Genomic DNA, 137,446 nt, shown 5'->3' with positions numbered 1-137,446 from the left:
GAAAGAAGCAGAAGGAAGTCCAGGATTTGGCATCTTTTGGGAACATAGTGAACGAAGGGCAAATGTTAACAAATACCATCAAGAAAGGTAATCTATATTTATGAAGGAAATGTATGATCACTTTGGAGCGAAGAGTGGTGTTCTCTTCAGGGAAAGGGAATTAGAAGTAAAGGACTTCTGTTTTGGGAGAGGATTTGCTCAGCTCTACTGTGCCTCTGTCCCACCTCTTAAGATTGCAACGCTTTCCTACCTAGGGGACGCAATTTGTCCTGACTTGCTGGACTGCACCCGTAAAGTGCAGCATCCCTGACCATCGCTGCAGGCTTGTTCAGGAGCCATAGCGGGAATTGCTGTGATTTGCAGCAACAATTGCATAAACTTGATGGTGGGTGAGAGCATAAAAAATAATACAAGGTAAATAGTGGATGCAACATTGCTCACCAGGCATAGAAAGTAATTTAAAGTTTGAAATAAGTTTCAGATACAGACTGCTTGAATGCAGAACAGTGTTTACAAATAAAAACCTCCAAGCAGCAGCCAGAACTGTCTGGCACGCAGTGGAGTACAAACAGATTTTGCTACTCTATTTAGTTCCATGAGCAAAGATCATTTATAAAACCCCCTGGGGATCAGTCCTTCTGACCAAAGCTCAGGCGGTTCAAAGCATAAGAAGAGAAACTGGCTCTGTTATAAAAAACACAGTTTTGTTTTGTTGCACCTTGTGAAGAAACGGACTCAGTCTGGGGTGCAGAGTGAGACAACTTTATTTCCAAACCGACTTCTTTTTATACTTTCTTAACACAAGTGTTGCAAAGCGCACAACCAATCAGCATCTGGCCACCTGCGCGGTTGTCTGGCTTTGTTTCTTTTCTTCTGGCAAGACACGTCGCACACGAGGCAGGGGGAGGTGTTCCTCAGTCCTCGTCTTTCTCGGCTCTGTCCCCCATCTGCTGCAAAGACTGACACCCTTGTGGTTAACTATCTGCTAACAAGGTACTATTGTCTTTGAACAAGCCTCCACATCTCACCCTTCTTTATTTGTTTTTGTTTGAACAGCCATGACTTAATTAAATGATCTATCCTTAAACACATAACAAGAAACAAAGCAGGCATGCTAACAATAAACAAAATATGCCAAACATCAACAGGCTGTCCTACTAGACAGGTTACGAACGGATTTACTGGACTAGATAATCTTCTGTGGAAATCCCTAAGGAGGGACGGAACCAATTAATAGTTCCCAAAAGTTTTTGAAGATCATTCAAAGTCCTTATGTCTGTCTTTAGGGTCAATGATTGTGGTCGAATTTGATGATCAGAAATTCTCCATCCTAAATATCGCCAAGGCGGACTTTCCTGTACTTTATCTTCTGCAATTTTTAATCCTGCAGCTGATGCTGCTCGCGTAATCTGTTGCAGAGCCTCTTCTGCTGTTTCCTTTTGCTCTGCAGCAATCAATATATCGTCCATATCTTCCCATCGGCACAGTACAGGGTGGTATCGGAGTCCATACCATTATCTTAATTTCTCCTTTGAAATCTGCATTGACAACTCCAGGTAACACACAAACAGCCCTTGTCTCGTGGTTGAAGATCGCCCAATTAACAGTGCTGCCATTCCTCGCCCCAGGGGGCTGTGGACACCAGTTGGAATTAGCACAACTGATGTATCAGTAATTAGCACTTCTATTGTGGTGGCCAGGTCCACCCCGGCGCTGCCGCCTGTGCTGGCGCACAAGCGGCGGCTGCTTCCCGGTGAGGCCGCTCTGAGGGGTGATTTGCTGTCATGGCGCGACCCCCCGCCGCGCTCCGCTTGAAGTTTCCCGAAGGGGCTAGCGGTCGACCTTCCTTATCAAATTTTGATCGACACTGATTAGCATAGTGTTGTCCTTTGTGACAGCGCGGACATAGTCCAGGCGCTCCTTTGTTTGCTTGCGTTTTTGGACAGTATTTACGAATATGCCCAAATTGGCCACAAGCAAAACATGGCCTTTTCATAGACATTGTTGCAAATGTTTCGGCCATCAGTGAATATTCATACTGTTTGGTACCGACATTAATACATGCTTTTAGCATGTCATCAATAGTAGGGTTCTTTAGTGGCCGCAAAACTCTCTGGCAATCAGGGTTAGCATTCTCAACTGCTAGTTGCTTAAATATGTAGCTTCGTGCTTGTTCATTATCAATTTGTTTCTCCAGAGCCTCATTAAGCCGATCCAAAAACTTCATATATGGCTCATTCGCATCTTGTCTTATGCTAACAAAAGGTTGTCTTTGTTTACCACTCTCCGGAACGGCCTTAAGGGCGCGGAGAGCAAGTGCCTTAACTTGTTGCAAGCCCTCAGGGGGGATTTCTGCTTGTGCTGTTGTAGCACTGTGATCGCCCTCCCCCATTAGCACGTCCACAGTAACAGCCCGTAAAGGACCTTTTTTCGACAGCCGCTGGTTTTCCTCCCCCTGAGCTCGAGCAAGCTCTCTCATTTTCGATTCCCACATCGTGTATTGCATATCAGTCATAATGAGGCGAAACAAAGTTTTAAAATCATGGGGAGTAAAAACCGAAGAATCACAAAGAGATTGTATAAGGTGGGTGGTATATGGTGCGCCAAGGCCATGATCTGTCACCGTACGTCGCACGTCCTTAATAAGATTATACGACAAACCTTCCCAACGCGGATTCTGGTCTGGTGCACAGATAACGGGAAAGGCTTTCAGCATGCCCACATCCCCCGCCTGTTTTGCTCCTCGTTTTACTGAGGCCCATTTATCGTGAGGATCCGGGGGGTATAGGTCTGGCTCCTTTCCCCGCCATTTATCGTGAGGATCCGGGGGGTATAGGTCTGGCTCCTTTCCAGGGTCAATAGGACCCGGACCAAAAGGATCATCGTCCTGGTCATCAGGTGGCAGTACCGCAAAGGCTTTTGCAGCACGTTTTCTTTTCTGATTCTCATCAGGACACGATTGAGGTAAAGGAGGCGCGGAGGGGATGGCAGGGGCCCCGATCCCGTCATTTATGTTCGACTGCAACCCACTATGAGATTTCAATATTTCGAGTACAACTCGCCATTGTGGCAACAGGTTAGCAGCAGCCTTATCACCGCGCGTGGCACTATCCCACAGTCGGACCCCAATTTGGTCCCATCTTTCCAGATTAAAAACATTCTTACTATTCACCGAAGGATCGTCTTTAGAAGCCCATGCAAGAACCTTTTGCAGCTCTTCTTCACCTAATTTTTTTTCTTTGCGGTTTCAAGTTTTTAGGAGAAGCTTCTAAATCGTCCTTTTGTTCCTTCATTAGGTATGAACCCATAGTTCCCAGCCGCTTACCTCTTTCCTTTCAAGAGGCTTTTAGTGTGCACACAAAGTAAGCTTCCTTTCAGCTTGATCCTTACGCTTCCTTTCAGCGTGATTCCCGGGAGTTCAGCTGGGCGGTGCAACCGGAGAGACAGCTAGTCTTCGTGCCCCACGTTGGGCGCCATTTGTTGCACCTTGTGAAGAAACGGACTCAGTCTGGGGTGCAGAGTGAGACAACTTTATTTCCAAACCGACTTCTTTTTATACTTTCTTAACACAAGTGTTGCAAAGCGCACAACCAATCAGCATCTGGCCACCTGCGCGGTTGTCTGGCTTTGTTTCTTTTCTTCTGGCAAGACACGTCGCACACGAGGCAGGGGGAGGTGTTCCTCAGTCCTCGTCTTTCTCGGCTCTGTCCCCCATCTGCTGCAAAGACTGACACCCTTGTGGTTAACTATCTGCTAACAAGGTACTATTGTCTTTGAACAAGCCTCCACATTGTTTTGCTATGTTTGTAGTGTTACCAGCTGGGAGGAGTCAGGTGTCGTGTTAGAAAGGTTTACAAAGCCTTGCTTGAGATATTAAGTGTCTGTAGTATGCCAGTTTCTAGCAATTCTAGTATGTAAACTGAACAGCGATTCTGGATTAATGCTTATGCATTAATCTGGATTAATATGTGTTCGGGTGCTAGCTGTGGCTTGATTGCCCATTTATCCGGATATTAGTTGACTATGTAACCAGGTAATATGATAATCATGTTCCAGGTGAAAAGAGCAGTGCAAACAGGCTTCTTGTTGCCATTTGATTATTGATCTGCATTTGTGGCCTCAGGACATGTGTTGGAATATCTCTTTATAGAAAAAAAACCTGTTTTGTTTCTTTAATCACTGATTTTTAATTGTTTATTCTTTTACATAACTTCATTTTTATTTTTGGTTGTAAATGTCCCCTTAGTAACGCTACTTGTCTTTGGAGTTATGTATGAATTTCTGTTTTTTTCCAGAACTCAAAGTCATTTTATACAGTTTTAGCAGTTGCTATTAGTGTTTCAGAAATAAAGTCTAGCAAATGTTGTGAGTGAAGCTGTCTGTCTTTTATACAGCCAAATGTGAGGTCACTTAAGACTGAGTCAGATCATGCAAGGTTCCATTCAAAAGCTACCTCAAAACTTCTATCTCTGTATGTTTCCTCATGGCTCAACTAAGTACAAGTGAAATGTAAATGAAATCTACACTGATTGTAAAGACAGAAACCTACTGTGGTTTCATATTCAGAAACATCCATTAAAGAACCAATAAAACAAATGTTGTGGGGAGTGTTGGGAAGGGGCATGAAGCTGCACTGAGTTTATCACTACAGTCGTCTTCATTTGAATTGAGAAGAATACTAGAGGAATCTGTCTTTTTTTTTCCAGCTACACCAATTTTGATTATTAAAATTATTTCTGATATTGATCCTGATTGAATTATGCAACACATGCACTCAATCAGATTGAAGGATGCTTTTAAATCTCTTTTAGTCAAAAAGTCATTGCAGATGTTCACTCCGGTAATTTTTTCTTTTTTTTTTTTCTTTTTTAATTGCTAAGGGATTTTTCAATTAAAATGGGAATGACACAGTTCTAAGCATACCCATCTGTATGGATATCAGGCCTGAATCTGAGAACATTGGAATGTATCGAATAATTCCAAATGTAAATTGTCACTCTCCCTTCTTGGCCAACAGTCACTGAAATAGCCGTAAACCTTGGCATATGATCACACAAGTTAAGCAGATTTTTATCACTGAAAAGTTCACTGACTTGCGCTGGGTTTTAACAGAAATGTCTTTTGCTAGTTCTTAGAATAAAAATAATAGAATAAACATAATAAACTATTAACTTCTGTAACAGTATGAAAGAAATACAGTTGTTTTCAAATTAATTCCCAGAATGAATCCACATTTACCCCACCAGTAGCTTTTACCTCACCAGAGTACCAGTTTTCTGGTACATTCTTAAAATGGTCTGATTCAAAGTTTTTTTTTCTTGTTTTCTTGTGGGTTTTTTTTTTTTTTTTTGTGGAGCAATCAGAAAGGCTATAACTGGTAAATGTTACACTGGACAGCACGTCTCTCTCTTGCTCAAATACAGATTTGTTTGCTGCTTTCTCCTTCAACAAGTTTCTCAACAAAATGGTTTATTTTAAATGAACATTGATCCCATCTTCCACAAAAAGTTGAACTCAGTTATAGAACTAGGGATTATTTGATCAGTTAAATATATACCAATGTAAGAACAAGCTATGTTGCAATAGTAGGAACAGTAGTTTTACTGTGTGAGCAGAGAGATTTAGCATTGACAAGGTGGTAGGATTAGGCCTTGTTATGAAACAAGGAGTATTTTCTAACATCAATCTATTTTTTTCTTCTGTTAAGTGAATGCCAAAAATAAGGCTCATTCAAACTTCAAGGATGTTTTGATGATGATCTTCTGTCCAGCTTGAGTTATTTACTCTGCTTTCATATAGCTGAACCCTACATTACAGGTAACCAGAACTAAAAATGAGTCATGAATTGGCTAAATCAGAAAAGAAAAAAATATTTTGTCTCTGAAAAAGTGATTTTCATGCTTCTGTATTTATCTCAGCAACTACTTACTATCTCTGTGATTTCCACTGATATCAACTGATATTGTATAAAGACCTTGACAGGAAGCATAATCATCCCATCATTTCCATAATTAATTTACAGTAAATATGCAGTAAATATCCAACAACCTACAGGAGATTTTAGTAACTCAGATGGAATATGAACCAAACTGGAAATTCAGTGTTTTTCTAATAAAATATTTGGAGTACTGATAAGAAAAGCAGATCCAGAGGAAGTTTGGGAGGTCAAGTTAGGCAGTCTTACCACGGCCTTGTTCTGAAGCAGCACAGAATGTTAAGTCATGCAACTAACTGAGTCCAAGATTTTCTTTTTGCCTTGAATCTCTTCAGCTGAGGAGGGTGGTAGGTATTCCTAGAAAAGTAGCACTGTTTGCTTTATTTTTTGGCTGAGCTTGCTGGCACCAGGATAGAATAGAGCAAGTGATCAGATGCTCTAACTTTAAGATGTCTATGGTTACTCAGTACAAGAGTGGAGCTTCTAGAGAGGGTCCAGCATAGAGTGACAAAAATGATTAAGGGTCTGGAGCATCTATCATGTGAGGAAAGACTAAGTGATCTGGGCCTGCTCAGTCTGGAGAAGAGAAGACTGAGAGGGAATCTGATCAACATGTGCCTGAGGGGAGAATGTAGGGAGGATGGGGCCAAACCCTTCTCTGTGGGGGCTGGTGACAGGGCAAGGGGTAACGGGTTCTAGTTGAAACACAGGAAGTTCTACCTCCATATGAGGAAGAACTTCTTTCCTGTGAGGGTGCCAGAGCCCTGGAACAGGCTGCCCAGAGAGGTTGTGGAGTCTCCTTCTCTGGAGATCTTCAAAACCCGCCTGGATGCTGCCCTGTGCCACGTGTTCTCCCCGCTGGAGCAGGGGGTTGGACTAGATGATCTCTAGAGGTCCCTTCCAGTCTCAACCATTCTGCGATTTTGTGATTCTGTGTTTCTAAAGGCCCATATAACATCTGAGGAATGTGTGTAAAGACGTTACCTGTCTGGTCTCCTGCTCCACCCAGTGTTCACTACGTATCTCTTCATCAGGGATCTTGTCAAAGCCATGGTCACTTCCCCATGACATCCAAATTAGGTCTCAAACAACTGAAGAAAGCATTTCTTTTTGTTTTATTCTGCACCTGTATGATTTTATGGACTTTTGGGAAGATGTCAAAGCATGATTGTACATGTACAAAGCAGAAGTACAACTAAAAGAGTTAAGGTCTAACTGGAGACTTGGAAGAGGAAGAAAACAAAAACATATCCAAAGATGAAAATAAATTTTGTAACAATGAGACCACTGTAGGAGAAAACAGTGGTAAGTTCTGGACTGTATTAAATAAATTATGTTTTTCTGAGCAGAATCTAAGCATGAGCTGTGAAAAAAAAGATTTCAGTATGAGTAAATCTCTGTTTCTATTAGCTTTCCAATGCTTGCAATGTATAATTTTGAATGATGTTATTTTGTTTGTGCACCATAAAAAGTTAATGTCACTATAGAAACCAGCATGCCTTTGAAGTTTATGCTTTTCAGAATGACAATATGGAAAATATATGCAGAGTGTAAAACAAGCATGTCAGTGGCAAGATCTCTTTTGGTGCTTCTTTGTTTCCCTCTGCTTTAGGAGCTGACCATCTTTGTAAGATAAGATTTGGACACTGGCATTGTAAACTGGCTAAACATATCTATCCTTGTAATTTTATTACAGTTTATAGTTCATTCATCATGCATCTGTTATGCTTCAGAATGATAGAGTATATGCCTCTGCACAAATCAAATTGATTGGTAGGCCATAAATTTCAAACTGCTTAATGTGCCACTGTGGTTTGCTGAGAAACTGGCAAAACTATCACAATTTGTGTGTGTGTCCTTCAATGTCCTCATCTACTTTATGAGCAAGCAAAATTCAAATATCAAAGAATATAATGGTCCCACACTATCAAAAAGGACACAAACACAAATGCATTTTTGGAAGTTCTGTATTTATTGGTCAAATAGGGAGATCTGCTTGTGGATGACACAGCAATAGAAAAAGGAGGTATCGACCCAGCATAACATTCTGTCCTTGACATTAGCTTTCAGTACATCATGCACCATCTATTGTAGAGAAATTTTTTTTGTTAATGATTTTAATCCATATAATAGAATTTAGTAGAGAATCTTATCTGGGCCACAGGATTAAAATTATTGAATTAAGCATTATTTCAAAGCATGTAATTCTATAAGGCAGTTTTCTCTAATCTGCTTGAAGCGATTTCTAGAAAACCTTGTTTCTCCTGCACTGTTAATGTTGTTCTTAGGCTGCATTCACTGCTATAAAATTTTGAAGTCTGAATCTCAGGCTTCAGGCTTTCATTTTATAAATATTATAATTTTATAATTCCGGGGTATTTAAATTGCTACATTATGAATATTGCTTGTGTTTGTTGTTTTAACAGTGTATTGTGTCTTAGGGAAGCCCACAACAAAAGAAAGGGATCTGCAATGCCCATGTTGATCAAGAGAGGCAACTCTTTGGAGCTGGACATCCTTGGAAAAATATTGCATCCCAACATTGCAAGAAATCAGTCAAACGGTGCTTGATGATTAATGACATTAGATTGCCCAAAATATCAGTCCTACAGCTGACTACATGAGTTGCATCCATCTTATGCTGCTAGCATTTTGCAAGCTGCAATAAACATTTAAAACAAAATCTAAGAAAAGACACCTTTTATGCTTAGTGCTTAAAGGCTGCTAGTAGCTCCACTGCTTTGAGGCCATGAAGAGAGGGTGCTGCATCTGCCCCTGGTGCAGGGATTGGTTGCAGAGCCAGGATTGGTGATGCCTTGGATAAAATATGTGTCAATGAGATTTCCCATTGAGAGGAATCCTACGAATTTCTTACGATTCTGAGTGCCTCTTCCAGCTCTCCTTCTGTGCTGTAATTTCCTCACCTTGCAGACACCACTATGTGTGGTGTCTGCTTTTAATAATGTACAGGTAAAATAGCAAAATAGTAGTGCTTGTAAGATGATCTGAGCAATACAATACTCTACTTACATCCTTGCCACTACAGAAAGGAAACTTCTCCAGGCAATGATTTTTTACTCCAAAGTTAGACATTTTACTTATATAAAATATATTTTTATGTTGTTTTAAAAAATGTTTGCCGTTATTTTATTGAAAGGATAGCCAGGCTGTCTGTCCAGGCCTGAGCTCCTGGCTGGGATGGTTTCACAGAATGGTTGGGGTTAGAAGGGACCTTCGGAGATCATCTGGTCCAAACCCCCTACTCAAGCAGGGACACCCAGAGCGTGTTGTGTAGGATCATGTCCAAATGGATTTTGAATATCTGCAGAGAAGGAGACTCCACAGCCTGTCTGGGCAGCCTGTTCCAGTGCTCTGTCACCCATCTGTTTCGATAAAGAAATTCCCCCTGCCTTCTTCATCATCCTGGATCTATCAACAGCAGCTTTCTAGTTCTAGTTTCCATTTCTTAATTGTATGAAAATTTTGGTAGACAGTACTAATTAAACTATTTTTTGATAGCTATTTTGCTTCTAGAAAACATTTGTTTCCTGCCAGAATAATGGCCTCTACCCCTATATTCTTGGTTGGCTTGTTGGTAGAATTTGTTGCTGTTGTTGCTTTGTTATAATGATAATGCTCCGAGAAATTTAAGCAAAAGCTAAATGGCTTCTTTTACAAGGGAATAAGTGTTTCAATCAGATCTAGTGATGATGCTAATAAATGTAATTAATAAAGTTTAGAAGGTACCATTGAATAAGCTCATAAAAAAAAATGATCAGATACTGCCTGGAGAAAGTGGAACTGGAATTCAAGTCTCTCCTAGATGTTGTTCTTTACTTCCAGAAATTGAGCTTTAGAGTTTGAAAACACAATAGAGATTAATTCTAATTAATTTGTTAATCTGTGCTGTTTTGAAGCCAATTTTCTGGTATACGTTGTCTATGTCGTGCTTCCAATGTGCCAGGACTGTCATCATTTATTTTCATTCTGTGTGATGTTCCCTGTGTGCTTTATGACATTCATTTTTATTTATTACACAATTTGAGGCTCAAGACACTTTTCATCATGTTCTTCTCCTTTTGCAGGAAGCTTAGTGCCAGTGTTGAACCGTCACTTCTGTCTCTGAAAGCTGACTGGGATTTCTCAGATGCTTCCTATTTGAGAAATCAAAACAAAGATTTCATCCTTTTTTAAAAAACCTCTTGTCCACAGGGCCTTTTATAAATGTCTCTAAGCCTTTTTCTTTTTTGAGTTTCTGAGTTGAGTTGCCTTCTCACTTTATTAATGTAATTCCTCTGTTGCTGCTGCTTCTTCAGCTTTTAATTAGGACATTGTTGTACATACAATCACTGTGCCACTGGGCAGCTCCTTGGCTGTTGCATTTTTAGGAACTGCATTTCCTTTGTTTTTCACCCTTTTTTATCATGTTGATTATTTTTATCTGTTATTTAAATATCTTCAGGACATGCTGCTCTGCTTCAAATGAAACCTAAAAAACCATTTGACTCCTTGAATCTCAAACCAATTATTTCATATTTAACATGATTAAAATGATCACAATGCTGAACCTTGAGGCTCTTTTCCAGAGCCAGCTGACACAAAGCCAGAAGCCACTGGCAACTTAAAATAAAGCCAAACTTTGTTCTTCACAAGTAGGATCCTTGGGTTCATATATTTTATAGCAGTATTGATGGACATCTATATACATGAACGTAAAGATTACGACTGTGCAATCCATCAGATCTTGGCCCTTAAGCACTTTGCACTTTGATATCAATGGGCAAGGGCGTTCTGGTAACATAGCAGGGCCTCTAAAAGCAGCTGGCTACAATATATTGAGCAGCGGGGGAAGAAAACAAAGAAGAGGGATAACTCTCTGGGCTTGGCAGTGAGAAATGCTTTTCTTTCAGCATTAGCAAAATGTTGTCAGAGCAGGTATTGAGCTGTACTCAAGAGGCAACAGGAAAGCGAAGTTTGCACTTGTCTTGCTGCGGAGCAAATGAGTTGCACGGAGGCCTTGTATGAAGAATTCATCCCCATCTGCTGGACAGCAAGAGGAAAACATGCCTAACTGCATCCATCCCACTGCAGCTCCCTGATTCCCCACTCCCTTTATGCCGGGCTTGGAGGAGTGGCAACATCCTGGTGATTTTATAGCTTTTGGTGCTGTCTTTTATTGCCTGTATAACAGCGCATTCCACACGGAGAGGGTCAGTACAACGTTGGCTGTGCCATGCTGGCACAATGAGCAATTACAGCTGATACAGAGTCTGTTTGCTGACATATATGTTCAGGAAAAAGGAGCTAATCCAAAATGGGGATGTAACAGAATATGAATTGATCAAAGCACAGACAAGATAAGAAAAAAATATTAAATCATACTCTTTGGGCTTTATAAAAGTTTACGCTTCCAGTATATTTTTCCATTTTCGTCTTCGCAAGAAGAGATGTGGCAGGTGTGGAAGACGCGTTGAACACGAATTAACAGAGTTCTCTTGTGGCAAAGGCGGCCAAGTGGGACCAGTGCTGTGTTACTGCAGTATAACCAGCAGGTCTGGGTGAGTGATTCCTTCTCCTTCTGCCATCCCGAGGCTGCATCTTGAGTCCTGCATCCAATCTGGGGCCTTGCAGTACAAAGGAGACCACCAAGGCCTTTTGGGAGCTGGAGAGCATGAGGCTGAGGGAGCTGGGTTTGCTGAGGAAGAGGAGGCTGGGCAGCAAGTCGAGGTGCTGCCCTCACCTGCCTGTGGCGCGTATTGGCATGCCCAGTACACAGGTTTTCTACATACTAGAGCTGCCTAATTTGTAGATCCTGTACCCCATGTTTATCACACAGTGATCAATTATACAGGAACATGATAGTCACATTTCAGGTTTGAAGCAAAACTGAGGGAGGAAGAACAAATTTTGAGCAAAGTGCACAGTAAATAACCCAAGGAAATCCAAGCATTGCACCTCCAGGTCACGATAATCTATCTTACAAGGATGATAAATGCTTCAGTTCAGTACCAGTATGCCTGGAACAAGAAGCTGTGCCTATTTCACGCCTTTTTCCAGCCATTTCAGGACAACTCATTTTATTTATGTGACCGGAGACTTTGTACCTCGTTCATCATCTCCAGTTCCTACTCCCAAGCCAGGATTGACTGGAAACTGCACGGAGTGGGGGCACTCCGGTTGAAGGGTACGAGCTCCTATTGTGCAGTTGTCCTTCCCTCACCCATTCTGGTGGACTGAAGAGCTACGGCATGGCCAGAAGCACAGAGATGTCCCAGCTGCTGAGTCCCCGTGGCTCAGCAAAGCACCATGTAAATGTGCCAGCTTGGGTCGTGAAGCCTCTTGGCAGAGCTGTCTGCCCAGCACAGAGCACACGCTGGCGTGGGGAGCCCGGCCTCCCGTTGCACGATGGCTCCCATGGGGCCAGCCGAAGCGTCTCCGCGTGCCGCTCCTGGGGTTCGCTCACCGAGGCCACCAGCTGGACGAGCCCCTGCTCATTGTGTGCACGGACGAACCCCTGCTCATTGTGTGCACATGGGTTAAGATGCTGGTTCGTAGAAGGATTGAATCAAACTTGTGGAAAAATATAACCATCCGTTGAACAATAGTCCCTGACTACTAACAGATGTGACTAAACCAAGTGTTCTTGATGCCTGGCCTTGACATGCAGCAGCTTTTTGGCTAGAATATGGCTGAACACAACCCTATATCTTTTTTTTGAACATCCTGGGAATGTGTTATACACTCTGAAGAGGATAAATGCCTTTACACATGTAATATATAATATATAATGTTATTATATAACGTACACAGTTAGTTCTTCATACATATTCAGATGACCATCAAATGCTCAGCCAAGGTTACTGACTTTACAATGGAAGTAAATCAAAAAAATCCACTGATATCCAGAATTGAGCAGTCATTCTGAAGCCGGTTTTCATCTGAAATAAGGATGTGGAATGTGAAAATGGCAGCCTGCACACTCCCAGACTTGCTGTTTCTCTAGTTAGGCAAGGGGCATAGGTATATCTATAACACAAACAAAACAAGGTTAATAACTAAGGGGTTAATTGACAAATACATGGAAAGACAGTAAGTACCAAGCTATCAGTATGCTCTTGACTAGTAATGTTTCAGATCAAAAAGCTATTGGAAATACAGATATTTTTGCCCACTCACTATGGAAGCTGAGATTCAGAGGAAGAGACTTTTAAAAATGTCATTAATAGCAGAAGACCAGCCATATGCTCATGTCTCATGTAGGCTCCAACTGCTGCTGGCTGCAAGAGCACGCTGAGAACGTGAGAGGGAAGGGTTGACTGTGCTGGGCGCTTGCACTGGGCGCTATGAAGAGGTTGCTGAAGATCAGAGCAGTTTGATAGACTTATTCTAGCCCACACAGTGCTTGAAAATCTGGAATGCATAAAAACAAAATGAGAAGATCCCCAATGCCTTTACTTTGCCTTTCTACTGATTGAGCATGTCCTTTTACAATCATTACTACAGCTAAATCACAAAATCCAGTTAGTCCTTTTTCTATGGAGAAAATAGTAAGTAGGAGAAATAAATACCTTAGCCCTCTATTTTAAATTTTGGAACAAGTATAGTAATTCAATAACTTAATGGAACATCTCTCTGAAAAAAAAAAGACTATAGAACACTAGAAAAACTTAATATTATACGGTATAAACCTAGTTTATTAATCGCAGGAGCCTCTTCATAAAGCTCTTATGTAATGATTTCCCGGTTCATTGCTCTTTATTTTTAACGAACTTCTGCATTTAAAACATGCAATTACCCACTTTGAAATCCATATTGCTTTTGGACTAGGTAGGATCCACAAAGAGACCTTAAGTAAAGAACAGACAAATAGTTGTTCACTTCATTCCCAGGCATTTAATTTCTGGGCAGAGTTTCTTACATGTTTTATAACGCTGTAGGGAAGTTTTTGTACTTTAACAAAGCAGATATTTGTCTCTAATATTAGTGCCATTCCTGGCAGCAGGAACTGTACTATAGAGTTCCATGATGAGCTGTTTTTCCCTCCTCTTGCAAATCTGCACTCGGGCACTAGGTGACACTGTGAGCAGGACAGGGGTTGGAAAAATCAGGCCGGCGCGTGGGGGTCACTGCAAAGCCCAGCAGAGCTGCCTGTAGTTCAGATTAAAATGGTGCAAGACATGCCACATTTTCACGGATGGGGCTCTTGAGGCAATAGGAAAAGTCTGTTTGACTTGCTACATTAGATATTGGAAAGCTGACCTGAACACTTTGCAGACATTAGTCAGGTCCTTCAGGTTTTGTGTTTGAAATTCCTGTGGAATTCCTGTCTCCCTGTTTGGAGACCAAAATATATAATCTCTTTATAGAAATCTCTTTCTCCCTCATTGTATTTTGTTCTCTATTTGGAAAAAAAAAGTGCTGGTTAACAACACTTTTTCAAGATTCAAGTTAGGCTCTTCCTATTTTTATTTTTTAACTTCAGCTATTTCTTCCAGCTAGAGATGAATATCTTCTCCTTGTTGCTAGAGCTTTCTAGGCTGCTATAACTCCAGGAAACTTAAGATGTGCTGGATGAATGTCCCAAAAACGTGGCTTAATTTCATAGGTCACTTACACTTGTATTCAAGCATGACACAATCAAATACCCATCAGTTCAGAGACTGACCTTACCCATCAAAAATATGCAAGTGAAAAATGCTTAATCCCTCTTGCAGTTAGAGATACAGGGCTGAGGAAAAGCAGTTGCAGCTGTAGGGTATGTGCTGCACCCTGCAGATGCTTTCTGCAGGTGGGCTGAGCTGTCAGCTGCTCTCACTTGCCCTACCTGGAGACACTTTTGCCCGCTGTGACCCCAGAGTCATGTCATTTTTGTGTATGTTTGATTTATACAGAGTTTAGTCTACGCAAAGTTAACATTTTTCAAAACAGATCTTAACTGCCTAGAAAAAAACATTTAATTTCCCTAGTAACTGCTCGGGTCCTGGGAGATCTAGAGAGGTGCTAGTTCAGGGGCTTCAGAGCGCAGGACCAGGCTACTTTGCTGCCTTCTGTGGATTAGAGGCTCCCAGGAGACTCCGGAGGAGATGCTCTCAACCCCAGGTAATTTTCACCAGCTGTAATCACTTCCCAACGTTCCCCTGGAAATTCCACTTTGAAATGCTCTGTTGTTGCTTTCTATCAGAAAACCCATTTCCCTTCACTCGTGGTGGCTGCACTTCAGAAGGGCACAGGATGATTTCTAAGTGCGGCTGGGAAATGCTTTCAGCTGAGGGCTCCTCTTGCTTTTTCAGGCAGAATGGAATAAAATTGTTGATTGACAAAAGTGCTGGGAGCTGCAGTTTTGTGCACACACATCTGAGAGGCGTCTTGCTGATAAAAGGAAGGTAAAATAATTCATTCTTTTTCCAGAAGCTGACCTTTCCTCTTGTGTGGTAAATCCAATTACAGTGACAGCACCGATTTCATTGCACTACCACTGGGAGCACTCTAAACCCATAAAATAAATTAACATAAACACAAAGCACACATGATAGATAGGTGGAAAACTAGTCCAGGCTCTTTCTTTGATATATAGTATATTATTTAAAGAAGCTGTGCATAGAGGCTTGCAACTCAAGGATAAACATTTCTAGCTCTGTATGGCTCGTGACAGCAAAGTAACAAACTTTGCCATTTGCTTCCAGGAAGGTGTCTTTTTGTGGAAAACTTAGTAAAAAAGGATTTCTAATCCCTGTCCGTCCCTGGCATTAATTCAGATCTTATTACACAGGCTTTGTAAAAACATGTTTTCCCTATTTCTGTAATCTATAGCTGAGAAAGAGATTAGGATTTATCCTCATATTTTTTAAATTCTAACTTTTTTTTTCTGATAAACTGATTATATAAATCGCTAGACAGATAAGATTGCATAACATATGTGAAGATATGTAGCACACTAGATAGCTAAAATGGATTATAACAAAAACATGTATCAAAAAAACATGCATGAATATGTCTGCAAGTTACTTGCACTATTGTGCTTTTAATAAGAAATTGCATAAAAGGTGATTTTAGCTTTCAGCTGTTAAGAATAAGAATTAAGCAGTTTGTTGGTTCTTCAGCCTACCTTCAGGCAAGGCTTGAATTTTAATTGCTGTGACTGGATGAATGTATAACTAATGCAATATGTAGTTAGGACAATGCCTAATTAATTGTTCTTTTAGCTCATTTAGGAAGTCTGTTGTTGATACTAGCTACATGGATAACAGCTGAGATAGCTACAAATACTTTTTACTGCTAGTCAAAATTGCTCAATTATCTCCTAGAGAAGGGGGGAAAAATCACTGTACTTCAGTGTCTTTTATCCATTGCTCCAAAACTACCAAGAACATTTTAAATTGAATATGTATATATTTAGGAAAAGAAAGAACATAGTCTTTACTTCATATCAGGTGTGAGAAGGGGATGGAATTGTTGCAGCCTCTGTACTATAGAGTAAATCACTGTATGTGCCTGTCTTCATACAGTCCAGCCCACAAGTTGGAGAAGTGGAACCTACGTTTGAAGGCAACATCGGGTTGTGGTTGGCCCCTTCTGCAGGTGAGATGGATCCAGTTTGGGGTGAAGCCCTGTTTGGGAATCCCCAGAGGACTCTGGTGAGGACCGGGCACCGCAGCTTTCTCCAGGTTTTCATATACCAGGCTTGCAAATATGCAAACATTCATATGGCAGGTCTGCAAATGCAGACAGCTCGGTGCATGGGACGCACAGCGCAGGATGCCTCCGCTTGCCTGGATAGCCCTCAGTTAAAAATCACTAACCCCTCAGGCACAAGGGTTGTGCCTGCCCAGGTCCCCATTCTTGATCACTCAATGAGAGATATGTCCCTTGTAAAACAAGCCAGGGGACAAACCTGACCTCTTAGTCCATCAAATCCCACTAAGGCCCCCATCCCCTCTTTCCGCAAACGAGCATCACCTCGCCACACTGTTTAGAAGTGTGTTGGAGATGTGAAAGGGGAAAAAAAAAGGGGAGTGATACCAGAAAGTCAATGAAAATTTATTTCAGAGGACTGCTGGGTATTTTGCAGTCTGGTACTTGATTTTGACATTTAGTTTAGGCCCGGCATGTAGCATTTTTCAATTTTACTTGCACCCTCTAACAGGACAAATGTTTGCAAACAGACAGTTTTGCACAGTTTGCATTTATGACAGCAGGATTCAAGCTGTTTCTTCAGGTTTTTACTGAGTTTTCATTTAGCAATTTCATGCATGTACCTGCTGTTTGCTCTCTCGGTTCTATACTGTTTGGATTTTACTCCCATGACCACCAGCATTTTTGCAGAAGATGGGGAAAGATTCCAACCTGGGAAATATTTCACATGCATCCTGCATCCTATGTTTTTTCTTATTCTTTTGACAAAACCAAGTGTATCAGCTTAATGTGCTCCCACATATATCTGGCTAACCTTAAAAATTGCTTTTAGATTATGAAATATGTCCTGCGTGGATCCTGCATGCGGGAAAAATAAAAAAAAAGGCAGTTTATATACTCCCAAATCCATTTTAAGATCATCGTTACACCCTGAAGTGATGTATGACTTAAAATTCATGGTTCAGTTACACCCCTGAAGTGCAGACTTCAGCGGCACAGGATTTTCTGGTGTGGGGCCCTCGGCGGCAGGTTAATGATCACAGTCATCCTGTGAACTAAGAGCAGCTCATTCGCTGCCTCTATCCTGCTAAGCGTCCAGGAGCCCATCCTGACTGCCCAGCAGGATTTGTTCTTGGCAAGACATCCCGGAATAGCTCCTGGTCCAGCCCTGCTGATTTCCATATAAATAGTCCAGGCTAATTTAGCAAAGTTGATTCCGTTTCATCTGCAAAACTTTTTTGTCTTTGAATTCGCCAATTAAAAGAAAAGGATTTAGTATATCAGTGTAAGAACAGATACATGTTAACATTTCACAAGGCAATTAAGGGAGCTATCAGGAAGAAGAAATTTAACAGGAACATTGGGAGGTAATGTATCACTGGAATGATGCTTTTGCTAAATATTAGGGATTATTTCTTCGTGGGTAAAAGAGATAATTAGACCAGCATATACATATTACCTAGTGGACAGAAAAAGTCTATTAGCTGATTAGACAACCTGCTAACAGAATCAATGTTATCTTACTCACACATTTGCTGCCCAGTTAAATTCTGGGGGAAGAAAAAGGAAATGATGCCATAAAATCCTCCATTTTCTTTCAGATATAGTAACTTCTATGTCATAAAGTCTTTTTATGACCATCCATGCTAAGGAAGTCTTACTAATGTTCCTTGAGAGCCAAATGTTTTGGGGTTTTATTTCTACCATAAATCTGCAAAGACATTTTAAAACATCATTAAAGCTAGCTATTTGTGTAGCCATTTACTATTCTGAACCTGACAGGCTGCTCAGCACAACATACTTTATTTGAACACATTTGGTGTCACTTATCACATGGTCCTTGGCTTCCTCAGCAAGACTAGCAAATAATATTTCAATGGAGACATTTGTATCCCTGTCTCTAAGGAATTTCACAGTGAAGTCAAACCCAGAGAATACAAGTTTTACCCTTAAAATAAAGGCAAACCCTGAAGCCTTTATCTAGAAAGTGAAGGCATGGCTTCTAGAAAGAAAATTTAGGGGGAAGGCTAGGACATGGATTTAGGAGGTATTAGGTAGTTAGTCAAGTACTTGTGTGTATTTCTTAGGGAAGCTCAGCTTGCTCCTCAGTGGGTATGAGGAATTATTAAACATTTACTGTGGGTTTTGAGCACACACACAGGCAGTTGCCGCACAGAGACAGTTAATATACCATAAATCCACCATCTAATTTAACTCTGTGGTAATTGAGCACTGCCATGTTCAACATGCAAAGCCAAACATTATCATGGTTCATGCCCATAATCTTACCCTGCAGGTACCATTCACCTTGCAAGGGAACTAGTGTAATTCCACTGGGTTCAGTTCTGCAGAGCTGGTTCATGTTACTATCATGTGTCCGTCCTCCTAAGCGTCTTCATTCTCTCTAAGGGAGACAGATCTGCATCCTATCTTTTGTTGTTTTGGTTTGAAGGAGCAATGATATTTGGGAGAAAATTCCCTGATGGACCTACCAGCCATCACTTGTTCACTCTGCAGGGTGGTTCTGTGTGAATACAGCTCCTGGTCCTGGTGTGAATACAGCTTCTCTAGGAGAAAACAGCCCTGGAAACGCCACTCGAGGGGCACATGGATTGGCAAAAATGATTGGTAGGAATATTTGTTCCAGGAAAACAAACTAGGTGGTCCAGGGAAACAAACTGCATGTAGTCTGATAGTGAACTCCCACACTGCATACCCTGGAGCACTAAGGGCATCAGCACCAACTGCTTTAATCTACTGATCTCCTTCTGCTGCACTGAATCACCAGCTAATGAAGATGTAGCCAGTGAAACCTGGGCACAGTGTCTGTTAAGAACCAGTTTCAGAGGAAGAGCTTTCTTGTGGAGAGCAGGCTCTACTGGAGGAAGAGCACAGGATTTCAGTAGAGAGCTCAATAGGCAAGGAGGTCATAGTTCTGGGAGAAGAATGTGGATTTAGGGTGAAAGGGAAAGGGAATGAAAATAAGTGCTTGTGCAACGCAGGACAAGTGCTGTCTGCGCAGCCTTGGGCTGTGTCTGACCTCCCTGCACGTGACTTTGGCCTGTGCTCTGCTCCAGGCCCTGAGCCACGCGCTCCCCAGGCACCGCAGGCCCTCCCGAGTGCCAGCAGGCCAAGCAGGCCCTGTGGTGCCCTGTGTGCTTACACCAAGGGTAGCAGAATCACGGGGTTTCATTTCTCAAAGGATAGAGTTTTGGCCAGAAATCAAAAAAACATATGGGCAGCCCTCCATGAAATGTGGAGTTTGCAAACTAAAAAGGTGAGGTTGGTCAGTGCTTGCCTAGGAGCCCTCCAAGAAGGGCCCCTCTAAGGAGAGGCAAACAGGCAGAAATGACCTGCTGGTGTCTTCTCCTGAGTCGCCACTCAATTCCCGGTCCATGACAGCAGTTCCCAAGTGTTACTGCTAGCCAAGCACTAGGTGGTAAAATACAATAAATTAGCAAGTTATCTCGCCAGAATGTTGAAAGTCTCCTGCCTTGATTTCACGCATGTAACCTGTCATCAACTATCTTGCAATTTATTGTTGGCCAGAGTAAGAAATGTCTGAAAAGTAGCAGTGATTTACACAGCTTAATTCGTTATGCAACTTACACAGATCAATTATACAATATAAAACTTGCAGAAATTAGATAATCTTTTATGGATTCTGGTTTTAATTCTTAGGGTGAAAATCAAAAAGCAAATTCCCATTTGCACTGAAAATGACATTTCTATTTTAATATGCATTTGCTGAGGAAGTCAGTACATCTCAGAAACATCAAGTTTTAATTATGTCTATGTAAAGCCCAGGGCCAGAACCTCCAGAGGAGGTACTGGCTCTGCTGGGAAAGAGAGGAGCGTTTCTCCAGAGGGCATTGCATTTTCCTGCTCACATTTCCTCTAGTGATTCCCAGAGATTCTGCATGACATAAATGTGCATTTAGCAGGGAAAAGGGAAAAGAAGGAAAAGAAGTAGCTCTTGCTTCACTGCCAAGCATTTCTTTCCAAGACTTTTCTCTTGGATCTGCCCTTAGTTCCTATTCTGTGGTTAGTTTAATATAGGACTTTGTTTAAACAAAAGGAATTGTGGCAAGAGACCAGGCCTCCCCAGCACTTGAGTAAAAACTGATGATTTACAGCAAATTAAGCAGTGGCAGGCTAGGCTGGCAATTCTTATAAGTAAAGACAGCCTTGTAGAGAAATACTTTGACTGCTGCTGTGGGGCATTCTTATTAATTTGTGAGGAAAAAAAAAGAGTTAAACAGACTTTTGCAAAGAAGCTGGAATATGGTGGGGAAAATGCATATTTGTGTATGTGTTTTACTGCTGTTTTAGTCTGGGCTTATGATACTTCTCCCTTTCTGCAGTAAAGAGCTCCTGTTTTCATGCCTGTAGTCTGAGCATCCTTAATGGGAATAGCTGGCCTGCTAAGGGAACCTGGGCTTGCAGGTCTACAGGACAGCAAAGCCCTCGTGTACTGTGACTGCAGTCCCTTATACTACCACCACAGAAGGGAGAAATGCTGTTTATCAGCAGACATTGATGTTTCAGATGATCCTGGAGGGTTTTTTTGTTTGTTCTCATGATGATCATTATTCAGAAATACCTATTTATTACCAGCATTGCCCAGGCAGTCAGCCTAGTAAACCTGGGAGACACATTAGGTGAAGCAATTGAATGGTTGCTCAGAAATGGGAGAAAGACCACAGCCCATTCTGGCAAATGCAGTTAATAGGGAGTAGATTGGATATGAAAGATCCTCCAAACCAAGGCTGTGCTTCATGGTAGGTTAAGGACTGCATATGTATGTGGCTAGAGCCAGTCATGCTGTACTGGGCAGTGCTAATAGATTAGCACAGAAACAGCAGTGTTTTCTGGCTCATTCCCTCTATGCTTGTAGTCCCTTATACCACTTAGGCCTTTCCAATAACAGAATAAATCCGTCCTTGTAAAGTCAGTAGGACTGTGCTTATGGGACAAATAATGCAGAGCTTCCTAAGCCCCCATTCGGGTAAAGCATTTTTCCAACTTTTCTTGAATGAGAACATATCCATCAGTTTGAAAAGGAAGTTCCTGAGCTGCTCTCCAGAGCTTTTTTCTCCAGCATTAAAATGCACCCATCTATCTCCTCTGCTGTGCACCCTTGGGCCTGGGCACAGACTAACAACTGTGGTGAACTGTCACGGCTTCACTGGCTTAGTATAAAAGCTTAGTATTTAAGCATGTTATTTTTCTTTTCAAGCATGCATTTGCAGTGGAGAATGTAGAGTAGCTTTCTATTTCATTTTATGTAAGACATCAGATTTTGCTTGTGAATCACGCATTCTTCTTCCATTGATTTATTGTGCATTCAGCACACTCCCTGGATATGTGTTTGGAAAGATTGACTGGTGAATTCTGCGAGCATTGAGCTTATTCACCAAAATGATTCCTAGTCATCAACAATATTCAGTAAACTTCTTTGCTCCAGAGCCCAGCAGGAGGCCCAACAATTTCTTCTTTCATATTAAGCTGGCTCTGACTCTGGGTAAATTCAGTCTTCGAACAAATAGCAATGCAGCGAAGTACGAAGTCAGAAACATCAATAACTGCTGTGGGCAACAAGATTGGTAGCATTTCCATGAATCTGCTCAGTAGAGAATAGAGGGTCTCACTAGTGTAGCAGAGTCATTCATAACATTTTTCTATTTGTATAATGTTGCAAAATAGCTAAGAAATGCATTAAACCTGTTCAGAGAATGGCAAAAGCTGAAAATTTATAGCTTGTAAATAATGTACTTAGCGTGTTTTCCTGCTAGCTGCAGTCTGTTTACAGGCCGAGTGGAACATTCCTCCAGAAGCTAGAAAATATTGGAAGGTGCTTGAGAAATAACTGTCCTGTGTAAAATTCCCAGTGTGTTCCGTAGCTTTTGTTATAGCAGAATGATTTTAGGAGAAAATTATTGCTTTTTTAAAGCAAAATTCCACACTTTCTGTTTGAACAAAGCAAAACAAACCTTTTTTTATGGTAGGAAAGGAATTCACAGAGTTTTATTACAGCACCCAGACTCATCCCCACACATCGTCCACACTGGAATGTAGGACAGTGTTATAGAACCCAGGGCATATTATCAGCTCTAGTTTAGACAGTTAATTCACAGTCTGAGTAACTTTGGGACAAATTGTTTCACTTCTTTATGCCTCAGTGTCTTTATCTGTAAGCCGAGAACAAGGATGACGCATGTCTTCTAAAGCTTCTTGAACTCTCTGATTAAAAAGTTGAAGTTGGGTGTTCTCTATCCCTGTTATGCAGAGGGAGAAATCTTATTTTTCCTCTGTGCAGCACTGAACGAAGTGCTTGCTTCAGTTTTCCCTGAGTCACTGGCTTCCCAAGTATAGGTCATGCTCTCAAAGATCCAAAAGCTTAGTGATCTTTTGGGTGAAAGCATGAAAAGGCATCATGATCCGCTTTCTTAAAGCTCTAGATGAAGCTCAAGGCTTCAGCCGCTCAGGGCAGCGACTCTTACGGACCTGGAGCCTGTGAGTAACCTCCCTAGTGTACTTCCAATTATCAGACAACCTCCTGACTGGTAACCATGGCAAGCCAAAACAACTTTAAGGCTGCCTTGCTTGCAGCAGGCTTCAGCACCGGCTTTGGGAGCCACTGCACTGGAGTTACAAAGGGTGTGCAAAGCAGCTTTGGGCTATGCTGACCACATCCCCAGCTGAGGGATAAATTTTCTTCTGTATTTTGCTGCCAAGGAGTCTTAGTAAGCACCATGCACAAAAGGACTCTCAAGATCAGGACCTTGTCAATGCCTATATACATATATATGTATGTTTAAACCAGCAGAACTAATTCTTCTGGGAATGGAGCATCTTCACTAAGAAACCAAGCATCAGAAAATCCCAGTGGAGAAAGAGATGCACAACATACTGCTGTATTGGGCCTAAAGCCTGGTAATGGGAGAGGAACAGACTTGTTTATATAGCTCAGTTACGAAGAAGAAATGGTGAAAGTTTTTCTATGCAATAGATACATCTTTACATGCATATGTAGAATTTGTAAGCATATAGTTGATATATATAAATCTGCATGTGTGCATGTATATGCACATTTACTCAGTACAGCTAAATGTTACTATAATATAACTCTTGCTGCAGGAGAAAAAATCTCAGAGAAACACTTTGGCTGTGAGACAGAAAGTGCTGATGTCTTATTGGGTTTAGCAGTCTAAAAAAGCTTAAAAGATGCTTCTCACACACTTTTCTCTTCTGTTTGGTTATAAAATGCACTCTCACTAGGAGGAAGGAAGGGGTTTCTGTGCTTTCAATATCCAGTACTTGTCCCAGTGAAGTAAATGGGAAAATAGTCATTAATCTGAGAGCAGCAGGTCCTCGAAGAACATGAGTCATCTGATTTATCAAATTGAAACCATCAGAGCAGAGAATAGGCAGATGGAGTTAATAATGTGATTCAGCTTTAAGGAGGTATCTTTAAATGGGACTGCATTTTTCCATTATTTTGGTCATTAGTTCAGATAATTTCCTCTGAGAAAGACACAGACATTTTCCTTTCAGCCCTCCAGTGAGATGGTGTTTGCTACGTGCCTTCATCAGCGATATCTAACCACATTAGCCAAGACTCAGTTGCACTCACTCTCTGCTTGCTTGCTCTATTAAGTTGACCACCATCCTGCAGTTATCGAGCAAATGGTGTGCAAATATTCACATCTTTGTGTGCCTGATATCGGCAGTTTCCAGCTTGTGAAAGACAATGCTGCAAAATCTTGTAACAGCATGGAAGGGTAAGTCAAGTAGTAATTCTCGGACTTCAGTTTGTTCCCTTTTTTTTGTTTTCTCAGCGCTGAAGAACTAGCTATCTGCTTTTCTTTCTTTTTTTTAAGTCAATCTAGTCTAATTGATACCGATTGGCAAAAAAGTACCAGCAGATCCTAAAACAGTAGAATTCAGCAATGTCACTGAGAATGGCGGGATGTCCACACAGTTTTCATCCTGAATGAACAAGGGGCATTCTTGACTGGACAGTCATCCCCAGGAAACACTCTTACTGTATGGATATGTGTTCCTGCCCAATAATCCAGCCCTACATTTTTTGAGTCGTGAAGGTCCTTACTGAATGTAGCTGTTTTTAGTGCGCTACAAATGCAAGTTTGGATCCTTGCCTTTTTCAGACTTAGTGGTGAATGCATGTTCTGGTATATAACTTTAGCTACAGGCCAGCAGGGTTGACTTTTTGCTCAGTATAAGAATACCAAGTGAAGAGCAAAGAGGCAACCCCCGAGATTGCTTTGGGCATATGTAACATTGTCGTTTGAGCTATTGCAAACAGGAAGAGATTTGCAACGCTGGCTTCAAGCTCTTGAAACTACGGTGGCATAAAACATTTGCAGCTCTTTAGATCTGGCCTCAGGGCCCTATTCTTTCGTTGATTTTATTTATGGGTTCCTGATTTCCTTGAGACAATTTTCCGTAATTTTTCAAAAATGTTTCAGAAGCACTGAGCTATAATGGTTTTAATTTGTCTGAAAAAAAAACTAGTTCTAACTGCACAATTGCACGTCTGTGTGAATATTACGTAGTAGCACATTCCCCTTGCCTCCGAAGTCCCGCTGTGCTGTTGATTTCAGATGAACCTGAACGGGTGGCAGTTACGCTGAGGAGGAAGAGCTCACACCTCATGGTCGCCTCATGGGTCAGGCTCCACTCTGGGAGTCTCTCGCTAGAGAAATCCAGTGCACAATGGGTAGAATTAGGCCCTGACTAAGTAAGTGTGTATTTATAGCTTAAAAACTTCACGCTGCTTTATCCACTACTAAGGAAGTCACGTTGGCAGGGAACAGTGATGCCAAACACCCTTCAATTTGCACTCTAACGGCTTGGAAGACAGCTCGATCTGCAGCCCTTGAGCCATAGGCAGCTGACAGGAAGCTCAGGACTTTGGGCCACCAGGGCTGTGTCACTCAGAGGGCTCTCCCAGCTGCCCAGGGCAGAGCTTCCCAGCCCCTCATAGTCTCGGCCCACCACTGACACCTCAGGAAGCTACAGTCACATCCGTCGGTTGTTCCCTCCCAAAACCGTGTACACGTCCTGTGTGTCACTGCCCTTATGGCTCCTGACTTTTTCGGCCAAAAAGGTTGGGCATAAGTGACATAATATATGGGGGAACAGTGGTTTTATATGTCCCATCTACTGCTAGTAATGGAATTCCACTTGCTGTAGGTGATTAAGCTAGGAAGCAGTACACATTAAAATATTCAGAATAATGTGTATTTATTTTCAGTGCTATTTTCATTAAATACTGGTATCATATGTCCATGTCTGAGGTAATAAATTAAAAATAAATTCAAGATTTCAGTCCCATATTTGTGCTGCATATTTTTTCTACCATTATACATAATTTCGAAGCAAACACACACAGTCCATAATTTTGAATGCAGCTAGGAATATTATTTTAACACAGTCACTTTTGTTTCACTATAATTTTGCTGAGAATGGTTATTGCATGATATACTTTTAATAGATGTTTTATTTATACTAGAGTTTTCTATTAAATCACAAATATTGAAGTTATAGGAAGATGGGCATGAAGATGTGCTTTGAGCCAAGGAAGGCAAATATTGAATCAGAGTGACAGCACATTCTGCAGGGTTACTGTCTGCCTTCACTAGAGTCTGGATCTAGCATGGCCAATTCAGTATGTGCTTAACTTTAGACTGATGAGTCAATTTAGTGAAATCCATGGCCTTAAGTGTTTGCTGGATCAGAGCCTAGCCAAGTCTGCAGACCTAAATTCATAGACTTCTTTAACTGTGTGTTATTTGAATAATTTTGCTGGTTTCATATTTTGTAACAACTTTTTAAGATTTTTCATATCAGTGAAGCACCCATGAAAGTTTCTAACCTGGTTAATAAATACACTATGAAAAAATAAGCAGCTACAATGACTCTCTTCTACCCATTTTGTTAAAAGCAACACCTGATTTTAAAAGTTATTAAAGTAATTTTTTCCCATGGTAAAATATATTTAAAAAAATAAACTCTTCATTTCATCATCTTCCAACAAACATATAAGCTTGTTAAAGGGCAGGGCATACCTCAGGTACTCTCATTTATAAATGCAAGAGATTGATGTACATCAATTCTCTTTGCACTTAAATGCTGGTGGTAGTAAGGCCCTTTAAGCTAGGTCTCCCTCAAGCCCAACAGTAGTGAGCTAAAGAAACAAACAGAAATTTTGCTTGCATATAACGTTTTCATAATGTTGAATTAAAGAAAAAAACCTCCTCTGCGTAGGAAAAAAACCCTCTTATTTAACGGCTGTCATTACAACAGAAGATACACCTCACCTCCCTGTTGGTTCAGCTTTGATCAGTGATTCTGAATACAAAGGATTTAAATGCTCACTACAGTAACTGTAGCATGCCATCCGACTCCTAACATTCCCAAGTTGTGCTAATTCCCATTTAGATCAGGTAGCTATAGTTTATAGTTAGAACTAAGGGTTGCCTTGGTGTTGTAGGTGTACGTCCACCAGATTTGCTTTATTCTACTTTGCAAATGCCTGACAGTGCTCGTGATGGGGTCCTGGAACCCCGCCTGGTGTTATTACTCAAAGCTAGAGTCTGTGTAAAGCTCTCCATGCTCTCATGCAGGGAATCGCACGGCTGGGCGCCACAGTCGCGCGGCAGCGGCGCTGGGCCGGGCCGCGAGGGCGCAGCGGGGCGGCCCTGCTCTTCAGTACTCCACAGAGCTCACTATGGCCATGGGCTCGTCAAACGTGGCCAACCGTATCTGCTTGGGGGTCGGGATGGCCGGGATGGAGAGCATTTCCCCCGCGTCGGAGGGTGAGTGGATACCATTGTCTATCATGTTAGACACCTCTTCCTCGTGGTCTTCATACAGTGTGTTGATGTGCAGCAGCGGATGGGTCGGGTTGCAGTTCAGCGCAGGCGTTGGTTCTGCCTTGACTTGATTCAGTGTCATGCTCGTCGTAGCAGCAGTTGTGGCTATATGGTTGTGGTTACATGTGACAAAAGCTCCAGCAGCGGGCACAGTTCTGCATGTCTCCGATGGGTACAGGATCTCCTTCGCAGGATGAGGAGTGTCTAAAAGAAAACAAAAGAGCCAGTTACAAGATGGGTAGTCTTTTACCATCCTTTCCAATCCATCACAGAGCAGTGTCCTGAACCAAAAAGTCATTGGCAGTTTTGCCATAGATTTCAATGGGAACAGGAAGAGACCCCAAAAAAAGGATTTTCTTGGGGCTTTTGAGGAATCCAAGAGGACTGTTTCATAACAATAGGATTGTAAACTCAGGGAAACAGGAGAAATAACAAACAGGTTGGTGAATCTCGCTCTCTTTTTATGCATGCTCATGCTTCCTTATGTGAATGGTATTTTCATAACATGAACAGAAAGCAACTGAAAAGTATTTTTTCTCCTCTATATTCTGGTGTTTTATAAATGTTATGATTTAATGTTTTGACAAACAATGTGAATGCTGAAATGCACAAGATACAGAATACAAAAAAGTGGTATTTTCAATGGTTACAATAGTAGTGGTTACATATTGTAAACCACTTGTCTTTAGAAAGAACTCAGCAATTTGTAGTTAACTGATGTCTCTTTCTAGAATTTAGAGCTCTGCCTTACCTGATGGATTGTAATGTTGGTCTAACTCAAAAGCAAAGCTGAATATTTTTAATGGGAATGGGGAGCTTAACAGAGCCCCAAAACTACAGTAATTATTTTTTTGCTCTTGCTGTAAAATATTTGAGCACTAATTTAGATCAAGGTAATTGAGACCAGAAAACCCCAGTAGTTTTGAGGAGTTGTAATCAGAGCAGGTGACTGGATAAGGAACGCTGCAGAATAGCTCACATGCACATCGGGGAGTTGGAGGGCTCTGAGGGAGCATACAGATCTGGAAGTGACAGAAACTTTTATACCTCAAATCACTTCTCTGCTGGGCAGTGGGGTGACGGTAGCTGTCAGTCTGTCGAGGCCCAGAGGGAGGTCTTAGCTTGTAATGAGATGAGAGCCATTGCTTTAAGTACGTACAAAGCTTTCTGTAACTTCAACTGCATAGATCTGCTTTCTTACGTCAGTAGCTTACAATGATAAACAAGAAGATATCTGTCTGTCTGTCGGTTTACCTTCTGATCTGTTGCTGTTCTCAGTGCTTACATGCATGGCTTACCCCATCACCCTACCACCTCGCAGTCTTATATCGATATATTTGGAGCACTCTTTCGAGGTCAAAAAGGGATAGGATTTCCAAGGCACACACAGGAACTGAGGGATGGGAAGAGTGTCTCCTGTGAGGCCATGCAGGAAGTGAATAGCAGAGCTCCTGAATCCCTGACCAGCACCCACATTTTGCACCATCCACTCTCTGGTCCATACAGAGGACAAAGGGCAATTTAAAATGTCTCCTGGGTGAAAAACAATATAAATTATCTGAGTTTAAATTGCTCAGGTGACAAACACAGGCTAACCTCTAAGAACTGGTAGTTAAGGGGGATTTTTTATAGGCAGCTTTAAATATCTTTAGCAGTTTTTTGCATATTCCTTGGAGGTGGCTACTGCTGGCCAGAGTATTGGGACAAGCAGGTTTCCAGGTTTGATCTACCATGGCATTTTCTATAAGGCTTGAAATTAAGGCATATTTAAAATATTCTAGGTGCTGGTAGAGCAGGAAGGGTATCACGGAGGCCAAACCCTCCTTATTTCCTTGGCAAAGGCACAACCACATTCAAAGTTGTGAAAATCTTGGAAATTTGGAAAGTTGCCTGCACAAAGGAGGCAGACCGTTTTCTACAGCTCTGCCTGTAACACTGCTTATACTCTATGTAAAGTGTATTCAGACAGAGAGAGGAAAGGGGGAACCCCTACTTCTGAGGCCTACAAGCCCTAATATTATTAGCTATCCCCAAATCTAGTAAGGTAGTTCAAACAGCGGAGATAAGCTTTGAGTTCAGATTGCTACGCAAGTCTGTGGGGGTGGCACTGGAGTGACATACTGTACCTTTGAGGGAGGAGGTGACGTGTACTATGACATTCTCTTCCTGGTTTATAAATCCTCCCTCTTGGCTTTTTGATGTAGGCATCGAGGGCATGGCTTGAATCTCTGGCTTGGGCTTTTTGCTACTAAGTATATATGGATGAACATCCAAGGAAAAGTGTCGCGTGTGTTTTTTCTCAGTACTTGTACTTGGGATGGCATTTGACTCGGTTTTATGGGCTGATGATTGCTGCGAGGTTTTTGCAGTGGACTCCAACAGAGGAGCTATGAGGCTGTCGGTTGCAGTTTTCCTCCTCACGGGCTTAGGTTTTTCAGGTTTATGGTTTTCGACCTTCATGATGGCTAGCTGCTCCTTGAAAGGCTGAGGGAGAGGGTTGGTAGTTGGGATCCATTTCATCTTCTTTCTTGGCCTCTTAATGATGAGCTGCTCATTAGCATCGATGTCTGCTGGGTCAACGCTTGGGTCTATGGTCTGGATCCCCGAGTCGCGCATGGTTGGCGTGGCGTCGTGGTTGGACTGCGCCAGGGCTGCCAGCAGCTGCCGGACCACGTTGTCATACATCAGATCGCTTTCATTGGTAATGAAATCCAGACGGTTCAAAGATTTGATGTGGTCCCGATTTTCATTGCAAAACATGGCCAAAATGTTGATGTCACAAAACTGGGACTTCTGCCACTGTTTCTTGGTCTTGATGCCAACTTTGTTTAGTTTATCAAATATGAAGTTGGACTTGCGAAAAATGAAGAGATGAATTAAATTGATGAGGATTATCAAGTTCATGAAGCAAAGGAGAACAATATCCACGCCTGCAATAATCCGCTGGAGCTGGACAGAGGGCAGTTTGCAGTTCACTCTGATGTGCAGCTTGGAGCTGCTGGTTTTGTCTGGAGGCTCTCCTAGTGCACATGTAAATTCATTTTGCTTCTGCGTAGCATAGTAGGTGGACAAGTACGTAATTGGTATGATGCTTAAAAAGATGATGAATAAATGCCTTGCAAGATAAAGCTTAGCTAAAAAGTTACTTCGTCCTCTTCTTTCCAGGTATTTCTCAAACAAGTTCTGTTCAGGGCTTTTTTCTTTCTCCGCATTCTCAATAATTTCTCTCTTCTCTCTCTCGGTGATGCCTGGCCCTTTGGACTGAATTTGTTTCTCTATTTTTGGTGCCCGCCCTTCAGCTGCACGGTGGTAACAATTGTCAATCTCCTGAAGCAAAAAATTAAGCTCGGAAGTGAGTCGAGTGGAGGCCAGAAATTCCCAGCCCAGAGCTGGAATGTACATTATCCCAGCAAAGGCCAGCAGTGCATAAGGTAGGAACTTATGTTCAAACAAGGAGGGCCAGTGGCTGGCATCGACTCCTGGCAAGGCATCTTTTAGTTCTGTCCAACAATATCCTCTGGCATACAAGGCTTGGTCGCGGGTGAAGTTGTGTGGGGTATAACAGTATATTGGCTCCTCTGTATAACAGAGAGAAAAGTCACTGCTGTGCATTTAATCTACAAAAGGAGCTCTGGAAAATAAACATTTCAAATTGTATCAATTTTATTTGACTGCATCTTTACATGACCTCTAAGCCCACAATGTTTACCAGACAGCTCAGCCTGCATGCAGCTGCCTTGGTTCCAGGTGAAATATTTACCTGGAACTTTTATAATGGACTGAGCTAGAAATGTCAGTGAAAACAACATATCTGGGGGCAGTTTCCTGTCCTAAAACAATATCCCAAGAAACTCTAGCCTAACTCAGAAAAACTAAGAGTCATAATAGTCTTATCCACTATACGCTAGCTGGGAATGCTGTGTTAGAATATATGCAAACACTGAGAGGCTCATTTAAAGGAAATTTAAGGCTCACTCCAGCTAAATGCCCTTCTAAATAGTTAGCTATAACAGCAGGCAATATGTTTAATCCTTATTCACAAAGTCAGCTCATTTGACAAGGTAGAAAAAATCGCAACTTTTGGACACATAGGCATTTAGTCAACAGTATCCCAGCTAACACTTTCATATTCGAGTGTAACAGACCAAGACAGGACCTGCTCTGTTAACTGTATTTCTCAACCATGAATATTTAATTTTATATTTAAATATATAACACTGTTTTTTACACAGTGGGCAATTAAATGATGGAATAAAGTACTATGGATCAAAAGCGTGATCAGACAAAATAATGGAAGGAGAAGCATAGCAAGGATTATTAAAAACACAGTTAATGATGCAACTTTTCTCTGAGGACATCTTTAAGCCACAGGCTGCTGGAAGGTGGGAGTGTTTATCAAAGGAAGAAATACCATATGCTTGTCTACTTTTATACTCTTTCCCAAGCGTTTGCTATTTGCTACCATCAGAGACAAGATACTGGGCTAAAAATAACTTTGTCTTACCCCAGTAGATGTATTATGTTCTTATGTAATCATGTTTTTCTAGCAGTAAACATGAACATAATATAGAAAAAACTTGTGCAAACTGGAATGGTATTAACTGCTCAAATAAAGGTAACTACTAACAAAACATGCTTTCCAAACAGGAAGACTGTATTTTAACAGTAGGTAAAACAAAGAGGATATATTTTACAGGGTTCTAGTATCCCTTTAAAAAACTTCTTAACGTGAGATCCATGGGAAAAGGCATGTTATTTGGGGGATTTAGAATGGCTCAAGAACACCAAGCTTGTTCCTGTTTTGAATGCAGTCTACAACTCAGGTCGAGAACAGACTATTGAAAAAAACATTCCCTTAATAATACAAATCACTAAGATAAATAATAAAAAGTAATTTGATAAAAATAACTATAAAGTTAACAAACATGCAAAAAATCCCTAATCCTTTTGACATACTAGAGAACTCCCTACTGGGCCAACTGGACCAACCAACACATTTACTATTGCTTGGGTGAAATGTTGAGGTGTAAACATATTCCCTGACCTGCTTCTGTGCTGAGCTACTAGATCTGCAAAAAAAGGTCACTTTTTCTTTTGAGTGAAAAATCTTTTCTAATGATATAGCCAATTTGGACAATTATTAGAATAACACTGTCCAAGGCAAAATGTAAAGTAAACCCCATAAATTCATTAAAATCACTTTTGAAGACTACTGCAAAATGATCCAGCTTTGACCCTTTCTGGAAAAGAGCTTATAGCACTCTAATTTTCCACAACTTCTCATTTAATCTATTTTTTTGCATGTTTACACCCATCTGTTACAAGAAAGCCACTCGTTGTCTTCAGTAATTGTGTCCTTTCCCATTGCTGGCCAGGAACGGATGCATGCAAGAAAAATTCAACTCCTACTGTCAGAGAGTTACTGTACAGTTTCCCAAGAGACAGTGTGGACCTACGCAAAAAATATTTCCCTGGGAAAAAAAAAAGACAAAGAAGCTTGGACTGTTTCTGATAAGCAGAAATATTTTGATTTGTGGGTCCTTATGCCTACTGGAGTCTGCTGACATGAAGATAAGTTTCCTGTGGCATACATGTGTTCTTGTGTCCTAGATTTCAGCACCAGGATTATTTGGGAAGACTGAATAGAAGTGTTCATAAAAATCGTCCATACGGATTATTTTTGGATTCATGTGTAAGTTGCTACTACCAAATAAACTAATCAGTTCTCTTCACTGAGGCCAGAAATGCTAAGGTAACTTCTGAAAAAAAAATGGCAACAACCATAAAATACTTAAATCATAAATAAAGGAAACGAATTAAAATATTTTAACTTAAATATAAATACTATGTTGGACATATCACTTAGAGATTAACTCTGCACCCTGTCCCTTTCCACCCCTGAGAAAAACACAGATTTAGCTTGGACTGAACAGGTTAATCAGAGGCTACTTGCAAAAATAGGGTTGTCCAGTGTTATAAAGAAATCCCAGTAAAGTAAATGCCATTTTATAGCAACTTGTTTACTTTTCCTGTTAAGTGTATTTGTTAGCCTCTTAAGTTGTCAGAAAACTGTAATTTATTGGGATGGATAAGCATGGTGTCCTGTTCTTATTCAATGTTTTATTACTTACTGATGCTAGTCTACTGTTTTCTGATGCTAGTCTAATGTTTCGTTTGCACTTTTACTTTGATGATTCTCTTTATGAGCCACGTAAATCCTAAGATCCTGCAAATGAAAATCTATCCCTAGTGAAGCCCGTGGAACTGACTGAGATGGGGGCAGGTTATGAGGCAATTTTACTTAATATTTTCTAAAATATTTGAGCCAAACTCACTGTTATTTAATGTCACTGATTTTGAAGCTACTTCGGAGGTGAGTTCAGTTTAACCTTCTCAGCCTAGGACACAACTCACAAAACTCTATCATTTATCTAGACAGCCATCTAGAGCTTGAAGAGGAAAGCCCTCCAAAAATGATTCAAAGAGAGAGGCCAGTTTAGCTTTCACCTCTCTCTCCATTGACTAGAGAAGCTGTCAAGCCAGACTGCTACTTAAACCTAGTTTAAAATTTAAACCTAAATTGCCACTCAAAACATCGAGTTTTTGTGAATATTCCTAAGTGATGGCAGCAATTTTCTATGTATTACCCAAATATTTGGCATTGTAAAGTTGTATAGACCTATAATAGTAGGGTGTGGAGCTGTCTCCCCTCTACTGCAATCTGGTACAGTCAGGAATAAATGAAAAGCACTGTGTCAATAATTAACCTTGACTGTTACGAAGGACAGCAGTAACTTGTAGCTGCATCTCAACATAAAGATCTGATGAGGATGGGGGAGTAATTCTTAAGTTGTTCTCACACATACAGCTCTCACTTCGATGAGGGCCCTACTTAACCCAAATTCAGTTTCAAGAAGGCACAGCAGATCATGCAATAAAAAACATTTATTTGCTTTTAACTTCATACTCATGAATATAGAGCATTTATATGGACACTCATATTTCACTCTGAAAATCCTTAAAAGCAATTTGAGAACTTTGTTTTTCCCATAATCGCTCCAGCTCTCCAGCATGAAATGCAGCTAGCCCCCTTGCAAGACTAGCAGATTAACTGCATATGGCAGAATTATTCAGCTGCACAGGAAAAGACAATAGAGCAGGACGCTGCAAGGAAAGTTTTTGCAAAGCTTAGGGGACATTATTATGGCTGAGGGGTTAGTCTCCTTCTGAGAGTTGTCTACATTTGAGCACATAAGCACATCCATCTCGCCACTCTCCTTGAGGTCTTGTGAGCCCAGACAAAAATTCCTGCAGCAAAATGGAGAGCAAGGCCATAATTTCCAAATGATCTTTTGCTAGTTCCAAACAATAATGAAAAGAAGGTTCAGGGCATAGATATATCTATGACTTGTGCATGTGTGCACTGAAAGAAAATAAGATATTGCCTAACTAACCTGCCATTCTTACTGGGGCGGGTATGCCAAGGAGTCAAATATTTCTGTATTACATGTAATGGCCGACGGCAAGATTATCAGTGCTGATGTTCAGAGTAAAATCCCATTAAGTTCACAGTCTAAAAGTCTGCCCTTAGGTCTGCCTACACAAATGCACTTTCTACCTGCCAACAGATCAAGCACAACACAACTGTTCAGAAAAGAAAACAAAATCATTGACAACACCTACGGCCAAATGCTGCCTTTAGTAATAACTACTGACAGTCACTGCCATTCCCAAGAATGTTCCATTTGAACAATTTTCAAGAGACAAAGTAAGTCTGTGCTAATTTTATGCAAATATAACTTCTCCACTGGAAAAAAAAAAACTCCTTGATATTAATATATTTTAAAGTATACTATCCTTTATCTGATACTGATTTGGGTATAAAGATGCATACCAGGAAGCTTGGCCTGCCTTTCTAGATACCATTAGCCCATCACAACTGCACTACATCAGCTGAGTACATATTATTATCACTGTGCACATAAGTAACTTCACAGAATCACACAATGGTTGAGGTTGGAAGGGACCTCTAGAGATCATCTAGTCCAACACCCTGCACAAGCAGGGACACCTAGAGCACGTGGCACAGGGTGGCATCCAGGTGGGGCTTGAAGATCTCCAGAGAAGGAGACTCCACAACCTCTGTGCGCAGCCTGTTCCAGGGCTCTGTCAACCTCACAGGAAAGAAGTTCTTCCTCACATGGAGGTGGAACTTCCTGGGTTTCAACTTCTACCCATTACCCCTTGTCCTGTCACTGGCCACCACCGAGAAGAGTTTGGCCCCATCCTCCCTACATTCTCCCCTCAGGTGCTTGAATAAAGTCCGGAGGAAATCTCCTCTGGAGGAATTTAGTTAGTTGTATAATATAATTGGGTTGTGTTACTTAAAAAGTTAAAATCCTGTGAAAACTAAGCTTTCTCATACACTGTACCAGAATGCATTCTGCGCCATCTCATCCCATCAGTTCCCTTCAAGTACTGAAGTGGAGCAAAAAAATGACTTGCAGAAAATATTGCGGCATAAAGGGCCCACTAAATGGGAATGGTTGGAGGACACGGCTGGGGAGAAGCTGAGCTGCCCAACCTGCTGCCTTTTAGTAAAGGTCCTGGGAAGCGGCTGTGGGCTTCCCGCTAGCGTACGAGCCCTGTGCACCTCCTCTCTGTCCCCCTGCCCAGGCCAGTCACCTTTTTCCACTGAGTCTCCAACCTCTGGGTCACTTAGCAGGACAAGAGGCTGCGGTGCTGAGGGCTGGAGCTGGAAGCCATGTGAAAGTTAAACTGCAAAAATCAACTTCAGATCTGGAGATGGAGTTAACAGTGGAAAAATCTGGTAACTTCTGTTCTAGACAGAACAGAGGTCTACCAAGGAGGTTGTATGTGTGTGTATTTGCCCATATACATATATATAAAAGTTAATAAAATTGAGCTGGTATATAGTACATAGAGAAGACACTGCCAGGTCTAGCTGGTAGATGTGTACCTTTCTCTTTGCAAAGTTCAGTTTTGAAAAGAGAGTGAATTTCATCTAGCATAAACATTCATGTGCCATTTTAAGCAGAATATAACAAACTCTTACTATTCAATAGTGTTAAAAAAGGCCTTGTTCCCGAAAGTCTTGAGTGACTTTATACACTGGGCAGTTCCTTTGAAGCCAGTGGGGATACTCACAGTGCATAAAATTAAGCTCGTGCATTTCTCTCTAAAAGATTGGTGCTGTAGGGATTTCAATCTCAAGCTTCTAAAATATTATTACAAGCAGTAATCAAAACGTATTTGAATAAATATGGAAAATTTATTTAAAAGGCTTTCAGTAGACCTTGAAAAGTAATAAGAGAACATATCAGCAATACACAATTGCCTATGAAAAAGGGCAAATAGCCATTGACCCAGCTGTACTTCCAATGAAATAAAGCACATTCACCAAAAGCAAACTATAAAGCATAATAATGAATTGTGCATGCCTCCTGTGACCTCCAGCTTTTAGAATTTACCCTGGAAAAAGAAAGCACACCTCATTAATCTTCTGGGTAAATTACATGAATTCAGTATTCTGCAGCAATGATGTAGGAATAATAGAACTATTTTCTAACAATAAAGAGAAAAGAAAAAAGAAACCCAGTTTTCAGAAAAAAAAAATTGAAAAATGAAGGAGCTAAATACCTTTGTGTAGACTATATCAAGAGCACAGCTAGTTGAGCAAGGCGTGCAGTCAGTAAGAAACAAAAACATTCAGCTTCATAAAAGATTAAGCCCTTACTGGACAATAGTAAAGCAGTGTAATTTCCTTAAATGTGGGGTGCTACCACAAAGACATTTCTTTTATTTGGGTGTACATATATGCAGTGGCTACAGCTGAAATGCAGTGTTTGACTCTTGAGCACAAGTTTCTAATAGTCAAGATAAATGAGAAGCACTTGGAATTCAGAATTAAATGATATTATTAGACAAGAATAGTCCTGCCCCCTTCTCTACATTGTGTCACAGACGTGCAAGCAATCAGCCATATACACTTCATTCACCTTGAGGACTAAAAAGAATGCACAAGAAAGCAGGTAGCAAAAACTGTTTATTTTGAGAAACATGTAATTTATTGAGTCGATTTCAGTATTTTTGAAGGGAAAAGAATAATGTTCTGGATCCTCTTCTCTCTGGAAAGACAGAACAAAAAAATCCATGTTATTAAGCTTGAAAATGTAGTCTATGAAAGTGTAATGTTATCTAAACAGTAACCAGATTTTCCATCCCAGCCAGAAGCTTCCATAAAGATAAATAACTCTTTCCTTTGGGTGTGATTTTAAATGCTTGCTAATATCCAAATTAGTTCAAAGCCAAAGGAAAAACTCCCTTGATTTAATGAATTGATTTCAGCTACTTTATTTAAGGGGTATTTATAGCTTAGAATATTAGTACAGTATGAGGATGGATTCCTGAAATTACTTGTGTACATCCATTGTAGTCATACAGTCCTATTTAACTTACGGAGTTTGCTCATATGAGTAAGAAAATAAAGCATTCACAGAACTAAGCCTTAAGTTAGCAATCTAATTATTAAGTATTACAAATTTTATCAAAATAAAAAGACAATACCTTTACCTTTGTTAGTGAATATTCTTTCCAAATCTGAATATAGGTTCCATGCCCATGAAGTCCTCCTAAGGTACAAATTTCTCCATGATCAACAAGGTAAGGTATAGCCTTTTTTTGCTCACTTTCTGAAACCACTTGTCCTGTTTAAGAAAAAAATCTTAAAAAGAAAGTCCCTAAAAAATGAGACAGGAAACCACTGGTCCTCATAAGCTTTAATGGCCCATATTCAATAATGGATGAAATGTGGATAAGCAATTTCAATGACTGACAGGTAACTGGTTACCCGTATGAGCAATGGCAGTGTAGGGGCAGCAGCAGAAGACCCCACACTTACAATTTAGGGTTTTTCACTTGCAGAACTGCTGCTTGAGCTACAGGTATCTTGGATGAATTAATTACTAAATTTGTAATGCACTTTCCTTGCAGATACATAAATTTATAGGACTGCAGTCATTGTAGTAACAGACATTAGCTCTTTTAAAATTAGCTAGTATGCTGAAGTGCCTGCCAGCTTACTTCAGGAAAGCAAGATACCCAATCCTGCTTGGCTGATTGTGCTGAAGTCGTACGGAGATTGTTTTACAAATGGCAACTGTTATGCAGAAGGTGCAGAAACACCCAAATGAAATCCCGGGGGCTGCTTCTACAGAGGAATGAGCTCCTCAGTAACAAGCTAACATCAACCCCATGATGCCCACACAATATGGTGGCAACATCATTGGAAAGAGAATTTATTCACAGTGACTGTTCTGTTGAATCTTGTTACAAGCATTTCTTCCTCTGCTAAACAGAGCTCTGTGAGAAAACAGAAAACACCTGGAAGGAGAGGAAATTGCTAATGTTGGTGCCCTCAGGTACGCTTCTATAATACAACATTGCTTTGTAGTATGATAAGATTAAAGGGAAGGTTAGATCTGATTTTTTAAAAAAATGTATTCATGAAAATCTAATAAGTGAAATTCATTTACGCAGGCAGCCCTACAAGGGAGACTTGCATAACAATTACTTCTGCAATTAATAGTCCTAATAAGAGGAGGTAAGTGGAATCTTGATGATGCACAGATCTTCTTTATAGGGGTAAAAGCAATCTCGTGGGAAAATAAATGCTTCAATGTCATCAAAAGATCAATACAATATTTAAGAGCAATTCAAAAATTTCCCTCTAGTCACAGAACCTCAACACAACTACATAGGCATCCAGAGAGTATGATAATGCAGACCAGAGTAACGCCTGCAACAAACTGCAACAGCATGTAAGTGCCACAGTAAAATGAATTATGGAAATTCAGAGAAACTAATGATACACAGACAAATGTGGCTTCTTAATCCAAGGGTTGAGTGCAAAATGCCAACACAGGAGACAGCAGCTTTGTTCTACTGCATTATTATTCAATGACTGGAAATGATAAAGACGGATTGTGTTAAGTACCTCTTGGCCTAAATATAGTACCCCCAAAATTTCATATTGAAAAATAAGAAAAATGCAAATAACTGGTTCATTAAGTAATTATACTATTTTAATAGCACGTTTTTTTTTTTTGAGTCAGAGATGGCTGGTCTGCTGTTCTTTGGAAAACTGTTTCTTCCACACAGAAATAAACTTTCTAAAGTGCTTTGCTTGATCTAGCCATGAGAATCATGCTCCCAAGGGTTCCTGGGACTCTGACAGCTCCACTGTGGAGGTTTCCTGCCCTTCAGAAAGAGGTCAGAAATCCTGCAGAAGACAAGGTATCTCAACTCCAAAATGCAAAAATAATTACTTAAGTATAGAATTAAAGTGCTCTGGAAATAATCACTGAGTTCCAAGCTGCAAAAGTGTATCATGCAGCTCAGGACCTGGCTGCTTTGCTCCTCTTGTTAACTCATAGGCATCATATCTATCATACAGACTCTGAAGAAGTTAAAAACAAACCATCCCCTAAACACTGCTATCATATTGAATTTTGTTTTTCCCAGTTCTAAGAGTATAATATAGGACTGGTACAAAGTCCATTATGATGGAAACACTGCATTCATTTCAGCATTTTCTTATAATAAATCTTATACCATTACGTGAAACAAAGGGAACCTCCACAAGAATCATGCCAGTCTACTGTGAAATAGCCTAGCTTTGTAATTGAATGTATATACCTACTTAAGGTGCTCCCTGCAGTCACTTTTAGAGCTGGCAAAATCCAAGGAACTCCATGATGATACTGATTCTTCCTGAAGTGTTTCATAGCTCTAAGAAATAACACAAGCTGAGGTTTCTTCTAGAACATAGATGCTTAATTTCTATCTAGCCTTGTGACAAAAAGGTTTCAAAATTCTTCTGGGTAACTTTGAAAAAAAGTCTCAAACTAACTACACAAGGTTTCCTAAGATGAATGAATTAAGCAGAGTTTAAACTTTTTTTTTCCTCTGATCATCTTTTCAAATTAAGTAATTTGAAAATATGTGTTAAGATAAACCTCATTCACATTTTGGATCTCCTCACATATAAGACATTGGAGAAGATGAAGTGTTAATAGTGCAGGAAGGGTCACTAAAGCACACATGAAAAGAAGAAGTTTAAGTATCAATTAAGTTTTGGAGAAATGGAACTCAAGACAGAAAATGTCCATGACCTGTAAAAAATTACAGCGGAATTACTTCAAATCTGAGGCTTCCTCAAGATACCTTTTTATTGCCACTCAACTGGATAACTGCAAGTGGGCAAAATTCTATGAGCAGTGTGAGCAGCCAGCAGCCGAACCACAGCCAGCATGTGCCTGCTTCTACAATGTCAGTCCTTTTAAACGTGGAATACTGAGAAACTCCTCAGATTCTCATATCACCATATCATGAGGTAATATTCACCTCAAAACCAGTTTCCGCACATAACTGTCCTTTTGCGAATACAACCCTATGCTCCTAGCGCTAACAACAATCATTTGAAAAAATGTCATCTTCACTTTCCTGCTATAGGCTGCTTTAAGCGCAGTTAGAAAAAAAAAAAGAAAGTAAGCTCAAAAGCCACTTAACAGGTAAGTCAGATAACATATGTAAATATGCTGCCTACAACTTCAAACAGAAATATGAATTAGAAAAAAAATGGAAATACAAAAAAACCCTATTTTATACAGAAATCTTGAACACATCAGGTGAAATGTGTAAAAAGATACTGAGCGCACGCATATACTGCACTACACAGTGAAATAAGCATTGCTTATGCACAATGATTACGAATTGGGAAATAAAACATAAAACTTTAACTGACTCATCAGTCATTCAACTTACTGTCTCCTTCCATTATATCCTCCTGAGACTTTTCTAGCAGAAGGGTGTAGAAGGCTGAGCTACGTAACTGCTAAGAGACACAGAAATACAGTATTTATGAGCAACTTTTTGGTATTTTGTAGGAACTGCTTTAAAAAAGTAGCAAAAATAACTATGCCAAAGCTTGGCTTTGGACTGAAGTATAAAAATCTCGAGTGTTTTGCTCTGCTTCAGTGAAGTACTTTAATGAAGTACTGGTATTTCACAGCTTCTGAGGGAAAAGCAAAGACAACTGCAATACAGAGAGAACAATTCACGGCAACGAGAAGGCACAAGCACAAAGCACAGTACGAGATGAGTGCGACTTCACAGTCCCTGCGATCGGTCACCTCAGTCCCAAAGCTTTGGGAAGTCTAGATAACCACATACTTCAGCACGGTGAAGATCGAAGCATGTTCTCCTGCGGTGGCCACCTCTCTTCGATCCTTCATGCAGAAAACCTCCCACACACATCACTGATACTGTTGTTTCTGAACATAGCTCAACGCTGAGCAGTAATATTTAAAATGCTTAGTAAAAGTATTAGATGATGCAAACAAACTAAGTGTCTCATAATGAAAGGTAAGTATCTCCTACTCTAGTGGGCTGTTGAGCAGTCTCCTGGAATTCCAGCGCCCACCGCGTTTCACTACAAAAGGCTGCTGCTTGCTATTGAAAACATTGCTGCTGGTCACACAGGACAGAAAGCAACACTCACTGATGAAGACGAGCATTAAACAAACACCCAGCAAGGTCCTACTCATAACTGGTTCCATGGTAAAAATGGGTAGAGTGAATGAAAGGATGAATAAAAACACAGGACACAAAGCAGATCTACTTCACACTAAGAATGAACGTTACAATCAAATAATCTGCATTCTAGACCACTACAAAAGGAAGAGGAAATGGATATGCTGTGTGTTAAACGATCTGTCCCTTCTGATCTAGATCTAAACTTCCCCAGCAGGACCAGCTCCAGATAGACGATACTGTAACATCAAATCTAAGAACAGTTCCTCATCATTGCTACAGCTGGACTGCAAGTACGTATCTTAGAGCCGCAACTTCAAACATTAATTAAAAGTTTGGTATTTTATAATTTTTCTGTAAATATTAATATGGAACAAGTCCACTACAGCAAGAAAATACTTTAAATAATTCATTTTAAAATGAATTTGGAAAAACAAACACACAACCTTTATCACGTGAAAGAGAACAATCTAGCTCCAACCCAGCTAAAATGTAAGAACAAAAGTGACAAGACAAAGTGAAAACTCTCCGTTGATAAGATTATTGGTTTTATTTTACTTTTGATTTGCACAGGTATAAATAACCATTCAAAGTGCCTAGGAACAACAAGATTTCTGCATGTAGAACCTTCAGATATAACAAATCAAGCCTCTGAGGAGCCAGATACAAGCGCGGACCTTGTAGAAAGGCTGTGTATGCATTTATATGAATGCTGTAGGCAGATGCTTAAAACTACATATTTTTAATACACAGGACTTTTAGATATAGGACTAGGATCACACAACTGTTCTGCAGAAATTCAAACATTTGAAAAGGTCCAAACATCTACATATTAGTATTCATATTTAATTAACAAAAATATTATCCTTAACTTTAAAGTAGCAATTTCAGAAAGAAAACGAAAGAAAACTCAAGAGAATTCCCTTGGATCTGCCAACTATGTACATTGTAATTCTCAACAAGGACACCCCTGCTGGAGAGGTTTCTTTCAGCCTAATCCAGACTTGGAACTCTATGACTTTGGGAAATCAATTCCATTTAAATACAGATCCATCCATTGAGTCGGCGAGTCACATATCCAAACCTTGCCTCAAACTCACATACCCTTATCCTTACATGCAAGATGCTCCAGTTCTGTATAAGGTCTGTCCAGGGGGTTGTCGTGCTGAGTTTTAGAAAGGGAGGCAACATTCATCCATTCATTCACCTCCTGTGGTGCTTCTTTGGGACACGGGCTTTGTGTGAGAAGCTGACTACTGCTCCCAAGTGTCTCCAGGAGTATCTTACGCCCAATAGAAATATGGTACGTGGATATATTTTAATTATCATTCTGGGAGGTTTATTTCTAGGAATCATACTGGTTTGCTTGGAAAACATTAAAAGGGAGTTGGGAATATCAGAAATGGTAGTGTAAGAAGTTGGCTGAGGAACTTTCTCTTGTGAAAGCAAGTGCAGAGACTGCAAGGAAAGGCAGGACATTGCTTTGCAGAAGGGTCTGTGCAAGAACTTCAGCCACTAGAGATAAATCCTGGCCCCACCAAAATCAGTAGCAAAACTCTTACTGACCCCTATGTTGCCTGAATTTCCCTCTTAGGAGCAAGTGACTTTCACTGTAAAGCCACCTCCTCAGCTCTTGTTTTAGCTGGATAAAGGAAACAAATACTTTCACATATATAGAACATAACTGCAGAGATTTGCCATCTGGAACAGCTCTATGTTGCTCTCTTGCTACATCTACTATCAGCAAATAAACATTTCTCACACGGTCATGCAGGGGAGATGGGACTGGGCAAGGCTCAGGATGTAGCCAAGCTGACTCTTCAGCTAAAACCTGCAACACCACAATGCCAGAAGTCTTGGAGATACTATTTCACTTTCCCTCTGCACTGTCATCTAGTAGCGAAGTTTGGAAAGAATATTTCAGCTCCTGCTAAACTTTCAATTACCTTACATATTCTTTTATCCAGCAAAAGTGAACCAAGGATAAGTCTGCTTTTTTTACACCAAGTCAGACTATAAGTCCATGTAATGGAAGAAAAGTCCTATACCCAATTTAAGGTCTTTTGTAATGTATAAAGTTTAGCTAGGTTGTGATTTATTCAGAAAATCGACATTTGCCTCAGATCAGTACCTGCTAAACAAACAACAGGTCTTGCCTTTTATGCCACTAAGATTATTGAAACAAAATATCAAAGTTATCAAAGGTGATGTGAAGATCAGAACACTCAAATATATGAGCACAAACAAATCCCAGGAACAGCAAATGTGTTCAACTAGTTTAATTCCCTTAGGCCAGGGAATTAAAGCAATGTAATTAAATAACTTTATCTTCACCTGCAGGGGAGTTATAATATACAACAAGTTATACAACAGACATTAATGGTTTATCATCTTTTGAATAAACGTCTATCATAACCCATTCTTTTTCCTGTGTTCTGAACTGTGCTTTCATGTATGTTTCCTAAGAGTCTCTAGGCCCGAAGGCTTCGTGCTGCATTGGGCTACTTCCGTACCCTGCCACTGTAAGACACACCAGCTGCTCACTCAAAGAATATTTTACTGCACTTATTCAACTGCGTCATACAGGTGCTTTTGATTAAACTCTTTAAACTCAGCTGATTTTGCTATATAAAGTCTAAGGTAGACTGGAGTTATAGGGGTCTTCTGCACACCACTCATGCAGACTAATGATGGTCAGCAAAAGGTTTGGTGAGAAACCACCGCTTTTTGATGGCTACATTACTGTCTTCTTATGCTGTGTGACACACACACACACACACACATTATTCTAAGAGCTTTATCAGCAAGGTTTACAAAAGGTGGGATAGAATCCAGAAAAGGGGGTATTTTCAATTTAGGGACATGCTGGTGGCTTACATGCCTTATTAATGCTATCATTAATAGAAAGAGAAACAAAATAAGCATCAGTTTTTATTTTATTCCCCTGAAAATGTCTAAACAACAACACGAAGCAAAGTTTGGGAAGCTATTAGGGTATTTGCAACCAAAGGAGCAGTAGGAAAAGCACTTGATTTTACCAGCAAAATTCATGCTTTTCAGATGTATTACTTAAATTGCTCAGAGGGAGCTGTATCCAGCAAACAAAATTAGATTCTTTAATGATCAGAGGCAGTGGAGACGTGAAACACAACACACACTGCAGATCAGGAACAAGCTTACAGTCAGCGGGACTGTTGTTACTACTACACTTAACAGTGTCTCTGGACAAGCTTAGCTGAGCAAAGAAGCCTGAGTAAATAACATCTTGGTAATATAGATATTATGCCTGCTTCAGGTAATGTTAAAATTAGTAAGAGTTTTGCTTTTGAACTCAGTGGAAGCTGGACTGAAGTCCCTAATCCTGGGCTCTGACTTCACCTCAAGAAGCAATCTGCATGGTTTCATCAGCCCCTTGCAGATTTTGTATTACATTCTCTTAGCCACTACATTTTTCTCTTGCATATTATTTTTTAAAAAACTCTTTGTCATATTTTGTCAACTATAATGACCTGGATCAATCACATGACATCACATGGGAGAAGAATGTTATCTTACAGTTTTTGAACATCAGCTTTTCGATAGCTGTAGGGCTCTGAAGTGTCAGGACAGCATAGGTTACTGCTCCATAATTCTAGGGTCAAATTAGCATATAAAGTTTGTGACTAGGCTGAAATGATTTTCCTTTTGGTACTTCTGAAACACAAACTTGGAACATTTGAAGTCACAAGGTTACGCTAGACAGCAGTATTCCACAGCATAAAATACACCCAAATGCAGAAATTTGGGCAGATGCAAGCAGTGAGTAAAATCCATAGATCTGTGTGGGCCATAGTTGAGCCTTGAAGAAGGGACATCTATTCTATAAAAATCCATTTCAGACCTGTAGTTTCCTCCACAACCTGCTCTCGGAGGATTTGTTTGCAGGGAGCCAGGCCTGCTGTCTATACGTGAGTCCTGAAAGCATTTCTGTTAGGAAATCCACACTATGGAAAGGCACATGTTTGAAGGGGTGACCTTCCTTGTGCCCTAAGTTTTCACTGGACATTCAAACCTGCAAATCTCATACAGCGCAAATGGAAGAACGTACCCCCAGGGCCTTCTGAGGGATTGCCTTTTGATTGGTTTATTTTCCTACAAAACAAACATAAGAAGGGAGCCAAACACTTTTGCGCTACACACTGAAGAGCAATAAAAGTGACCTTGTATCCTGACTCTCAGTCAATATAAGAACATAGCTTTCGGGGAGAACAAGCTCAGCACACCCTAAAAGTCTGCCCTCTAAGCCATCTCCAGATGACCATCCACAAAATGAGGCTTAGCCCTTGATTGTGGCTGAAGATCTTGAGCTATAAATTATAAGTTTTAAAAAAATGAGGTACACAAAACTGTTTTAATTACAATTATGAAAAATTTCTGACAAGCCTCTGTATATAAGCATCATTCCTACAGGTAGTTAAACCCTATTGCATAACAAGGACATCCAAATGTTAGAAGACAATCCTAAATCATGGGAAACGAGTCTGGTTTTGATAGACCTCACAAATAAAAATTTAGAGTTCTTATTAAATACTGCCAATTCCTATTAACCAGGCTAGGGACTGCAAGGTCAGTCCTGCATATTTAAATGCTAGTGATTTCATGAGGATCTTCATTATGGAGCATTAGGGCACTTGAGGTTACTATCAAGTAACATCCAGTAAATGCAGTCACAACCTAGTAGCTACATCCATCGGGTTGATACTTCACAGGGCTGTTCCTACTCTGTGCTAATGGCCTGACAACTGTTCGCAGTCCTAGCAATTCGCTTATTTTCAGAGTTCATCAAGACTTAAAATTTCCTTCCAGGATTGCGCATTTTTTTTTAAGTATAGAAAAGCCTGTATGCAATAGGCAGGCCTATGACAAACACCAGTGACTTCCCGTATCCCAACATGACAAGGTATGTATGTGTCTGTATGTAATTGCTGCATCAATCTGTATAAAAGCACCCACCTTTAACTAGCAGGCTGGTTAAACACGTATGTTGTACCTACACTAGGAAAAATGCTTAAAATCAGCCTTGACTCGGCTCTGGACCCATCCAAGGGCCACCTGATCATATATGTGACTACGCAAAGGTTCACTCACACCCAACTGCCCGCAGGGAAATGGGAACCCTCCTCCCTTCCCTTTCCTTCCCGTTTCGCAGAGCTCCCTGCGGCAACTCCGGCCGGGAAAGGGGCCGCAGCTCCCCTGACGAAGGGCTGAGCTATGGGGAACGGCGCCCGCTACTCCCCACGGCGTGGCGGCCGTTAGGGCGTGGCGGCCGTTAGGGCGTGGCGGCCGTTAGGGCGTGGCGGCCGTTAGGGCGTGGCGGCCGTTAGGGCGTGGCGGCCGTTAGGGCGTGGCGGCCGTTAGGGCGTGGCGGCCGTTAGGGCGTGGCGGCCGTTAGGGCGTGGCTCTCCACCTCGCCCGTGAGGACCAGGGGCCGCGGCCGCGCTGGGGCCCTCCCGTCCCGTCGCAGCGGGGTGGCGGCGGCGCGCTGCGCTTACCAGCGAAGTTCTTGGTGAAGACGAGTGTCACAAGCAGGATGGGGATGAGGACCGTGCCGATGGTGACCACGCGGTCGAAGGGCAGCTCGAGCTTCAGCTGGAGGAGCAAAGCCGCCAGCGCGCCCGCTTTGTCATCCTGCTGCCCCGGCAGGATGAGCTCCTTCAGCTTCTCGCCCGCCAGCAGCGCGGTGGCCATATCGGGGTGGTTATCGATGATGTGTTGCATAAGCGGCGGCGGGCGGCCTCGGGCCGCCGGGCCTCCCCGGGGGTGCGCGGCTTGCTGCGGGCACGGGCCGCCCGGCCTGCGGGGACAACACCAACAGTAACGGCGGGGCCGCGCTGCGGCAGCGACACCCTCTGTAGGTGCGCGGGGTGGGGGGGGATGCTGCCCCTGCGGAGACCGCAGCTCTTGCCGGCACCCGCGGGCGGCAGCGGCCTTTGGGGGGCACTTGTCCCGGCCCTCCCCCGCTGCAAACGGGCCCAGATAACGCCGCAATGGGAGCGGCGAGGAAACCGCGAGGACAAGCGCAGCGCGAGCAACGCAGCGGTAGCCGGCCGGTAAAACGCAGCCTCCGAAGAGCGCTCCGAAGAAATGTCAGGAGAGGAGGACACTACAAGGAGTTAACCCGTGGCAGCTGTGCAATTCAATGCAGCCTCCGTTTTGCAATTCATGCTCTATGACAGGAGCGGAGCAGCCATGCAATGAAGACCGGCTGAGGCTGCCTCCGCCAAAATGCTGCAGACAAGGAGGAGGGCATTTACCTGGCGCCTCGGGCTTCCTCGGCTTCTAGGGACGGTGAGCAGAGCGATGGCTTGTAAATAACAGTAGAAGCTGCAGGAGGAAGAGGGAAAAAAAAAAGGCAACTTAGGCTGGAGGTCTAAAAGATGCCTGCAGCTGCCCAGGTAACAGAAGAGCTCCGTGCTCGGGGCGGGCGCTCGTTAGCGCAGCGGGCGCGCGGAGCAGCGCTCACGCGCGGGGCGCTTCGGGCAGGGGCTGGCGGCAGCGGGAGGAGCCGCCCGCGCGCAGAGACCTCGAGGGCTCGGGGCAGCCGCGGCTGCTCCGCGGGGCGCAACACGTCGCGGCGCCGGCCGCGTCCCTGCGGGAGCCGCCGCGCGGCCGCACTGCGCATGCGCCGCCGCCGCTCGCGGCGCGCCGGGCCCTGCGCTGCGCTGGGCGGGGTGCTCCAGCCGGGTGCCCTATTCCCTGAAGGGGAGACCGGGGACACCGCGGGGCTTCCTGTCCTTTCCAGCTTCTCGCTTTTTAAAGCTTATGTAGGGCTAGCTACGCCTGATTGAACAGCCTAAGGGCTAGAGAGCTTGCCAAGAAAGCAGGAGGACAGCTTGCCTTGCCCTCAAGGGAGTCAGACCTGTGCCTTCGCAGCACTTGACCCCACTGCCTCCCTGCTGAGCAAAGTGCATATTATCCCCCTCAGCAAAGGCTGAACCACAGTGCATCAGAGGACATGGATGCAACATCATAGCCAGCAGCGATGGCGGGCGTGCAGAAGCTCCAGGTCCCAATTACTTACTGTCAAGTTGCTCATACACTTGATATTTAACACTAGTTAGGTGAAAACTGAACATTCACCTAAACAAATCTCTCTGACATTTTTCTCAAAGGCCTTTGGTTGTCATCCACAATGCAGCATGGCTAAGGCAGGGATTGTCATCTTTGCCTTGAATTTTCCCTTTCACCAGTCACAGTAGCAAATGCTATGATCCTGCTTGTTATTCCAGTGCAGCTGTTGCATGCAAACTTCAAATCATTCTCCTCTGTAGGGAGCTTCTGTCCAGACAGGGATGTAATGAGCAAGGCAAGAGGGATATCTTGCTGACAAGAGCCCTTTTGAAGAAGCAGCCCAGACAACACTTGCAGAGCTGTCATTGCCACTTGCTCCTGGATAACACTAGGAGTGGGACGGTCAGACAGCCTAAATCTGAAAGCTGTCACCATCACTTGCTTCCTTTTTCCTCTTCATCCTCCAATCACTTTGACTCCCTGACTCCATGCTGTGTCATTGTCAAATAGATCTATGTATCTGCACCCTGGACCTTCTTAGCTGGGATGCAGAATGGATGTGCAATCTTCCCTTGAGATGACTTTATCAGGGCTACCTATAAATCTTACTAGATCCAAGTTTTTAAGAAGAAACAAACTTATATTTCTTATGCCTTTGTCGCTGCTGTGGCCAGAGGGAGGATATTGAGCAAGGTGGACTGATGCCCTGAGCCAGATCTTCTGCAGAGCTTTTGCTCAGGCTTTGAGCATCTTAATCATTTCCTTGTGCTTTTCTCTGCTGTTGACAGTCTTGCCTCATGCAACGAGAATGTTGCGGAAAGGACCCATTTTTTCTAATTCTCACTTTGTCGTCTCCTTTTTGAAAACTCTCCTTTGTTCCTCCAGTTACCTCATTAAAAAAAAGCTGGAAGGTTTTTTGTTTGTTTGTCTGTTTTATTTTTGGCTCAGAGCCTTTGTGACATTTCTCTTCCTGGTTTCCTCTGCCCAAGTTACTTGTCCTATCTCTACATAGTGACTGCCTTTTCTTTAGAGGAAGTAATGACCTTAATATCCACTTCTGAGAAGCTCAGTGTAAATATCTGAAAAGTTCAAAACCACAAGAACAGCTGTGCTGTCATCTACCATATTCTCTCCACCCCCAAATTATATCTAGCTCTACTACCAAAGAAAAAAAAACATAATTCAGTCATTAAATTTAAAAATACAAATAATGACATCTGTGAGTAACTTAGGAACATCTTTTTTGAAGCTACCTTCATTATAATATCATTTGATTTAGTCATTTATTTTATAGTCTTGCTTGGAGAATTTATGTCTCTATAGCGAGCCAAAGAGACAGTCAGGATGTAACAGTACTGTGAAACCAAAACATGTGGGTAAATAGAAGGGGAATTACTGGCATAGTATATAGTCCAACACCAAAGCCAAGACTCTTGACAATAGCGTGCAAGAATGTATGCCTTGGAGAATCTAGACGATAATCAGGCTCTGATAATAATTCTGTGCTAATAAAGATTTCCCAAGCTGCGGGTAGGGTCAGAATTTGGCTTTTAGATCAAAATAGAAAAACATATGAATGAATTCTAATTAGTTCTAACAAAAGATTAAAATGATTAATATTGGATAAAAACACCTTGCTAAATCATTTGGTGTTATCATTTGAAAATATATTGCTTCTTGAAGGTGAAGTGTTACTTTTGGAGGAGGTGAGCCTGTGTGTCTTGTGCTCTGGAAGGAAAGTCAAGAAAGCCCAGCCCATACAAGGAGTAAAACTGTGCACGTAACCATGCAGAACGTTTTTTTCAGATCATAGGTATTCAAACTGCATATTGGAATATATAACTTAGCACTACAGCTATATTGCTATTTTGCCAAATTCACTGCTTTGTCTTTTTAAAAGTAACCTATTAAGAATGCAAATTAGTTATGCTAGAAATAAAGAAAAACATATAACTTTGCAAAATTTATGCATTTATGTGTAAGCGAACTGTTTCACTTGAACTTCACGTTAGGATTGATTGAAGTCGGTCAATACATACTCTTGGAGATATGTTTTAAATATTATTTCCTGAAAGTTCTGAGATTTAAAAACCATGAGTAAAAGTGAGAGACTGAGTGCAAACTCTGTAGCCTCCCGGATACCTGTTTTAAGGAGAGGATCACTACCAAAGGGTGGTAGCCTCTGTGCGGGACTCCCTGTTTGGCTCCGTGGGTGCAGGACAGGGGCACGCAGTGCAACACAGCTCGCTAGGTGTTTGCAGAAGCAGCAGTGGTGTCTGCTTGCGGCGTGGATGCACCCAGCTGCGCCGGGCTGCGCGGTTTGGCGGGGCAGTGGGTTGGCGGTGGCTGCGGCAGTGGCAGTCAGCAGCGAGGGTAGGCATAATGAAGTGGGATGCCAGATGTCAGGGGGAAGTGGCAAGCGGCAACACGGACTGACTGTTAGTGCTGGCGCTGAGATGAGGCTTTGGCAGGAGGAGGCTCTCTGCTCCCTGTCAGGAAGATGCAACTCAGCAGTAAGATGGAATTCTGTTGCCGATGTTGCTGAGAGCTCTTTGCAGCAGTGCCTTCACTAATGGAGCTCAACTTCTGGGAGTCATGTCCTTCATCCTCCTGCCCCCACAATTCCTCTTGTGCTAAGAAAGGCCTGTGATGAGGCTCTGAAGGAGCGAGACCTTTACTTAGCTGCTTCTGCTCAGCCCTGTTGTGTGAAGAGATCCAGTGCCTGTGTGGGGCACCTTTTGGGTGAGAGGTCCTGCTGCGGCACCGGGATCACAACTAGCCGGGATCACAAAGGCTCTGCTGGGAACTGGGAGCGGGGTGGAAACTGCCCAAAGGCAAAGATACTGTATGAGCACAAGATTCTGTTGCTCCGGTGTGCAAGATGTCTCTGCACGAGACGAGAAACTGCTTGTGTCTAATCAGAGTGAGGCTTAGCAAGGCCAAAGCAGGATAGTTCTGGCCAAGTAGTATGTGATACAGAGGAGGAGTAACCAGTATGAAGCAAAGGGTTGGAAGGGAGTCTTGGGACACAAGGCTGCTCTTGTCTAGATAACTGTATCAGTTATACAATGTTGGGTCAGAATTGCCTAGGTAGCAGTGTTAGAAACACCACATTTGGGAATGGATGTAGCAGAATTGGGATACAAAATTATGAGGGGCGGGTCATTTGTTTGGGAAGAGTCTAGGCAGAGAAAAGGAGGTTCAGGGGCGGTGAAAAGATGAATTCTTGGAAATAAGGTTTGATCAGGTGGAGAACAAAGAAGGGTCCTTCTCATATAGGAGTGGGGATGCTCCAGTCCCCCCAAGGCAGGAGGAACATCCTTGGGACACCCACTGATCTCTCACTGGGCTTATGGGCAAAGGACTTGGCACAGAAGGTTATTTATTGGCCAGTTAAGGTATTAGTGGTCTCTTAGCATTGTGTTGCTTCAAAGTAAACATGACACCTGTCTCAGTCAGTTGCATCTCAAGTCTCCAATCTAAACAGGAACAGTCAGACTAAGGCAGTAACACATACAGTATGAGCACTATTTTTAAAGCTGTTTTACATGCACAAAGCTACAAGTACTGAAATTCATGCTTAACTGCTTTGGTCAATAGGTTTTGAAATAAGCAATATTCCTTCAAATTCCAGTCTGAAGTTTGCAAATTAAAGGCTTCATCCTGTCGGGCAGTGATATTAAATGGAAAAGCCATCATAATTCCAGTACCGTATAGCAAGGAGCATTTAAAGTTGAAGTAAACTTATAATGCAAATGGATAAAGAAATATAGATGAAACGATGATGGCTTTTTATTTTATTTAGCCTTAAGTGGGGGGTAAGAGTCTTGTTCGGGCTTCTCTCCTCCTTGTTCAAGCATCCCTGGCTGAAATACACAAACATCCTTGGAGCAAGAAGCAAAACTCTCCAGGACTCATAAATCCCTGGGAGTCCCCATCTCGCTGTGCTACAGAGCTCCCTCTTTGCCTATCCTCTCCCTGTGGCCCTGCTAATCTTGCTCTCTTTGCTGTGCGTTGGCTCAGCTGCAGCAGAAGGGGTAGAGAACAACACTGTTCCGGCCTGTTTTGTAGCATGATTAGGTATTTTATTGAGAAGTACAGATTCAAATCCTTCAGGGTGAAGGAGGCTTAAAACTCAAATTTCCTGCTTCCCAGATAAGTGCTCTAACCCCTAGGACATCAAGTTGTGTACCTCTGGTGTCAAAAAGGATGTCAGAAGGTCATTAGAGGTAAACATTTACATTGTGGTCTCACAATTGCTCGGAGCATTCAGTTGTGCATGAGTGTTCTTTTGCTATTTTTGTACATCACCCTTCCCACAAACAGTGTATTAAAAATGAGGATAGCGTTAACCCTCGTCATGCAGAAATAATACCATGAGATTCATTTTCTTGCATATTTTCTAGGCAATTTTAGCAGAATGGCTTTTACAAGGAACCTTGAGATGTGGAAGACAAGCTGTGCTGCCAAGAGCCTGAGCTCACTGCTGTCACAGACGAGGGAGCAGAGCAGAGGAAGAGGGCTGCGGGAGCTACTGCTGCAGAGGCGAAAGAGAGAGGCTGCCTTCAAGGAGGTGCAGGAAGAAGCACAGGAGGAAGAGAGCAGAGGATTTCGTACAGGTTCAAAGGACGGAAAGAGGGAGGGCAGAGGACAGCCACCCCACAGCAATTCAAACAGCTTCCAGCATATGTTTTCCTGAGGGCCTGTGAGCTGAGCGTGCAGCCCCAGCTCTTCCTGAAATGGGTCAGATTTATGTATGTTGCCCTGTGCCTTCCAGTGCACAGGTTCCTCTGCAAGTGCTTAACGGAGAGTTGATGTAGCCTTTCCATTGCTGCTCCCACAGAGTGAAGACAGTTCCAGAGAGAACCAGAGTCAAGCAAGGGGAGAAACAGTCCTCATCCAGGTAGTGTTTGCCTAGCTTTGCATTGCATGTCCAGGGAAAGAGTGAAAGGGAAATGAAATGAAGAGAGGCACAGAGGTAAGTGAAATTACCTGCATGTTTCATGAGTTCTGCTCTCGCACACTGCACTTTTTTGTTTTGTGATAGGGACCATTAACTGTTACTATCAATCAACTCTGACTGCATAACTATATTCCCCCTTTAGATACTCTGGCAAGATTAATATAGGTCATTGTTTGTGTTTAACACTTGATATTGTCCATTTAATTGTACGGAAATGAGAAGCAGTGGCTATGCCAACATTTTATTATTGAAATATCTGAAAACAGTGAGTAATCTACAGATTTCAATTACAGGCAGCCCCATGTCCCCAAGCCAGCAATTGCAGAGATTTATATTTTAATTGATACTTTATTCAATAAAGGAAAATAAAAGCACTCAGCTACCTCAGTCCTCACAATTAATTAGGTACAAAATGCTCCATAAAGATTAGCAGTGACCTCATCCCAGGAGCTTTAGGAAAAAAAAAAGAGAGATCCCCAAAAAGCGAAACAAATACTTTGGGATCTGTAATATATGGGCATAGTATGCCTTAACAGCAGTTCACAATCCACAGAACAGCCACACACTTGCAGTCAATTAAATTAAATCAATTAAAATGGTCATGAGTGGCATGGCATGAATATGAGCACATATGGCAACACTAATTTTACTTGCCTGCCTAAATGCATAGTTCTGATGAGGGAGGTTCCTTTAGTTCAGCCATCCCTCAGTATCTAGGTTATGCTCCATGTGAAATACCTCTAGTTTGCCAGATGCAGACCATGACAAAACAAGTCACAGCTCTTGTGCAGACTTTGCATCCAGGTGATTTTCAGGCCAGCGCTGTTCTGTGCTTGTGTTCCAGGTGTCAGTCCAGCTCCACCCTGACACTGCTAAGTGAACTGAAGCTGCAAAGGGAAATTCCTGAGAGCCTTTTCTGCATTTGAATGTGTTTTTTCAGTCATGTATCCTGGCGCTGGAAGGCCGGAGTACCTCCCTTACAGACATCCATGCGGGCATGCCTCTCTTTGCAGACATTGTGGAGCCACTAGTGGTCACCCCATGTCAGCAAGGCAGTATAATCCCACCTACCATGCTGTGTCTTGTTCTGCTGCTCCTTAAGTGTTGATGGGTGACAAAGCAGTGGATGCATGACCACATTCATCTTTGCCAGATTTATCATATGCTCTGTATTCGGTCTCCATACTCAATGCTCTCCCATAATTCTGAATTGTCCCTCAGATCTAGTGTCCCAAACCACAAGTGCCAGTAAGTACAGAAGGCGTGAGGCCCAGCAAAGCCATATGCCTTGGCAGACACACACAGCTTCTGCCCTTGAGCCTGTTGAGAAAAGGCAAGTCTCACAATGCACCATAGGAGAGAGTCCTCCTGGGAACAGCAGTGCATTCCCATGGAGGGTGGGATTTGCCCCTACTAGTTGTCCTAAGGGCTGTCAGGAACAGCGTGAGTCCTGGTGGCCACTGATTGGAGCCTCCCAGCAAGACAGTGCGTGGGGAGTGAAGGGAATTCACCTGCCCTAAGCTTGACGTCCACGTGTGCAAACATGTGGATGCTCCCCTATGGACCCACCTCAGCAGATCAAGATTTGGTGGTTGCTTGGTGGGTTATGGAGGTTGAAGAGCTTTTGTCACATCCTTTGGTAGGTGCTGCTGGATAGGAATTCCTGTGGCACCAGCTTATCCCAGTGCAAACTGAACCAGTTACTGAAAGGGCTCAGTGACCAGAAGATTTCGTCTGATGCCCTTCGTCCTTGTTACAAGAGGCTCTCACAGTAAAGGTAATGCAGAACAATAACATAATCTTAATTGGCTTTTGCGGCCTGATGTTTGCCAGCGAGCAAGTGCAAATAGAGTTTGGGTATCTATTTCCAGATGTGGGCAAATTTTCTCATGGATGTCAAAACATATGTTTCTGGAACAAAGAGATTGGAGGAAAGTTCCTAATAAAACAATCAGCTTAGCTAATATTACAGCAATTTTAAATAATAATATAGCAACAAAGATAATAATGACTTAAAATAGAAACTGTACTCTTTTCATTATTCAAGAATTTGTGATCATCTTTTCCCCTTTAAACTATACAAATTGGCTTTGACTGTAGCGTATATATGAGTATTTTGGATTAATTTCAGCTGAGAGAGTGGCTACAGAAAAAAAAACGGAAACATTAATGCAACATTTTTCAGAAGAAATGGAATCCAAATATTTGTGAGAAATAGAGTCGGTCTACACATGCACAGTGGTCCTGAGTCCAGGATTTCCAGCAGCTTGGTTTGGACCTTTGTTCCAGGACCTGAAAATAAAGGGTCCTTCCAGGCCATCCTGTAGCTCTGTCCATGGGGTCTCTTAGCTCAAGTGAAGGACAAAGGCAAGAAACCTGCCTGGGCTGGGGAAGTGCTGAAACTGCTTCCCCAGGAATTGGGAGTGCTGGGCAATGCCATGCAAAGGCATTAGGGTGACTCCTGTTTTGCTGCCTGGGTGTTATCTAGATTTTGCTGTTACCAGGAATATCCCAACCTCTAGTGTGATGGAACTAAGTGGAACTACAACTCAAAGCTTGAATAGTAAACACACTTTCTCAAATTCACATTCTCTGAGTAGTTCTACTGATTTAGGATTAAAAAGAACCATAAGCAAATCTGGGGTCTTAACTTGTCACAAGACAAATCCTCCCAGATACATCATAGAGAGTTTCTGTTTCCTTCAGACAGTTTCAGTTTTTGGCTGTATTTTATTTGGCTTATTTCAGAACAATATCGATGAAACCTTCTTCTCTTCACTGTTTAAATGGGAGCGTATAGAGAAGTGACAGCACAAGAGGCAATGGGCACAAGCTGAAATGACAGCAATTCTAACGAGCGCCAAGGGAAAGGAGTTTTGTGGGTGGGGAACACCGACACGGGGTGCGCGGGGGTGCTGCAGACTGCCCGTTCCTGCAGATGTCAAAATCCCGCTCAACACGACCTTGAGCAACCAGCCTGGTGGATCTGCTGCAAGCACGGGGTTGGACTGGGCCATCTCTGAGGTTCCCTCCCACCTAAAATCTCTTCTGTGACCTCATACTACACAGGGAGTATTCACCTGCCAGTTAATCTGGAAAGCTGCCCAAACGCAGAGAGCAAACATGCCTTTGGGAGCTGCTGTGGAGTTAAGTGCTCTCTAGCTGCTGCAAATCACGTCCTTCTGCTCACGGCTGCAAACATTTCCCTTTGGGAGTGGTGTTGCCCCCATGAGCTATTCGGGTTGGATTTCATGCCACGTTTGTCTCCTGAAGAGCTTCATTCTCATCCATAAATGCAATTTTACTGGTTTTCTTGTGGTCCTTTGAATGTAGCTCCCCAGTTTCATAGCTTTGGGCAGATCATTTTAATTTCACCTAGCTTGGTTAGTTTTGTCAAACTGGCCTATGCAGGTTTTTATACATTGCAGTAGTAGGGAAATGTTTTGAATTCCATCATTATCTATTAGCACTTGCTAAAAATAACTAGCTGTGTGAAAAGAAAGACAAATCAAGAGAACCAGTTAATTTGCAGCCAGTTTATTAAGAAGCTAATTAAAAATAATCTGAATTATTTTGAACAGCTGCTTGAATCCTGAGGAAGTACTCTAAGTACGCAATAAAAATACAAAAAGGGCAAAGAAGTTTTGCCCTTAATTAGAATAGGTGCCTGCTATGACAGAGGGAGCTGCAGGCCGTGCAGTCTGCCCTCAGGAAAAAGCGTTAGCGAGCCCAGCGTACTCAGCATCACCATTAATGTACATCAACAAGGTCAGGACATATATCCCCATAGCAAGGTGTGCAGGGCAGAATGGGCTGAGGCTTTTCCCTAGCCCTCCTACTATCAGATCAGGTGACGTTTTCTGCTGGCAGAAACCACAAGGTCTCCAACTCTGCACAGTGCTGTCATTTCTCTGTGGCTTTTTATAAGTGAGATATTTTGCTGAGAAGCTCAAGAGAAAACCAGGTGTCTACCAGGAATCCAGAAATCCACACCAGAAGCAACATTCGTGAAATAATTTGAATGAAATTATGGATTTTGTTGATAAACTCTGAAATAAATACTTGATGCAGTACATTTTGAAGGCACAAGATACTAAATATATCTGCATATGACCTTTCAATACAGAAAATTACAGAGTAAAAATAATGTTTCATGCTGATTCACAAGTTGCAAAATAAACAGCATAGATAACTGATGGAAAAAAACTTACAGGCTTAGGTTGTTCAGTCAAGTTTCTGCAAGAGAAGAATTAAATAAGTACATAATGATGTTTTCACATTAGAAGAAAAAAGTCCAGAGCAAGATAATAATGCCTGCAAAAACTCTGATGCTGCTCTCAGGGCATTTATCTTAGTATCTGTAGGCTGTAGGTGTTCCCCATGATCCCCAAACCACAAAATGTCTTTGCAGTGTTAAACTGTAACATATTTTCTTACCTGGAGGTATAATATACTCTTTTTTTTTTTCATTAGGAAATTAAGTGAAACTGAAAAAAAAAATACTAAAGGAACGTTGTAGTAGCAGCAATCTTTACCAGTTATTGTGTTCAAATCAATAAAAAAACCTATACTAACAGAAGGCATCAGAAACCTCAGGCAAACCGAGGCAAATGAAGCTGTGAAGGTCGCTCCGCACCCGTCTCCTCTGCCAGGGCTGCTGCAGCTGCCCAGCTTAGTGCCACTGCAAAACACCTGGACAACTGTGCAGAAAACTGCAGGAAATCTGTAATATTCTGATTAAAGGGGGAGAGCGAGTCTATGAAAAGCTGCCAAAAAAGCCTCACAAAAACAAAACAAAAAATCTTTAAGGATGTCTTCAGTCCCAATACAGCTAAATTCATATTGATGTGAAAGAGTGCACTTTCTGAAAAAAATAATTACTTGTAATTTTTGTTATAATTCTTCCCGTTCCAAAGCCTATAATGGGATATCTTCCTTGCTGTTGGTGAAGACTGGAGGAAGGCCTTATACCAAGCTTGTATCTGCACTCAGTGAGAGTGCAGAAAATTGCTGTTTCTCAAAATATGCTTTTCAAAGCATCAAAGTTACTTAGTAAGAATATGACCTCCCAGGTGCACAGAGCTAACAAAAAGGGATATGCAGATACTGAAATCTTTCCAAGATTTCTATTTTAAAAATAATGTTTGGGATATCCTTTAACTGGAAAACTGGGATGGCTTCATTTTTCATATGCTAAGCAATTTCTGCAGTTCCCCATATCGAAAAATGAACTGGATGGAATGGGTGCTGTGCAGGCCTGGCTGTGTGCAAATTGTGCTTTTGCTCCCACTCTTTGCCAGCCACGGGCTCTGCGTTCGCATTCAGGCACTTGGCACACTGAGAATTTCCTCTACAGACATCAGCAAGTGTCTGCGTAAAGACCTAAAGCACTGCATGGAGAGGAGGTGTGGGGAAAAAAAGCAAGCATTTAAAGTATTGAAAGAAGTAATTCTGCTCCTCAAAAACATGTTCAGAAGCCTATGAAGTCCACGAGCTTGGTCACCAGCTTCCATTATGTTTCACTTTGGGGATGGAGTCCAGATCCATCCTTGATTTCAGTGGCATTGCTCGCATGAGTAGGTTGTATCTGTTTGTTTGTTTGTTTCTAGGCTGTGTTTTCAGATTACACTGAGTAATCCCAAGTTCTTGTTCTGTCAGTGAGCTGCAGGCTTGTTGACACAAACAAATTTTATTTGGAATTTTACCTGAATGCAGATGCCAGCTAAAGGAGCCTTGTAGACTATGAAGTGTGGTTTGCTTTGGCTTTCCAGCCACGAGTCCCGTGTCAGTACTCACATTATGAAAATGTGGGAACTGCAAATTCCACAACAGAAGGAAAGAGTGCAGAGTGTGCATTTAAAGCACTTTATCATTTTCAAAAGAGATGTTTAAAGTGAACCTACATTGCGAGACAAGAGTTTATTTCCAGCTAGTTCCTTGAATAATGTATTCTTCAGAGGCCCAAGGCATCATGTACAAGGAACAAGCACATATCCGAAGCCACATTAATATGCAGTTCTGACCACCGTCCCTGTACTGTTTGTGGTCACATCTTTAGAGAGGTGTGTGCAGGGCCAGTTCTCATTCAACACGCACTACTGCTTGGTGTGCCATGGCTGAGGAGAGCAGGATGCACCCGCATGCACGAGGTGATGCCAGTGCGCATGGGACAGAACGGGAAACACAAGGGAGAAGTGTTGCGAACTGTTAAAGCTTCCCCCCTCAGAATCAATGTCTGTAATAAACTTATTTTTGTTTCTCTTCTTAAAAATCCTGAAAATGTTAGTTCACCTCTCCTAATATCTTCTGTTTCTTCCAGGTGTATTTCTATGATGATTCACTTTTTTACAAGATCTGCTCTTTAAATAATTTACTATTTTTTCCCCACAGCAGCAGTGTGTGCTAGCGATGACTCCACACACAAATGGGGTCAGTGTAGCCATAAAAGGCTGTGTATGCTCATAAGACACAATAATTTTAAGACTGAATTCCAGGACACGCTTAAGTATAAAGGAATGATATTACAGTTGCTATTTCCAGTGCTATTTTCAAATGAGACAGCAACATTCTCCCAGAATATATTTCAGAAGACTTATCATTACCTAGTCAGTATCTATACAACACACTGAAAATAAAAGCTTGATAGTATTATACTAAATGAGGAAATCTAGCTTGCACATCAACAAATTCTTATCCTCTAATGTTGTATCCCTAGAGTTTCTTATTTTCCTTGCTCTTTGGGGGGAGGGAAGTGCAACTTCCTTTTGATCTTGCTGTTTCATTGTACTGCCAAAAAGGCACACAGGCTGCTTTTGGACATGTCCAGTGGCTTAAGTAAAACTGACAAACAGCCTCAAAGTGATTTCCTCTCCTGTTACCTCATCTCACCACAGTTCAGTCTCAGGCTGAAAATTGCCACATTTGATGAACATCAGGTGCTCAACCAGCAACTCCAGCACAACCTCAACACTCCGGATATTTTTTGGATGGGTTAAATGAATCCGTCACCTGCCACCTTGAGGTCCTGTTTACTGCAGCCCGCACTGAGTTTCCCTGGCTGTCTCCCCAGCAGGGTGACAGCTGCTGCCTGTGCAGCTGGTGGGGCTGCTGCTGCGAAAGCCGCCTTATGAGGATAGAGATCCACATCTGTGAGGTTAGTGCTGATAATTACAACAGCTATTCCCTTGTGAAGAACAGTCCTCAGACTGCTCTCCCCAAAATGGCAGTGATAGAGGCTAAGATGCCTTCTAGCCATTGTCCTATTCCACGCAGGGAATGTCTTCATTTTGGCTACTCTACAGGAATGTTTACCCTGGATTTCTTCTTCTGCCTCGTGTATCCCATCTGTGCTGTTCTCTCATTAATTTAAGGGAAACCAAGAGGGAATTTTGACTCTCCTCCTGTCCACATTGTTCTTTCCTCTTCATTGCCCCAGGGCATGGCTTTTAGCAACAGAAAACACCACATCAGGGCCCTGAGTTCCCTTTGAACAGCCCAGAGCAGCTGGCAGGGACCTGCCCAAGCAGGAATCTCACCCCCTTGATGCACTAGGGCCTGCCTTTTGGAGCTCCCTGTTTGCCCCTTCCTCACAGCAGCTCTTTGTAGCTGCAGCTGCTGTGACCCTTCTGAGCAAACCCAACTGCTCTGACCATGATGAGTGGCCAGGCTGATAGGGACTGGGCTCTCCCACCTGTTACTGACACAGCGGCACGTTTCGTTGCTTCTCAGATATCAGGAATACACTGATCTGCTGTGAAAAAAACATGCTTTTCTGCGCTGAAAAGTGCATCAAGGCAGAACTTTCCATTCACTGAAGACAGCCAAATAGCCCAGCTTCTGCTGAAGAAAAGTCTTTTCTGGAACCTTAGTGTATGGCACTAAAGATGTGTGTCCAACGGTGTCAGTGTGACACACAGAGCACCTGCCGTGGAGTCCACGTGTGTCAGACTTTAACCTCCGCATCAACAACCTCTACTTCCTGAGCAAGATCAGAAAAAACTAATCCCAGTTTTGTCATTTTTCCAAACAGTGTCCATATCACCTCTTAGCTGTACTGCCTTGCATTAATTTCTAGGAAAAGAGCTGTTTCCTGGGCTTCCAGGAGGGATGACAGAGCAGCAAGGTCAGGTTTGTGTCCCCTACCTTCAGTCACCTGGAGCTTAGATGGTTTCGTTTTAGTTAGTGCCTAGGCCCCTGCTACCCTCAATGGAGACTGTGAGCTCCTTTGGAGATTCATTCACATATTCTAGAAACATTTCAGGAAGAAGCCGAACACTATCCATTAGTTAGAAACACTCTCCACTAATTAGGCAATCTGGACGACACTGATGAACAGTTTCCAGGCATTTAAATATGCAGGTGTATACGTACGAGAAGACAGATGAGCATCTTCTGTTTAGTTCTAAGTTAGTTCTCAGTTTCCCTACTCTTAGCATTTCCTAAAAGAACTGTTAAATGTAGAAGAACTAACATACTCAGTGGTGCCTTTTGCTCTAACTCCAGGCCCCTTCAGATTCACCATTTCTGCAGCACCCTGTCCTGTACGCAGTTGTCAGTCCAGTTGTTCCTGCACTGTGATTTCTGCTCCTTCCACAGCGCGTCGCTTCCGTGAGGCTCTGCAGTGGAAGCCCTTCCTTTTGCCCTCGTGGAGCAGTTCTTAGGAAACTGTTTCTGAAATATTGGAAAAGAGATATTAAACATAAACAATATTCAAACTGTTGTTCAATCATGAAATTTAAACTGTGGAAAAGGATTATGTTGCACTCCTAATCCTTACCACGTGTTGGAAACACACCCTACCATTACAGGCTTATTCTGCATTCCCTATCATTACTACTGGAAAAAAAGCCAAATTTTTATTCATAGTATATAAATTATAGCCAGTCTGGTAAAGCTGAGGCAAGTGAATTGTTTCTGATTCTGTGAATGAATGTTAATGCTCCTTTTCTGAGGGCTGTAAAAAAACAATATTGCTTTTAAAAGAGTCTGTTTCTTATTAAGATGTAGAATACTCATTCTTCTCTTATCTGAGCTTCCCAACAGGCAGCACAATGTTCCTAACACCTTGGAGCTATTTTATGTGAAGAAGAAAAATGTATTAAGTGCTTACAGCATTATAAAGTCAAGGTTCTGGAAGATGGTAAATAACAGATGTAGTCATCTGCATACTGGGAATTTGACTCCTTGCCCTTTTCAGCCAGTGTCCTTACCGGGATATGGGCTCTATGGGAAAAAAATGAGATCACACAAGATGGGTAATTAGAGCCTTAAGCTGCTCTGATATTTTTGTTTTTCTGTCAAGTTTTCAGGAGGGTGAAGGGTAAGAAGGATGAGCAGGGCTCCCAACCTTCCCTTATCAGCCCAGTAAAGGATGCCCAGAACAGCACGCAGCTCATGTCGCAGGTCCTCGCTACCTTGCTACGTCGTGATTAGGGATTTAGCTTTGTTTGATAAAGTTTGTTACAAAAGAAAAGACATAACCAGCAGAAACAGCAAAATGAAACTCAACCCATCAACACCGTCCTCTACCCATCAATAACGAAGAGCAGTCTCCACCCTGCAGACACCCGTCAGGAAGATGCTCCCCACCTCATGAAGCTCAAACACTTGTGCCCAAACAGGGGCAGCCGACTCTGCTCCCCATCAGCAGGAAGAGGCGAAGCAGCAGTAACTGCATCTCTGCAACGTTGCCATGTCCTGTTTGTTGATAGATCCAACTCTTGCAGAGTGAATAATGCAGATATTTGGCCTGCCCTCATGATAATGTGAGCAGACAAATGGTTGCACTGTCATGAGAACTTAAAAACATTTAAAATATTCAGTGAAAGTCTATAACAAGCAGTGTTAGGAATTGACTTACTCTGATAAAGCTTTAATGTTTTATATTAATATTAGAAGTGCATGCTTTTTATTTCAGTTGTGATCTAAATGTAGAGAGTAATAGGTTAAGGAATTACTTTCCAAAGCAAAGACTGTCCATTAAGTGAATTCTTGTTGCCATCTTGTAGAATGGCAAAGCTGTAGCAGCAGCTATGGGGTAGAACATACCCCTCAAAACCTCGCTGCTGTTCCAGACACACTGAGACACCCACGAGACCCTGTATAATATGGATTATGCGCGTGCTTTGATTATCCAGAAACCTCTAGACTTCTCATATGTCTTGTCTGGTGTCTCAAAGGTATTTGAATAATATTTAATATTTTCATCTCCACTCATACCTGTGTATGTTAAATGCCTCTGGAAGCAGCTGCTTTACAGACTGCCTCTAGCAGCCTCTTGCTCTTCCTGATCTAGTGATGTTGAATTCAATATTCTCTGGGGGGATGAGGCGGCAGGATACAAATCTGCAAGCAGCCCAGGGCTCCCGATGTACCACGAGACTATCACAGCAGTACCTGCGCTCTGCTCTTCACATCTTAGACCCCCTCTATTTGGCTTTGGCATTTTTTGAGCATGGAGAGCGTTTAATAAATCAGAAACAGCCAAACAGCAAAGACACTTTCTCAAACAGGATTGTTCTTGTAAGCAGAGCAACGGGAACACAGTTTTCATGGATACTGAAAGACTCCATCAGATGAAATATTGATGGTAGCAGTGCAGCACGCAGGGCTGCGCCGTGTGCGTGACTCTACCCAACCCCTGCTCAGCGCCACTCCTGCAGGCAGCGGCTGATCTATCTCTGTTCTGCAGACCCCCAAAGAAATTAATTATGTAAAACTTTTGCACGATAAAGATCGAAAGAAGAATATAAAAATTATTTTAACCAAGGATGAAAAACCTCAAGATGTTTTCTCTTTTCTCCTCATTCCATCTTAACAGGCCAAAGATCCTCCTGATCAAGGGTCACTACAGCACTGATGCTAAGGCCTCCTGCACCTGAAACTGCAGAAAGAAACTGCTGCAAACCCTGCTCCTTACTGGCCACAGCAGGCGGCTACGCCTGCCTTTTGTTCAAAAAAGATTTTCCATAGTGACAACTCAACAGGATGTCCAGGAAGGGGGCACAAAGCTCACACAGAACAGCTCAGGCATTAATGGGAGTATGGGGAAATCAAATAACATCAGAAACAAACACACACACAGTTTTAAATATGTAACACTAAAAGCAGGAAGGCCCTTCTTCCCATCTCCAGCAAAGAGGGCTGCAAGCCCACTCTGCACAGCTCTCAGGGATGTTAGGCACTCTTCCAGAACTGCTTTGCAGATTGTCAGAGATCCTTCTTTGTAATTCAGGAAAAAGGTATTAAACCTTTTAGTTCTACAAGGTGGTACAGGATGAAGAATTATTAGGAGCAAATTGATAAGCTCCACATTTCAAAACAAACATGTTCCAAAGATGACTTTTTTTCTCCCCTCAGAAGCACGTATCAGATTTATTTCTATGAAAATTAGTGATTTGATTTAAAAGGAAACTCCTAGAGAAGTTCCTACAGGAAAAAAAAAAATCATGTGAGATGATAAACTTTAGCATTTGGTTTCTGCCAACTAATACAATTTTTTTTGAAGTCTTTAACTTTTCTTGTTGATGTGTACAGTATTGCTATTTAATGCTCACTGCTTTGTAGGGATTCTTAATGATCACACTTTATTAGATCCCCTGCTCTTTTAATAGGCACAGGTCAAATCCTAACTCTGAAGTTCCAGGTTAAATCTTGCAGTAAAGCAAGCATGGCCTATCTCCCCTTGGCATTTCTCTTCGTGAGCAGAATGGTACTTAAGAGCATGCATGGGGTACATGCAGTAAACCAAAACATAATTTGTGAGACCTACTATTTCACAAAACAAACTTGAAGCAAGACATGCAAGAAGTTTTTTTAACAGGTAGTAACTAGAACAAGTTCTTTATAAAATAACTTTCTCAGTTTGAAGCAGAGCACGGTCATGGCACCAGAGGTGCTGACATTTTTGACACAGGACTGCACCAAAGCGTCAAGGTGGGGCTGTTCATAAGTGCAAGCAGTTTAAGCCGTGCACCATCCCCGTTGCGAGCCGGGGCAGCTCCGCGTGCAGCGCTGCTCCCAGGCGGCCACGCGGAGCTCGCAGCAGCCTCCTGCTTCTCTCCCATGGAGCACGTTGCACAACCCCAGGGCAACCTGGCTTGGAGGTGTTACTGGGTGGTTACCACATTCCCAGCTGCAGTACCTGCACCATGGGTGTTGCAGCAGAAAGAAACACAAGAGCAAGGGGTGAATTTAAAGTGATATGCATGGGCAGTTAAAATAAAAAGTCTTCCCTTGTTTTCCCTTTCCCCTGATTTTGTTTCTCCAGGGGCTACAGTCTTGCCCCACACCTTGCTGTTTGTTACACAAAGTTGGCAGTTCCTAAACAAGCGGCTAATTGCCCAACTTAGTGGGCCTTGTGGGGAAAGACTTATCCAGAGGACAACAGTTGAATACTCAATACTCAGTTGAAGGGCTCAGTAGAGTACAGGATGAACCCAGTTAGGATAACTCCTGCTATGCTATAAAATTACTTGCATTAATAGAGTGAACCAAATAAAACAAGATACTTCATGCTACAGTGTATCTGTACAAACCCCAAAGTTTTTTGTTTGCTTTTATTTTAAACCCCACTACTTGAGGCATTGCTTTGACATACACCATAATAAATTGCAGAAGGGCAAATGAGACTTTAAGACCTTAGATCACAGGATTCTCTTTTAGTCTGGGAAGTAGACTTTTCAAAGATGGTTGGCTTACGATGATCTACATCAGCCAAGTGGGCCTCTCCATAAATAATTCTTCTCCACATTGTGTGTATAGGATTGTAACAAATTATAACAAAATAAGAAAAAAATATATTCTTGGGATAATTCTGTTTTTAGAAGTGTTACAAAAAATGTGAGAAAATTAAGAAGGTCCTCAACATTTTTCATGAACTTTTTAAACAGTGAAGCAAAAACTACTGCTAGTATTTTATACTATCAAATTTTCACTAATATCTAAGAAAAAGGTAAAAAAAAAAAAATCCTTTTTGTTCAAGTTTCAGGGACTTCAAAAAATATCTTTTCTTGATCTCAAAAGTTGCTGGATTTGCTGAAGACCATGTTTCTGTCAGGTATTCTTCATTTCTAAGCCAAAGAGAACTGAATGCATTCTGAATGCTGAAAAAGTCAGTCACATCTGTGAATTAAAAGAAATAAAGCAAACATCAGTTTTTATTACCTTTCCATGAACAAGAAATGCGATTCAGATAAAAAATAGTTTATCTGGAAGATCACATCCATTTAATGCTACATTATGTGCTGCTAGAAGGGACACACAATTCAATTTTCAGATAGTTTATTTTGCTACAGTAAAGTCACCTTAAACATTTCCCTCTGCAAAAACCCTGGAAGCCCAATGAGTGTTTCCTAAATACACAACACGTCGCTTGGGGCAAAAGACTCAAGGCAGGAACAGCTACTATTTAATGCTCAGACTCTTCCTACTGGGTGAGGGAGACTGCAATTATTCTGCTAGTAAAGAACACAACAATCAAATCGGGTTAACACTGTAGCACACATTTTTATAGTTAGCATGTTTTGCAAGATGCTGACTTTGGATGTGTAACACCCTGCTCCATATCTTACATAGTTCAAATGAAAACCAGGCACTCACTGATGCAGGCACTCCAGCTCAGAAGGCAGGTCACAACCTACATAGACTCTGTTCTTTAGACTGTACTCTAGTAGTGCACAGAAACAGGGATCCTGCAAGAAAAGATTCCGCCGAGCAGCATGAGATGAATAAACAGAGTAATGGGGCACAAGAGTGGAGAAAATTTTGAAGGACTTTTTTCCTCTCAGAAACAGAGCTCTGCAAACAGTACAAGCATGAAGTTACACGAGAGGAAAATTAAATATAGTTGCCTAAAGCTGTTTGTGCTGTGTGTGGGTGGGGGAAGAGAAAACTTTCTATTCTGACCATTTCTGGATACTGCTGTCCTCCCCCATATCCGCAAGGACAGAGAACAGCTTCTCAGAAGGGAACATCTTATTTGTGCAGGAGACCACAGCTAACCCCAATTCATTTTTCAGGGGAATGAGAAGCCTCAAGTCTAGCTCATCGAAGAAAGATTTATCTAAACCTCACATTAGCTGTGAAAAATGCAGGGACTCCTTGACTCAGCAGCCAGTTGACTAGCTTTTTGACTACATTAGCATCTAATGTAGATTTAATTCTTTTCCTAGCCCCTTAACTGGAATATATATCCCCCTTACACACACACACTTCAGGAATGACAAGTATGAAACATGCAGCACAAAATGCCTTCATCCTAAGAAAGGCGATGGCCACATTCAAGGAGACTAGTGACCTGGCAAGCTGTTATTATAACAGGCAGCCATCACTTTTATTTTCCTTCATTTTAAAAATGAGGTAACTACATTTCATGAATAGTTCTAATGGAGTAGCAGGAGTCCAAGTTAGACCTGTGTAGAGATATTCAGAACATCCGTATCTGACTTCAAATGGTAGCAGTGAGGTGCTCTCAGGCACACATCACCCCTGAAATTTTCTTTGAGTCTGTAGTTCTATTGCATGGGTGCCTAAACCATCCACATTCAGAGAAGCCAGTAGAGATCAGATACTCTCAAAAGCTCCATCACATCAAATAGACCCCAAATCATTTAACGTGGCAAATGCCACATGCAGCTCAAAGATCCAAAAGCCACTTACTTTTACAAGAACATGAGGATTTCCCACCACAATCAGCAAAGCTTTTGCCCTGGTAACTGCTACATTAAATCGCTTCGGGTTAGAGAGAAAGCCCAAACAGCTTTTCTCATTACAAAAGGAGCCTTCGTTAGATCGGACCTAAAATTAATTATTGATAATTTTAGAAAAAGAATAATAAGAAAGCAATTTACCTATTCATAGTGTAGGTTTAACATGATTTGATTATGGCAGCAAGCTAATGCTTAGTGTGAGCAATGGGCTTCATCATCCAACTGAATTCCCCCCTCGGTGGCCTGTCCTCCAGGAGCCTGGAACAACCACGGAGGTGACAGGCACTACCTCTACTCTGGGACACTCTCTGCTGAAGGGCTGTCCACTGCCATTTAAAAAACACTGCGTGGCAACAATACTTCCTAGTGAAGCAGAGACCAAATCTGTGTTTTCCGTAGAAGCAGCGCCACAGTGGCAAGCCTTGCAGGCCCTACGGCAGAGTCAGAATTCACAAGGTGCCTTTTTGCAACGCCTTCAGTGGCCTGGAGCCTTGAGTCTGCTCAGAAGGAACTGCTGCTGAAGCAAACAGTGGGCTGTGACTGCTGCACAATGTAACTGTTCATTTATTCCCTCTGTATTTGAGCCCAGCTTCATACTAATGCCAAACAAACAGCAGTAAAGGACTACTCAGCTTCTAGGCACAAGTCAGCACTGGTGACTAGGAAACTGCCAGCTGAAGGCAATTAAGTGATGACACTCAGGCTGAGGGGAAAGGATATAAGAATCTACAACAACTTCAGTAAGTCAAACAGCAATTACTTTTTATTATTATGATTTATGCAGTTCTCTCTCTCTCTCTAGCAAAAGGTACATGATCTGCAAGAAACTCCATCTGTAAAATAAATTAGTATAAGTATCTACAAAATATCTACAAAGACTTAAAAAAATCCTACAAATTTAGCAATTTTGTGATGGTTCTATATTCCTAATAGTTTTTTTTTCTCCCCCAAATACTGTGACAGACTACTGACAAAAATATAGGCTTTTTTTTTTAATGCCCCATATCACAAAAGAACCAAAAGGAATTTAGAGACTAACAAACTCGAAGCGCGAATACGTACCGTGGATAAGATGATAACCAAGTACTCCTGCCCTTGGAACTCTTCTACTGAGCCCACTTTAATATCCTCCAAATCAATACTTCTCAGAAGAAATCTTATTTTTTCCACCTACCAGAAATATGTTTGAAGGAACTTACTTCAAAACTGAAAATGCTTTAGGTACAAATACATGATTTAACATAAAAATATGTTAAATCATATATATATATATATATATAAACATATATGACATATGTCTGGTATTTTTTTTTATCATCAGATGTGGCAAAGCAAATGTTTTCCTCCAAACCATGGGAGGCTACTGAGGAGATTCTACCTAGGCTTGGCAGCTGCATGAGGCGAGAGGGAACCTGAAGCACCCTCCAGAAACGGGAATGAGCTGGAACCATAGGCACTGCAGGGCCCAGGAGGCTGCTTGGGGTGAGCACATTGCCAGCTGGAAAGAGCTGCCTGGAAAGGGGACAGTAAAGGCTTCAGAACATCTCTTGTGCCTGGGAAAGCCAAGCATTCCAGACAGTGACTCCTGTCAGACCAGCGTTCCCATCATACAATGAAACGCTTTGGAGCGGACATTTACTATCCTTGCCCAGCATCAGAGGCAGATGAACAATTTCATTGTATTTAAGGGCATGACCTGTTTTAGTGAGTGCAAGATACTCGGTCACATAAATACTGTATAAATGTTTGAAAAGTAGCTATCAAGCTATAAATGTGGGCAGGTGCAAGTGCCCAAAGAACGGAATCTGCAAGGGCAGAGCTCTCACCTGAAAGGGTTTACGGATCCAAATGGAAGTACAAGCTTCTACAGCTAGGAAGTCCTAACTCACAGAATCACAGAATGGTTGAGTTGGAAGGGCCCTCTTAGAGATCATCTAGTCCAACCCCCCTGCTCAAGCAGGGACACCTAGAGCACGTGGCACAGGGTCACATCCAGGCGGGTTTGGAAGATCTCCAGACAAGGAGACTCCACAATCTCCCTGGGCAGCCTGTTCCAGGGCTCTGTCACCCTCACAGGAAAGAAGTTCTTCCTCACATGGAGATGGAACTGCCTCGGTTTTAATTTGTACCAGTTACCTCCATCTTGTCACTGGCCACCACTGAGAAGAGTTTGGCCCCGTCTTCTTTACATTCTCCTCTCAGGTATTTATACGTATTGATCAGATTCCCTCTCAGTCTTCCTTTCTCCAGGCTAAACAGGCCCAGCTCGCTTAGTCCTTCCTCACACAATAGATGCTCCAGTCCCTTAATCATCTTTGTTGCTCTATGCTAGACCCTCTCTAGAAGCTCCATTTCCCTCTTGCACTGGGGAGCCCAGAACTGCACATAATACTCCAGCTGCAGCCTCACTAGAGCTGAGGAGAGGGGCAGGATCTCCTCCCTCGACCTGCTGGTAATGCTCCTCCTGATGGAGGCCAGGATCCCACTGGCTAATTCCTTCAGCATCCTCAAAGTCACCTACTACACTTCCTTTCCATTCCACTCTTCAGTACCAAGTGACTGACAGAACTGGACCACTAAATTACACATATTCTATTTGTATCAACTGGGGATATTAGAGTGAGTTACACTATTTATGCCCAGTAACTGTAAATTGTATATCTGTCTCCAACTGCAAGTAGATCTCCAACTACTCACTTACTGATTTTTACAATCAAGCTAATCCGAGTATCTTCACTTTCATCTTTCCCTAGGATAGACTTCAGTGGAAATATCATTAATGGACTGATAAAACACTATGTAACATGGCATACTGTGAAGTTTGAGGTATGTCCCCCTGCCTTAACGAACCATAGCGACTATGTAAAACCATAGGATAAACGCAGTAAATTTCAAGCCTTTAGAAACCAGGTACCTGCTTCCGATAGGGCGCCATCACTCCGATATCAGTCACCGACACGGCGCTGCGCTCATTTTTAGCGAGGTGGCAGCAGTACCGCATCACCTGAACTGCTTCCGTCGGATTGAACCATGAGGGACTGTGACCTTCCCGTGTTTCCCTGCCCTGCGTGAGGGGACAGGGAATTAGAAGATGAAAACCAGGTATGACAAGTGACAACACAATTATACAGCCTTAACACCATAAGGATGGGTGTGGTAAGGGCACTCGATGCAGTGATACAATATTACCCCAAGTTTCTCTGCTATAGATTCTTCCCAACAAACATGCTCCACTAACATTCTCTGTAGGTCTTTAGATGAAAAATTTCTAAGGTGACAGTGCTCTAAATATGTGACACAGGAATTACAGGTCTACTTGGAAAAACAGGGGTTAGCAGCCTAGCACCTTGTGCCAGGCAGAAGAGTGAAGAAACAGGCTTCTCCAGCAAAAGGTAGATCGGATATTATTTTACTAGTTTATTGCAAGACTAAAGAGAATGTTTTAACATGGTATTTTTTTTTCTGTTTGCTTTCAGGCTAGATCCTCTAGCTGCTCTAATCCTATAATTTTATAGCTTATATTCATTCCAACATGGGAAATTCACAATAAAAGGACAATATAAAAACAGCTGCCTGGAGCCCCATCCTGATTAAATTGTTCTGTTATGAACTTAAAATTTACAATCAAAATGTCTCTAAAATACACTGTAGTAGGCAGATGCTCAAGTTCCTAGGATACATTCAAGAAGTATGACTTCTGGGTCATCTACTTTTTTTCCTTTTTAAATATGCAAAGCTTAGTCTAAAGAAAACCCTTGTCTGTGTCAGCCAATTTGCATCAGGTCTCATTATCCACACCTTAACTACGTGAGCATTTTACATACCCGTATTCCATGAAAAATTAATGGAAAGCCCTTCCTGGGCAATTTTTCCCAATGCAACAGAGATGTTACTACAGAAGTGTCTGCACAAACTTCCAGTTCTTTATGATAAAACAATTTAGATGGCAAGGTAAGCAATGCAGAGTGTGACCTGTAATTCTTCACAAGCTTTGTGATCTGCAAAGACAAAACCCCAAATCTGTAACTTAAACACACAGTTATTCATGGGGCTTCATAGTACATGACTCTACTGCAAAAAAAGCTACACACAGAGGTTACTTTTGGAACAGCTTTTATTTGTCTTTTTATGTTAAACGTGGAAGCTGTGCTGCTGCTTCTGTGGAGAATTAAGGTACAAAGACAAAGGTATAGTAAGTCTAGCCAGTGATGATGAAAGGAAAGTTTAAGCCAGTATTTACAATTATGTGTTGTATCGTATTTGACTTATTTTGCTTAAAAATAGAGAACTTAAGAAATAAGAACAGAGAAGAGCTTTAATATGTTGAAAGGACAGGTATTTAGAGCATATATTTGAAATCCTTGAGCCTTCCTGGAGAGACAAGAAAAAAAAACAACAACAACAAAAAAAAAAAAACAAAAAAAACCCACACCTCTAATGGGATTTACTACTATGTACTAGGGAGTAAAAAGGTGGTAAGGAAACTGGTAACAGGAAGCACAGTTTCTCCTATGATTAATCTGAGGGAGAAAAAAACAAAACAAAACACAAAACAAAACAACCCACCACACAGAAGATTTACTCACCAGCAAAGGATTGTATGATCCATAGGCACGAAAAGCATCCTCATCTCTCAGATACAGAGATCGTGACATCAGTCTTTCCAGCAAGGATATATTCAATCCAAAAGCCACTGCAACTTCAGATTTTATTACTGGCCCTAACTGCTTTGGATCTCCAACAAGAACTATCTGTGTATGCAGTTAAGAAGATTTTGTATTAAAAAAAAAAAAATAGTGATTAAAGGTTTAGTTTTTTTTGTGAAGGTGCTCTAGGCCCAGAAAAATACAATAATTAAAAATAGTTGACTTGCATCTTAAAACGTGTGCTTTGGTAGTACAGGATTCATATCATTGAATATGTAAAAAATATTTTATATTAAGCTCTAAATATTTAAGTGTGGGAAATGGATGCTGTGTCTAAAATGTAAAAAATAATTTAGTAAAATCATGCATTAATAGAATCCATTACAAGCATTCAGCTTTTGATGTTCATTACCAAGAAATGAGAGTTTGCATAGTAGATTATGAAGTAATCAGAAATCATTTGACATAGTTCATAATGATAAAAAGTCAAAATTTTTATGCTTTCAGAAGATGAAGCTAAGAGAAATACCTGTCCATTAGCTTCGGAAATCAACCCAAGAGGAATCAGGCTCTCTGGTTCACTTGCTTGCCCTGCCTCATCCAAAATCACATGTGTGAAGTGTCCAAGCCTAGAGTTAAACAACATGACCCAAATAGGGCTGTTTTCAGATTATTTCATTCTGCCACCCCGCGGCTGGCCTCAGCAATTACAGAGGCCTCTTGGCTCCAGCCAAGTTGTCTTGCACCAATACAACTCCACATAAAGTTCCAGCACAGAAGTTAGCAGAAGCAGCCTACTAAGTTTAAGCCCTCATCTGTAATTTCTTTTACATACTCTGATATACATAACCCCTGCTTATCTTATAACCTTGCTGAAACAAAACGTTTTAATGCCATTTAGAAGATTCCTCCTTGTTCTCAGTTTCTCTGGCTATTTAATTGGAATAATGCACTTGGTTTGGCATGGACAATCCCTTAGGCTCTTTTAGTGCAAAACAATGTGTGCAAATTAGATTTCAAAAGTGTCATTTTGTAGAGTTAAAACCATAAGCATACAACAATCTTTAGTTAAGAGCACTTTACGTGATTTATTTTTATAGCTAGTAAAGGTGACTTGATGAAAAGTTAAGTACAATATGATTTCAGTATGATCTCCCAAAATGCTTTTAGGCCAACACTGTATCAAGAATTTTTAATGTTATTTAAGATAATTCTAAAATTTACTATAGAGGAAGTCTCAGCTGAAACTTTACAAAAACCAAGAATTTCAGTAAGAAACTATCCAGACTCGGCAATGTCTAAATAGAGGCACATTCAAAAAAAACAGCATTAAAACAGCTTAATTTATAGTACAGAGGAAATCTTGTCTGGATTTTACAAAACCTAACGTTTATATCTCAGCAATATTCATATAAAATGTACTGTACCGTGTTCCGGTTTGATAAAACAGCCCTGCACTGCTGCATGTGGTAATTATTATCCTGAACCATAATGCTTTCCAAATATCTTCACCATCTTTGCAGTAAGGCTTCACTATATCATCAATTTGCTGCAGAAGCAATAACAACGACAAGTAAGTTTGTAAAATAAGACACCACTCAAGCTAAACATTTTCATATGAATCAAAAAACTGACTACTAAAATTTCATTCTAGAAGTTAAGAAATTCTTAGGTTTGGAGCCATTCATTTGCTGAAATGAGTTCTTCACAAATAATTTGGAGAGGTAGAGGCTTGACTTGAATAGCAGATTTGGGGATTGTTTCACAACTGAAAGAATTTTATTGCATTAAAAATCCCCACTGACATCATGTGATAACTAGTAGAGTTAAGCACCAAGAAACAAGCTCAGATCTAGGCTTGTACAGCTGCATTATGAGCTATGATAAACAGTTTCCAGTGACTTTCTCTGGATCCTAAACAAGGATCATCAGTCTAAGAAAGAGCAACTGTATATTATTAAAATGGTATGTTAAAATCAACATGTGAAAATGGTAATATTAACTGTAGTTATTACCTAAGTTATCTACATAGTTACCTCTGGAGACCTGCAGCTCGCATTAACTCGGACCATGGTTCCTGGTTTTAACAGCTTGCTTTCGTGCAGCCGCAAGCAAATTAGATCTGTTGCAGTATTTGACGGTGCACAGACCAAGATACGGCTGTCTGGCAAAGCATAATGTATCTACATTTAAGACGACAGTCACAGAAAAGGATATTTAGGTAAGTAGTCAAGGCTTAAGCAAGTAGCAATAACTCAAACATACATCCATGTAATTTTTTATAGCTATTGAATATAAAATTCTGAAGAGTTTTGAGTACAATGATCCAGTTTTCTGCAGTTCAAGAGCACCCATCTTGAGAGTCAAGACTGTTCAGAATTTGAAAGCTGAGTGTTCTCAATTGAAAATAATTCACAGTCAGCATATTAAAATATATCTGTGCTTCATAAACCTACTACGCAGCGCTAGAATCACTGGTTAGATACCATTTACTAAAGCTTTAAAAATGCAAAAATATGAAGCTTTGAAAATAAGTAATTTAGAAGTTTGTTAACAATTTTATACCTATATCTTTCCTCTTTCACTGAATTATAAAGAAATATTTTGAAAGAAACCCTTTCTATCTGGAAGCAAATCATAACTGTACTTACAGAATTACTGTGTTTAATATTGAAAGAATGAGATGATTGATTTGTCTTCCACTATTACCTGTAAAATAGCTTCAACTATTGTTAATGTTTTGCCTGTTCCTGGTGGTCCAAAAAGGACATAAGGAGTTGGACGGCATTCACCAGTCAGTATCCTTTTCACTGCCAGTTTCTGATGCTCATTCAGCAGAGGATTGAAAAAGTGGCCAGATGCCTGAGGTGCCTGCTTAAGCGTCCCAGTTTCACTGACTGTAAAATGACAGTAAAAAAGTATACATTAAAAATGACACAAAAACATTTTTAACATACACACATTAATGCAATTTAGGCTGACATAATGAACAGTTCATTTTTCAAGCAGTAACACTTGACAAAGCCCCCCAAAATTCCTATTTCGTGAAACAGCATATAGAAAATAGTCATTAAGAAGATTTCAAAAGCATATTGTGTCTTTTACAAAAAATAAAGGACAGAAAAGGACTGCAATTATGCACCAAAACATCCTATAAAACTGTATACTATAATCTAACCCACATTTGTTTTTCCTAGAGTAGACAAAAAAAAAAAAAAAGTTAAAAAGCAACTTTTCAGGGATAATAGGAGTACTAGTGACAAATGGTAGATAAGAAAACTGCTCCCGTTTCATTTAGATGGGTTTTAGCTTTTTAGGACAGTATTTTACCAATCCCTCTACAGAAGTGCCTCAGGTATTGCCAAATCATTAAAGGATTCTACTGTTAAAATGTGATAAAAATCACTCTACCAAATTAAGTACAACAATATTTTGTCACACTTTCCAGACAAGCATATAAACGACCTGTACTTTCCAAAACATTTGTCAAGTTTTTAGTATCTTTACAGAAAGAACTACCCCCAGAATGAGACACCATCGCAGGAATAAGATACTTTGTGTGACGATTACAGTCTCTTGGTAAAATACTGTCTGTGTAAAGTACAGATATTTTACAGACCACAAAACATCACACTAGCTATCTATTGAACTGAAGGTGTTTCTATGTAGAAAATTTCCAGCCAGGAAAATTATACAGTTTCTTAAAAAGGTAGAGTTGGAGGGCATCTAAAAGCACTTAATCAGCTCTGATTTACCAAAGTAACTGTAAACCTGAGCTTAAATACTTCAATATACTTAAATATAAAGACGTATGCAAATATACCAGGTTGACTTGTTTCGGGTAGAACTGTCACCACATCTGGTATGGTCATTTCCCTTGATGCCATGCATTTTGTCTGTTTGTTCTGTAGATTTTTGACCTGAAAACATCATCAAGCTGAAGTAAACCTTAAGGTGACATGCAACTATCTTCACTAATGCCTTTAAAGTTTTGGGTTTTTATTTTTGCAAATAAAATGTGATGCTATCTCATTATATATGGTATCTACTGGAAACTGAGGAAGATGGAACAGAGAAGCAAAGGATACCAAGAGCTCCCAATTTATATCTAAAGTTTCTGAAACAGGTTCAGGTGAGTTCTGCTCGGGGAGAAAACTCTGAGCTAGATACCTCCGTTTTCTTAATAATACTGATTCTAATTCAGCAAAGTGACTAGAGGTTGGTTTCTCCTTCTTGCCTGATGGCCAAACATACCATTCAGGAATGTCTGCTGCTTGCCCAGACCCATGATGTCTTGGAAAGGCTGCAAGGCCTAATTGCCCTTCTGATTACCTCTGTTGTTTATCCCTGCGGGCATTACTAACAGCTCGAGTAAAGCAAGGCCTCAAGGTAAGATACAGCTCTAGGGCAGGCACGAGGGATCCTGGCAATGCTCTCCTCACTTCTTTGAGGTTGGAAAGGGAGTTCAGCAGAAACAGCCAATGGGCTATGCCAAGGGGCAGACCTTGAGCGACCAGCCCTTATTTTCTTCTATGACTGTGACTGATCGGTGACTGATCAGGCAGGCAAACACAACCCAGGAGCTTTAGTTCAGTGCACTGATTTCAGCAAGGTTTTTGACATGGTGTACTTACCATGGTATTATCACCTGTGAATTGAGGAACAAACCAACTGCTAGATGGGTTAGAAAACTGACTTAACTACTGAACCATTTAGATACTCTACTGAAAATTGGTCACAGACTGAGCATAACCTTACCAAATCTGCAGATAACGCAAAACCAGAAGTCATGCTGAAACGCCAGATGATCTATCACCAATCCCTACAGACCACGAGAGACTTGACAATTGAGTCAGAAGAAGACTCATGAAATTCAGTAAGAAGCAGAACAGAAGAGCTGCATGAATCAATATAGCCTGGGTATCCACCAGCCACACAGTAATTCCCATGCCCTTTTCAGGGCCCAGGGCTATTGTGGATACTAGAATTGTGTATGTACCCACAGCATATTCTCAGGATGAACTGGACAGGTTGAGATACCTTGGCTTTTTTAAATTTGGCAAGAAATTTAAAAGGCAGTCTCAATAATAATATACAGCAACTTAAATACGAATTACAAAAACCAACAGAACCAAACCTTAGTAGCAGCATACAATATAACAAGGGGCAACATCCACAAGTTTCATCTGGAAAATTTGGACTGGACATTTAAAGAAGAAGAGGGAAAGGACAGGAATCAACAGGAGGGCAGTTAAAGTGAAGCACTGACACAGGTCATCCAGGGATAGCAGAATCTCCATCTTTGGAGCAGTAGCTTAGTCATCTTCATTTGTCATAGGTTCCCCTCTCTCTGCCCCAGCAGAAAACAAATACTTTCACCATCAGAAAGCAGAACACAACTTGGATTTTTCAATGCCTTATTACAGGAGTAACAACAGCTACAATAGTAGTTACCTTACTAATCTGTAAGTATTAAACGCTCTAAGTATTTCAATAAATATTTACCTTACTTTCCTGTTTGAAACCTTGTTCAAGGCCATCATCAACAATAGAATATTCTGCTTGTGGTGACTGTAAAAGGAGCCTTTCTGGAAACAACACTTTAGAGGAAAAACGAGAAATAAATCTGAAAGCCACATAAATATTTTATACATATTCTGTTAAATATATTGCTGCTGATACATTGGCTTACTCTGAGTTGCTAAGTAGGTCTGTAAGAACTAATGTATTAGGGGGAAAGATCTGTGCGACTTCACTGTAAGCGCACAATCCATTTAACTGAATTTGTGCATTTTAATACAGCTTGAGGTAACAGGAAACATTGGCCTTTCATATAACATTCTTAGAACAGGAGACGTACATTGCTTATTGGTTGAAACTGCTCATAAAAACAGTGTAAAGCCCTCTTGTGATGGAAAACAGATGGAATGGTTCCAGTAACACATACACTGTACCTAACAGCTGCTTTTTTTTTTTTTAAAAAAAAAAATATCTAGCCATTTATGAGGAAGCCTGTCTAAAACCAGACTACAATGCATTCTTCTCAGTACGCTTCAGGAAGAATCACTACTCAGATGTGAAAGCAGAGAGACTCCCTGCAATCAAACACCTCTAGTTTAAATTTAATTAAGATACCTTTTTCACCCAGATATACAGCTTGCTCAACTGCCAACTGGCATCGCCTGCTGGTAATCCTGTTATTAGAATAGTGATTTGTGGATTAGAGTAAAACCTTAAATTTCCATAAAACACAACCACATACACATACAATCCATTCAGTATTTTTTGGGAACTAGTGCTCACATGTACAGGCATATATATAGCAATAAAAATAATCTTACAGAGGAACATTTAAGTATTTATTAAAAAATGTTGCAGAAATGTTAATCAAAAGCTTTTGCTATGAACAATATTCTGATTAATATATCTCTACTTCATCTCAGTGGAAAGCTAGATAACCTTGTTCTCTAGAATTAAGTAAAGTCTTTCAAACAAATTTCATGCAGAGCTAATTTTACAGAGAAGACTAAGCAATTAAATACAGATAATACTCCATAAATATGTTATTGTTAGCATATATTAAAAAAAAAAGGAAAGAAAAAGGTGGCTAACAGTAGCAACCTTTTTCATAATCTTGCAGCCATATTGGCATTTTTTTTTTATTCCTCCAGAAATCAGCTACTTCACTTTCTGGCACTGGAGTAAACATTTATACATTAAAAAGGAGATATAAGACAAGTTCTTTCATAAAAGACTGCATAGTTACTATGTCAACACAGGTAGCAAGAAAGCTGTGTTGGGAAAGAGAGATAAAAAGAATTAGCACAAAAAACCCAACAACAAACACACACAGTTGAAAAAGTTGTGTTGTGTCTATACCCATTCAGAAATCTATAAAAATACCTAGAATGAACAAATTCCACATCCATGGGCTCTGAGCTGTAAGTCTGTTCAAAGTCTGGATGTAGTTTAAGAGTAACATCTTCGTTATGAATCTGTTGCAAAGATTACAAAAACAGGTCAATTTATGGGAGCATTCAGTAATTTATGGAAATACCTTTGAAAACATTAAAAAAAAAAACCACACACACAAAACTAGATTTACTGTCAATATATTACAATATTTATTTTATGTTTGTAGTGCTTTCAGAGGAGATAAAAGTTATAATCTATAGAAAAAAGGGAAGCCTAAAAAGTCTTAAAAACAAAAACCCCACAACCATGGGTCACAATAAAGAAAAAACCTAAGTAGAAGCCTACACTAGAGTGTAGATAAAACAGCACAAACAAAACCAAACAAAAACCCCACCACATAGCAGCTTTATGAAACAAACCAAACCAAACCTCGTAATGACCCCAGCGTGGCCACCATGAACTGCTGCTTCCCTTTAGAACTCCAGTGATCACACTATTTCCCAACAGGAGACACAGCTCACTTACCTCTGTAATATAGGCTACATACTCTACTACATGCTCACAGTAGATCTGACTTTTCAGTATCACCTTATCACCTAAGCAAAGTTAAAAGGCAACATACAGTTACAACAAATAGTCAAATTCTCACTGCAACATTTTCTTTCCTTTTTTTTTTTTTTCCCCCTCTTCATTTGCATGGTTAAGCTAGGATATTAAGTAAACTTATATCCACATCTATGAGTAAGTTAGCACTTCATTTAGACCCTAGTTCTGAACTGGAATGTGAATTGTGCAATACATTTCCAAAGCACCTAGACTGTAGGTTACGTGATCTTGAATGCTTACCAAAAACAATATCCTGTAAATAATGATATTTGAGATTCTAAATTCAATTTCAAATCCTTTCCTTGCTTCTAGTTTTGAAACACCTCTTGCCTCCTAGTCATTACTACAGTGCACAGCTTGATTTTATGGCAAGTCCTTCTAATTCTTGTACATGAAAAAATCTGAAGACCTCAGAACAGTATTGCAGACACATGCAGTGCTTCCTCACACAGCAGCCACTGCAGTGAGACACCAGCAACACAGTTCACGTTTTTCATAGCTTGGATTAATTTTGTGTTCAAATATGTGACACACTGCTTTAACAAGCAGTAACACACTGCAGTTTGTATCGCACTTAAGATACCAATCAAGATGCTGTTTGGCTTCATTTCACACTAATCGTTACCTATGTTCAAGGAGGGTCTGCCTTCTTCCACTCCCGGCACTTCCAAAACCAAAGAGCTCCCATTCCTTTTCAAAGTAATCCCACTCATGCTGTAGTCTTTTATCTCCATTTCTGCATGGATTTCTTCAAGCCACAAGAGAGTAGAGAAGTTTGCTTTATAATTATCTAGATTAAGATGCTGAAAAACAAAACGGCATGTGTTACAACTGTAGCTTCTACTCAGATATGGGCCCCATTGTTCTACATGTTCTACCAAACAGCTCTTTAGACAGACTGCACAGTAACCAGCTCATTAATTAAGGTACCAAAATACAGTTGTTATCTATCAGACAGCTGTACTTTTAAACACCTATTGTGCTCAGAATTTGCGGGATTCATATAGACCTTGGAGGCCACGCATAATAGCCAGCAGTTACTGGGTCTCCCCTAAGTACCATAAGAGTTTCAGCACTTAGATGCAGGGGCCAGTCTGTAATCTGAATTCTGTGCTCAACAGTCACAGAATATATTAAAAAAATAAAATAAAATAAATAATAATAATAAAAAATATCTAAGCATGCCGGGCAGACATGGGTGAACAGCTGAAATCACATCAGTCTCTGGTGTGTCTCATGTTTATGATTTATGACAGACCTGAAAGTTCCTAAACTTTCTCCCTCAGAGCCTAATGCATCTTGCTGAACACATTCTCCAGCAGCAGAAACACAGCACTATCTAAACAATGACTAGGAAAGAAAAACAAAATAGAACAAAAACATCCCACACAGGATTGCTGCCCTGCTAACTCACTGCAAACACCTCATTTCTATTGCTTTGGCCAAGATATTCCAAAGACAAAGCATTTGGCCTTTACCTGTTATTTGACCCTAGTCCTTAAGCAAAGTGAGTGGCTGCAATGTTTCCTAATAGGAATCAAAACCTACTGCTCTGGAGAAAGGATCACTAATATTTTTATTAGACTTCTGATCCTCTTGTTATATATTCTGAAATTGCAGGATATACATACTTGCAGGAAGAGTGTGGTGAATTACACTTGAGCATTAACAAAACAACAACTTCAGCAACTCTATTTCATAGAAGATAAAGCAGGACTACAGCTACGATACCAAACACCTTCTGAGGATGTCTAAATACTGACTTTGTTCAGTATGTTGTCATATTGCTCTGCAGTGTATTTCCAATACCTTTCATTTTTTCCACATTTAACCTTTTGCATTCACAAAACTTTGGATTCTGTTAAGGGATATATATTAAAACATGAATCTTCTTGGTTTTAATAAGTATAACAGAAACAAAAGGAAAGCTACACCTTTTATTAAATTAAGGCCAGCACGAATGCGCCACCTACGTAAGTATATTCTACCTTATATAAATAAAAGCTTGCATACTTCTGCAAGGAGGGGTTGAAAAGTCAGTATGTCCAACTTCTGCTCCACACACTTTCTTAATCCCTCTGGTATAGTATAATGTGGAAGAAAGCTCGGCAACTGCCTTCTGCAATTTCTAAAACAAAAGAAAGATGCCATATCATCTAGCATTCTCAAGTTGTATGTGCCAAGCACCTACTTAGCAAGCCCTACCACCAAGGATATGAAAAGACACCCTAACCTCATGACAGTTAGCAACATGTACACTGAGAAGAAAGGCAAATGCTGTAGTTACAGATTACTTTAAAACATCAAGTACACTGCTACATGCAGTTTAGAGATACTTTTATAACTAAGTAAATACTATATGTATTGTGAAAGTTCATTTGCAAAAAAAGAGTTCTTCCAAATAAGAGATGTTCCCATTCACAAAACAAGTGAATCAGATACCAGTTGGTAAGTTGCTTGAGAAGTTATTTAAAGAAATTACTCTCAGAAAATGATGTTTTTTTTTAAATGACACTAACCACTGTTATTTGCACCGCAGAATAATCTAGCTCTAAAAAGTTTATCCTGCATTAGACAGTGGAAAGAGCTCCTATATAAAAAGGTCTATAAAGAAATTCCTAGGTATAAGAAAAAAAAAGAAAGAAAAAGAAAAGTCACTTTGTCAGTAGAATCCAGTTATTATCTTGTTTACAACGTACATATATAATGTACAAAGACTCTCACTTTGCATTTCCTTTGTCAGCATTACAAAACAGACATTTATTAATATTGTGTTTAGCATTTTGTGTTTAATATTTAATGTGTTTATGTATTAATTGTGTTTAGCATTGCTAACATTTTTGGCTCTAATTCATAGTACCTTCTGTAGTTAGTTGCAACCACTGTTGTCTTCTTTTGCTGAGGTACTGCGACAATATTGGGCTTTTTTGGAGAAAATGGTTCCACAGGTGCTAATTTTGATTCTTCTTCACTTGTTACAGTGGTTTCAATATAGCGTCCAATAACAAAATCAGAAAAAACAAGCAACAGGAGCTCCTTATTGTATCCAGGGTTTCTTCAAGCAAGCAAATGGTAGGCTGTTAAAACCATGATATTCACACTTCCTAACATGACCTAGCCAGCCTAAAGCCAGCCTGGTTTTATCTACGGCACCTTGGCTCAGTACATAAACATTTTCAGGGTCTACAGCCTAAGTGCAGAAGTCAGCAAATACTTGTTAAATCTTCATGCTGCTTTCTATGGAGTTACATTGATCATTTTGTACTATTAGAAGTTTCTCAAATTTTGTGACATTTACAGTTCTACAGCGATAAATTGTTCATTTATATACATGCCGTTCTCCGCAAAGGTATGCCCTGCCTAGAGTTTACCTTGGAAACTGGAGCTACATAGTTCTCCTACACGAATTTCAACTCTCTACTTCACCACTTAAAATGGAACAAAAGTAATCTGAAAGTTGCTCTGAAAAATGAAAAAGAGTGACTTTGCTTTTCTCTGTCCAATCTTTAAAAAATGATAAGGATCAACAGATTTGGTACGACGAGTTTGTGGAGCTACAGCTTCAACTACCCAGAAGTATATGAAAGAAAGGTTTCCAGCACAAGGTTCCCTCTTGAAATCTGAAGAGGGTCACAAAAATTGATGCCAAATATTTTCAGTTCTTAATGATTTAAAGAGATACTTTGTACAGCAAATTACTTCTGTTTTTCAAGGGTTTTCTAAGACCTTCCCCCTATGAACAACACTTTGATGGAAGGAAAATTTTTTTTCCATCCCAGCACAGCTGATTGGTATTCAGCTTCATAGGACAGAGAAGTTAAGAAATTTGGACAGGGACCTGAAGATGTTTTCAGGGTAGTGAGACTGAAAGAAATATTAGACAGAACAGAAATCCCCAGCAAATCTACACTAGCTATACTGCTCATGGAGCAGCTGCTTTTCCAAATAGAATATAACCAGCTGCAGCTATTTTCTTCATCTTCTTTCAATTTCTACCAGAGCTAACTACTCCCACTGTATTTCTTCAGTTACTGTTGCTGCCATTTTCTTGGGACAACAACCACCACCAAGTATTAAAAATGCTAGTTACTTTCAAGCTCTAATATTGTATCTCTACATAATTTGCTAACATATACTTAATATTACGCCAAAGGGGAAACTGTGGCACTAATCAGGGAAATATTGAGTCAGTTTAAGATTTATTCCCACTATGCTAGTCAGAACCAATAAATACTTACGTGGCAGTGCATACAACCTCTATAAATGCTTTTCCACCTGGCGGTATGACGGTTTGTCCAGTAGCATCAGCCTCATTTATCAACTCTTCTTTTGCATCTTCTCTTTGCTCATTTACCTCATTATGTAGATTTTTATTGTCTACCAGGGAAAATTTTTCCTTTTTCCTTGATAAATTGGGATCCTGAGAATAATCTTCTTCTGTAGTAGACAGATTATGATGGTTCTATCATCACAATTGCTATAGCTAGCACAGGCAAGTTTCCTCAAGAGAAGCAAAAGCAAAACAAAACAAACAACCCCCCCCCAAACCAGGCTTCTGAGGAGTTAAAATGCTCAGTACTGCAGTATTCAAATGTTAAAACATCACTCTACCTGGAATGATTCCATTCTTCGCAATGGATGCATTATTCAATGACTCATGTGTTGTTCCTCTGCTGTCACTATATGAATTAATTGCAGCTTTTGAGACTTTCTCTTGATTTATTGGAAGAGATGACAGATATGCTGTTGAATTGTTCTGGCATCTTTGAGGAATTCGAAAATTGAATTGCTTGTCTTTTACCCATCCAGCTAGTCTGCAGCTGATTAAGGACTGTGGTATACTCCCTATATTCCTGTAAGCAGTAACGGAATTAATTATATAACTAAATGCATAGTTAATGTTCCTGGGAAGTATAATTCTACCTGGAGTAAAATACAACAGTCTACGGTAGGTGGGTTCACCACTATTTCATAAGCACTATTTTTTCTGAAAGAAATTGAGTAAGTTTAACTCAAGAGAACTAAAACCTCTACTAGATGTTAATACTTACAAGTCATATCAATTACCATAGAGAGTACCACACAAAAGAATCAACATTAACTATATGGAAATACAGTGTATTAACCCAAACCAAACACACCAACAAGAAGAAACTTGTAATTTAAAATTCATCATATGAAGCTAATCTTTAGAAAAAAATAGCAAAATGGAGGCCATTCAGGTCTGATGCCTCTACGCCCAGAAGTTGAACGAAACAGCCCCCCTCACCCCTCCCCCAAACACACAAATAAAACAAGCAAAAATGGTCTGCTTTTACTGTGCAAGTACGTAGCAGTCTCCTTGTCCTAAGACTTGGTCAGCACAGCAGATCTGTAGCTTAATTTAAACATACCCACACAAATAAAAGCATTTATTAGTCCTCAATCTAGAAATGATTTTTAATTAGGACTGAAACAGGAGAACCTTAGAGCACTATCTGTAAGATATCTGCTCATTACACCTGACACAAAACCCTCCTTAATTCCATTTTTGGGAGGTTGCCCGAAGGTTATAAACCATAAGGACCAATATGGGAGGCTTCCGTCTGAAACACAGGTGCACAGACTACAGCATGGTGGAAAGACAGAAAGCTTAAACAACTGAAAGGGCTTACTCTATCCCAATGATCATGCTTTTAGTTTCCCCTTGCTTCAGAGTTCCAAAATTAGTCATTTTTGACACCTCCAAACCTCCTTTGTCTTTCATTAGGTTTTCGTAAGGCTCATCCAGATTCACTCCATTAGAGTGAGATAGTCTGTAAGAAGACAGAATTATCTACAGTAATTTTGAAACACAAATAGACTCAGGAAATATCTTCAATTCAGCACAAGTTTGGAAATTACTGGACTAAAACATTGCCCCAGTATTTAAGAGGAAGCAGGTCAGATGGAATGCTCAGCCACTTTTATTTCCAAAACCATTTGGTTACCTTTACTAGCCTAGAAATTGAAAAACAAGCCTTTCTGCAGCAGCACAGTAAGCCAGGGCCAAAACTTTGACTACAAGATTAAAGCAATCCAGCTAGCTGGTCTTTGCTACAAACAGAGCCAAACAGCAAACGAAGCATGTAGACCTGTGGGTCTCTCTGAGAGCTGAACCAAAACACAACAAAGAGCTAGGTGCTTCGCAAAAGCCCTGCTTAGTACTGGAGCTTAGGAGATGAGTAGACTGGAAAATGATGGCGAATTTCTGTTCTCTGATGCTAGTACCCAAAGCACCTGCTTATCACCTCTCCTGCCTATGGCTACAATCTGAAGCCATAACTTCAGGTAAGTGAAAAGAGCTGAAAAGCAAGACACTACTGTACATGGTGCTGACAAAAAGAACACTACCAAACTGAAGCCACACTCTTTCTTGAGGCAGTGACTGCGGCCAAACTCTCAGTCACAGCCACCTAAAGAACACTGCAATGCTTTTGTCCTACAATTAATAAGCTACTCAATTAGATAATACAATGGCACTACAATACTTCAAAACACTTTAAAAATATCTCCATTATTTACATACCCTAAGTACTCCTTAATTACCTAAGGCAATAACTACACCAGAGCTTACTCTGAAAGCCCACTAGGTGTCTCCCGCTGCAGTTTACCTTGCCTCAGGTTTTGATAAGCTAGAATATACAATAAAATTGAGACAAGCATAAGGTCTAACTTTTATGATTTGGTTTCAGTAATAGTTTGTGTGGCTAACCTACCAGTGATTCAAAATAGGTCCAAATGGAAAAAACAGATCAACAAATTGTACAGTTGTGTAAAAGGAAAAACCTGAAGGTAAAGCTTTGTACTGCACTTGCCACTGCACATGATTTTCATTAGTGTAGCACCATTTCGTAATGACTCACTGCTGAAGAGCTTTACTTGAGATGTCTTTTACAACCCTGAAAGGCCATCCAATTTCTGGCTTGGCATGTGGCAGAGAAAGGCATAGGCAGCTATACTAAAATGACTCCTGACAAGATTGTCCTGACCTGTTTCTAAATTTCAGAGGTAATTCCATAGATCCCTTTCAAATTCCAACACAACAGAACCTCTTTCAGTATTTCTCCTTCCTATGAGAAGGAATCAGGTTAGACATTAAACATACATATTTATATCTAGGTACAACTGAAGCCGCTTATACACTACATTATCTTCAGTGAAAAGATAGAGCTTATTTCATTATTATTAGCTCCTTTGAAGATCCATGTACTGCCTTTAGCCATCTTTCCTAGCATTGGAACAGGGAAAGTTCACCCAAAGATTATGGTTTCCAGATATGTGGATAAGTGTCCTGCTCTTTTAGACTCTCCCCCCTACTTTTTTGGGGGGAGATGGAGGTGGGGTGGGGGACTGTGTTTCTTCCCCAGATTGAGTATCTATTTCTTCCAACCTCTTACGCCTTGGTCCTCTTTATACCAAATTAGCCATCCAAAGCCCTTGCAGAAGCTCTCAATTTGATCGTATTTGCAAATCTAGCAAATCTCTGTTATTTCAAATCATTAAACTGTTCTGTTTAGGACAGATCTGATCTGAAGAATCACTCAGTATTCTCCTCCTGAAAAACTACACTTCAGCAAAACAGATTACAGGAAACACCCATTTCACAACTATTCCATTACAATAATTTGATACAGTTTTCAAGCAGTGAAGTTCTTGCTAGCAGAATAGCACAGATTAGAAAAAACACAAAGGATTACAGGCTTAGTTTTTTTTTCTAATGAAACTGCAAAATTCCTTCCTTGCTCCATCACTGAACTCCACTGATGCTGGCTTTGCTTTTCTAGGGAGTATGGACATTCCCGTCCCCTCAAAGGAACGGGGGGGGAAAAAAAAAAAAAAAAAAAAAAAAAAGCAGGCGCCAAACATATCACTATAATCTTCACATTATTTGTCATGCTTTCTAGACAGTGCAGAGCACTAGACCACAGTATTACTTAATACAGAATGCAAGCTTTACCTGTTTAACTACAATTTACCCCTAGTTTTTAGCAAGTAGAAAGAACAAGAAAATGAATGTTACCCATTCCGATCGACGGGAGTCAAACAGAGAGCTCTCCAAATATAACACGACTGATTACTTTCCACCACAATCACATTCACTAGGTCATGCACACAAGGCGAATAACCATCAGGAAGCCTCACTGAATCCAAAGTGAAAAATATACTCTCATCTATTGTACCATGTCTTCCACAGATGCTGGAAATACGAACCTGTAACAATTTGTTATACTCTTACTTGATATCAATACTTAAGCTAAAAGGCCTACTAGAAGTACACTGCTTTCTGCAGCAGTCATTCTACCATTATGCATTAAGAGAACTACAGTCTAAATTTCAGTTATTTGAGGGAGATAAATATGCACAACTAATCTGTCATAACTGTATTTCTCTTTAGATAAAAAAACAAGACACAAGAAAGAATCATTTCTGATAAGCATTAGCTTCCACTTAAGCATATGCTTACATTTTATACTTGTAGGCACATACATTTGACTTTATTGTGATACTTGTACTTACAAATATTTATTTCACTTCTAGCCATCACAACAGAAGGGAAAAAGTTTCTTGTGTTTGACAAGCAGATATTATTCAATATATAAAATTGCCAAACAATAAGTCATATAGACAATATATGTATACATAGGGGAACAATTATTCATTTTTTATTCTACTAAAAAATTTTAATACAAAATACTTGGTTAAATAGCAGTCATACAAGAACTTTCCAGTCTTTAAGCAATTTTAGCAAATATTTCTAAACAAACAAAAAGCACAAAACAAAAAAACAACAAACAACAAAAAACTTGAAAACCCACAACTAAAAAACACAGCAAGCATCTAAGTTAACAACTGATAATCAATAAGTAGCAGTTATGCATTGTGCTCTAAACAAAACATGTATGCTTTCTAAAATAAGCATCACGTAAAAAAGAATCCTATAAGTGGGTCAGTATATTTTAATTAAAGGTATATTATAAAAGGTATTATAAAAGGTCTAGCAATATCAGCACCCCAAAACACCTGCTCATCGCAGAAGACTTAGTGCCAAAACTAACATACAAACACCCACCTTGTCCACTCGCTTGTATCTCAAAGGCTTCACAGCAACCGCTTCACTGCTCCATGTTGCTGGGTTAATAAAATATTTAGCTTGTACCCAGTCACCTTTATAAGGTTCAAAACCTATATAAAACAAAAATTTTCAAGTTTAAGTGCTATAGAAGGCATTCAGATTACTCCCATATAGAATATGTTTAAGTTAAAAACTGACCAGCCAGAGCAAGTCAGATTCAGTGAATCTTTTCTGTGCTTTCTATCCTCAGTATGTTATGTCCAAGTATCTAAGACATGCCAGCGAAAAAACACACATTTGGTCCTGGCGCAAATAAGTTATGCTCAGTGAGAATGGATACATAACTTTCTTGACCCAAATCCTTTCACTCATACACTTTTCAGGCATGTGGGATACATATTTATCAGAAGACACACATATATGTATATGTATAATAATATACCAGACATATATAGACACCCTTGATCAATCAGTGTTTTCACATTGCACATACCCTTGACACACAAACAAGAAAACCTCTACATACCTTCACAAACAGATTCCATCGCAAAAAAAGTTTTCTGATTAATGTAGCCACCATCCTTGGAGAGAAAGGTAATATTACCAATTAGGAGTTTTGTATTATTTTCAGAAGCACCGTAAGTAGGACTGGAGTTTTCCCACGCACTGCAGACTGCTTCTACCTATTAATATGGAAAGAATAACACCACCACCATTTAAACAGCTGTTACTCCACATGTTTATTCTATAAAGTATTGTTACACATATCAGTATTACAAACACCAGAATTTCAACTGCTTCCAAAAGCCATGTCCCTTAGTAGACAATTCTACTCCCTCTTCAGATATTCACTAGGTAGCAAAGGTAGTAGTAGCAGGTAGTAAATGTAAGAGCAGGTAGTAAAATGTAAGTTACTTGCCTTTTAAGTAGTATGCTATATGGTTTAGCCCCGGCAATTAACAGAATTACATGCCGATTGGTCAATTTCTCATTATTCCTCTTGCTGTAAATGTATCCTAACATTTATCTTTAACCTGACAAGAGGAACTTCCTCCCAAAACATAACAATCTGATTTTATAGTAGTGGAACTAGAGCATCACTCCTGAAGAAAACAGGATGCATGTGTTCAATATACTGCTAAAAATATTACAAGAGAGCTGCTTCTTACAGGCTGGCTCTCCAGATTACCATCTCAGAAGCAAGTTCACTTGTTTAAGCAGCCCTGTGCAGAACATAAGCCAGAAGAAACCATTTATGTGATGAAAGGCATTATCCCAGCTGTGTGGGGATAGTGCTACAGCATCTCTTTATTACTCCATAAACACTGTAAGAGTTCCTGAAGCAGCTAGATCTCCTCCCTGTTTTCGAAGAGCCATCGTCATCTTGGGATCAGGAGTTTCTGTTCTACAAATCTGTCACCTTTATCCTTCAAAGCTTTCTTGCTCCAGCTAGGAACCTTTAAACTCACTTCCATAAAGCAAGTGATTATACCTGGACAATGTGGTCAGCTGCCTAAAATATCTCTGACATTATCAAAACCAGGACTGGACACAAAAGTGAGTCATGAAGAATTAGAAACACTATGTATTAAACAGTATAGGATTTTTGACTTCCTTTCCCCAGACTTTATGGGATCATTTACTAATAGAACACAGTATTAAAAAAGTACTTGTTAATGATGAAGTCTTCAATTACTCATACTGTAGCAGTTTATTAGCAAGATTACCAGAAACATTAGGATACTTATCTAAAATTTTAGTCCTGAGGCCCTTCTGTTTGGCCTTTAAAAATAATGCGAGTTGAGAAGAAACTTAATTCTAAAATACTTACAAGAAAATAAGAATTAACTTCTAAACTACAGAGCTGTAGTTGCAGAGTTGCAATTGGCTCCAAACAGGTAGCTTGAGTCCAGCTAGAACTACTTGCTTTGGCATAAGTGTTTTGTTCAGAGTTTATTGCCGAATGCACTAGTCCAGTGCTGAGCTCACAGAATGCTTAAGGTTGGAAGGGACCTCTAGAGCTCATCTAGTCCAACCCCCCTGCACACGCAGGGTCACCTAGAGCACGTGGCACAGGACTGCGTCCAAGCGGGTTTGGAAGATCTCCAGAGAAGGAGACTCCACAACCTCTCTGGGCAGCCTGTTCCAGTGCTCTGTCACCCTCGCTGTTAAAAAAAAAAATTCCTTAAGTTCATGCGGAACTTTTGGTGCTTCAGTTTGTGGCCATTACCTCTAGCTCTGTCAGTGGCCACCAGTGAAAATAGGCCAGCACCATCCTCCTCACCCCCTCCTTTGGGGAACTTATAGACACTGATCAGATCCCCTCTCAGTCTTCTCTTCTCCAGGCTGAACAGGCCAAGCTCCCTCAGCCTCTCCTCACAGGGCAGATGTTCCAGGCCCCTGATCATCCTTGTAGCCCTGAGCTGGACTCTCTCCAGCAGCTCCACATCCCTCTTGTCCTGGGGGGACCAGAACTGGACACGATACTCCAGATGCGGCCTCACCAGGGCTGAGTAGAGGGGCAGGATCACCTCCCTCCACCTGCTGGAGACGCTCTTCTTAATGTACCCCAGGATCCCATTGGCCTTCTTGGCCACGAGGGCACACTGCTGCCTCATGGTCAACTTGTCATCCACCATGACACCCAGGTCTTTCTCCGCAGAGCTGCTCTCCAGAAGGTCAGTCCCCAGCCTGTACTGGTCTCTGGGGTTATTCCTCCCCAGGTGCAGAACCTTGCACTTGGCCTTGTTGAATTGCATGAGGTTTTTCACTGCCCAGTTGCCCAGTCTGTCCAGGTCCCTCTGGATGGCAGTGCAGCTCTCTGGGGTATCAGCTACTCCTCCTAGTTTGGTATCATCAGCAAACTTGCTGAAGGAGCACTCTGTGCCTTCATCCAGGTCATTGATGAATAAATTGAACAGGACTGAGCCAAGGACTGACCCCTGGGGGACACCACTAGCTACAGGCCTCCAACTAGACTCGGCACCGCTGATCACCACCCTCTGAGCTCTGCCATCCAGCCAGTTCCTATTCCACCTCACTGTGCACTCATCTATCCCACACTTCCGGAGCTTGCCCAGGAGGATGTTGTGAGGGATGGTGTCAAAAGCCTTGGTGAAGTCGAGACAGACGACATCCACCGCCCTCCCCTCATCTAGCCTTCTATGATGGAATGACCAGCTGGATATCAGGTTAGTCAGGCAAGATTTCCTGTTGGTGAATCCATGCTGACTACTCTTGAGCACCTTCTTGTCCTCCATGTGCCTGGAAACAACGGCCAGTATGAGCCATTCCATCACTTTTCCGGGGATGGGGGTGAGGCTGACTGGCCTGTAGTGGCCTGGGTCCTCCTTCTTGCCTTTTTTGAAGACTGGCATGACATTGGCCTTCTTCCAGTCTTCCGGCACCTCCCCCGTTCTCCAGGATCTTTCAAAGATGATGGAGAGTGGCTTAGCTATGGCATCTGCCAGCTCCCGCAGCACTCTGGGGTGCATCCCATCAGGGCCCATGGATTTGTGGGTATCGATTTTCCTTAGGTGCTCTCTGACCCAATCTTCCTCTACCCAGGGCAAGTCTTTCTCTCTCCAGGCTTCTTCTCTTGTCCCTAGGGCCTGGGGCTCTAAAGGGCTGCCCTTGGTAAACACTAAAGCAAAGGAGGCATTCAGCATCTCTGCTTTTTCTGTGTTGTTCGTAACCAGGGCGCCCACCCCATTCACCAGCAGACCCACATTTTTCCTGATCTTCCTTTTGCTGTTAATATATTTGAAGAAGTTTTTCTTGTTATTTTTAACGTCTCTTGCCAGATGGCGTTCCAAACATGCCTTAGCTTTCCTTGTTGCATCTTTGCATTCCCTGACTACGTTCCTGTATTTCTCCCAGGGGGCCTGTCCTTTTTTCCACATTCTATATACCGCTGCCTTCTGCTTGAGCATTGCCACAAGCTCCTTGCTCATCCACACAGGTCTCCCGCCCCCTCTGCCTGACTTCTTACACACAGGGACGCACTATTGCTGGACGTGGAGGAAGTGCCGCTTGAAAACTAACCAGCTCTCTTGGGCCCCCCTTCTTTCTAGAGCTCTAGCCCATGGGATTCTACCGAGGAGGTCTCTGAAGAGGCTAAAGTTGGCCCTCCTGAAGTCTATTGTTGCAAGGCTACTTACAGCCCTGCCACCTCCTCGTTGGATCCTGAACTCCACCAACTCATGGTCACTGCAGCCGAGGCTACCCCCTACCTTCACATCTCCTACAAGTCCCTCTCTGTTTGACAGCACGAGGTCCAGTAGCCCACCTCTCCTCGTCGGCTCCTCCACAACCTGCGTCAAAAAGTTATCGTCAGTGCTCTGCAGGAACCTCCAGGACTGTTTGTGCCCGACTGTGTTGTCCTTCCAGTTGATGTCAGGGTAGTTGAAGTTCCCCATGAGAACCAGGGCCTGTGACTGTGAGGCAATATCCAGCTTACTATAGAAGGTTGCATCGACGTCCTCATCCTGGTCAGGTGGCCTGTAGCAGACACCCACCACAGTGTCTCCCACATTAGCCTGCCCTCTAATCCTTACCCACAAGCTCTCAACTTGCTCATCATCCACTCCCAGGTTGAGCTCCATGCATTCCAGTTGCTCTCTCACATAAAGAGCAACTCCACCACCTCGCCTTCCCAGCCTGTCCCTCCTAAAGCATACATAGCCTTCCACGGCAGTGCTCCAGTTGTGCGAGCTATCCCACCATGTCTCTGTGATTCCAATGAGATCATGTCGCTGGGACCACACACAGATCTCCAGTTCGTCCTGCTTATTCCCCATGCTTCACACATTGGTGTGCAGGCATTTCAGGGAAGTAACCGAGCCTGCAGGTTTCCCAAGAGGGGTGAAAGAGGACCCTCTGAGATCATTTCCTATCCTCACCTCCCCACTAGCATACTCCCACTGGAAGCCATCTGACCTAGGTGGTACTGTTCACAGTGTCTGTGTGACACTCCCCCCTTCTTGTCTAGTTAAAAGCCTTCCTAATCAGGTTGGCCAGTCTGTATCATCAAAGGATAATACAGCTAAGCCAAGGAGGAGGGTACCCAGCAGGTATCAGCTCCCTTGGTGCTAATGTCAGCATGCGAAAACCCAAAGTCATGTTTGGTGCTAATGTCAGCATGCGAAAACCCAAAGTCATGTTTGGGTCATATCCACACTAAGAAGGGGAATTCTGTAAAAGAGCCAGACTGAGTAAGAGAAGCTATCTCGGGCACTTGAGAGTTCAGGCTACCTGGTTAAAGAAAATGACTGAAATGAAGAAATTGCATTTGAAGCAATAGCTTTTCCATCTTAAAGTAGGTTTACAGAAGTACCAAGTAAACCCAGAACTAAAACTTTTAAACAAGTCTGAGACCTTCTTTAGTTGCCTTTTCTTCTGCACTAGAAAATAAAGGGTTCTGAAATTTGTCTTATTCATTTCTGTTTGCTTTTCTGCATAGCCACTATTCTTGTGTCCCTATTCATTCACAGGGTGGTTTTATAAAAGAGACTCAATTAAAAAATACACACACACATATATTTGAAGTAGGTATGATTAAAGAAGTTCTGATGTAGTTATCAAAAACAATAGTTTCATGTTCATCACATCAAGACTTAAATTTAGAGAGTAAGTATTAAAGCAAATAAACACTTTAAAGGAAATGTCTAAAAGCTGACCCCAAAACACCCACATAGCTTCACCCCATTAGGTAAAAGGCAGGCAGTTTCTCCTACATCTCTGCCATTTGTATGTGTAAAACCATAGTAGCTTCCAGAATAAAGTCTGAAAGAATTACTTCTCAGAGAAACTATAATTTGTCTTCACCTCTTACCCTAATGGCCTTCAAGCCACTTGATATTTTGTCCTCTTCAACGGTAGCGATAACCTTCTGTCCAACAGTCAACATCACACCATTCACAACAGCATCGTTTGTGAAGATTATCAGGTCATCTATCATCCCATAATCATGGCAAAATCGTGTCACAACTCCTTCTACAATTTTTAATTCTTTATCCTCTGAATCTAGAGAGAAAGTGTTAGCATAAAGACAGATTGGTTACTCACAGAATTGCTATCACTTTGACAGAAGGTACAACTTCTGTCCACAATACAGTTAGATTCACATTTAAGGCTCTTCTAAGTAGTTATGGTTTCAACTAATGGAAAAATCTGGTTAAATCTAAACAATTTTGTTTCTACAATGTTCTTTTTAAGCTACCTTTAAAAATTTAACATTAAAAAAAACAAAAAACCCCTGCAAGCTTTGGAACTTCCTTCCAAAGCAAAGGGCCAAGTATTTTCTATAGCTTTCATTAAAAAAAAAAAAAAACAGTCCATAACATTTTGTGTAATACATTTAAATTTTCTGTATTGCAGAAAGCAGGAGAAGAAACAAGCACTGATGTTATAGAATTAGAGCCCTTAAAAGTAGCTTATTCGATATAAAAGTCAATATACATGAGAACTGAGAAGTGGTACTGTTTCTTCGGAGACCTACTGCTTTCAAGTCTTTGTCTCTCTTGCTTTTAGTGCTAGGCAGTTGTTTCTACTTAGGATAATGCACTATAATGCACTATTTGGAAGATACCTTTTCATTTATCCTAGCTAGCTTGTCTCACAGCTGGCCTGAAAAAAAAAAAAAAAATCTATCGTGTTACTTAAATTGCCTGGAAAACATCTCCAAATTACTCAAACCTCCCTACATTTCTCTTCTCACCTGGTCCAATGAAAAGAAGAATTAGCATTATCCTAAAACCTGTATATATTACAATTATAGATGAAAAACGTCTTAACACTGAAAGCCATTATTATTTTTAAACAAAGGTTTAAAAAAAACTCTTTAAAAAAAAAAAAAGTATCACTATAGAAAGTATTGCAAGACTCCAGCCTTGTAAAAACACACAACCCTTATGGTTTTACAACCCTTGATGCGCTTAATTCATAAAGGCAGCGGTTAAGAAACACACATTCCTGTGGGGGCTTGTGTAACACTATTCAGAGAATTGTAGCTAGCAAAACCTAGTACTCAAAAAAATAGCCAACAAGTTGATCACAAGTCCTGTGATGTAGCGAGCTGCACACGGAAACTTCCTCACACTTATGCAACAAGCAGAACTTATGCCCAGAACAGCCTAAGTGACCTGGGCGAGGGAGCATTTTTTTTTTTAATTTGATCTAGGAAAAGAATAGAAAACAATGCCTATCATTTTCTCATACACATACTTAGAAAAAAAAAAAGCTAATGAATAATTCTTTAAAAAAAATGCCTTAAATAAGTGTAAGTTTGAAGCCTCAAAACATCAGTTACATCATCTCACTACCCCACCAGGAGGGGAAATAGGTTTATTTATGAAAGCAGGATTACAAGTGACTCAAGCTATGTCACCCACTATCACAACACTCTTTTTACACTTCATACCACACTAACCAGTAACAATCAACACTCAGAACTCTTTAACCACACCAACCAGGAACAACAGTGAGAACTCTTCAGATGATTTAATGAAAAACTTCTTTTAGGAAAACTGCCAGATACTTTAAGGTCAAAAAACAGCCTTTTTTTTTTTCCCTTTCTACTTTTTTTTTCTACTTTTTCCCTTAAGCAAGGGCAGGCCCAGGCCTACCTCCACACAGCCAGATCACCAATATCCTCAACACTAGAGTCCATATCAGCAGTCTGAGCTGCACGCGGCACCAGAAACCCACAGCACAGCCGAGAATAGCTACCTGCGTTCTCCCAGCTCCCATCGGGTCCCTCGTCGCCGTCCGCGCGCCTCCAGAAGTAGGAGAGCGTCTTGGAAAGGAGGCTGAACATCGCGCGCAACACCGGCGCCGCAGAGAGCACAAAACAACGAACCACCAACACAACCCCAACAGGCACGAGCGCAACAGCCGCTCTTCAAGAGCCGCGAAGCTGCCGGCCAATCAGGCGGCTCGCTGCTGGTCACGTGAGCAGGTCCCCGCGGTCGGGGGCGGGAGACGTTAATTAACGGCCAACGGGCGAGGCGCTTTCCCGCCTGCGGCGTGGGGGGAGGGGAGGGCTCTGCAAGCGCGGTTAGCGGGATGGCGATGGGGGGAGGAGGGGAGACCGATGCCTCATCCCTGGTAACTATGCGGCAGCCCTGCTGTGGGTAGGCTGGATTGTACCTCTGTCTCTATGTCCCGTTCCAGAGTCATCTGGAGTGAATTAAGCTTTTTCCAAAATACTCGTGGCGTTTAAAAGGCTTTCAAGGCAGTGTTCAAATGCTTGTGAAAGTCTAACTTGCTAGGAACAGATTTCTCCATAACCTTGTGTGTTAGCTGCATAACTCCAAAGAGAATGTGTTTTGGTCCACAGGAGTGGGTCAGGTGAAGGATGCGCATGCAGCAAGGCTGGATGAAGAGCCTGTTCCTGAGCTCATGCGGCACGCGGCCATCTAGGCTGCCATGCTCCCCAAAAACCCTAAGGATCAAAATGGCCTAGGCAGGAAAGACAAGTATTTAGTTGGGCTGCCCTTTATTACATTCATAGAAATATTTTATATTTTTAATAGTAATAAATAGATAGGGCAAATACTGACTGAGCCTGTTGGAACTCTTAGGATGGTGATTACTGTGAAAGCCTGTAAATCCAAAAGTTCATACTGTACTACAGGAAGGAGATTGAATCCCTTGTAAGCTACTGGGCCTGCATTTTGCTCCTTGGTCAGTTGATGCCCCCCAGGCATAAGCTGGGAATAAAAAGGCTTTGAGGAATCACTGCTAGAAAGGTACTTCACAGAGTCAAGTTTTTCGAAGATGAAAATAGTAAAAATGGAATACAGGCTGTGAATTACAATAGTGTAGTAGGATGTTGTGAAAGAATGCTTTGGTAGTGTAGCTATTAAAAGCTCAACAGAAGAAGAAAGTGGTAGTCAGCATGGTAAATGTAAATTTACCTGAGCTCAGATGTGGTATGTGGCTGCATTTGGATACAGGAATGTCGACATGAGCCTGTTTTTAATACTTTTTATTAATGTCCTTTATTAAATCAAGTACTGATATAATCCTTAGAAGTACAGTAAGCTTATGTACCTATTTTATCATGTCGTCCCTTGGCAGATCAGATGTAATCTTCAGTTTTTATGCTCAGCAGTTACTGCGGGGTTGCCATGTGGCCAAGGCTAGTGCATGACCTAGTGACTGCTACAGTCCAAGCTTGTTCGGTTCCAGTTCTTGCTTAAAGGTGAGAAGTCTTTTGTAGCCTCTCTTCATAAGCCTGTTTGATTTGTCTTCCCTTGACATCTCCTTTTGACCTAATTTAGAATAAAAATACTTGATTTGTAAAGCCTTTTCAAAAGCCTGTGATGTTCTGTTAGCATTACTGCATTATTCACTGCATTCTTTGTGTAAGTTTTCTATGTGCCTTTTAGCATTAGAAAGAATCTCCTTACTGTTTGTATCGCACCTAGGGTCTTGGCTGCTGACTTTGGCTTCTGGCTACCACATCTTCCCATGTTTGTGTACACACAAAAGAGATGAAATCTTTCTAGGATTCAAAATGCTCAAATTAAGGAAACCTAAAATAAGGTCCCCAAAGGAGTTTCTGAGTGGAAAATGAACTGTGCCGTTTGAGTGGTTTCTATTGAAAGTGGTGCCAAACGCAGCGGGTACAGTAATCACATGGTGAAACTGCAAAAGGAAAGCAGCAAATACTGAGAAGTGCTGAGGCAAGGGGGGAAAAAAGGAAATGGCAAATACTGAGAAGTGAAAAGCAAATACTGCAAAGTGCAGAGGCCAGAGGGAAGAAGGTATCTCACCTACGCAGAGGAAATCCTGCAGTGAGGCTCTTGGTAGAGGGAGTTTTGTCATACGGTGCCAGCTGGAAGGTGTGAGTGCCTCATGGTGCCCAAGCCCTGCTCTCTTCTGGCAAGCAGGGCTTGAGATTCTTTTTACTTAGGTGAAATCAAATAAATGCCTGAATATCTCACCAGTTCTTCTAAAAAATTGACATCCCTAAATTGACTACAACAGGCGTAACGGTAAAATGCGATCCTGTTTTATACCGACTGTAAATCATGTTAGAGCAAACCAAGCATTCACAGGAAAAGATGAGAAGTAAGTATTAGTCATTTCCATTAATATATAATATTTTAAAGGATACAGATCATAAGGTATTTGAGCTATACTTTTCCATGAACAAAGAAGATAAGAATGATTTAATTATTTTAAGCAGTGTCAAGTTACAAAGTTTCTTTTAAATTTATTTTTCTTACATTCTACAGCTGTGTGTAGTGCATGATTAATTTCTATGTCCCAGTTTGTTCAAACAACTGTGACATTTTAATATTTTTTTCAGTGTTGGCTGATATTTTGAAAATAAAATAATCTACAGTTGGTACAAATTGAAAAGTTATTTTAGCAAACTTGAAAAGGTGGTGCTCTTTGGAGTACTGAAGATTTAATTGTGTCTTGATTACAACAGCCTTTAAAGTACGCACAAAAGACCCGGTCATTGCTGCAGTTGTCAGGATGCCAACATCTTCAAGATACAAGCATTCTTTTATTTTTTATTGCCTAATCAGCAGCAGGACGGGATCCAATGTGCATTGGTCTTTCAACGTCACTGCTGCCTGCTAGATTTTAAATACGATGTTCAATCATTGTGGTATTCTGTAAATGTTAGTGCAATTTGGGTGTGCAGGGTTTATCTGAACCTTCTAGAAAACTGGGGTTAATAGAAAAAGATACTTTAGTATTCTACAGTGAAATAGATGATTCTTCAAGGGTCTCTTAACTTATTTGTTGGGATACTTGAAACTTTTTTATCTGTAGTTTAAATACTGCATTTTCAAGTACTTTTTCTCTTTTGAAACAAGAACCAGAGTGTTAATAAAGTGGCTGTTATAATAACAAAAACTGCTGAGAAGGATTTTATTTAAATAGCCAGTTACAGGGTAGCACTCAATTATAAAACAGATTTGAAACATTTTTAATTTGTTGGTCTAATTTGGAAGGAGCCCCATAAGAATGTAGTACAGTCATTTTCTAGTGTATTCCGTTAATTAAAATTCAGGAGGCATTTTCCTGTTCCCTGGCTTAACTGAAGTTTTTGCTGTGCTTTTGTTCAATATATGAATAGATGGTGCTGGAAGCCAAAGTGTAAGGGAGAACTTTTCAAAGGCTGCCTGACTCTCTGAACGGTGAGAAGATCACCAAGTGTACAGGCAGCTGTTTTCACAAGGCTGTTTTAAAGTGACAGCTACCTTTTCAGTTGAAGGTAAGCATGAAGGGTTTTGACTGTTTAAAATTGTGCTATATATGTGTTTACTATAACTCATTTCTCAAGATATTTGAACAGATTAGTGAGCAGTGAGATGATCAGAAACAGAGCTAAAGGAATGAGCAAAATGGTTGATACTAAGTGATTTTGAGAAAACGAGTTCTACTGTAGCTGAGTTATTGTGAGTATATAAGTTTATCTGTGTCTCAGTGAAGTGGATCATTTTAGATATCTGATAACAAGTGTTAAATCATATAAAAGCCCAAATTAAGTGCATTTAAAAGTCTATTATCCTAACAAGAAAAGAATGCTTTAGTTACAGAGTAGTTCACAAATTTTAGTTTTAAAATGTTAGTCAAAAGTTCTAACTTTATGCTTTTTCTTAACTTTATGTTAATATCCAAATATATTTCTGAAATCTTCATCTATTGAAGTATCATAAATAGCAAACTATTTTTTTGGTATTCATACTAAATTATTGTGAACTGTAGCTATGGAATGTTATGTGCTTGTGTGCAAGACGGCTGCTAGTATGCTTACCTATGAAAGGTGAATGTAATGTGAAATGTAAATACACTTGAATACTAATTATTACTTGTATTTGCTATGTTCTACATAGAGTTAAAAACAGTTTAGCATGAGTCTAAATATGAAGAGACTAAATTGTACTTTTAATCTTTCTGCATCATTTGCCATTGTTATTACCATTTAATTGTCTTTGTGAAGTGTTATGACCAGGGAAGACGGTTACAGAGAAGAATTTAGCTATGACAGGATGCCAACTTTGGAGCGTGGAAAACAAGAGAATGGAAATTATGTACCTGATATTAAATCTAGTGATCTTCAGCTATCAAAGCGGCTACATCCTTGTTTTATTTATAGAACGTGGATCTTTTCTTTGCTGATGGGAGTGAGTATTTTAAATCATATTAAGTTTAAAAATTGCAGTACTTAGAAGTCTGTCCTCTTTTAAATCATTTACTGAACCACAATTTCATCATTGGTAATGTTGAATAGAAATATAGGTATAGAATGGAACATGTTTAGCAAGTAAAAAATGCTACACTTGGCTAATGGTAAATTTTGGATACTTATATACTTACCAAATAGTCTATCTTAAAGATGAATTTATCGTGATGATTAATTCTAGAGCATAAACAGAGAGGGATAAAATATTACCACATACTTATATAGGCACATACAAACAATGCTTTTTTGTGAAGTAACCTGATTCTATGGCTTCTTTTAACATTTTTAACTGTTAAAGGTAGTTTGCTTTCCCTAATAACATTTTGATATTAAAACTGTGATATTTAATTACTGTTTCTTTCTCTGTTTGATTGTCATGATAACAATGTAATTTTTTAATTTCACTACTAACACAGAGCATTGATCTTGCATGTGCACCAAATTCTTCTTCACATTCCGGCCGTGATAATTAAAGCTTAATATAGCAATTTTGGCTGTTTTTTTTTTTTCCCCTTCCTTTTTTGGTTAGCCTGTATGTTTTGCAGAATGATTTTTACAAGAGTTGAAAGAATTTTTTTTTTCTATGATTCTATGAAAATGTTTATTTCACCTTAACTATAGTAAATACTTATTTTGCCCAGTGAATGAAATCCCTGTCTATCTTTGATGGAAACATCTGAACTCTTTTCTCTTTCTGAAAACAAGATTTGCTTGAGAATCTGGAATTTCCTTTAGATATACCATTACATAAAAAGGGCAAAAGAAGAGCTGTCTTTCTTGGCTTTAAATATTTCTGGAGACTGTAAAACTTAACTGTCAAAAAGAATAACTCTCTTTAGTTAGATCTTTCTTTTTTTACCCAGTTGTGCATGATTAGGCATTATTTGGGATTAATCTTAATTTGCTGAAAGCATGAATTTTATGGAAAAATGAAAATGCAACAGCCTGATAAATTTCAGTTAGACAATATTGGTCCCAAATATTGAAGTGATTGATTTCTTTCAACTCATCTGAAACACAGAGGTCCAGTAAGGAAAGTCTGTGTGCTAAGGAACAGAAGTTACATTGTGAACAAAACTGTAATGGTTCAGGGAGCAGTTGCAGACTATAAGGTGGCATCCAAGTGTCCGTAACCACTTTCAGCACAGACCATTTTGGTGCAGGAATAGTTCAGTATGCTCAAGCACAATTTCAGGCTGCTTTTTATAAATACTGTTACTGCAGGGTGCCAGAATTCTCCGTGTGTATATTTGTGTATTTATACGCACATATGCACTATTTCAATTTTCTCTCATCCCTCTTTTGAAGAGGGCTTTTAGAAGACTTGCATAATATTACAACATGAAAAAGGCTAAATAAAACAGAAGAACCATTCTATTTCTTACCTTCTACAACCCCTTCCAAAAATGTCTACTCAAAAAACAAGCAAGAAGAAAAATATTAGTAGAATATATTTAGTATTTAATATTGAGAGAAAGAAAGAAGCAGGACTCAACACTCATGGATGCATCACAGGACCAAAGTATAAAGGCGGTTTGAAGGGAGGAAGGAAGACAGGAGGAAGAATCCTCACCAATGTATCCTATTTTTTTTCTTACTGTATTCCTGAGCAGGGGAGTTGGACTAGCTGATCTCTAGAGGTCCCTTCCAACCTCAACCATTCTGAGATTCTGAGTCCCTGTGAAATATATTCCAGGTGTTACTTTCTAGTTCACAGAATGTGAAGTAGAAGCTTAGTTGAGGTTTCTGAATATTTTGCTTCATTTTTTTTCATATGAAGACTGTATTGTTAATGTTCAACAATTTGACCATTAGCTTGATTTGAAAGGAATTATGGATGTCCATCTGGCTCCTCTTTTTAACATCATTTTATTCATATTAATTTGCATTATTTGTTGCTTTGCAGACTTGCCTCCTTATTACTTCTGGATTTTCATTATATCTGGGAAATATCTTTCCATCTGAAATGGATTATTTACGTTGTGCAGCAGGTTCAGTAAGCATTCTTAATTATTTGCTGTGACTTTTTGACCCTTAAACAGTAATAAACATTTTTGTGGATATATTTGCATTTTGTCTTTTTAATACTAACCTTTTTAATGGAAGATTTAATTTTATTTAACAGTTCATTAATGAATTTTCATTTGTTGTTAAGAGATTAACACTTGTCATAGCCGGTGATCTGTTAACTTGATCACAGTAGGTAGCCATCTATCCATAGTTTTCAGTAGTTTTTTTTGTTCCTGATTTTAAGAAAATTTGCATGGTTACATATTTGTGGATTTTCTTGACTAACTACTATCAGAATGTATTTCAAGCACATCTGCTATTCAGTGTGTTTTGCCATAATAACCAAGTATGAAAGCATCCTGAAAAAGTTCTCTTAAATATTATTTTCTTAGTACAGCATGTATTAAAGTTGTCTTATATTTTAAAATTCCCATAATTTTTACTTTTTATTCCCATAATTTTTACTTTTTATTTAATTTTTTTTGCCTTACTCTATTACATAAGCCTAACCCCCACTTCAGTTCTGTGGATAAGATAAATCTGATGTAATTGCTTTGTTTGTGACAAGATTCTCATGTCTCTGATATTTTGGCAACGGTACTTGCAAGTCTGCTTTAGGTAAGGTACAAGAGATACTTTACTTCAAACAATGTGCCAGCAGTTGCCTGTGTTTCTTTTAGAGGTATTATGAATAAAGTTGAAGTAGCTTTTGAAGTTAGTGTCTTCATTGATCTATTATGATTTGGACTATTAGTGTCATTGTTCAGATGTGTCTATTTCTGCCCTGAAATCTTGTCTGCTGAACTTTACAGATTTTCTGTATTCTTACAGAATTTCCACAGATCTTATAGGAGCAGAAGGTTAGGTGACAAATCACCTCCACATTGTTTTTGAATGGTTCACTATGGGCAGGACTGAGTTCTACCTGAGGACATGTACGTTTGGGTGTCTGACTGTGAGCAAGGTGTCCCAACTCCTGCAAAAAACAAGGGAGACGGTATAGCCAAAATAGCCTAGAGAGCTCTGGCCGATCATCTATTCAATATCTAGTTAGGATGGACTGAATTGCTCTCTGGGTTTTTGACCATCTTGACTGTGCATGGGATTCAGTTGTAATATAGTCATGTTGTGTTTGAGAGATTCCAGGATATTTGAGATGTATATGTTAGTTTTAATAATGTTAAATATAGGTCAATTAGGTGTTGAGGAAGTGCTGCTAAGAATTTTAGATGTAAATATTAATCTAATTATAGTGATTCTGTTGTTAAGCTGCCAGTGTTTAGAACTGAAAACAGATAATGAAGAAATGCAACATTTGTTACAGAATTCATTCTTTAACATGGAAATATTTTTAAATATTTTTAGTGAATTTTTGTTTATCTTAAGATTGTTGCATCATTATATATTTGTGTAAGGCAGAGTTGGCTCTATACAGTACAACTTGCTGAAGATCTAGCTCTGCTCTGAAGTGTATATACAGTTAGATTCGTTACAATGGATTAGTTTTACACAGTTCTTCAGAACTGTACCATTGTGGAAATAGCCCAAAATTTAGCTTAAATAACATTGCCTTTTTAAGGGTGTGGAGGCCAAGTATTGTCATAGTTATGCTTTGAGCTCAGATGATAGAGAACTTTTTTTTTTTTCCCCAGAATTTCTGATCTTTTGCTTAAGTCATTAACCTGAAGTATGTAACCATAGCCATTAAAAGCATACATGTAAATATATATATAAAAAATATTTCTGCAGAATATTCTACTAGTCTTCTCTTAATTTTTCTAGTGTGTCCCTTCAGCTGTTGTGAGCTTTGCTATAGCAAGGAATAAAATTAATGTGGTAAGTGTAAGATTTTTATTGTCAGTTCTATCAATTTTTTCCCTTGTGCGTAAAATGAGAAAGAAACATATTTGAAATTGTTTTTCAGATACCCAATTTTCAGATTCTGTTTGTCTCTACATTTGCTGTTACAACAACATGCTTAATTTGGTTTGGATGCAAACTTGTTTTCAATCCATCAGCTATAAATGTAAGTCACTAAAGCAGCTACTAACCAATCTCCATTTATCTTTACAGAAAAATGTGTAGATCATGTGTGAATACAATGTTGTTAATGTAGCAGTGCAAAGAGATTGTCCAGCAGTAATTGTCTCTTCTGAATAAGGCAAGACTGAAAAATGGAGTTCAGAGGGAAAAGGGTAAAAGATGCACAGTACAGCTAACAGAGGAGATTAATATGGAAATGATTTTCCTAGCTAGTTTATAGGAGATTAATACAGAGATTATTTTCCTGCCTTTTCCAGAAGTTGTCTGTAAATCCAAAACAGAAATTAGATCTTCACATGTGATTTGGTTGGCTCATCTGTAGATTAGCCTGTTGTTAGGGTTTATTTGTGTGAAATGAGAAGGCATCCCAAACAGTGCTACATCTAGGACATTTAATCTTCAGTTTAATACAGCCCGTTTTTGGATCTTTTTTAATGGATAATTTTGATTTTGACAAACATTTTTCCCTTATACCAGCACAATGTGAGAAACACCGTTATGTTGTCTGAAGCACACACATTTAATGCTGGGAAAAGTTCTGTATTTTGGAGTCATGGCCTTCTAAATTCTCTTTTTGGTAGTCTGAGCCAAGCAGAAAATACACAGCTCTGTTTTCGGCTGTGATAAAATATTTTGAGAGCTGTGTACAGTTGGGTCCTTCTACGTTCTGTGTGTTTCTTGGTTTACACAAGCCACAATTCTCTGCACAGCCTTTGCTAACTTTTTGCTAGTACAGCAGCTTCCTCATGTATCTTTTCCCACCGAGTGTCTTAGGCTCTTGGGATCTTGGGACTCAACGAATTATGCCGAGACATAGGCATATTGGCTTCATCCATTTTACCTTTGCTGCATAGGGAGTTCAAATGTTAGAAACCAGTCCTAGATTCTGAAAGAGAAGTATGACTGGAGAAAAAAAAAAAAAAAACAGTCTCTTTCCATTCTCTTTCCCTAGGAAGTATGCCCATGATCACAGCACTGTCACGATAGTGGAGGGCTATGTCTGCCCAGGAAAGATAGATCCAAGGGAGTCATTTCGCTGCTGCAGTGAATTATTTTGTTGTGATTTTCTGTGACAAAGTTAATTTTGCTTATGCTCTGAAGAAGCTTTGAGCTGACCCAGTATTTAAGAACTTAACTTTAGTTGCCTGCTTTTGAAATGCTTTCCCTTCAGAGTAGTGTTTAGGTTGCTTGAAAATGTATTTTACTGTGTTATTAAGTATTAAAATCTTTTGATCAAGGCAAATCAAACTATTTGGAAAAAGAGATTATATTAGGATTAGAAAAGTGGAAGTATCGAACATGAAATTTATAACAGGATTAATTAAATTCTGCATTTGTCAAATGGTGGTGATGTACAATAATATCCACAAAACAACCTTTTTTTTTTTTTTTACGATTTTCATACTTTCCACATGTCAGTTGTATGTCACTGCTATGTTCTAGGTCACTGAATAAAATCAGAATAACCAGGCTGGCTTTGAAACTTTTTTGTACCTTTCTATCATAAAAGTAACTTCTAGTGCTGATTTGCTTTCCTTTTGGAAGGATACCATTATACTGGAATAGTCTCACTATTTGGCAGTTCCCTTGTACAGCTACTTTCCATTACCCATGTGGTGTAAACAACATGTGGAATGCCATCTCTTCAAATGTTCTTCCATCATCAGTATTTTATCCCCTTCCCATGGGAAGGTGCATAAGAAAACAATATTGGTTTTCATGTGAAATCTTTGCCAGTAATTTAGAAAAGCAGTGAGCTTTGTAAGCTTTGTAAGCTATGTAAGTAAGGAAATAAATATTTTTTAATAAAAATATACTGTTACAGAGGACCTGGGTAATTCTTGGTCAGTGTTACTCGTGTTGATAGATAACTTTATGGAATGTCCTTATATAGATAAATGCAATTCAAAATAAAAGCCCTGTCCTAGACTGTGACTGTGTTAGACAACTTGATTAGTGTGGAGAAAACAGGAAACTTCCAAAGCATAAAGGATGTAAACTGCTTGCTACTGCCACCCTCTTCCTTCCCAGCCCTCTGAGCAGGAAGCCTGGTGGGCAAGAAGGAGCATTCAGGAATTGAACCTTGGTGCGGGCTGATTACTGCGGCTAAAGAAGTCTAGACTTTGAAGGGTATTCAAAGTAAATCCAAATTGAGTCCATTCATTTAATTGTCTCCATGTGAATTGAGTGTCTTTACTTCTACTGTAGTGGAAATGTTCCTGTGCCCAAGACCCTGAAACCCAAGACCCAAATGGTCTTGTTCACCTCCAAGTAGATGCCTGAGGCAGGATTCAGTGGCCACAAATATCATATCATTTTATGGGGTGTGACATATTCTTTGTGTCTGCTGCTGCTACTACTGTGGACACCTGGCAGTCTCCTGTAAGTCCCATGTTATAAATGTCATTTATGTAAGCATGAACAGTATGTTTGGGTATCTCACATGGCACCCTAAACCTACTTTATAGTGCTTATGAGACCACAGTGTTTATAAACTTAATCCTATCCCTAGAGACTGGTTATCATAGAATCATAGAATCATAGAATGCTTAGGGTTGGAAGGGACCTCTAGAGATCATCTAGTCCAACCCCCCTGCATACGCAGGGGCACCTAAAGCACGTGGCGCAGGACTGCATCCAAGCGGGTTTTGAAGATCTCCAGAGAAGGAGACTCCACAACCTCTCTGGGCAGCCTGTTCCAGTGCTCTGTCACCCTCACTGTTAAGAAATTTTTCCTTAAGTTCCTATGGAATTTTTGATGTTTCAGTTTCCGGCCATTTCCTCTAGTCCTATCAGTGGCCACCACTGAAAAGAGACCATGACCATCCTCTGCACTCCCTCCCTTGAGGTATTTATATACACTGATTAGATCCCCTCTCAGCCTTCTCTTCTCCAGGCTGAACAGGCCCAGCTCCCTCAGCCTCTCCTCATAGGGCTGAATAGCTTTTGGGGTTCCCTTCACGGACCGTATCTAGGTCTCCACTGAATGGAACGGCAGCTTAGACATCTTGGCTGCATATAGATACTGTAATGTGCCTGATTTAGGTGATTAATGTAAAGCGTCTGCCACCATTAGCTTTAGGTGGTTAACATAAAGTGTCTGCCACCATTAGCTGTACCCTAACTTATCCTACCTGGCAGGCATCTGCCTCCCTGATGTCCAGGAGGGCATCAGTCTCCTGTTGGTCCTCTCTAATTATTTGTCAGGCTTATGGAGATACCAGAACATCTGTAGCACGTCTCAGATGGTATTAATGTATGTGTTTAAGCAACTAAATAGAACTTGAATTCAGTTCAAGATTAAATAATTTCTACTTTTCATGCATTTCTGAGGTGCCACATTTTTAATATGTGGTCCAGTTTTAAAGCAAATTGGATTTAAAGTATTGATGCTGCACTATTTTCTACTCAGTTACACTGCATGTCCATTGTCACGGAGAAGACCACAGCTTGCTTGATTCTCGTTATCCAGAAGTAGAATTGATACAAGCAAGTGGTAATTATAATGTGGATTTTCTTTAGTTCTTAGAAATCTAACCTATTTTCCTCTACTACAGATGGCTCAGAAAGGTGGTTATTTTTATTTTTTGCTGTATTACTATTTAAAAAAATGAAAAAATCTAGAACTGAAGATGAAAATTTCACTTTAGTCCAGGGCCGTTGAAGTATTTTTTATAAAAGGAAAGTCCTATGTGATATTCTGCATTATGTCAGAAAAAAATATTGTAACAATATCTGGACCCAAACTTGTATGTCTGCTTTGTGCTTCACTGTGCAATGTGGCTTTACCATCCCACGTCAGAACCAAAACTCTGTGTCAAAACATGTCTGAATCCTGGGAATTTTCAGGCTAGATTAAGTTGTTCTGCAGGCCACATGTTTGACACCCCTTCTTTTGCCAAATAATGTCTTTATTTTTCAGGCTAGCGCTTTCCCTAGAAACTTTACCATTGTGACATTTATTGCTGTTGTGGGTCTAGCAAAACTGTATAGTCTGTCATCTGCTATAAGGTCCCGAGCACTCATAGAAATTCCTGAGATGGACAAACTTCAGTGTCCCCAAAGGCTCTCAAATACGCCATTTAAGATATTTTGCAAAAAGACTCATGCTATAATGTGTATGCCAGAGAAGAACTGAAGGTTTGATCTTAAATCCTGACATGAGGGAACAATATCCTTCTGTTCCAAGTCCTTGAGCAATGGCTTACTCGGATTGTATAGGCTCTGAAGGGGATGCAGCCTCCTGAAACTCCTGGTACTTCGCCCAATGGCCTGACCTAAGCACTAAATGTCTCCTCGTGCTGCCAGTGAAAAAATATGCTACTTCTCAAAACTCATGGTAGGGAATCCAGTCTGCCTGACTCACGAGCATCTTGAAAATGATTCAGCCCACTTAAAGTAGTTGTATTCTTTTTTTTCAGATGACACAAAAATGTAAAGAAATGTTAAGTATTCAGTTCATCAGCACTCTGCTAGCACTGTGTTAGTAGAGCACAGATGCTCCCTGTTTCTTCTGATTGTGTTTGATTTCAGCACTAGCTGAATCCCATGGCACCACTGGGATTGCAGTGTAGGTTCTGGAAGCCTGTGGCCCTTCTCCCCTCCCAGCAGCTTGCCTTAATTGCTGGACTTGCTATGCACTCTCTTGTTTGCCCTCTCTTGGGTCACCTGAATTGTTCATGGTTTGTTGCTGTGCTCTGGTTGCACATGGGACATTCTGCTGTGGAGTGCAAGAGTACAAAGCAACCACCCTGCAGAGAGTAGGTACTCTCCTGGAAGACAGTAAGAAAACCTTTAGTTATAATATTTCTATAAATGAAATGAATGGCTCTTTCTCAGATTAGGCTTCTGAGGTTTTCTGTGTGCAATTAGGGGTTGCCCTTGGGATTTACCAAGAATGAAGGAAACAGTTGGGTAATATACCTCATTAATAGAAGTGTCTAAATGCCACAAAAAGTACATCAACTAGAGGATCCAGCTGGATCCCACCTCCTCTTATTTTTTTAATACGGAAGATTTAACTCATTATGTCTTGGATTCTGCCGACAGATAAATTTCAACTTGATTCTACTTATTCTGCTGGAAATCTTCATGGCAACTACTGTGATCATTTCAGCTAGATCTACCGAAGACTGCTGCGTGAGGAAGAAAGTAGGTACCCTTAAGAATGAAAACATTTTTTTTCTTGTCTTTCTAAGTAACCATTAATAATACTAGATTTCTCCTTCAGTGTGTAACTTGACAAGTTACTGATTACTCCAGTATAATTTCACATTTTGTGGTAAAACCAGCTTTGACCAATAAATAAAAGTACCATACTACACAGCAGTAATACTCTCTTCTTCAGGAGTGCAGTGAGCCTTCTGCAAAGTGCAGCTTTGGGTTGTGTGAATACAAGTGCAGTGCAGGGTTGTGTGAATATCTTATGAACAGTCATAGCAACTATTTTACATATATCTAGAGCAAAACTTCATGAAATACTAAAACACAGTGACTTATATAAATGCAAGTAATAATGTTTTGAATCCTTGAGTGGAGAAAGTATTCTTTACATATAAAGATTTGTTGATATTAGTACAATGAATGTTAATTTTTGGTTTATCTTTAATCAGAATTGCTCTCCCAAATCCCATTTCCCTATTTTCTACTACAGTACTTGCTTTACATAATCATGAAGCAAATACTTGTGCTATATCATTGTGTATTCCAGTAAAAAATAGTTTGCTAGACAAAGTTGTATAGAAAGCTGTGCCCTAATTCTGTTACTGTTTTCTCTGTGCCAGCAAAATCTGGACAAACTCTGGAAGGCTGAGGGATACAGCATGTTTTCAGATTTTGAAGGTGGAAAAGGGAGAGAAGATGAACATTGTCATTATTGAACAGTGGTCGCGTAACAGCTAAATGGGAACTATCTCATTGGCTTTTAGAGTGAATGATGTGGAAACTATGTCAGTGGATCAGTGGATATCAGTGGAAACTATAATGGCTTGTGCAGGGTATTAGAAGAAATGCACTGTTTTGCATACTTCTGATCATGATTTTTTTTTTTTAATCTCCGTAGAATACTGCATATGACAATACCACTGTTTTGAGCAATGTCAGCTTTCCAACTCGAATCCTGAAGTCATACTCTGTAAGAAAAAAAATGTTTTCTTTCATGAAATCAGTTTGTTACCTCATCTTTCATCCTTCCAGGCCGTAAACTAATTTTAAACCAGGGAAGTTCGGTGTGGATAGTAACTGAAAGAACACACTTAGACAGAAATGTGAGACCTATCTTAAAAATATTTCCCTTTATAGTGTTGTAAGATAAATGATAACTGCCATCTGCAGGAGGAAAGAGACTCCTAATGACTTAGGATAAATAGTTTAAACAGTACTGTCTCTCAGCGGAGCTAATAAGTATGTTTATATTTACATTTTCAAAATACTTCCTGCATATCTAATATTATAAATGATTTTTTTTTCCGGTGACTCTCTCTCTATATGTACATAGAAAATTTACTGTTCAAATGCATTAATAGTTTGTGGTCTCACACTGTTTCAGGTGATTGAGGTGATTATTGGAATTTCATCGGTATTTGGTGGAATAATTGCATTGAATATGGATGTTCTAGTCTCAGGTCCATATCTTTCAGTAACATTCTTTTGGATCTTAGTTGCTGTAAGTAGTGCAAAGTGAACATCATCTTTTAAAAGAATGTCTTTGATTTTCTTTTTTTCTCTCTAGCATGGTGTTTATTTGGCCCTAATATTAATTGACAATTGCTTCTTAACAAATAACTTAACACTTGCTTATGCTTCATGCATTATGCAATGTTCTTGTACTATTTCAGTTTATATATTTCAGTCCTTGTAACATATTCTGATAATTTTTCAGTCATAACTTCAGTAAAATGGAAGTAAATAATAAGGGTTTTAAAAGTATTATGAGCGAAGTGTTTTGTCAGACAAGTCCTAGTTATCACAGTATGTCTGGCTTCAGAACAAAGAAGATGTGTTTATCTACAACATCACTGAACTCTTAGAAAATCACTTTTTGCCTGCAAGTCTTAACTGACTTAAAAGCCTGAGGCTTTCATTGCTAATCCTTGTCACTAATAACAGCCTGTTCCGTGGAGCAGTGAGTTCACAAAGCATCATATACTGCCCTGCTTCCCACAGATGAGACTGGCTGAGAATGAGGGCAGTGAATACATTATATTCTAGGCCCCATATGCCTAGAAAATCCCTTAAGGTAAAGTGGACAAAATAGCAGTGAAGTTCTTCAGGATTCAGAACTCTTAAAGTTCAGTTCACAAGGGCTTCATGTAGAAGCATCAGGTTATGTAGATACTACTCATATCTCAGTATATATGGTTTAATCTTTCAAGAAATTCAGGATGTGATCTGTGACTAGTGGGAATCAGAGTAATTCTGTTGTAATTTGTGCACTTTATTTTCCCTCCTTTTTAGTGCTTTCCAAGTGCTATTGCAAGCCATGTAGCTGCTGAATATCCAAGTAAATGTTTGGTAAGTGTGTAAAATCCTTGCATTTCGTTATTAGAGTGAAATAATATAGTGCTCTGATAGTGAGCACCAGTCACGTTTGTCCATTCGCTTTTAATTATTGTTACAAAATATAACAGAAATGTGTAGCAAAAATGTAAGAGGGTGTTTCTAAAAAGAAATCCATCAGGTCTTTTGGAGACTGAGTTCCATGAACTCCAGGAAAGAAGTCAAATGACTTTCTTTTGTATTGATTGGTAAATTTTTACGTATTACTGTACGGAATGGAGATAGCTCATATGGTACTTCTGGAAGTGCTTTCATGCTCCTGAGCTGAGGTGCCTCCTCATATCCAGCATGTTACGAGAGTGAGGCTGAGGTATGTATCTGCTTTTTCCCCTCTAGATATCTTCCTTTTTTTCCCTTTTCCTGCTACTATGAGCCATGTCTTTTGTAAAAGAAGAATCTTAATCAAGGGTGCAGGCTGAATGGGTCCTAGAGCATATTCTGACCAAAATCCTGATCTGCATGACCTGCAACCAAGACTAAGAATGTGCAGTTCAGTTCAGTGCAGTTATCCCTTGAGTCCCAGGTGTGTGATTAAGTCTCTGTAATTACAGTCATACAAGCATAATTAAGTTAGTAATGATGCATGACCACGACTCAAGTCAGAATTTTATCCTGTAGGATGTTGCTTGAATGAAAACCAGCCTGCTGTTCTATTGTAATAACTTCTCCTCAAAGCACTCCAAGCTATTTGCATAGGTATTTTTGGTTGTAAGCTTGTAATATCTGCTGTTAATTCTTATTATTTCATACAAACTAAAAAATAAATGATGCTTCTGTACTAGCTCTCTGAATCTGGTATTGTTTCCCCTGTCTGCATACGAAATACTCTTATAAGCAAGTGAACAGAGAGAGTCATCCATGTGAAATGGAAAATGAAGTACAAAAGATTTGCCTCGTGTATTTTAGTTGGATATTTCTGTTACATTTGCTTCAAGGACATACAGCTCACAAGTGAAAAAAAAAAAAAAAGAAAAAAAAAGTTACTTGTTTGTTTTTCCTGTTCAACATTTTTTATCTTTTTTTTAAATAGGTTGAGGTCCTGATCGCCATTAGCAGCGTCACCTCTCCGTTGTTGTTCACAGCTTCAGCATACTTATCCTTCAGTATCATGCAAGTTGTTGACATCTTTAAAAATTATCCACCTGCTGTTAAAGTATGTATTTTTATGCAATTTCAAAGTGAACATCTACCATTAAAGTAGGATTACAGAATTAATTAGGAAATATAAGGAGATAACCCAAATTTCTGTTTTAGTTCAAACTGAAAATTCAGCCCAAATTTATGAAAAGTGCACAGAAGGGTGTGAAATATCAGTGATACTAACTGAAAGTTGTTTTTTGATTTCACATAGTCTCTAAATCAAAGGAATATTCCCTTGAACATTGAGAAAACAAGCTGCTTTTTTTTTTTTTTCTTGAATAAAAGGACAGACATCCAGTTAAACCCACCAGCCCAGGGCACCTGTCTGGGCTGTGAGTGACTTCCTGTGCTGACTAACAGGCTATTGGTCGTTTTACTGTAGATCTCTCTCTCCGATTCGAATATTCTACTTCTGTAAAATAAAGTTGGGACTTAAGTGTTTTCTCTTACATTTACAGAGAGCTTTTGGGTCATTATGTTAAAAAGATGGTTTCTAGTTAGTTGTTTATTCAAAGGGGTGAGATGGAGTTCAATAGGATCTAATGGAATGCAAGAGCTTTCACTACAGTAGGAATTTGAATCTGAGTCTCTTGTTCTAGGGAGTGTCCTGGTCCTTGAGGTATGGGAATCTCTTGTGTTTAGAACAAAATTCTATATTTTACATGATGGTTTTCTCAATTCTGTTCTGGGGAAAAGGTCATTTGATAAATTCACATTTGATTAAAAATTCTCAGTCAGTTCTAGCCTGAGCAAAGGCAAGCACAATTACAAGTACAATTACAACTTTAAACTGAAGCTTCATGTTGAAGTTAGATTTAAATTATATTCTTAGGAAAAAATGAAACCTAGATACAACTGTCAAGATTATAGGAGCAGGAAAGACTTTTTTTTTTGAGTGGCTAACAATTAAATTATCTGCGTATTTATTTTTAGCAATCTTATGATGTCCTCTTGTTGCTTCTGATGCTGATGCTGCTAATTCAGGCATGCCTTACTATTGGCACTGTCATACAGTGTGTGAATTACAAGACAAAAATGAAATTGCGTGATTCATCATGGACAACTTCACAGATTAAGAAACAGGAATACAGAACAACAGAGGTATGTGTTTGTATTGCTTCTAAAATTAAGAAAAAAATCTTGTTTAAAACATTTTTTTCCCCCTTTTTGGTGTTATTTCAGATCATGATTAAAAGCTGCCCTGTAAAAAAGTAAAGATGTTAATGCAGTGACGAATTCCATAATGAATAGAGTAGTATTTGGTTTGTTAAATGTTAACTGGGGCATGGCAGACCATATGTGTAAATAAGTGATAAGTCCTGTTATGAGAAAAAAAAAAAAAAAAACAGTTGTAAGTGAAAAGCTGCAAGTGTTCTGATTATTTGTATAATGGACTCCCACTGCCAGCTGCATGAATGAGTAGCCGGTATGAACCGGCGAGCAGAGGGGGTTGCCAAGTCACTCCGTGTCCTAACTACACCTTTGAACTGGTGATCTTAAAGATCTCAACTCATATCCTCCATTTCCTTGCTGTGCTTGTATGTTAGGTTGCTGATTTTCTGGATGTGTGTCCTAAGAGCACATTTGATATAAAAGATGGAGCACAGCAGCATCTCCGCAATCACCAGTCATGTTTTTGAGTATAGGTGAATGAACAATTAATGCCTGAATTGTTCTGTTCTGTGGATTTATAAAAGGAAAATGTCTAGTTTGTGATGTGCTGAGGAACTAGATGGGAGGTAAATGCTAAAATGAGCACTTTGGCCAGAAAGGCAACACCTTTTTCAGAGTATTCTGTAGCATTTAGGCATGTAAATAATGTTATGAGTGAAGACTGCAGTTTCTGTAGCTTCTCAGGCATCTGTGTTTCCTAGGCAGGACTATAGTTTGCTTGCATGTACATAGGTAAATCCTACTGGCGTTGCGCTGTAGGTGATTACCTCTGATTTTGAGGTTAGGGATTTAGGTGCTAGGGTTTTGAGTTGCATTTTTCACAAAAATAGTGAAAAAATGTTCTAAGAACCATGTTTAAAATGGGGATTTGGACAAATGTTATTGACCCACATAACTGAAAGCAAATTATTAGAACTATATATTATAAGTATGTATGGTGCAGTACACAAAATTACAGTTTACAATGTATAGAATATTTTAATAGTTGGCAGTATAGGTAGCCCTATATTTATATTCCCTTGGATTCTTTCAAATATTTCCTTGCTTGAATTTCAGTATTTGTATTGTTTCATGTTTCCATATGTCTGAAATTTGTTTTCTTTTAGGTTTCCAATAATACCTTAAAGGATTTTGACAAAGATAAAGCCTGGAAAGCAGTTGTGGTGCAGATGGCTCAGTAGTTTGGATTCTACAAATGCAGTTACTGCAATACAATGCAGCAATACGACTGTTGGAATTAAGGCTTTGAAACTTTTCAGTTTATAAACAGCAATATAGCTAGAATAGTAGAAGCCAATGAATAATACAGTAAATAATGTATCTTTCTAATAATTTTGAAATACACTGAAAATATTTTTAACACCTCTGTCTTATCTGTAAAGGACTTCATTGCTGTTGATATTGACTTAGTGTTGCTTCAAAAGATTCCTTTGGAAACAAGGTAATGAATCACATGGATTTATGCTGATAGCAAACTTTAAATAAATAAATACAACAGTATGCAGTGGGCTTCGTATATTTGCAAGAGACTGTTATAACTGCAGTTGTGCAGTCAGTGTACTGATAAATGCTTTTGTAAAGTTGTGAGTACGAGTCATAATTGATATTTTTGCTTATACTTCACTTTTGTAGGAGTTGTAAAGTTGTTTTGCATCTCATTGCTTTTATATGAAATAAAAGACTTTGTTATGTGGAAACTCAGAATGTGGTTTGACATCATAATTGGAGAGGTAGAAACAGAAAATTCTCTCCCATTCAGCTTCCATTTCTGGGCTGTTTAAAGGGGCAAGGGGCTCTACTCTGAATAGTTAGCACAGAGCTAAGTGGCCAGCCACAGAATCTACCGGCCAAGGCAAAAATAGCAGCAAAGAAACAACACACCAAATAATAGAATATACTGATGATCTGAAGAAGTATTTACACTCATGAACATGTGGCTTTAGGTATGTTGCTTTGCATATGTTTATTTTCCTCATTATCTTCAAAACCTAAAAAGATATCTGTACTTAACCAAGGGATTTCTCCCATACAGATTATCTTTTCCTCTTAGCTTAGTTATGTATATGAATATATTAATGAGTAGATCTAGGACAATATAAAAACTTCCATGTTTTTAATTTAACTGAGGATGGCTGCTCACAAAGTAGTCTAAGAAGTTCACTCCTTAGTCTGAAGTAACCCAAACCATTTTTCAGGGCATACTGCAAAACTCACCTCTTCTTGTAGGCTTTTGGGTAGAAGTCAAGTGAAACGAGTATGTACAATATGGGGGTGGAACACTTCAGGCATGCTATGACGTTTTGGGTTTGGAAATTTTGGCATTTTAGCATATGGTGTATACCCTTCCAAGTTTAGAGCAGTGCCTCTTAAGAGCATTTATACAGCAACCTCTCCATAAATCTAAAACCTAGAGTAGTTTTGTCCAGGCTAAGATGTTGTCAGCTACAGATGCAACTGCTCTTTCCTTAAATACTGGCAAATCTCCTTCCTTAATGGTGGTGCCTGAGTAAACAATCACAGAAGTACATGATTCTTTTGAAAGTCACAAAGACATAATGACAGGTCAACCTACAAATAAAAAATTACATCCAAACATTCAACTTTTTAAATGAAGGCTGGAAAAGGATATAGATAGAATTTTAAAGTTTCTTCGTGAATCTTTGTAGAGGGAAACAATTGAGAGTAATTTGTAGAATATTTTCAAAATGTTTTAAATGTTCCCCTTCTAAGAACTGTTTATATAGCTACTGGATTTTTTTCTGTCAGGGATGGTGAGAAAGGTGATTGGTTAAATGTGACTGCTTAGCTCATACCAGCAGTTGGAGCCTCAACTTAATAATTAAAAAAGTCTAATTAAAATTCATACATTAATCTGTCTGAAGCGTCTTCTGAAAAACAAAATGTGACGATCCTCTGCCTTCTGACAGGAGAGGTAGGAACTGTTTTATGTGATTTTGTGGATCCCAGTCTAGGAAGCATCTGCACATCTCATCTGTTTGCCCAAATGGGAGCTGTTTGTGCCCAGAATCCCTCCTCAGCTGCCTATGAAAACCCAGGAAAGCGAAAGAAGCCTTTGCGGTTCGAGAAGATGTTTTATCCTGTGTGCTTCAGCAGGCAGTTTTCTTGTAGAAGCTCACCAGGGACAAGAACAGGCTGTTGCCTGTTTATATTTTTAAATTTAGTTTTAACTTGCCTCATAAGGACATGGGAGGAGGCAAACTCTGCAGTTAGGTTATTGTCTCACCTTCCGTGCTCCTATCTGCGGTTTTATGATATGTGCCACAGCTTCTGAGCTGTGTTTATGATATGTGTACGTATGATATGGTTAGAAAGGTGGTATATCTGTGATTTTGTTGGATCTAACTCTTGTTGTAAACTTGGGTTTAAAATGCCTCAGATGCTCAGTTACAATGAGAGATCTGCAAGAAATAGCGAACTGCTTGCCCTACAACAGGAAAACAGACTTTTCTGTACCCAAAGGGTCTTCCATGTAAAAGGATGGTGCGTGCATGTGACTTTTGGGCTTTTAGAAGTTTTCTAGATCTTTTCTACCACTCGTACAGCAGCTGAGAGGTGAGATTTTTTTACAAGTCACCTGAACTGATCTAACACCATGCTGAGATGGACGCTGGGTTCTGGCCGGTGTTCTCTTCCCTCTTCCCCTGTGCAGGCTGTAACTAAACTGTCAGTAAATTAATAGAAAAAATAATAAAAATGAATGGGTTTCTGTTGATTTATCACACTGAAAAGCCCTCTGTAAGATCTTGCATATGATTTTATTGGTGGTAGATTAACAGAGTAGAATTTAACTTTTGTTAGAACTTCATCCCTTTCTCCCTGTCACATCCCTTACCTATATTTTGACTATTCCATGTCAAAAACATTCTGATGTTCTGTCAAATCCCCATTTCTCCCTTTTCTGATCCAAAAAGCAGATTCATGCATGACCCACACCAGGAATTACAATGTTTAAATGACTGTGTAATCAGTTTACCTGCATTTATTTCAATGTCTAGTTGGAATCAAAGGATTTTTTCAAATAAAGATCGCATAGATTGTGAGCCGTTTATTTTTTTATTTCTAAAGATACTCTGTCAGATAAAAATAATTTAAAAAATCCAAATATTTTCAGAAAACAGAGTAGTCAGGCTTACTTGGCAACCAATTTGGTTTTATAATAATTTCCTTTTTTTTTTTGAATGTTTGAAGTGTTTTTTTTTTTTTTTTTGTTACTGAACGAGAAGTCCCTTGGCAAGAAAATATCTCTAGAAGGTGAATTTTGGAGTTTTTTTTTCTCCCAAAGCTAGTGTTAACTGTTTAATGCTAATATGAAATATTTTACAATAAACTCTTTTACTGCCTCTAAATTCATAGGGAGAACAGCCAAAGAGGGAAGGAACAATGACAGAGCTAAATGTGCCATGATGAATCAGATTCATGCAAAAGGAAAACCAGGCCTGCTAGCATTAAGCGATGAAGAAAGAAGTGAAGATGAAAATAGTTTGTATTGACCAATTATTTTCTATTAAATTTTATTAGTTTCAAGTAATGAGCATGAAATTTTACCAAAAATTGCTGTTCATGCTTTCTTTTTCAAGACAGCAGAGACCTCCCAGTATGCAATATCCCTATTTAATGATTATTGGAGCTTTCTCCAGAGTATTTTTTCACAGTTTATTGCATATTTAAACTTTCTATTTACAGGTCGGTGTTGATTGTTTATATCCTCCTTAGTGAACAGGCTATAATCATGTGAATATGAACTGTTTGGTAGGAAAAAAGGCAAAACTGACAAAAAGACAAAATACTCTTTTGTATATTGTCAGTGGTAACATGTAGCCCTTCTTTCCTATTAGCCCCTCGTGACAGTGCAGGGATCGTGACTTGATCTTAGCTGTTCCTGAGCTTGCCATTTAACCGATATTAATTATCCAAGATTAATATCAGCTGCTCTGGAATTTGTTTTTCTAGACAGGGTCCTTGACTCAGGCTCTGTTCTGAACATCTGTCATCTTAGCCAGCAATCCTGGTTTGAATTACTCGTGTTCTGCTGCTGCTCATTTACCCAGTTGAAGTCGATGGAAAGAGTCTCATCTAATTCAATATGGCTCAAGACTTGGGAGTCTTTGTGCTTATTTTTATGTTCTTTCCAACATCTGAATTATATAAAAAGTTACATAAAAATAGAATGATTTTATCCGTATTATTTAAGCAGTGAAGTTGATGACTCTCAGAAGAAAAAGATAGCAAAAACTCTTGATGTATTCCATAGTCCGCTGTTACAAGACACCTCTGATGCTTCAGATCTGTCTGCCTTAGAAAAGCAGATATTCCCTCTGCTCCCATCTAACCTCACATAAAACCTGTATTCTAAAGAAGTTTAAAGAAGTTTTTTTTTTTTAATAACTGCATTACTTTCCTTCTAAAGATTACAAAGTGGCTCCACACCCCCCACTTAAGTGTGACGATGAGATGCTAAAGCACAGGACAGCAGATTTGGTAATACCTTAAGTCAACATTGCTGCTGTTTGCAATATTTTCAAGCCCTTGGTTACTTTTAATCCTAGATTGAATTTGGTGGGATCTGTTACCTGAATTCCATCTTTCTGGCTGGTACCTTGCTGCCTGTGGAGACACAACGACTTCCAGCTGCACAAGGAATGCAAACCCTACTCTTCCATTAAACATGTCATCAGTTCTTAGTGATTCTTCTTCTTCTTCTCTCCCATTTTAGCTAATTACTTTCTAAGTTGTGCTTTCACTCAGATTTGAATTATCTGCATTATATTATGATATGTATTTTTAAGTATATATTTAATATATATATAATATTTAAGTAGCAAAACCAAATAAATAGATAGATATAACCTCTGTGTACTGAAATAAAACTTTGTTATGCAGCTTTTTATCGTTAGATTGTGATAGCTTTTTGTTTCTTCTGTAGGGACAACCCCCACAAATAGACAAGAGCTGCTGTCCACTCCCAAACAAGACAAATATAAATTGGCAAGAATTCTAGCTAAAAAGGCGATCAAGGTACATAATGCTTGGGAGTTGATTTGCTTTTAATTGCATAAAAGTATGTACCTGCTAGTATCTTATCTCCTATTTCTCTGAGCTTTAAGTTCTTAAAAGTATAAATTATCTGCTAGAAAGTTTGGAGAAATGTGGGTATTTTTCTTTTTTTTTTTTTTTTTTTTTAACTTGAGCGAAGATGTTGTTGCTGTTAGAAACATTTGCTCCAAGCTTATGAATCCATGGTGGAAAAACACATACAATATTGTAACTCTAGTTACAGTGACTACCAAAAACATTGACTTATGTGGTAGTTTTGCCTGTCCTTGAACAAATGTTCATTAGAGAGTAGATGAAAATGAGTTAGACAACTGAAAAAGATAGTGGCTGGCATTATTAATACATTTACATCTAGCTGTGTGTATATATAGCCCAACTTTGAATGGGTGTAATGGACTATTTTGCATTCCTTTGGACTACCCTGCAGCTTTTAGGGGAAGAAATTGATGCTGATTATCAGACATAATCAGCAGGACAGCCATCAGAATAGAGCATTTTTTTTTGTGTGTGTGTCTGTTCAGCTGGACGCTTTTCTTTTCTCTCTCATTTTTAAAATTATACTTGCAGTTTCAAAGTCTGCTGATTCTGAAGTTAATTCAGATTTGAATTTAACTCTGATATATACGTTTCCATGCAAAAATAAAACCATATTTTTTTAAAAAATCTATGTCTATCACTTTTTTGACATTTTTAGGAAAAGAAAATCTTTACTATCTGTGGATCGTACCCAGTGGTTCGTGCCATTTTAAGAAAAAAAGGTTGGGTGGAGAAAAGGCTTCCTCTCAGAAGTGGCTTGCAAGATGGTACAGCTGACCAGTCTTATAGTTGCCATGAAAATGCTTGGAAGAATGGTAAGGTATCTCAACAATGTGAGAAAATAGGTTTGTATGGCAAATGCTCTCCTTCAGTATCGATAGCCCTCATAGCAGTGATGAACATGAAATGATTAACCACAGCTTTCCTGTTTTGGCATTTTTATCTCCTGCCATGGCAAACACATCCCAGTTCTTCATGTTTGGGGCAGAAAAAAACTCATTTTTTCTGTGCTCTAAGGTATTTTGTACTGGCCTTGGGGCACATAGCTGCTGTTGTAAAATGCTTCAGGAACTGTCAGTCTCTTGTCTGTTTCTTAATCCTGTGAACTTTTTTCTAAGGAAAGAAAAATACCTTGCGGGAAGAAGCAACTTGCATCAACAGTTCAGATGACATTCATGATTTAATGGTAAGGTAATATACCTGTCTATTTGCTTTCTGTTTTGAAGCACATTTTTAAATTACTTGTAAAATTTGTTGTGACAACCGTTTATTTAGTTTTCTCCTTGTTGTATTTTTTTTTCCTACTTTGCAGTCACATTGGGCCAAATTTTGCTTGAAATCAGAAACGTGGCAGAGCATGACACAACTATTTGCCTTGAGGCTAGCAGAAAGAGATGCCAGTAACTTTGTATTTATTCTTTAAAGAATTTTCTCTCTATAACATGCAGTTTTGCAGTCCAGCTTTTGCATATAAAAATCGTATTAACAAGGGCGTGGAGCCTGTGATGAAGCTGATAGTACATATCATATGGAATTTAATTGAAAAGTACAGAGTTAATATTTGACAGTCAGAGATAGAAGACACAAGCTCTTGGCACATCTGCTAGAAGTGAAAACTTCTTGTGCCTTGAGTTTAGGCAGAACCAAAAGGATTTCTTTGGCAGCACCAACAATATATAGACAATACAATAGGCTATATTGTATTTCAAAAATGTGCCTGGGCTTGCTTTATGATTGCTTGCTGAGGTGCAGGTTTTAGATGAGCTTCAAACATGAGAAATAGGGAGAAGAAATGGTCTGAGTCCTTCGGATTGTGTGTCTGGCTTGCACTTAGCCCAGCTGATTACCACTTTCAGTGTCTGCCTTTTGAGATTAGGAAGTGGTGATGACTTGATGAGTTGGCCTTGGGTTCATCTTTTAGAGAGCACTCTAATGTTGTGTGGCTCAGGTAGGTGGGATCTGTATGTAGACTAAATTTGGACTGTCCTCATGAGTGTGTATTGATACATAAGTAATCCCTGAATATACTACATCTGGCAAGCTGAGCGTATCTGCTGTCAGTATTGGTAGCTCTGCAGTCTGGAGTGAGGCATCCATATATGTGAGCTCTTCAGGTACGTCACAAAGACTATCAAATGGTCCTAGGAAATGTATATTCTCCTGAGTAAGCAATTGTACTAGTGTAAATTTCTGTCGCTTTGTAAAGAAATAGTGTATATAGCTCTTTGGAGGCTAATATTGATGTATTTTTAGCAAATTCCATGGGCTTACATCTATATGAACATAATACAAATTCTCTTTTTATACCAGTCTAGGATGGTGAAAAATGAAGAAGCTTCTTTGTTCTGGACCGTAAGAAAGGATGCTATTAATTGCCATGACTTGCATTGTGACCAAATGTTGAATCATTTTGCAAAAACCGGCTCCTTTACAACTAAAGTAAGTTTCTTGTTGAAGTCTTATTGTCCCCAGGCTGCAGATGACAATTACCTGTGCTTCTGGGTTGCATAGAGGCATATGCAAGGATCCAGTTTCTTTGCAAACTCAGTCACAAGTGAGGTAAGAGTTTCCATGAATATCGGATCATACTCAATCTTGCATCAACAAGGTGGATCTTATTTTTCTTTATCACTAATAATAGTCACTAATTAGTGACTATTGTAAAGGGAGTACTAGACTTCCGCAATTCCTTGTAAAAGAAATACGAATTTATTCAGCAGTAATGTCCAAGGCCCTAGTCTGTGATCAGATATTTTTATTGGTATGGAGCCCATGCAGATAAAATTACAAATGAGGTCCATGTTAAACTGTACATTTTGCTAAGCTCCTGACCTGTTCTTTGGATCTTTAGAAATATCCAAAGATCTTTAGAAAGAAGGGAGAGATTGAAAATTAGTTATTCTTATTTAAAGATGTAATCATTTGTAAAAGGAAGTAGGTTTTTTTTTTTTTTTTTTTAAATACATATTGTCACCATTTTGTGCTTGGACTTGACTGTAAATTTTACAGAGTTTATCCCAAATGTGCCTTAACTAGATTCCCATTTACACAAAGCAAAATATGTTAAAACTTTGGTGGAGTTTCAGGTAGCTTCAGGTATTTGGATTTAGCTTCAGCATGCAAAGTTGGCTCCATTGTTTGCCTTGGAAAATAGACAATCATTTAGGTGGTTAACTAATTTGCAGTTTTAATATGTAAGAACTATTTATGTAACAGCAGCAGAGAAATGAGGATGAGTGGAAGAGAGCAACAAGACTGAGATTAATGGGAAGGGAAGTAGGAGGACTGCCTATTTCCTTTGCAGCACCCAACAGTTTGAATTGGCTAATCTATGTGATTACTATTGATTATATGGTTAATTAATTATATGATTATAATCAGAGCGTCAAGAATGATCTTTTTAGCAGAAATGTATGTTTTATAAAAATGCCCACTTCAGTTTTGGTGAGTGTCAAACAATTTTTATATTCTTTTTCATTCGGAAGGACTATGGTATCATGGTGAAGTCAGAGCACATGTGTGTAATTGAATATATGTGTATAGAAATAACATGTGTGTGTATACAATATTGCTGTTTTCTTTAAGATTGGACTCTGTTTAAATTTGAGAAATTTACCATGGTATGCTCAAGCAAACCCTCATACCTTCTTTCCCCGTTGTTACGGTATTTGCATGGAAGATGAAAAACAAGATTTTATAGGTAAGTCACTTCTCATCATTTCTGTGCTCAACTAAGTGCTGCAATATTGTGTTAAACTAGGTCCAGAACACCTAGCACCTCCCAACATCAGACACGCCAGGGCTGAGCATGGGGAAGGGGGGGCTCCCTGTCTGCTGGCAATGCTTTTCCTTGTGTAGCCCAGAATTGACCTTCTTAGCCACAAGGGCCCTTTGGTGGCTCATGGTCAACTTGTCCACCAGTTCTCCTAGGTCCTTCTCTGCAAAACTGCTTTCCTGCAGGTCAGTCCCCAGCCTGTGGCGGTGCCTGGGCTTATTCCTCCCTGGGTGAGGAGTTTGCCCTTCCCTTTGCAGAGCTTCATGAGGTTCCTCTGTGCCCATGTCTGCAGCCTGTCCAGATCCCTCTGGATGGCAGCACAGCCCTCTGGGGTATCAGCCACTTCTCCAAGCTTTGTATCATCAGCCAACATGCTGAGGGTGAGCTCGAGTTGAACAAGGCTGTAGCCATTACACACACTTGGGGGACTCTGCTGACTACTGGCCTCCAACCACACTGCACCACTGAGCGCAGCCCTCTGAGCTCTGCCCTCGAGCCAGCTCTCAAGCCACCTCACTGTCTGTCATCTTCTTATTGCCTATGACAAGGGTAGGGGACAGAAGATTGGCTTTAAAGCCAAGTTTCTTTCTTCCTCTAGCTTGAGATAAGAGAATGACATTTTCTACCTTCTGAGAGTGGGCTTTTAGCGCACAAATTCTTTGCCTACAGAGCCTTTAAGGCTACTTTAAGGTAGATCAGGCATAATCCTACACCATCGTTTTCTTGAAAAGTGGAAACCTCCTTTTTTCTTTGGCCAGAGACACCAGTGCTGATTTTGCACCACTAAAAGGTTTTGTTATATAGGGGAAATGAACTGGCACTAGATTTTCCCTGGTGATGAAATGGAAAACTGTTGTGAATGCAGTAGGATGGTCTTAGAGGTATATACAGCCTATAACCTTCATACAAAAAAATCTTCTTTTTTTCATTGCTGCACAGAATAATAGCTTGTTTCACTGCATTTTCACAGTTCTTTAATTAGGAAGATTACTGTCAGGCATAAAAACAGAGAAATTGTGAAACAATTCCGAAAGTATGACCTCAGATTTACTGTCTCCCAAACACATAAACCTACATATATAGCACATTTCTGTGAATGTTAAGGCTTTTAAATGACACATGAATAACATTATCTTTTAAATTGTATTTTAAGTGAATGAATGGTAAGTGGTATAGGGCAAAATAATTTGCATGCTTTTAATTTTAGAGCTTGATATTTCAGATAAATGGTTCAGATTAAGGAGGTTAGTTTAACTGAACAGCACCTCTATCCCTACCCCATATTTTTTTATATTGGTTGAGAGTTAGTCAAGAGCTTATGAGATTTATCAGTGCTTCATTTCTAGAGGGCAAATATACAGTGAGCTTCTTTTAGGATTATTAATGGATTTATTAGTTGAAATGGAGCTTGTAAGAATGTGGTTTATTTTAGAGGACTTCCGGAACACAGCAGCCTCAGGTATACTGAAGTGGGTTGTCAATCTGAACGCTGGCAGTGGAGTAGCACAGAAGGCTGAAGAAAAAAGCAGCACCACAGATGTGCACCCAGAAAAAGGTATTTCTTGAGCATCATCATATTGTTTTATTTTTAAGAACAGTTAAGGAGTAGTTTGTGGAGTGTCCATTTTTAAAGGACAATATTTTTTTAATTGATGAAACTAAGATGGGTGGAATTTTAAAATTATTATTGACACTTGTAGTTGTAGCAGAGGGATCACATTTTCTCCATCACTTATAACTATTATAAATAAGAACTATAAGAAAAACCTACTGAGAGCCCAGGATTCTTAGTGTAACTCAAATCACAGTTTAAAAAGAGACAAAGTGACTATATTTACTTTATTTAGTGCTTCCGTTCCATTTTGCTGCAATCCACAGTGTGATTTATTGATGGGGGAAAAGGAAGATGTTAAAGGAACAACTACCTTTTACCTGTTATTAGCACATACTGGAATAGCATGTGATGCTATGCCACATAATGTGGTTGTATTTTCACAGCCCTTTCCAGCTAATGATATTCTACCTCCTCCCTTCTGTATGTCTGTAATCTTCTTGAAATCGTATATATAAAAATGGCTTCTAACTAAGCAAAGAAATCTTAAAAAACTCATAGGGTTTACACCTGCTTCCCTTGAAAACAGTAGAAATTCTTGCTTCCAACTCCAGGTAAGTTAGATGAGGGATGATTGCTGGGTTTTTCAGAGCTGGATAAGCTCAGGAGCTTGGTATTTGTTAGCTTAATCAGCTGCCTGTGATGTTGGTTTATATCCTGATACTTCCCCCAAAACAAATGAACCAATTATAAATATCTGCATGCTATGAGGTGAAATTATTTTGGATATAACCAGGATATAACCATACCATTCAAGGAATTTTCCAATCTTCCATGGAAGTGGGGAGCTGAGAGGATAGTCATGATAGGCTGAGTGGATGCTGGTATGAGTTACTCCTTGGTGACATGTTATTTAGAGAGAGGAGGACTATGGGGAAATGCAGAAATAAACAAAAAACCACTTGAGAGAGGGATGTTGGTCAAGTAGGGGCAGGCTACTGAGATATGGAATCCTAAAGACATATTTGTCAGAAGAAACCTACGCAGAAGACAGGTCAAAAAAACAGTCCTGCCACAGTTGGGCATATACTGAGCTCCTGACCATTGGATTGCCCGGGCATGGGGTGAATTTGTGTCTGTGTTTTTACAGTGCCAGCCACTGGAATCCTGTCTTTCAGTGGATGACTGAGAAAGACTGGCTAGATGTGAATATTGTCTTACACCACAGGAGCTAGAGACTTGCACTGAGAATTTATTGTGCATCTAATCATGCTTCACTGAGCCAGGAGATGCTGAGTAGATTCTTCCACATTTGCTAAATGTACTTTCATGGTGTTAATAACCCCATTACATGCCTCAAGACACCCAGTGCTTGAAGAATGGGGAGAGACTGCCCTTTGTTAGGTGTCATTTCCTGCCTGAAGGACAGGAATATGAATTGCAAGTTTCTCTCAAATTTCGTGTTGATTTTATTTTATATATGCAAGTATTCATGCGACCTTCACTACATGATATTACAAACACCAATATAAGTATTTTTTTGACTTGTTTTCTCTTTAAAAAAAATCTCAAACTAAGCAAAGAAAATATTCCTCAATCAAAATCCAATCCTCTCTTTAGTGTGAAGACATTTCTCAGATATAAGGTAAGATCTTACAGTTTGCAAGTTCTTAAATTCTGGAAGATTTTCTATTGTAATTATATCTGGGCTTATACAAAGTGTCAGGAGATCCCATTAACAGCCCCTGCTTTTTGGGGGGATGTGTGTGGTTTTTTTTCAAGGTTCTGAATGTTATAATGAAACGAAGGTCAAACAGCTTCCTGGAAAACTAGTAGACATGGCTTGCCTTGTGTGCGAGACCTACCTTGAGCAGAGGCAACATAAAGACATTGACAGAATTGACTGTTCTTCCATACTCAGTGAAGACAACTGGAATGAACTACTCAATCATTACTATTCTCTTGTTCAGTAAGTTTTCACTGCTATGATTAAGTACTTCAAATTCAAGTCCTGGCCAAAAGTTAGATTAGAACAATGAATAGGTCTTTACATGGCAAATAGCCCCACGCTACTGTAAGGTACTCTGTAACGTATCACAGTCTGATCCTAAATATTGAAACTAGCTGGTCAGAAAAGCAACTCTAACATTCATTTTAACTAAAAAGAAATTATTTTGACCATTCAGAGCTTCATCTCAAAGAAACTTGCCAACGGTGTAAGCTGAAAATCATCGTCATTAGATGGACTGTATTTCCTTTTATGAAACTAGTAAGCATAAACATAATGCAAAATGGAAAGGATAAACTATACAGTTTATTCTGGTAGTATGGATTTTCTTTCAGTTGTGATACTAATGTTCTATCTATGGCTGCTAGATTTTTTGTTGATTTACCTTTCCCCTCCCCTGCCCCCGGAAGTGTTGGTTTGTACAACCCATTTATCGCTTAAGTTCTTTGGGAAAGCTGAGGAAGAAGCCCAAAATGTTGAATAGCCATAGGGCTTACTCATCAGCAGTATACAATAGATGTGGGTTTAAACCACAGCCTTAGGGCAAGCTTGAATGTTGTGCTTACTCCACTGCAGACAAAATAAATCTGCTGGAATATGCACTTGACCACTTGACCATTTGCCTGGGCCTGCACAAAGACAAGGACTGGTGCTTCCAGTAGGCTTCCTTGTTTTTCCCCTGGTGTTAATATTAATTTCTGGTTTGCTAAGTCTGATGTAAGGAATGATACCCTTTCCTGTAGCTATCCTGACTCTGTTCCTACTTCATACGTTATCCATATTGCAAATTTTCACAGGGCAGTTCTTTGTAGTAAGGAGCTTTATTATTTGGAGCTTTATTATTATTATTTCATGATAGCACTAAAAATAAATATCCCAATTCCTAGACACTTTGAAAGTGCCTTTTGAAATTAATCTTAATTTTGTATTTGAGGAAGAGACCATATAGTAAGAATAGCGGTATGTTTCTCATGGGGTCATAATGCTGTTTGAAATGTGAGAGTGAGGGTTTGCTGCTTAGAATTCAACTTTCCTCACAGCACGCTCAGCTTTCACATGATTACTCTTTTAGTCCTTTTGGAATGAGGAAGGCGTAAAGGTAGGGAAAAAAAAGAAGTGATTGCTCTTCCATGCTTGTTTTGTTTTATGTGGTTTTACTTATTCATGATAAAAGAAGTATCATTTTGCGATGATAGGAAATTATAAAATATGACCAAGTCTTTATAAATTGCTTCATTTAGCACAGCGATGTGTAAACTAATACCTTACACTGTTCTGTTTGCAGTGAGGGTGCTGTCATCTGCAATGCCTATAGTTATGTTAGCCAGTGCCAAGCTATTCTATCCAAAATCATGTCAGCAAATCCACAGCAAGCCATAGATGGTAATCGAAACATATGGATAATTAAACCAGGAGCAAAATCTCGTGGCAGAGGTAATAACTTCTTTATTTTTCACTGGAGAAGTTCATTAGCTGGTTACAGAAACAATTTCTGGAAAATAATGGCAAAGCAATATTTGCACTTCCTGTAAAAATCTACACTTTCAAATAATCTATGTATACATATATATTACTTAAAATCTTCTCTTTTTCCATAATTAGAACCTGGTTAGTACCTTATGCTTATACGATGCTTAGAAATATGTATTTTGGAGGAGAAAGCATGGTAAATTCTTAACTTAATAAATTGTCATTATATTTTATTTAAAGTGAAAAATTTAGGCGGTCGTTCAGGTATAATGAGAATTTATTTTCTTTAGTTCTGAGCAGAAGCTAGTTCTCTTACTCTTGAGAAGGAGATTCAAATAGACTTGACATTATAAAAATCTGGCTTTCTTTGGCTGAAGTGTGCTGGTAAACTTAGAGGGTAGAGGAGCTTCCCAAACTGGGGGAACACTTTTTTTGCCAGCAAAATGCTGTGTGTGTATTAAAGTAAAAACATGTGAGTTCTCATTTGCTTCAGTGCATTAGTATGGAACCAGCTGTATACTTGAGAACCAGAAAATACTTCGGTGTTTAAGGATCAGAGTCAAAAGTTCAAGTAAGAATTTTGATTTCATTTTGTGTTTATTATTTCACCTGTTTTAAGTAAGCAGAGGTGTGTTATGTCCAGTTCTCATCCTTTTTTCTTTCTAAGTACTTCTGCAAGGTGCAAGTCTTTTTTTTTTTTTTCCTTTTTTTTTGATAATCCCTTCTGCTGTGCAAATATAATTGTATGGTATAATACATTTGAGTAAAAATCATGGAAAATTTTCTATATAATGTTAAAATTTTCCCCTCCTTTCACTCAGCAGCTGTCATGATGCTAGTGCTATGAGCTTACATTCCTTTTTTTTTTTTTTTTCTTTCAGATATTGTATGTAAAGATAGACTGGATGATATCCTGAGGCTCGTAGAGGTGACAGGGAGAAGTTCAGTAAAGGAAAATGAATGGGTTGCTCAGAAATACATTGAGACACCATTGCTAATTTATAACACTAAATTTGACATCAGACAATGGTTTCTGGTTACGGACTGGAATCCTCTAACCATATGGTTTTATAAAGAGAGCTACCTGAGGTTTTCTACACAACACTTCTCCTTAGATGATCTGGACAGGTAACTAAAGGAGTATAAGCAAAATTTATGTGCACAAAAGTAAATGAACAAGATTAGACTGAAACATCTGTAGTAATTCAGATACAGCATTATAATCATTTTACCTATTAAAATAGGTCATTTTACCTATTAAATGGTTATTTTCTATTATATTTTACCTATATTTACCTATATACCTATCCTTCCTATTATATATTTTACCTATATAGCTATGATATATTTGCATTTCAACACAATCTCTGCTGATATGCTGTATATTGATATCTCAGTCTGAGGTTGTGCTTTATAACACCTTAAGAATCTGTAATCTCTTTTGAATAATACAAGAAGTTTGCTAGCATTTTAGAATGCTGTGACTCTAAAAATATTATATATATATATAAAATGTTCTGTGATTCATTCTTGAATATGTGACATTTTCAAAGCCAAACATTAAGGATAGAGGTGGATTCTGCTACAGTTTGGGAAAACCTGGTGTGATTTCTATTTGAAATTTTGCATTATTCCATAAATCAGTATTTTTCTAGCACTCTGTCTCATGTGTGGACCCTAATGAGGTGAATCACTAATGTGTGTCCACAATTAATGTTTTCCACTGATTAGCTGGCATTGCTCAGCACACAGGAATGTTTTACGACCTTCAGTGGGTATCTTGAGAGCACTGTGGTGAGGATGGAAGCAAAGTCAGAATGTGTAAATTTTCTGTATCCCAGTCCTTTATCCAAGACCCGGGAATTGAATCCACTTCTCTTCACTCTGACAGTTTGAATACAGTTTAATACAATTTTAATAAAGGATACCTATCCTTTATTTCAAATGTGGAGAAATGAAAGAACCTGAAAATGGCTTCACTATTCGAATTCTGTGGCTTTTAGCACAAAGACAATTTTGCTTCCAGTGTGATCATTTCTCCTTAATTTGCTTTTTCAAATTTTGCACTGTTTGCAACTGGGCAACCACTTTGTATCTGCTTTCTTTACAGCTCAATTCATCTCTGCAATAACTCTATTCAGAAACATTATCAAAATGCCTCAAACAGGCACATTCTGTTGCCATGTCACAATATGTGGTCCAGCACTAAATTTCAGGAGTACTTAGAAAAGAAAGGTCATGGCACCGTATGGCAAAACCTTATATGTCCATCAATGAAAAAAGCCATCGTTTACACAATGAAAATGGCTCAAGAGAGCGTTGAACCCAGGAAGAACAGTTTTGAGTTATATGGGGCAGATTTTATTCTTGGGCAGGACTTTAAACCGTGGCTGATTGAAATCAACACTAGCCCAACTATGTTTCCTTCAACCCCAGTCACAGAAGAACTATGTACCCAGGTACAAGAAGATACAATCAAGGTTGTTCTCAATAGTAAAAAAATGGGCAAAAATAAAGATACAGGAAAATTTGAACTTCTCTGGAAAGAGGTATGGAGGATATAGCATAACGTTTACTTTCAGGAAGAATTTATTCTGGAAGTTGTTTTGCAGTCTAAGTGTATTGCTGCATTCATAAAATTTACTTACATGTAGAATGTAGCTGTATTCAGTTTGAAAAGCCAAGTACACTATATATAGATCAGGAATCAGTATAGTGCAGGAATATTTACCTTTATTTGGAGGAAATCAGAGAGCATAACTGCCCGCTATATTTGTATAAGTCGTGCTTGGCTTAATGGTTTCACAGGACCCTTGTCTGTAAAACATTCAGCTGTGTGTGACCTTAGCACTGAAGTTCTGGTCTTTACTCGTTACTCTGGAGTCTATTTGCAATAAATAGATGGAATCACTGTACCAACTATGTCCTATAAATATTCAATATATCATCCTATTTTGAATGAGCAAAATACAGTTTGCCTTTCTGGTTTTCCTAATATTTCCTTACATAACTTTTCCCCCATATTTTTTCTACTTGTTGTAGACATGAGTTTTTATTTTTTTCCATTAGAGATGTTCTTGGGAAGTCAGACAAAATGTTAACATTGTGCTGGACACTGTCAGATTGATAGCAAAGATGATAATTGCTTGCTGCAAACTGACCTTTAAGAAAAATTCAGCATAGAGGCAAATATGCCCAGAGGGGTTGGTTGGAATATTTACCAGTAGTTCACCGCAAAGATGCTTCACTGCTTTTTTTCCTATTAACTTGTGTTTATTGTACGCTTGAAGGTCTTACGTTTGTAGGTTTTGCCATATTCTATGTTAGGCATTTAGAATTAGTACTGTAGGGTCATTATATTTTCAAACCGTTAGTGATGTATTTCTCTGTTTCTCTTGAGGCTCCTTTGGATTTGCCTCCATTTACTGTTACAGATCTTTTAATAGAAGGTGTTGGTATTAAAAAAACAGCCCAGAAAGCTACTCCCTTCGTGAATGTCGACTTTATAGCATCAAGGATAACTCAAGACATGACTAAGAATTCTTCAACCAATTACCAAAAGCGAGAAGAGTCAATGGTACCTTTAGATTATGACAAGCAACATTTCAAAATTGAAAAGGAAAAGAAAGTTCTTTGTAAGGCACCAGTGCTTCTCAAGAGGCAGATAGGGAAAAAATATAAAGTAAAAGATGTAAGGACAAAATCCTCTGGGTGCACTGATTTCCCAAGCTCTCCTGTGCAATCTGTGCAAAGCATTCCAGATCAAAGACTTTTGCCACCTATAAGTAAAAGCAAAGGGGGAAAAGATACAAACATCTGGAAAATACATCAAGCTGGTCTTTCCTTTCCAAGCACGCACTCTTTCAGCTGGACTTTACATCGGTCTTCTAAAATACCAGGTAGTATTTTTTTAGCACATACTGGACTGTAAGGATTATGAGCAGAAGTTTTAGAGGTCTGATGCTAGTAGCGCAGCATAAGTATCTTGTTGATTTGTCTCTTTTGTTGTACAATTGCACATCCGCTGTCCTTTCAATCCACTTTTCATTTACATTTTATTTGGTTTAAATCCCTTCTGAATTCCTGTGGTCTGTACAACAGAACTTTTCATTATCAGGCAACATTAATTCCCAAATAATTCTTAAGTATTTATGATTGTGTTATAGGAAAATAAACGTCAATAAAAATAGCTATTTCATCTCCTGTGTTACTATCTGTGGATGGATCAAGGGATTTGATGTTAGAGATGAAGATCTATGTCTGCTAATGATTATTGATTCAATTGTAGTCACTGAAAGTGATCGGTAGCTGTTTCTGACTATAGTGTGGTTTCTGCAGAATGATGCTTGCATTACAAACCACCGTCTTCTTTCAGCACAGAACCGCAACTCAGATAGCAGAGGTGGCAAAGATTAAGCCAGGCTGCACCTGAACTAAGCTCTCAACCCCAGCACATTTCTCCTTCTGTGCAGTTGGGAAGTCTCTGACTGGGGGAGATGGAGGGAAACATTTGCTACTCTCTGTTCTGAGGATAAGAATACGCCTGTAAACTCCTCTCATAGGTGTCTCAGATTTGATATAAAAGAAACCAAAAGAGTAAAGAGAAATTCCTATTGTTTTTAAGACATGTTGAAAATATTGTTGCACAAACATTACATTAAATTTGTATCTCTATCATCGTTCCTTATGGATTAACAAGAGTATATTGTCAAGTGTAGCATAAAAATTTGTCTTTTAAGATATTGTTTGCCAAGACTAGGAACAAACAAGGTATTTTGTTGCTATCTAAATTGCTAATAGTAAGCTAACCTGAATTTCTAACAGTTAATATCTAAATATTGTAGCTGAAGCTTTTTATGTACTCATTGATGCTCTCATTATTAGACTTACTAAATCATGTAAATGTATATTATTGGTGTTCTCTACACTGAGGCATATGGAGAAAAAAAATATATAGATACCACTGTTGAGCAGGAGTAAATCCAAATGAGTGCTGGAAATCAGGGACATAACATATATGCAACAAGGTGGTGGGTATAGAGTTTGTTTCTGTGTTTATTGAGGTGTATCTATTTATTGGGATTCTGCATGTCATGAAATAAAAAGTTATAGGCATCTGTAATTCAACCTTCATTGTAAAGGTTCGCTACATGTATAGTTCTGTTTTATTTTCTAATGCTTGATCTAAGTGCTTTAAGAGAAGATTTAAGTGCTTTTTGAGAGAATAACAGTGAGATTTACATACCAACTGAACAAGGGCAGATGTTTGAGTCATGAACTCCACAGATAGCCGAGAGCTTAAACACATCCTCTTCTCACCATTCCCCGATAGGCCGGCACTAGGCAGTGCTTGCAGGATGCCTGTAATTCTGGCTCCTGCTCTTATCCTCTGCATTCTCTCCATATGTTTAGGTACCATGCCTGGTATTGAAATAGAGGCTCCTGATTTGTTTCTGAGGAATGAGTACCTAAGCAGCTTACACAGCTAGATTTGTTAACAGTCTAAGCACATTTGCTATATATAAGCAACCGTCCTCCAAGTATATTTATTGAAGTATATTCAAGTATATTCATCTCTACAATAAGTATTTTTAAGCTATAGAATTACCTGAGGTGAGGGTTAATGACTTTTTTTTTTCCCTCTCTGGAGGTATCCAGATTCGTAAGCAGAAAATGCCATGCTTTATATGTGGAAACACTTTAAAGTGGAAGAAAAGATGTAAGCATCACAGCTCCTTTGGCACAGCTGTTTTTCAAGAACATTCATATTTACCTATAAATGTCGGCTCTAATCCTGAAAAGATGGACAACAAGATGGTCTTTGACAGCAATGTCTTCTATCCATATATTTGAAATCATTCAGAGCACTTTGGGGATGAAGAAAATCTGAGATTTCATTGTTTTTTGTTTTTTTTTTAATTGATGTAAATAATAATAAATTGATGTTGAAGATCATTCGTCATCAACAGCTTGTCATGTTTTAAACAGAACTCTTACATATTTATGTGAAATATTGCAGTTTGAAAGCCGTAGTGGTGGGGGGAGACATCAAATCAGTATCAGATTCACAAACAGTCCGTGGACCGTAGGTCCGATCGCCTTCCTAGGGGCGAATCGAGTTCCCAAACAGTGGGATCAACTATAAGCTCGACCCTGGCAGTATCGGATTCATGATCAGCCCGTGGACCGTAGGTCCGATCGCCTCCCCCAGACAAGTAGTCGAGTTCACAAACAGTATGATTTATTCAAATGCAACATTTACAAAGCAGGTTTTGTTGTCAATACAGGAAATTCTCTACTACAGCCTGCGGTTTTTAGCTAGCTCTGATATAC

General features: G+C 39.8%; 4 protein-coding genes across 5 annotated transcripts; 2 read left to right on the top strand and 2 right to left on the bottom strand.

Moving 5' to 3' along the window:
- Positions 1-27,301: 27,301 nt before the first annotated feature.
- On the bottom strand, positions 27,302-48,545 carry PANX2 (pannexin 2). The gene is made up of 4 exons (XM_088521868.1): positions 48,375-48,545; positions 47,613-47,914; positions 29,595-31,046; positions 27,302-27,672 (listed from the first exon to the last, which is right to left on the bottom strand). Exons 2-4 carry the CDS (start codon positions 47,836-47,838, stop codon positions 27,302-27,304), a joined length of 2,049 nt encoding a protein of 682 aa, XP_088377994.1. The 5' UTR covers positions 47,839-47,914; positions 48,375-48,545.
- An 18,574-nt stretch (positions 48,546-67,119) lies between these two features.
- Positions 67,120-97,879, bottom strand: MOV10L1 (Mov10 like RNA helicase 1). The gene is made up of 27 exons (XM_088521909.1): positions 97,792-97,879; positions 95,897-96,087; positions 90,590-90,746; positions 90,061-90,173; positions 89,011-89,201; positions 86,624-86,764; positions 85,581-85,822; positions 85,208-85,406; positions 83,830-84,024; positions 82,983-83,097; positions 81,595-81,772; positions 80,889-80,959; positions 80,352-80,443; positions 79,584-79,642; positions 78,954-79,048; positions 77,272-77,368; positions 76,158-76,345; positions 75,485-75,631; positions 74,876-74,997; positions 73,978-74,077; positions 73,389-73,553; positions 72,627-72,800; positions 71,717-71,866; positions 69,865-69,972; positions 68,753-68,890; positions 67,686-67,785; positions 67,120-67,209 (listed from the first exon to the last, which is right to left on the bottom strand). The coding sequence occupies exons 1-26, from the start codon at positions 97,877-97,879 to the stop codon at positions 67,690-67,692; spliced, it is 3,612 nt and encodes a 1,203-aa protein (XP_088378035.1). The 3' UTR covers positions 67,120-67,209; positions 67,686-67,689.
- Positions 97,880-99,220: 1,341 nt separating this feature from the next.
- On the top strand, positions 99,221-117,894 carry MLC1 (modulator of VRAC current 1). 2 transcript variants are annotated; one of them, XM_010216625.2, is made up of 13 exons: positions 99,221-99,268; positions 101,165-101,302; positions 102,032-102,215; positions 104,181-104,270; positions 106,067-106,120; positions 106,209-106,310; positions 111,377-111,478; positions 112,389-112,460; positions 112,875-112,991; positions 113,783-113,839; positions 114,915-115,037; positions 115,958-116,125; positions 117,304-117,894. In XM_010216625.2, exons 3-13 carry the CDS (start codon positions 102,036-102,038, stop codon positions 117,376-117,378), a joined length of 1,140 nt encoding a protein of 379 aa, XP_010214927.2. In that variant the 5' UTR covers positions 99,221-99,268; positions 101,165-101,302; positions 102,032-102,035; the 3' UTR covers positions 117,379-117,894. The 2 variants fall into 2 exon arrangements, with proteins under 2 accessions (XP_010214927.2, XP_010214928.2); XM_010216626.2 differs by lacking the exons at positions 99,221-99,268; positions 101,165-101,302 and adding an exon at positions 101,355-101,486.
- Positions 117,895-120,621: 2,727 nt separating this feature from the next.
- On the top strand, positions 120,622-135,044 carry TTLL8 (tubulin tyrosine ligase like 8). Its single transcript, XM_010216628.2, has 12 exons — positions 120,622-120,697; positions 122,142-122,233; positions 122,967-123,153; positions 123,475-123,494; positions 124,619-124,747; positions 125,894-126,008; positions 127,516-127,638; positions 129,418-129,604; positions 130,929-131,077; positions 131,995-132,241; positions 133,224-133,662; positions 134,514-135,044. Exons 1-12 carry the CDS (start codon positions 120,622-120,624, stop codon positions 135,042-135,044), a joined length of 2,295 nt encoding a protein of 764 aa, XP_010214930.2.
- The last annotated feature ends 2,402 nt before the right edge of the window (positions 135,045-137,446 follow it).

The sequence above is a fragment of the Tinamus guttatus genome, unplaced genomic scaffold (assembly GCF_059628265.1).
Source record: "Tinamus guttatus ecotype Peru unplaced genomic scaffold, ASM5962826v1 Tinamus_guttatus_pri_ptg000138l, whole genome shotgun sequence".
NCBI lineage: Eukaryota > Metazoa > Chordata > Aves > Tinamiformes > Tinamidae > Tinamus > Tinamus guttatus.
The sequence above is the reverse complement of the archived record's forward strand: the minus strand, read 5'-3'. Positions and strand labels throughout refer to the sequence as shown.

Bases quoted from the DNA above. Each gene is read 5' to 3' on its own strand.
- TTLL8 (XM_010216628.2), top strand. From the start codon at position 120,622: ATGAATCAGATTCATGCAAAAGGAAAACCAGGCCTGCTAGCATTAAGC. The intron at 126,009-127,515 runs GTAAGTCACTTC...GGTTTATTTTAG, and splicing joins TGAAAAACAAGATTTTATAG to AGGACTTCCGGAACACAGCA. The intron at 133,663-134,513 runs GTATGGAGGATA...GTTTCTCTTGAG, and splicing joins TTGAACTTCTCTGGAAAGAG to GCTCCTTTGGATTTGCCTCC.
- MOV10L1 (XM_088521909.1), bottom strand. From the start codon at position 97,879: ATGTTCAGCCTCCTTTCCAAGACGCTCTCCTACTTCTGGAGGCGCGCG. The intron at 76,346-77,271 runs GTATATTTGCAT...GTCATTTTACAG, and splicing joins ACCCGAAACAAGTCAACCTG to TCAGTGAAACTGGGACGCTT. The intron at 75,632-76,157 runs GTAATAGTGGAA...TCTTAAATGTAG, and splicing joins TAGTTGAAGCTATTTTACAG to ATACATTATGCTTTGCCAGA.
- MLC1 (XM_010216625.2), top strand. From the start codon at position 102,036: ATGACCAGGGAAGACGGTTACAGAGAAGAATTTAGCTATGACAGGATG. The intron at 112,992-113,782 runs GTAAGTAGTGCA...CCTCCTTTTTAG, and splicing joins TCTTTTGGATCTTAGTTGCT to TGCTTTCCAAGTGCTATTGC. The intron at 115,038-115,957 runs GTATGTATTTTT...ATTTATTTTTAG, and splicing joins ATTATCCACCTGCTGTTAAA to CAATCTTATGATGTCCTCTT.
- PANX2 (XM_088521868.1), bottom strand. From the start codon at position 47,838: ATGCAACACATCATCGATAACCACCCCGATATGGCCACCGCGCTGCTG. The intron at 31,047-47,612 runs GTAAGCGCAGCG...TCTGTTATACAG, and splicing joins CTTCACCAAGAACTTCGCTG to AGGAGCCAATATACTGTTAT. The intron at 27,673-29,594 runs GTACAGTATGTC...GTTTTCTTTTAG, and splicing joins CGTCACCTCCTCCCTCAAAG to ACACTCCTCATCCTGCGAAG.